This window comes from Haemaphysalis longicornis, unplaced genomic scaffold, assembly GCF_048455015.1.
Source record: "Haemaphysalis longicornis isolate Haplotype H1 unplaced genomic scaffold, Haemaphysalis longicornis Haplotype H1 scaffold_8, whole genome shotgun sequence".
Lineage (NCBI taxonomy): Eukaryota > Metazoa > Arthropoda > Arachnida > Ixodida > Ixodidae > Haemaphysalis > Haemaphysalis longicornis.
The window spans coordinates 40987333-41131511 of NW_027526445.1; the positions used below are offsets into that span (position 1 = coordinate 40987333).

Here is a 144179-nt window from a genome sequence, read left to right on the forward strand (position 1 = left end):
TTTAGCCGGCACCAGAGCTTTGAAGGAAGCTTGACTTCTTGAAGATGGCTCATTGTGAAAGCATCATTCCACAGAACTTGCGACTTCATTTGATGAGCACTGCGGAGAGAGAGCCTCGTGTTGTGGCTGGTGCACCTCATCTTTTTCGGCTCTTCAGCTTGCTTGCTGGCTGCCGAAACTGAAACTCTTGTCCGCCTTTTCCTTTGCGGCTTCCGCGTGCATGCTCCGCGCAGAATTCGAAGCACAGTCAGGCAGGATGGTAGGTACAGCACCTGGAGCCAGTGACAGCTTCCCGCGTACAAGTCGCACTTTACAGCCGTTTATTACGTGGATGTAATCACGCAATAAGCACTCGGGCTCAAAGTGGCGCTCACCAACGGCTGAAGATATGGTCAAGAGTTTGTCCAGTCTTCCCAAATTTTGTCCCCACTTTTTGCACAGTTCATCGTCCAAAGGAGCGGCGAACAAAGACGCCTTGGGAGCACCTGCAGGGTAACCACTGTGACAACCCGGAGCAAAGCAATAGGTGTCCGTCCTTCGTTTTGACATCGCGTACCCGGCCTGGCCAACCTCTATTCGACAGCACTCGCAATAACTATATTCCTGACGATTGTATACCTCTTGCTTCTGTGGAACATCACGGAAACGTAAAACACGCAGAAAATGAAAGGCCGGCCTCAGCCATAAACAGACGGAGAGTTTGTCCGACCGCGCGCCGCCAACGTATCGCACATCCGCTCGTATCGTCTGCGCCGCTAGCAGACGATTTGTTTGTAGCCGTTGCCCGATGGCTCAAACGGGTCTGATAAGCAACAAAACGTTCTTAGAAAAGTACAGGGACAACAAAAGTGAGCATCTTTCTTCCATAAAGGTTAATTACTGTACCACAGTAAAAAACGGCAGCGGCAATAGCTGGCGAGCGCCCCAAGGAACGGCCCGTGCAACCGCGGTACCGTTTTCGAAGAAGGCGCAGTGGCGCCCCTGGCGGCGGTAGACGCGCTTTGCTTCAGCCCGAACGCTGCAAAGCGCTCCCGTTCGCGCCACTGGATCAAGACATTCTAGTTCACTGTAAACTCCACCAACAAGCATGCGGCACCAATTTAACGCGAACGCTCTCGAGGAAACGCGTCCACACACCGCACGACGCGCGTTTGCGTCGTGAATTTGAAGCTACCGAAAGCACCGTAGTCAAAAAAATAATATACGTGCTGCGGTTGTAAACAAAACAGTGAGCGGTCTTGATCATTTCTTTTTGGTTCAGACACTCATTGATTGAGCTGGACTATGCTAATCAATAACGGAATGCTTGAATGACAAATGGTGGCTGAATGTAGCCCGGGATTCGCGAACTATCCATTTATGTAAAAAAAAAAGTATTTCCAAGAGCCTGTGATGTGGCGTCTAATAGTGTATTTCAATGATCGGATGTCATGTAATCGATGATTACCTAATTTAATTTTTCCTCATTTGTTACGTATGGCCGGTATTCAATGGCGTGGAATGCATGCCGGCAACCATGCGAGTGCGCCGCCATATCTGTGGCCAAGCGTCTGTTGCTAGGTGATGTTGTGCGCACGGCCCCCAGATCAGGCACCCCTCTTCTCCTCCATGCAACCGTGTGAGTGCGCCGTCACTCGTTACGTCGGGCTCCGCGGGATGGCGGTACTTGTCCATGTCCGTGGCGCATCGGCCATTCAGTAAAGTACGTTGTTGGGCTAGTTGGTGCATGTCTCTACTTGAAAAAGGCGCTAAAAATACACAACACGAGCACGAAGACGGACGAGCGCATCCGTCCCGTCCTTCTTCGTGCTCGTGTTGTGTATTTTTAGCGCCTTTTTCAAGTAGAGCATCGGCCATGTCTGTGGCCGTTTCCAGTGTTGCCAAGCGAAGAAATTGACTGCTAAACTTTTCAACGAATACCATCTATAGGGTACGGATGCCGGGTATCCAAAACTGATACAATATTTAATGCCTACTGTTTGATGAATCCTTAAAATGTCAAACGAGAAAAGAATGCAGCAAAGATAAAATTTGATATTAAATTTAGTTGATATCACTAAAATGCGATTTGACCAGAGACAATTTTTTGATGTTGAATTTCTTGCAGTGCATTTATTTACTAAAAAACTTACGAAATAATATCCCAAGCCAGTTCAGCACCTTGTACTCACCAGGGAAATCTAAAAAAAAGAAAAAAAAAGAAAGTGAGGCGTCTAGCAGGCCAACTTTTCAAAAAAAGGTTTACACGTTTACATGAATACGATGCTGGTACATCCCCACACGTATACGACCTCTGCAGAAGCGCGACCAATGTTTACAATATCCATATGAGTAAATAATGGTGCTCACCGCAAACAAGAAATCCTAAAAAATACCTCACTCCACTAAGACAGTTTCGTGTGAATCCAAGCGCACACCACAAATGAAACCCAACGTAACAAACACAATATTTAAAAGATGGAAGCAATACACCATTATTTAGGCAATTACAATACACAGCTGCTTCTACTGACTCTCTCACCAAAACGCCAATCCACGATATTTCCAAGGGCATTTGGACCTCCTTTAGTGACACCACAACATTGCTTACACTGAAAGCCCGCTTGTTAATCCTTTCAGAACGGCCTCTCTAGTGTGACACTAGTTTCTCAGACACATGAGCATTTCACCAAAATTTATGACACATAAAGCTGCTAAGGGCAAAGCACGGTACATATTCATTGCGTGTGACAAATAAGGCCAGTTATGTTGAATATACGTGGGGTTCGCAGTGGGTGCAAGTGTATCACTTCAGGAAGCTGCTTCTGTTTATTCACTAATTACTAAACCAGAACCGTGACGGGCATGTGCATTGTCTCTTTTAATAACTCCATGACACTGACTACACCTAAAAAACCTGCTTATTGAACAACTTACCAAAACTTCCTTTCCCTTATTGTACAACACACGTGTAAGAGAACATCTTCATTAAATAAAAACAGGACAAGCAAAACAAAGCGTACATCTCTCGCAAATGGCAATATCGGGCTTGCATCGCGGAGTAGGTTTCTGAAGCGCACGCTACCACGATAGGGTGCACAGCTAAGGGCGTCAACGGTATCAAGCGACCATTGTGATCAAAGCTACAGGTGGACGATCGATAGATTACCCTACCGATTAAGGAATTAATGCATTAATCTCGATAAAAACCTTACCAGTTAATCGGGTCCACTCACGTGACTCACGTGAGCGAATTAAAGCAGAAATAGAGCTCCCGAAAACTCTATGCTAGATTATCTCACGCTGCCGCCTTATATCATAACAACCCCCTCCTATAATGACATAATTAAAACCGCACGTTTGAAGTTGCAACAACGAGAGGCTCCAGGCTCGCTTCTTTGAGAATCAGCCGCACTGAGAACGCATTCCAGCCACAGTACAGTATGCGCCAGCCACATCTACTACGCAAAGGTCTGTTTAACGCGCCATCTGGACAACCACACACATAGACGATATGTTGCCTTGAAATTCAAGAATGCGTATCATTTTGTTTCTTCTGTAAGGAAGACACCATAGCAAAAGAAAAAAAAAATAACTCGAACTCGAAATGTAGTTTTTGGCATAAACCGATTAACCTATCAATTAAGTAATTAATGCCTGCAGATTAATCAGATTAATTTTTAATCGATACCCAGCCCTAAATAGCTCATGCTAGCGCCGATTAGCCTAGCCCCAGCCAGCGCACATCGAAATTTGACACGAATTGTCAGAGTAGCTAGCTGTTCTCTGCAAGGCTGAGCTAAATGCACCGAATGCATCGCGCTTTACCCTCACATTTATTTATTTATTTATTTATTTCAAGTACCCTCATGGTCCAGAGGGCATTAATGAGGGGAGTGGTACATCTGGGTGGTCGAATTGATCAGACATTGTAAACAAATGAAACAATACACACAAACATTAAACCAATAAATATGCAGCAGTGCGCAGATATATACAAAGTCTTTACAAAAATATACACAGGTATTGCCTCTAGCATAGAAAACTAACAAAACTAACATTGCATGCCAACAGAAATACCAAATTGAAAGAAAAATAAACACTGTGGCAAAAAAGGCCACAAACTAGACAGAAGTGAAGTAATCAGACACTTTTTTTCTAAAGTGGTCTTATATGTCGGCGCCGCGATCTTATATGCGGCGACGACGCTTAACGCTGCCGACACCACTTTTCGACGTGCGGCGTGCGACACCACCGCGCCCACCCGTTTGAATTTGGCCAGAAGTCAAATGGAAGGAAGGAACGAAGGAAGCAAGGAAGGAAGAAAGGAAGGAAAGAACAGCACAGGAAAGGCAGGGAAGTTAACCAGGGTACTGTCCGGTTGGGTACCCTACTCAAGGGGGGATAGGTTATGGGAAATGAAAGGGAAAGAAAGGACAGTGGAGCATATCAAAGGAGAAAAGGAAAGGAAGAAAATTAGGAAAAACACAAGGCGTGACCACGGTGACAACAACGGCAGTAAAAAGCACGTACACAAAACCAGAAAATGCGCAAAACTAAGGCGGTGCACTGATAAAATTGGCGAACTAAGGGCACTACCCTGTAGTAATGTTCCTACAATCGTTCAGACAGGCCCGTGTCCTTCAAAAAAGCGAAGGAAGGCTTTTGTTGCCTTTCCGGCCTGTGACGGACAACGTATATGACACAAAATTGTCTGCGCTGTAAAGGGGTGTTCGTGGAGTCGGCAAAGTGTGGTGGAGAGCTGCTGCCTCGGCGTTGTGAACTGGTCACAACGGCACAGAAGGTGTTCAATCGTCTCGTCGGTGGCGCACACATCACAAGCAGGGCTGTTGGCCATTCCAATGGTGTAGGAGTAAGCACCGGTGGAGGAAACACCTAGCCACAGGCGACAAAGTAAGGTGACGTCCGAGCGTGACACGTTGAACCCCGGTCCCCAAAATGTTACGCTTGAATCTCTCGCGGATGCCATCTCCCTCATAGGGATCTGGCAACCACCCACCTTGGGATCTGGCACCGGCATGGCTGTCAGTCACTCACGGCTCGTCTATCTTCAGGTTGGTTATTCTTATCGCCTTGTTAACGGAAAGCCGTTTAAAAAATTGGTGTCAGATCCCAACTCGCTGTCGACTACGATTGTTCAAAATGTTCTCCTGCTGGGTGCAAAATTTTTGTCATGCGTGCGTGTTGCTCGAATGTTGCTGCTTCTGTCTGGCGATGTAGAAGAAAACCCGGGCCCCCTGACACCCCAACAAGAAAAAGAAATGTTTGATGTCATCATGACACTACCGTCAATGCAACAGCAACAGACTGAAATTCTTTCGGAAATTCGTTCCATTCGAGCCGACCAACAAGCACTCGAACAAAAGCTATCGCAACTGGCAGAAAAGGTCAAGCTCGTGGAGGATAACGTGTCCCCTTTACAGGATGACGTAACGCAACTACTCGCTCAAAATGAAAATCTTGCGGATACATGCGCCAAAATACGGGACTCGTATGAGGACCTAGATAGCAGATCTAGAAGAAACAATTTGATAGTTTATGGCCTTGCAGATACTGTAAATGAAACGTGGGCTCATTCAGGGGCTCGAGTGATTGCCTTTTGCACCGAAAAACTGAATGTGGCAATCAGCGCTGCTGCCATTGAAAGAGCTCACAGGCTAGGACGCTACACAGCGGAAAAGGCAAGGCCCATAATTCTGAGGTTTTTGTCATTTAAAGACAAAGAACGTGTGCTTGCTGTTGCCGCAAAGCTGAAAGGAACCGAGTTTGCGTTAAGTGAGGACTATTCCAGTAAAGTTCGACTAGAAAGGAAGAAGCTGATTCAGTTCGCCAGAGACCGTGAAGCAGAATACAAGTTGCGATTTAATAAAATGAAAATAGGCAACGAAACCTTTGTATATATATAATGCTGAAACCGACACCGTGATCAGCGATACTCGATAGACACTAACGAATGCAGCTTACCATAAAAAGAAACCATCCGGCAAACACGATGTCGTCTGTATTGTAGTAAACTGCAGAAGCCTCAAAAATAAAACTATAGAGTTCACTTCGTTGATAGAATCAACAAATCCGCACGTAGTCATTGGTATAGAATCATGGCTCGACAACACAATTAGCGACAACGAAATGTTTCCCTCTGGCTATACCGTATATAGGAAAGACCGTAATTGCCATGGTGATGGTGTATTTGTTCTCATTCATGATAGCATAGCTAGCAATTCTATAAGCGTCGAAGCGGACTCGTGCGAAACTGTCTGGTGTAAAATGTTGCTACAAAACGGTTCTTCCGTTGCCATTGGCTCATTTTATAGGCCGCCCGGTATAAGAACTGCCCATCCTCTCTTTCAGTTGAGTAACGTTTTATTAAGTTTGCAAACAACGCACGTAATTCTCGGAGGCGATTTTAACTTCCCGGATGTAGAATGGAAGTCCTTTAAACCCGTGTTAAAAACAACGTCTTTCCTGTATACTGCCTTTAGGGAGATGCTTAATGCCCACTCATTATTTCAATTTGTGGAGACGCCAACACGAAGTGGTGGTGACAGCGCAAACATTCTTGATTTATTTTTGTGCACTGAACCGGATCTTGTATCCTCTGTTGTCACAGTCCCTGGTATCAGCGACCATGACGTTGTTATCACTAAAATGTCTTGTAGTGCTAAAAACCGCCGCGCTGAGGCACCCCGCAAAGTATTCTCTTATGAAAAAGGTGACTACCCATCACTGTCGCGGGAACTAGATGCATTTTTTCCTGAGTTCCAATCGCATAGTTCATCGTTAGACATGAATGCGCAGTGGAATCTCTTCAAAACAAAGATATTGTCCTTGACCCAAACTTTCATTCCTTCGCGTATCATTTCGGCCAGGCGACGCAATGATAAGCCATGGCTCAGTAGGGAACTCCGATCAAAGATAAATAGAAAGAATCGGTTGTATCGAAAGTATTGCCGCATGCCTGATCCTGTGTTGCTTTCAAGAATGAAGGCGATAGGCAAAATGGTGACAAAAGCTATGCGCAGAGCACAAGAAATGTACCTTTGTCATCTAGGCGAGAAACTTAAAACCAACCCTAAGGAAGTGTGGAAATACGTGAAAAATAAAATTAATTCTAGACCCACTATTCCTGACACCATGGACGGGATAAATTACGATTCTAACACGGAAGCCAAAGCTGAGAGTTTCAATGCATACTTTCAGTCTGTGTTCTCGCAGCCAGTTAACACACGTAGTGTATGCCAGAGTGTTGGCGCGCTCCCGCAAATGAACGACATAGAAATTTCCGAACGCGGTGTCGTGCTCTTGGTGGAAAAAATAAATGTTCACTCTGCTCCTGGTCCTGATTGTATATCCAACTTCGTCTTGAAAAACTGCGCAGTGTCTATCGCCCATTTTTTAACATTCATGTACAAAACGTCGCTTGAACAATGCGTTTTACCAGCTGATTGGAAAAATGCCAACGTAACTCCAGTATATAAAAGCGGAGATAAAACAAAAAAGTGTAACTACAGGCCTATTTCTCTGACAAGCATGTGCTGCAAGACACTCGAACATATCATTTACACAAACCTAATGAATCATCTACAAAGTAATAACTTCTTTTCCCCATTCCAAAACTGTTTCAGGGCGGGTTTTTCGTGCGATACACAATTGGTCGAGTTTACGCACGACATTGCAGCTTCTATTAACTCAGGCCATTAGGTTGACTGTATATTTCTTGATTTCCAGAAGGCATTTGATTCCGTGTCACATGTGTTGTTGTTGCAAAAGCTTCGTTGTCTAGGTATACCTAATGCCCTTCTCATGTGGATCGAAGCGTACCTTTCTGAAAGACAGCAGTGCGTGATTCTTGACGGTGTGTGCTCATCAAGCGTCGGTGTATTGTCAGGAGTGCCGCAAGGGTCAGTTTTGGGGCCCCTGCTTTTTCTTATTTTTATAAATGATATCTCTGACAATCTCTCTAGCCGTGTTCGATTGTACGGTGACGATTGCTGCATTTACAATAACATTACCTCTGAAGCGGACACCGTTCAATTGCAGAATGACTTGAACTCTATAGTTTCTTGGTGTGATTCATGGAGAATGACATTAAATGTGTCGAAGTGTAAATTGGTGAGGTTTACGAACAAAAAACAGCCTCGGATTTCAAATTACGTCATGGCCGGGGCTACCTTGCCGGTTGCATCAGAATATAAATATCTAGGCATCATTTTTTTCTGCCAACCTGTATTGGAACGATCATATTAATTACTTAACATTAAAGGCTAGTCGCGTGCTAAATTTTTTGAGGCGCAATTTTAGACAGGCACCAACTAAGTTGAAAGAAGCACTATACATATCCAATGTGCGTCCCATATTGGAATATGCTTGCAGTGCCTGGGAACCCTCAACAAAATCAAATATAGAAGCCCTAGAGCGTGTACAGGCACAAGCAGCACGCTTTGTGGCAAGCAATTATAGCTTCACCGTAAGATCAGCTGACATTCGTTCAGGATTACAATGGCCTCTGTTAGCTGACCGGCGAAAATACCTACGACTGTCCCTATTTTACAGCATATTCATGAACAGAACAGGCATCGACAAGGATCAGTATATAAGACCACCTACCTATGTGTCACCCCGTACTGACCATTCTTTAAAACTGCGTGAATACGCGTCCAGGATCAACGCATTCAAATACGCCTTTTTTCCAAGGACCACGCATGAATGGAACGGCTTGCCAGAGGAAATTGTCTCTGCGCCTCCCTCATCTTTTGTTAGAAATTTGCACAACTTTTTGTTGAACTAATACCTACTGTACATTTCTGATGCGTTCCGTACTAATTGCTTTTTATTTTTTATTGCCCTGTGTAACCGATAGCACTCTTCTTTTTTGCGTTTTTGCTTTGTATTTGCAATGTGATGCGTTATTTATGACAGTGTAAGTCAACACTTTGTTGTTTCAACCATACAGCCTTTTACCCGCAACCATTTTTTTGTTATATTGACTGTCCTGTATTCCTTTGTTTGTTTTCCCCCCTACAACAATGCCCGCGAGGGCGATGTAGGTACCTGTATAAATAAATAAAAGGTGGCGCTGCAAATCGGGGTCGAGCGAGTAAAGATGAGCGTTCGAGAACACAGGTGCCTTCTTTACTCGCTCGTCTTTGCTAGCTCGACCCTGATTACAGTGCCCCAGCGCCATCGCTCTTGCAGCGTCCGACTGCGGCGCCGCCGCGTAGCATAGCATTCAGGTTGTCGTCACGTAACAACTTTCTGGATATTTCGTGCGCAACTACATTTCCTGATTGGTCGAGAAGAAGAGCGCCGCAAAATTTACAAATACCAAGGACACCGAAGATATCGCAGTTGGTACGATCGTTTAATCCACTTTAACCGACCCGATAATTCCTCTTCTCGAAATTAATGAACACACAAATCCCAATAGTTCACATTAGCTCATCCACTTGTTTCGCTAATCCACCCCAGTCTACCCGCCAATCCGCATTAATCGACCTTTTTTACATGCTCCCCTTAACTGTACGATTGAGCAGAATCAAAATGATATGGACATGCTGTCGCATCTACGTTAAAAGTGGAAATGAGAAGCCCCCAGATTATTTTTTTTTTCAATTCTCATGCTCTCTAAGAGCAGTAAAGAAGGGACACAATGACACTGTACAAGAAGAAGGGCCGATGACGTAGAGAACTGAGAGTGTTTGTGCCTCACTGCTGTTTGTATGGAACAGCCCATTCAAACTAGAATGAGTGGAAGATAGGGATTTATTGTTGATTGTGTCCCTGAAGGCCTTCACCAGGGGGCAGGGATGCATTCAAATTAACAACACATTGAAAAGTTCGCACAATATTAAACACCATGCAGATGGAAATTTAACCATGAAGAATAATTCATGATATGTTGCCTCGGAATATACGTTCTAACTTCACTTATTCTAAATCTAAAAGAAAATCGGGGGAGATAGGCAGTATCTAAAGCAAAGTTATAGTATATAGAACAACTTTGCATTAAATTGAGAGTAATAATAAAAAGAGAACCAGATTGGTTATTGTGGGATTACAGACTAGGCAAAATATTTCGTGGTGCTGTCGGGCGAGTGGTAAAAATATCTTCAGACGCAAGGTAGGGCACCGTAATCGAAAACTATAAATTCGAGTTTTGTAGCACTGGAACGGGTTCGGAACGGTTCCTTTGATTCGTTCCGTTTTGGGTTGTGTTCCAAAATGGCGGGAAAAATACGCTTCCGGTTCAGTTCCGGTTCCGGGCGAAAATTAGGGTTCGGTTCCGGTTCGACACCCTGATTAGGGGGCTAGAAAGTCTACTTCATAACGGCAGAGCCACATGCGTAGAAGGTAATTTTTCTAGCATGTACGCTAGCAGTTTGCATTTTAAAACATCCTATTGCTGCATAATGCGTGCACTACACAGGCAATTTCAATAGCCCCTGACCTACTCTACAGGCAATTTCAATAGGCACTGACCTGCTTTAGGCCATTTTGCTGCAAGTAATTATTGCAGACGGCGAATAACAGTTCAATTTGCGCATGAGTCATTAGTTATTAATGGGAGTAAGAGTCTGGCAGATGTAGCGTCTACGCGGTAAACCACAGTCAGTTTGAAAATTGAACGATAATTTGCTCGGTGGCCTTTGAGATAGTCAGCTTCGCCAGAATGTAGACCCTTTCAAAGACATCGCAAAAACCACTCTCCAGCCCTAGAAAGCCGTGGTCGCATAGTCTTGTTTGTGCGGCAATAATAGGAGTGTCTTTTTTTAGTTGCAGCACGTTAAAGTAGTTTTCTGTGTTTGAGAATATGTCTTGTGCTGAGTGCTAGCATTCAGAGATTTCAAACGGACCTGATTTTACATGTGCAAGCGTTAATTTTTCTAACAAACGGGGATGAACCACTTCCATGACCGCAGAGCAATTAACCGGAAGAAGGTGAAACGCAGGCTTGACATGGTTGCCAGGAAAAGCAGCGAAAAGGCGGCCACAAGAAGTTTGCCAAGGACAAAATTGTTCGCACACAGCGAAAAGGTCTGTACGTTATGAGCGACATGCATTGGCAATGCACGTTCCAAGCCCCGTGCCTGATTTATCATACGTTGACCCAACGGTTCTTTAATTTTTGAGCCGGCTAAACCAACTGTCATTGTGCTATAGACACCTTTCAGAATTCAGCAGAAGGATTTTGTTGCAGGCACTGTACCATCACCTGCCACAAAGCAGATGGCTAAGGGAGCCAGGTGCCAAAGAAGAGGCCTCGGAACTGTTGGCATTAAATGCCAACAAAAGCTAGTAAAGCAACGAATTGAAAATAAATGAGAATTTGGCACCTCTCTCAGCTCCACCGACAAGGAATGATTTTACGGAAACAGCAGCCATCTACGCAAAGAGAATGGTAAGTTGTCATTGGTGTATACTCTATTGCACTCATACGTGTCTTTCTTTATGTGGAGATAGTTTTTGCTGCCACGGCGGCTGGAAGGCTGAGAGAAAGACCCCTGTCAAACGTGCCCATTTAGGTGCACTTCACGGAGTGCCCTCGGCTAAAATGTCATTCGGGAGCAGCTAAACAGCGAACGCGAAAGATACTTTACCCGAGCCGGCTCGCCGAGTCAGTTGTCTCGGCTGTCGCGACCGCAGGGGTCTAAAAATCGGTGAAAATAACAGAAATGAACGGGCATTTAGATGTCAATAAGTTATGTAAAAGTTAATTCGGGATATATTGTTCATTTATTTTTACGAAACCAGAAGTTGCGACGAAAAAGCAGAAAACAATCCCTCGCGGATGATGATGATGATGATGCTTAGTGGCTTCCACTTTGTAACGGGGTGGCGTTGCACAGCGGCCTTAGTCGCAGCGCCACTGTACAATCACCTCGCCAAAAAATACAAACAAAATAAATAAAAAATTATGTCAAAATAAAAAGAAAATACTTTCACAAATTTTTGTGCTAGTCTGACGTATTTATTCGCATGTATTCCCAGATTGTTCTCTGCTCTTTTCCCACCAACATTCTAACCTTCTTTTACTAACCTCTACTGCTGTCCAATTCACTTTCCCGCTAACCTTAAAGCCAAGGGCTTCCGGAAGCTGGATGGCTCCATCACTGAGGACTGGACGCATACTTTTGCAATCCGTTACAATATGTCGCATGGTTTCTGGCTCATTTCCGCAGCCTGCGCATAGCTCTTCCTGTACCTGCTCGCGGATAAGCGTTTTTGACCGCAAGCAACCCGCCCGGGATTCAAAAAGCATTGCACTCCCTTTGGTATTATCGAATAATTTTTCCCTTGTGATCTCCTGCTTCCCGATCCTGTAGATATCTAAGGACTTCTTCGCATCCATCCTCTCTTTCCAGGTCGTTGTCTCTGTTTCTTTCACTTCATTTTTTATTGCCTTGGTCGTTTCCCCTGCACTTCCAGGTTTCATATACTTTGTTTGTCCTGAGCCTTCTGGTTCTTTTGCTCCATTGTGTGTCCACGCTTTTCATGTAAAGATACCGTAACACTTTGGCCGCCCATCTCTGATCATCCATATTTCTAAGTCGTTCTTCAAAACATATTTTGCTCTGTGCTTCTCTCACTTCGAAGGATGCCCATCCCATGTCTCCCTGCACTGCCTCATTTGTTGTTTTACTGTGTGCTCCTACTGCCAATCGACCTACGGCCCTCTGATTTACTTCTAGCCCTGATTGAATCTCTGATTTGACACACACTACTGCGTTTGAAAAGGTGAGTGCTGGTACCATTACTCCTTTCCAGATTCTTCTCACTACTTCATATCTGTTATATCCCCACAGTGCTCTGTGCTTCATGATAGAGGCGTTGCTTCTGTCTTTCATTCTTAAATGCTCCTCATGAGTTTTTAGATACGCCTGATCTTCGTTCACCCAATTGCCCAGATATTTGTATTCCGTTACCCACGGTATTGCTGCTTTTTGAAAGAATACGGATTCGTTACGGGCGTTGTCATTAAAAACTAGAACTCCCGACTCGCCCAACGACGTGCCAGCGCCGCCTGGTGGGGTGTTGCTCCATGGTCGCCGTTCTGTGCGGCGTTCGCGTAGCTGGTTTGTTGCGGGTTTAAAGCACAGATTTACTACTTTCGTCAAGCGGTTTTGCGGAGGATGCGCAAATTAGCCTTTTCACCTGAGACAAACTCACGGCGACACACCTATCGAAGCGCATCGCGTGATTCGCCGGGCCCACTTTCGGCGATGCAGGGCCTCGTTTTCAGTCGTTCTGCTGATGTGAGCGGCGGCTGTAGCTGCGGTGGCGGCAGCCGACACCCCCCGGCAGCCTCTGATGTATCCGCCGCTAGGTCGTCTCGGGCTACGTGATTCGTCTTGCACCCGGCGAGGAGGAACGGCGTGTTTGCTGTGAATGAACGCCGCGTTCACCGGGCCTCCTTTTGTGAGCGTTGCATGGTACCGACTGGCTTTGAGCCGTTGTCGGGAATACAGCTGCACCAAAGATTAAACAAGTGAAACCAACACTCAACCGGACTAAGCCAAGCTTTTGCTTTGTATATCTAAGGTTAGCTAAGCTAAACCGCAGCCTTTTCTTGTGGTTGTGTTCCCCTTTCAGCCATATCTGTTATAATCCACCCTATCTGATAGTTTTCTCTCGATAATAATGCTGCTGCGATTCGCTGCGCAGCGAAAAGCAGTGAAGATATGACCGCCGGCGTTCAGTCGCCGTCCCGACAGTGCGTTTTGTGGACGTGTGTGAGGCGCCGATTGCAGTGTCGAACAATGTAAACACAACGAAGTTTTTACGTCTACCTTGTTTCTCAAGTGACAAAGACGGGGAATTTCAAGTAATTTTGAGAAATATTTACGCCAGCTTTCGTCACTGACATCACGACCAAGAACACTTTATTTTATTGTTTAGCAGCGCGCAGCCAAAGTGTCATTCGGGGAGCCGGAGTTCACTCGTTCTAAGTGCAGTTAAAGAGGCACGTTTAAGAAAGGTATATGCCTGGGGCTGTTTGTTTCCTCATGTGAGTGCAATGTTTTGTAAAATGTTTTACCACTTTTTTTCAGCTTTATCTGCGTCTTCTTCAAATCAGTCTCAACAGTTTCAAACAGTTGCAAACACTCCTTTTAAAAACTTGTGCGGACAACATACGGCCATATTTTGTACAATTTTGGTACAGCAAGCTGGCGAATTTTTATGGCTTTTACTACAAACCCAAAAATCATTGTGGCAGAGAAACCTCTGCTTAACAACCAATTATCATAACTGTATTGTACATCTACCTACACCTTAGCAACCACGCCCTAATCCGTGTGAAAAACTCAACTTGGTCTACATAGTGAACTGGATGATATATGCTGATTTACAGGGGCGGGGTGGCATGATCTAGCAAGCAGGGAGGACTTCCAAGGCATGCTGCTGTCAGGAAAGTCTTTGACGTTTAACATGGCGGCCTTTCTGGAGTTTCTGATGCCACTACAAGCTATTGGAAATCCGAACGCCGCTCTACGTTCTGCGTGTCGAAGATTCAAATATACAAATGGAGGCTGTCTGCGTAGCAATGTCATTCAGTACAACAACCCAAATCAGTAGTGGATGCTTTGGAAGTTTAAGGGACTACGACCATCCAGGAGCAAGGTAAAGTGCATCATGCCTGTCGAAGACCTGCTGGAGCGCGAGTTGCTGAAGAAATTTCCCACTAAACTTTAGGGTACTAATCTGTGTCTCACACATTAAAGAAATTTCGCAGGGAGATTGCCTGCAATATGATGAATATCACCCCAAAAGAAAGGCATCTGGTTTTAGAAATGCTGCAAAGAATGGTGTCAGCTAAATCAAGCGAAGTCTTTGAGGAGCTACAGCATACGTTTGTCGCAATGGTCTGCAATAAGGTCCGCAGTTTGTACAACAAAAATTTCCGTCCACTCAAGGATGAGTAGTTTGCTGAACTCAAGTTTATGACGGAAAACTTCAACAATATTTCGAATGTAAAGTCTCGATGGAAAGTTGCAGAGCGCCAAGAGAACCGTTATCTTGAAGAATTTGGTCCATCTGTTTTTACAGTGCTCAATTCTTTAGGTGATGAGCGAAACCACAAGGCATGGACCAGCATTTCGAAGAGGCCTTGTCGGCTATGATCTGACCCTGATGCGAGGATGTATGAGGTGCACTTATACTGTATGCTAAAAAGCTTGTGTCGGGGTAAATAGACAAAAGTAATGTTAGCTGACCGTCAGGAGGGTATCTTTACTTACAAGTAATCATCAGGCACCACATTTACAATGGCGAATGGTTGTACCTGTTTAGTTTGGAACATGATGAGAACGGCGTGCCGGCACATCTTTTCAGCTAGGCGGATGCTTGGTGTGAGACTGTATGACAAGCAATATTTCTACACCGGTGGGCAAGGGCCTATTACCGTGCACATCAAAGGGCTTTTGTTCAACAAGGCAGCTGCACATTTGAGCCCAGTATTTCTGTGCGGCAAGCCACAAAACTTGCAAACCCAATGTTGCAGCAGGGGAAGTGAAGAGAAGTTTTTCCAACTTGTAAATACGTAGCCCATCTTGCTGCAAATGAGTCTCGCGACGGGCACCTCCACCGCGTCAGGGAAGTTGCTGGCATTTGCGAAGGCGCGAGAGGAAGGGTACGAGGTCAAAGTCCTGGAGGTGCAGCCTCAAGAGGACAACAATGCACGGGGTCGAGTGCATCCAGGATGAAGAAGATTGTGGATTGCAAAAAGCAAATGACCACCACAATGCAAATGCTGTGAGCTTGCTTAAACGTGTGGAAGCGTATAACCTCGTCCCGTCCCCGAGCATCGCTCGAGCACCTGAGGCCGTGTGCATCAAAAGCTTAAAGAATTAAAACTGCCAGCTAAGCTGAAGCTTCGCTGTCGACCAAAACAAAAACCGCTATTGGTGTCCCATGACAACAGCAATGATGCAAGAAGTCGATGCAGGAATTGCAGCCGTTTCGTGACCTGCCATCAAAAGAAAAGGAGCGGAGGATCCTACTCTGCCTCGTTCTCCAAGGTCTGCACAAAGGGGTACTGGAGGGTGAAGCACTTCTTGGTGAGCCACGTTTGTCACTATTTGATTAGTACTTGCATTTATTTCATACTCAACAAAATGCTTTTTCTCGTTCATAGCATCAATATAATTTTTCAAGGAATCTTTTTATCTACATGCGGAACATATATTAATGGCATGTACACGCTAGCACTGGTAGTGTTTACACTGGACATATACCATAATATATAGGCACATACCATACATATTGCTCATGCGTGCTATGTGTACGTGTCGCCGTCAGGTTACCTCAGGACTGCACTTCGAAATTCTTGCAGAAGAGGACCATATTGAAATGATACCATCGAGGGTTCCTGAGTCAGTCCTTGACGAGGAGGTTTACCTGGACAGTCACCGGAAATACTTCACGGAATATGGCTTGCAAGCAACGCCTGATGCAGTGCAAATAAAGAAGAAAAACATCAAGTGGAGGTGCAATGAAGAAAAAAATTTACCACGAAGAGCCAAAAAGAAAAAATTGGCTCCAATCCGCGCTGTGAAGGTGGTTGAAAAGCATAGCTTTAAGCGACACCCACAACAATTGCCGATTGCCCAGTAAGTTTGAGAACTGCGAGAAAGCTGAAGAAACTTTTGTCATTTCTATTAATCAGAACCTGTTGCTACTTCCCTCTTTTGTAATACATCTTAAAACATAACCGAATTGGTAATCATCAATTTAAAAAACAGAGTCCCATTCGTGGCAAGCAGTGCGCAAAAGGTAGCGTTTCTCTAGCGGCCAGATGCCTGTATTGGATTTGTAAATTTTGTTTTCTCGCCCTGCAAACCAATCCTTAACGTATGTTTGCCGCACGACCACTTAAATCCGTCGGGTGCCGGTTACCCTGGAGGTGCTGTCGAACAAGTTAATCAAGCCGTGCGAAGGCACCGCGCAAGGGACGCGAAGCTGCACCAAAACTGGCCCAAACAACCGCCGGTGAAGCAGACGACCAAGTCGTTCCTCCGACGCCACCGCCAGCGAGCAGACACTTCCGCTCGGGGAACGCTGGGTAAATTCGCCGCGCCATTTCTAGTGTGTTCTGTGAGTGAAACCCTCCACCGCCTACCTCCCCCCGCCACCGCCTCCGACGCGTTAAGAGTTTGTTGTCCCGCACGCCACGAAACAACCGTTGGCTGATAGAGCTAGAAAGCTTTGCTTTAAAAAGCAGTGATGTGTGGTGGAGTCGATCCGTCACTGCTCGGGAATCGATGCTGCGCTTCTGCCTACACTAGAAGGCTCAGATTTTGAATAGTACCTTGCTCGCACGATTACTTCTGTGACGCATTAACCCTTTGAAGCAATTTAGTCACTAGGCGAGCACAATCATTGGACTAGTGGCTGATCGTTCAGCGGCCACAACTGGAGCAAATTGGCGACGGCGCCATTGTGCGCGGAAAGGTAGGCACTTTTCGCTACACTTTAAAAAGACGTTGGCCATCTTGCGTTGGGTTAGCTGCAGTGACCGTGTTTATAATTTCGTAAGACAGAAACACCGGTGCACGAAGCTAGCGATCGCGCTTAAAACTTTAAAACGTTCGAGACTGCGCAAGGACGGGGACAGGCAAGGAAGCGAGAAACAACGACGCGCTTGTCTTGTCTGTTAAGTTCGTTACGTTTTGGCGCTGCTTCATACGCTATATTATGCACCGATAAGGTCAAACTTGTGCGCTCTCCAGCTAGCGGCTGCAAATGCTCGAATAAGCCCCATTGCGAAGCCTGTGTTCGTACGGTGCTTTTCGAGCTCGACAGATATAAGGCCAAACTCGTGTGCTCTTCCGCTAGCGGCTACAAATGCTCGAATGAGCTCCATTGCGAAGCCAGTGTTCGTACGGTGCTTTTCGTGCTCAGCAGATCTCGGCAGCGCTCGAATGCTGCAGTGAAAGGGGTACGGTCGCAACACAGTCCCCCACAGTGCAATGCTTTTCGTGGAAGATTGCAACCACGTTGCGGAAAAACGGCAGGCAGAGGAGGCGGGTAAATCAGTTGCTTACCACCCCACCCCTGCCTAGTGTTCGTTGAGCATTTCGTAAGCTATATTTTGCTGCCCCAGACCTAACTTTTCCTCATTCACTCACGGATACTTATGCCCCTCTGTTTCAGGTCAGCAGTATATGACATAATGTCTGACTGGAGTAACCTCTACACACGTTTTGTTATTAATGGCGACAAGTAGTGTTGACATTTGTTTGTATTGTGCCCAATGCATACTTCATCACATTTTAACCACGCTGTTTGCATTCACAGGTGATTAACTATCAGGCCCTGTCGACGGAGCCACGGCTGCTGAACAGATGTAAGAGGCGCAATGTGTCCAACTGACCTCTTATTCTTTACCGAGGTCTGCTTGTCACGATGTATCTATCCACAGATGTTTAGTGGAAGAACTGTGTTGTGAGCACATTGCTTGTGATCTTTTTTTTGTGAGGAAACAGTTGCAGTCTTTAACCCGTAGTTCCCGCTGCAGAGGTTAAAATGAAAGTTGTACCCCAAATGCGTCTCGTAGCTTTTTGTTCGCTCTCACGGCTCGTGTTTGGGAATATGGGTATGTAAGTATGAATTTTGTTTTTAATCTTAATTGCCGTCCTGTTTTGCACATTGTGAAGCAGCCCATTCAGTGCAAATGTTTACTTGTGTAAACTTTAATTGTGTGAATATTTATGAGAACCACTTCTACACAGAATGGTCAATGAGAAAAAAGAGACATTTATTACATAAGCGAATTTCAATGTATTGAAGACGCATACACGTCTCAGTGGAGAACCAAGATTGTCAGTCTGATTTCTAAAGCAGCTCAGCTCATGTTGCAATTGAACCGCCCACAATTGCTAATAATATGCTATCACCTGGTGTAAGCTGTAGAGTATGCTGCACTCGTCACTGTAGTGAGTCACGTCATAGTGATCACCGCACAATAACCCCCGTGGGCCAATGCCCACTGCTTTTATTGTCGCTTCGACAGAACTACAAGTCATAGATAACAGACACAGATGTCTAGGCTAATAGGTTAGCGAGTTAGTAGGGTTAGTGGCTCCACCTACCCTAAAGTCATCTTCCTGTTTCTTGTCTTGCCACCCCAGCCTTCACAAATGAAAGTTATGACTCCCTGTCGGGAAAGCCAAAAAAAAAAGAACTTGGCAGCATTGGGATCCTTCTGCTAGACTACGTCTTTGCACTAAAGATCGCCTGCCAATATAAATACTTGGAAACATATGCTACAACTGCCACCACAGTTCGAAATGCCCAACCGCACATGCCTACGGTGTGCCACAAGTATCCTTTTTCTGGCCCCTTTGCAATGTCAGTGGGTGCACATACGCAATATTGAGCCGCCGTCATTCCACAATGCTCGGTGTCGCTTGACCGACCTGCAGAAAAGGGGGGGAGAGCTTTTTTTTTAATTTTTTTTTATTTGCGACAGTATGCCCGTTGGCATAAATACTATGCTACAAGTATAGGTAAACTCCCGTTTCGCGAACAAACGCAAGGAGGGAGCGGTGGTGGGGTCCCCATATCCACCGATGGAGGTCAGGTGGTCTGCCAGGGTGGAGGCCTGTGCCTCGAAGGTGTCGTGTTCTGGCCGCTTGCAATGAAGGGCACGTCCACAGCAAATGTTCTGTGTCGGCATCTTCGGCAGGAGCTGTGCAAAAGGGGCAGCTCTGGTCGAACGGGGCATGGTAGCGTGGTGGCCACTCCCGGGTAACAGCGGGAGAGAGGGCTACACCAACACGAAGTCTTCGCAGCAAGACCTCCTCCCAGCGAGCGAGTCGGCTAGGGAGGTCCGTTCCACACGGTGGAATTAGAGCTCGTGTGGCGCGACGAAGATCTTCTTTCTTTTGTAAAAACTGTCCTGGGGTATCTAATGTCAGTAAAGGCAATGGTCGTGGAACAAATGCAGTGTGGCAGGCACCATCCGCCGCAATGTGAGCGGGAAGCGTATTTCGCCGGACCCACGAGAGCCGCAGAGGGCAGGGGTACGTATCCAGTATGTCATGAATGTCCCTCGAGATAGCCGAGTTGTTATTCACTCGACGTAAATCACGTATGGCCACCGTGGAGTCTGTATAAATTTGTAAAGTAGTACCTCCAGGGGCTTGATGAAGAGCAGGAGTTAGTGCTTGCAAGCCGTCCCGGATGGCCGTAAGCTCAGCCAGCATAGACGGCAGGGTGCGGTGTGTTTCGTAGAAGCACGTTTGACAGGCCTCTGGGTGGGAAGGACATTGTAGTGTTGTCGTCAGCACGTAGTCCTTGGCCCCAGCGTCTACAAATGCCTGCACCACCTGGGGTTGAGACTCAGCCGCCAGTTCTTGCGCGACCGCGAAAAGCGTATCAGTATGTCCGTTGCATCGATTGTGAAGTCGCGTTAGTGGCCTGTTGTCGGTCACCTGGTGGTATAGCCAAGGTGGCCTGGTAACGACGCAGGCTGGAGATGTGGGTAGTGAACGACCCATGTAATTTCCTAACGCCGCTGCCTCAGCAACAAAGGTGAGTTTATGCATGCGGGCGGACCGACGCTGATGGACAAGCTCATCCAAGGTGCTAACTTGAGCTTCAGCCTGAAGAGCCGGGATCGGTGTTATCCTAGGGAGGCAGGTAATTGCACGCATTGCGGCTCGGTTAACTGCCTCAAGTCGAGCCCACTCCGCCTGGTTCAGGTGTTGGAATTGTGCCTGGTAAACAAGCCGAGGCTGGAGTACAGGCCGCACCAGTAGACGGGCCATTTTGGAACAGGAGCCACCAGACTTCTGTGAGATGCGTCGGATGAGGTGGAGAATCTGTCCCGCTTTTTGGCGAGCTGAACGTATCCACATAGACGCTGACCCAGACGCATAAATTTCTAATCCAAGCACGCGAAGTGAGGTGGCAGTGCGTACGGGTCGCCCGCAGAGTTGCAATGCGATTGGAGACATCGCCAGTCGGCGACGGCCCCAAGCACTGGCCACAGGCAGAATAGCTGTCTTTTCGACGGAGAGTGTCAGTCCAGCATATTCGCACCATTTCTGCGTGTCAGACAAGGCTTGTTGGAGGCACGCGGTTTGCCGAGTCAGGTCTGGGTGTACAGTCCACACTGTGATGTCATCCGCGTACATCAGAAAGTGCATGTCAGGCATAGAGCCGAGATGCCAGGCCAGTGGTAACATAATAACATTAAAAAGGAAGGGCGAGATTACCGATCCCTGAGGCACTCCGCGGACAGGCGTAAAGTGACCGTAACTCGTCCCGCCAATGCGAACCGAAAAGGATCTTTTGGTGAGGAAGTTCCGGAGGAAAGAGCAAACCTTGCCCGGGAGAAGAAGGCCTTGGAGAATTTCCAAGATGGCTCCGTGGCTAACGTTTTCGTATGCCTTTTTTATGTCCATGGCAAGCAATAGTGGCAGAGAAGTGGACGGGCTCTGTAAACAGGGGTATAGTTGCACGTCTTTTTTCCAAATTCAACTACGAGCTACACAATTTTGTTATAAACTGGCTGTTATATGTCTACATCTTGCACAAGGATATTAGTTCTGACTAAGGGCCCTGTAAACAAAAGGGCAGCCACCAAAGAAGGAAGAAACATGAAAAATTTAGTGTAATACATTGTGATGTCTGCCTGTGTCACCGATGTCAACACATCCATCCAGATTGCGATATGGACAATTTGTGTTGGAAGGTTGCAGTACTGACCTAGGGCCTGCAGCTTCGTAGCACTTCTTTTTGTCTGCTCTCAGAGAACGTCATTTGTGCCCAAAATCGTTGCACAAGAGTTCCTAACCTTGCATCATATGTTATGGCAATGAAAATATTGATGGCGCAACAGCACCGCATTAAGCCCATTGGACTCTAGCTGCAACTAGTCAATCAGCCAATACTGTATTAGGTGATGTTTACAGCTGGTGAAATCCGGTTTTGTCCCAAGTCATGTACTCAGGATACAAAACAATATCGTCAAATGGTGGAGTACGTAGGTCAATAGCACCTCTGTCCCATCTACTACAAAACAACAACGTCCTTTTAGGGAGATTTCATTTACAGCGACAGGAAGTAAACTTCCTGTGTCAGAAAACAAAAACTGCCTCGTAATGATATTCGCATGTTTAGCTAGCACATTTTCACAATGGCCTTGTCATGCTTTTTACCATAACAAGGTAGCATTTGGGCACAACGTCGTATTTTTTTTTGAGTACTGCTGTTGCAAATAAACTCAAAACAGCGATAAAGCAAAAGGGAGAGAATTGATTGATTGATTGTGGGGTTTGACGCGCCGACGCAGCACAGGCGATGGAAGGCTCCGGATTAATTTTGACCACCTGGGGATCTTTAACGTGGGCCGAAATCTCGTACACACGAAAGGAAGAAGATCCACCTCACTAAGTACTGCACCAGTCTAAAGCACTAGGCAGGCCACCATGACACCATGTGTCAACCTTGTGCAGGAAAGAACGTGCAAATACCTAATCGAAGGAGCTTTGACGTAGTCTAGGTTTCGTCTTAGAGCCCAGTGTTGAGTTATTGTCATCCATCAAGCAGCATAATATCCCTGCAGGAATGTTGGCGGCGATAACAGGAGAAATGATCAGGACATGGATGGGTTTCATGTACCCAGCGCCGAGCTGTACATAATAGCTTACGTTTCAAGCTTCTTCGTAGAGCATGCAAGCTGCCGTCGCTTCGCACTTATCACATAAAAAAACGGTGGTTGCAAAGCAGGTGATTACGGCCAGGGGAACACTGTAGGATACATTTGCGATTGATAATACAACTGCGAATACCTAAGCTCTACAAGTGAGGCTGCGAATTGTTTGTTCACGTCGTGAGTAGTAACAATTATGCGGACACACTTTAAACCCTGCTATTACTCAACGCAAAACCATTAGCGCGCATACATAACATTAGGACCAGACGTCATCGTTTATTTCATTTTGTGTTGCTCTCAAGCACAGCGAGATTGCGCAAGAGACGCAAAGTGGGAAGCTCGGCCCAGTGGCAGCGTGATTCCCACGCCAGCGCGCGCGCTTGGCATACACAAAAACAGCGCACGCACGTGCTTACCAGAAACGAAATGATCGCTGTAAACTTTGGTGTGTTGCTTGTTTGTTGATGCCCCCGCTTTTGACACAACGAAATCACTCCCGAGGGCACTCGGCACGACGCTTCATCGACATGTCTTTCGTCTCGCTGCGTTATCGGCGCACAGCGTAAGGCGCCCAAGAAAAGTTCAACAGATGATCGTTTTCCATCCCCCTTTGTTCGCATCGGCGGGTTGTAGCAGTGTACGTAGTACTAAAGTACAATAAACTAAACCACCACCCACACGCTACAAACCAACAAACACACCCACAACTGTCGCCGACGTTATGGCAAATCGCCAAATAGCCCTTCCCATAAGGCCTTGCGGCAGCGCGGATGGGCCGCCAGTGAATACTCCCTATAAATCTTGCCCTCTCGGCGGATAGTTCATTCGTTTTGGAGCAGCAAATACATGCGGTCGCTATGCTGCATTCCTGTACTGTAATCTGGTCCGTAAGGATATTGTTCCCGTATTGCTCCGTCCCATCTCTCGCTATGCAGTAAACCAGTTATGTTTTCCTTCGGCTTCTTGTCGTCACCAAGGCAGCGACCTTTGCTGGCCGCTCACCACCACGCTACCTCACGCATGACGGAGGCGACGGAGGCCCGTTTCGGAAACGCCTTCCCGTACGTAACAACTGGTTGCCTGCGGTGGGATGGCAATTTCATAACAATGGTAATAAGCGGAGTAACTGCGCGTTGGGCGGAGGTTCGATTTCCGGCTGCGGCGGCCGCCTTTCCGATGGAAGCGCAAAGCGAAAACGCCTGTGTGTTCGATATTTCTGTGGCGTTAAAAATCCTTAGGCTGTCAAAGTTAACCCGGAGCCCTCCACTACGGTGTGCCTCATCGCCTATGTAGCATCAGTGCGTTAAACGCGTACCTCATATTCAATCAATCAATCAATCAATCAATCAATCAATCAATCAATCAATCAATCAATCAATCAATCAATCAATCAATCAATCAATCAATCAATCAATCAATCAATCGCGCGTTATTATTCAAGTGATACCATCAAATGATACAAGAGGCCCCGCTACAATCCCCAGTCCTTTCTTCGGTGACCGCCTATTGTACAAAAAAATTCAGTGACGGCCTAGATAAATCGCTTGAAAGTGGCTGAAGAGTCGACACTGCTTTACCTCTTTTCTTCATTATGTGGGTAATTTGTTTGAAGCTCTCAAAAAATATCTCGTAATTGTTATTCGGAAAAGCAGCCTTTTTAACAAACAAAGCTAGCATGTTGTCTTCATGACCTTGTTAATTGAAATTACATTTATTTTGAAGCTCATTGGAAAGACAGCGTATCAGATATGGCTGCACGCATCTATGCACCTGCAATTCATCGAAGCTTCTCTCACACAAGGACTTCTCCCGACTGCTTCACTGCTCACGCCATCCTTTTGTCTTATTGTAGCCTTGAAGAAAATAACTGCGTACGCTCTGCGCTCAAGTTACTTCGGCTTCAGTCGCTCGTGGATGTGAATGCCACACACAAAGAACGGCAATGGTGGCGGTGGCGGAGTTTCTGCCCGGGTTCATTGTCGGTACACTCGGGATGATATCCAATTTCACCTCTACACTTATGCGGAACACTGCCAACGATCCTGAGGTTTGCACAACTATCGTAAGTGGAAGTTTACAATATTTTGTATATTCTCCCCTTGAAGCGTTGTTAGGCTATTGAACATTTTAAGATGTACAGAACATTTCTGATTGGAAACCAAAACGCTATCATTGTTATCATTGAGGCCTGATCCTCACCCATAATAATGCGACATCGGTTGTGTACATTCAATTTTTAGCCAAATACTCATTTTTTCCTATAAAAGTGTTGCTATTTTAAAACCAACTTTAAACAATTAGGCCATATATTAAGGAATGTGTTTCAGCCTCATTTTCGCGCAGTGTTTGCGTCCTCCATAAAGCCACCGCAAGAGAAATGATTTCTGCCACCACTTTTTTCGTTTTATTGTACTATTTGAATGCTAACAAGGAGTTAGCACACAAGTAAGCGGTCTTATTAGTTCCCTATGACGTCACTGCTAACGATGTGTAGCAAAAAATTGAAATTTTTTAGCGTTTCTTATCTGTTGTCGTGAAAACGACGTCCCTGATGCCTCATAGAGTTAAGTGAGTCATCAAAGGGCGGTTCTTTCAAAATGAGGCAAGCTTGTGCTTTGTCGTCACGGTACATTTAGAGTCCCAAAACAAGCGAGTAGCCCGCCGCGGTGGCTCAGTGGCTAAGGCGTTGCGCTGCTGAGCACGAGGTCGCGGGTTCGATTCCCGGCCGCGGTGGCCGCTTTTCTGAGGGAGGCGAAAAGCAAAAACGCCCGTGTGTACGAGATTTCAGCGCACGATAAAGATCCCCAGGTGGCCAAAAGTAATCCGGAGCCCTGCACTACGGCGCGCCTCATCGCCTGCGTTGCGTCGGCGCGTTAAACCCTACAATCAATCAATCAAAACAAGCGAGTAAGGAGGAGCATGCAGCAGGACAACAGCGCTGACCAAGACCCGCGGCATCTTCAGTACCGAGCTTACTATAACGTCAAAACAAGAAGAAAAATCTTCCTGCGTACGAACACCCAAACGATCTACAAATATTTCCACGTTAAGTTCGCGCACACACCAATGGGCGTTCCATCCGCCTGTGAATTAAGAGCCGCTTTTCCTGTGCGGAAGACTATAGTACGAAAGACTCTAGTGGCTAGTGGCAATCCATGAACTGAAATGTCTAGGGTCCAGCGCTGGGCACACCTCTAAATTCAAAAGATGACAATCTTTTAAATTTTAATTGACATTTGCAAATTTGCATTGGCACGTGTCTTCCGTTATACCCCTGTGGTGTGCTTAAGAATCTTATTCTCTGCGGCCCCCCTCGTTTCGTTTGCCTCTTTTTCATTGCATGGGGATTGCCTTGCTTGTTTAGAGCGGAACTAAAAAATAAAAAAAAAAAACTGGTGTGACAGCTGGCAAATGGTTTTGAACACACAAAAAACTGTGTACATGTCCATTACTAGGAAACGAAGTATTATTGATTATGCTTATTGCATTGAAGGTGTGCCGTTGAGAAAAGTATAAACAATTACGTACTTGGGTTTGAAGTTTACATCTGATATGCGTTGGAATGAACATGTAGATTATGTATGCAGTAAGGCCAGAAAAGCATTGTGGTCACTTCGAAGAAATGTGTTCAATGCCACCTTTGAAGTAAAATCTTTGGCGCACAAAACCTTAATACGACCAATTATTGCATATGCTAAAGTTGCGTGGGACCCGTAGACTTCCGGAAGTCATTCGAAACTGGACAAGATTCAAGGGCTTGCGGCACGATTTATTTTTAACAAATATCGTCGCTGCCACTCTCCCACCCAGTTATGTGAACTTGCTGAACTTCCTTCTTCTTGAGAACTGAATATGACCGATTGAAGTTTCTTTTTCTTATTATTCATTGCCATGTTAAAATTGACAAAAATGAATACTTTCGCATATCGCCCGACGAACATTTTCGCAATCGTCACAGCATGTATATCCCGCCTCCGACTGTTCGTAATGACTGTTTTAAATACAGTTTCTTTCCTAGAGCAATAAAGCAATGGAATATGTTAACAGACGCCGCAGTAAGGACGTCATCAATAAATGAATTTCTCGAAATTCGGAAAGGCACACACGTTCGCGCTAAATGACCTGGCCAGAAGTGAACCATGTCATCACCTGTGTTTGTAGCGCATGTTATTGTGGCCTCCATGTTGCATTTCCCAAGAGTATTTTGTGTTTGCATTTCGGGAAATGTACTTTCTTTTTATTCCTGTAACAAAAATGTATTGTACCCTTCCACTGCTGTAATAGCCCAACAATGGACTGACAGTATGAATAAATAAATAAATAAATAAATAAATAAACAAATAAATAAATAAATAAATAAATAAATAAATAAATAAATAAACAAATAAATAAAGATTACCTGAAAAAATAATCATATATGCTTGCTTGCGTAGTGCCACTGTGCGGCTCTTTTAACACGAAAGTGTTTTATTCCCGAATACACGAAGATTTCGCTGACGTCATATCGGTCACGGAAGTGACGTCAGTACAACGAACAAGCAGCCTGTAAAGGTTCCACCCGTGTACACAGGGTCTTCTTGCGGGGAAGCAACCTTCAGTACTAAAGAGTACGTTATACTTAGGGCCGTTCGTTTTTATAGTTTAACACGACAGTGCTTGATGCCGCGATACCGCAAGATTTCACTGTCGTCATATCCGTCGCGGAAAGGACGCCAGTACACCTTTGCCGAAGCGACCCGCCAGCAGGACTTCACGTGAAAAGCACTACCACACTGTACCCTTACCCCGAACCAGTGAAGTTCGGGCTGACCATGCTGTCAGCTCGAGACCCGGGAACGCGTGATCTCCCGTGTACGGGCAGCATTGTTCGCCGGTGGTTTCTGAACTTAAGAGGCACCGAGCCACCGACCTTCAAATCATGCTGAGCTGCAGATTTCGCTGCCCATTTCACTTTCGTGTTTTACTGATTCTTATGACGGAGGAATAAAGCATTTTTTCTCCTGTATACGGTCCATCAAGCTATTGTTTTTATCGTTAGGATTATGTACGAACCAGCCAATATTTCAACATTTTTAAGGTGCCACAAGCAGACATATTTACAATTTAGGCAGTGTGGACCCTGATCGCACGCGCTGCACCAACCTCACGGCCCGATTTGCTTGCACAGTCATGGCGAAGAAGGGAAAAGTTGGAGTTCCACACCTCCTGCTGGCTGCCTAGATGAGGTCTCCCTTTTGCCCCGCTTTGCATACTGCTTGTGCGACCATCAGCAACATGTCATCGCAATACCAGTGTGAAATCTTTTCCATCTGTTGGAACCATGAAGAGAGTTTGTACGGCGTTTTGATCAACCTGAGGAGGAAAAATGCGCGAGAGATTGCGAAGTTGATATTGCGTGAAAGAGAAAAGGACAGAATGAGACGAAACCCTCGTTATCAACAGTGAATGACCAAGAGGAGGAGAATAAGCATTTAATGAAGCAGTCAATGTTGTTGGGTCGACCGCCGAACCATTTTTTTTTGTGAACTGGAAACCATTATGTCTTTTCAACAGCGGAACTGTTTAATCCGAGCGTTATCCGCCCGTCGCTCAAAGAAACCCTCGAAGTGTGAGGGAGAGTGGCGATTAGGCAAGGAGGCCACGAGCACGTGTTGGGAGTGCGTGCCTCAAGAAAAAACGAAGGCCCCGGGAATCGGACCTGGATCCATTGCGCCGTAAAACCAGCAACCTAACCACTAGGGTATTCCAAAATCACAAGGGGTACGGGGTTTGCAGCAGTGGGGCACAATAACGTGTGCAGCCAATTAGAAAGAAAAAAAAAGTTGTTTTGGCACGCAGTACGCAACACCTAGAAAAAAAGGCCAAATAGGAATGTTCACCCGTGTTATTACCAAATCGGTTAATTCTGAATCGGAAAAATAAATAAACCTAACCACAAATTTAGTCGCCGATAGTGTGCAAAAATCATTCCATCTTGCCTTCCCAGGCCTCAATAATACGAAAGGGGAAGGCAAACGCCCATATGTGCATGTTAGGTTGGAAATAAATATTAAAAGAACGAAAAGGCGACCACGTAACCCCGAAAATTAAGCCCAACAGAAAGCAATTAGCAGACCGCCGCTGCATAAAACAAAAAGAGACGACCTTAGGGGCAAAACGCTTGCCGTGGTCGGTATCAACCTGGGTGCCTTGCTTTATGAAACCGGCGACTATGCGATTGCGTTCGTGGCCTCACTTCTCGCGTGCTCTTCTCCTCGCTAGTTCACGTGCGTTCACGCCTCAAGTGGGGAGCGAAAAGTTCCGAGTTCGCACTCCAGACGCAGAGCTCGCGAAGCCGGTAGCAGCGGTTCCTAGCGCGTGCGAATGCAGTCCGCCTTGGGAGAAAGGGATGAAAAACTGCGGACAAAACGATCGGAGCCTGCCCGCTATGGAGAACTGTCAGCGGCAAGTTCGGAAATAAATCTGAGGTGCACCAGGCAGCCGTCGAATGAAGGGAGAGGGGCCGCCAGCTCGATCTGCTGTTTTTCCAGCCTAATGGCACCAGCAGTGCAAGCTGCGCCGATTTTTTTTTTTTTCGGCTGGGTTTCGGTTGGCAATTTTATTGACGTTTTGGCTTGGGACAAGCTTTTGTCAGAACACAAACAAATATCAGTAAAGCTAGCTTATGAAGCATCAGGCTCAAATTACCGTAAACACGGTGAAATGTGTTGCGCAGTGCGGGATGATAACAGCTGACAAATATTAAATGTGATCCCGTGGCAAGAAAAACAGGATTTTAAACTGGGATATTACTCACAATGTCAGAAAATGTGCGAGCGATAGGAGGAACAAAAAGCAGGAAAAAGGAAGCAATGGAAGATAACAGATAAAGGGTAATAGAAAAAAAGAACACCCTGGATTGGAGATTATTCACAGTTATGAACGACTTATCAAGTTTGCAGGATAAAATTGTATGGGGCGGTGGTGTTTCAATTGAAGACCTGTGGTAACCTTCGGTAATGAACAGCCTTTGGGGCCGATATAACACCTGCAAAGGCATTGCAAGATAGTTTTCTCCTTTGAATCCTGGCGACGCGAATCGATAGAGCAGCACGAAATCTTCCCTAGCACGTCGATAAGAAAAACAGAACGCCGGTATCCTGAGAGCTGTTCTTCAAAGACCCTTCTTGCTGAACGCATAATAATTCTTGCGTTTCTTATTAAGCTGAGAGCCACAGCCAAAAATAGCCAAACCATTGTTTAAACATACAGGAGCGTGCGCCAATCATGTCAGAAATCTGTATAAACCGAACCAAAAACACGAAAGCTCCCAAACCCCAAAACAACCCTTAACCAAACTAAAACCCATCCCCAGTAAACCCAAACCGATACCCTATTAACCCCACCGAAACACTTTACTCAACGCAAACCAAAGACCACCAACCCAGTGTCGGAGCTTCACCCGATCCTAAAAAGCATACAAACACACCAGATGAAGAATCACCCGCTTTGCATATGAATACCTCGTCCGAATGGTGCGATAGGATCAAAGTCTGCTCCATGACGCGAGAGACCCAGCTTCTATTCGACCTCGCGAAATGTTTTATTCTTCAGACGATTGGTTTTTCTGAAGGGCATCGCAAATTTCTACGACACAAGCCAGTCAATGGAAGCTTCGCTTGAAACAAAAATTGCAGTGAAGACAAGGCGTCGGGGAGGGCAAAAAACCGATATTCTAGTTAGACGATATATCTGTAAGTCTACGAATACTCGCCCTCAAAGCTTTCTTCGTTTGCGGGTTCAAGGTTGGCTGAAATGGAGAAAAACCCGCGAAGTGTTTTTTTGCTTGAAGTAAAAATATAATTGCCAGATATTAAACGCTATTGGAGTAAAGCAAGAAATAATTGCACTAACGTCTCAATTTCTCGTTTATAATCAGACAGCCTGAAATTCTACAAAGAAAACCCCCCACAAAAATAGTTGGTTGTTCAAAATAAACATAAAGTTCGGAAAGGGTAAGCTGACACCTTTCTTTGCATCGGGCTGAAATCGTAATCTTCTCTTATGGGACCCACGACTTCCTTAGGAAGTGATCTAATGCTTCTAAGTTTCAGTATGAGTGGTCCCGCGCAGACGAAAGAAAGAGCAGTTTGTTTTAATGAGTCCTAATGAGACACCCATGTAAGTCGCGACGCTTCAAGGTTCAGTAGGCCGACGCGCGTCATCGAAGCGGCCGTCATGGACTAGTGAAACTCGGCGATGCTTGCCGTTGAAATAATTGCAGACTAAACAAATAGCTTTGCACTTCCTTTTCACTCTCGGAGGACGGCGCTGTTGTTGTATTAGGTCCTCCTATGTTATGTAAGTGGGAGTTAGGTACCTCTATGTTTTATGAGCAGTCATGAGCGACTTGTGAAACAAAAGTCAATTAAATCTGTAAATAAATTAGTACGGCAATTTATAATCACAAAAATATTGATGGCCTCTGTTTTGTTTCTTTGGTTAAGCTAACACAAAAAAAAGGCTCGCTAGGAACTCAAGATTGGTAAATTGCGGAAAAGTCCAGGTTTGTCTAATCAAAAGTACAAATAATGCAGCGTAATGAAGAAAATTATTTGGCCGAGCGTCGTGGCCTTGCGTAAGCTCCCGTACGTACCCTTGGGATCACCCTATCTAAGTGTAAATGAAAAAACAAAACAAAAATAAATGCACGGATATACGTAAACTTTTCGATTAGTAGACACGGTCGTGGAAACATTTCCGACAAGACGCTTGTTATTTGCAGACAATTGGATGTCATCTTGCCGTCATCATCTCGCGTAAATATGTATTTGTTTAGTCATTGCTTGCTCAAGATATCCTATGGAGGGGTATTACATGAGGTGGACAATCTTCGGGAAGGATGATGCGTTTGATGGCTGATTTGAAATTGGTTGCATTGGAGTGGTGTGTTGCGGCTATGGGGCGATGATTCCAGTCTATGGCTGTTTGAATAAAGAAAGAATGACTATGAGTACAAGTATGGGCGTGCGGGGGGTGATTTGTATGACTATACGGCGTGAGTGATGGCGGGCATGCGTAATGACAGTTACCAAGCGATGCGGGATATAATCTATGGTATAGACATATTTGGGTAATTTTCCACCGTGCTTCAAGATTTGGCAGTTTATATTTGGATAGTTCTATCACACTATATAAGTACACATTAAAAATTTACCTAGCGGCACGATTCTGGATGGATTCAATGCATTTTGAAAGGTCAGATTGACGGGGGTCCCAAACTACACATACGTACTAGTATTTTTACAGGTACTGGGGTGATTCAGAGGCTATGACGCATGCAGCCGATGAAACGGTTAGCTTCGTTTGTTCTGCGCGTTATGTAACCGGTTTGCGAGAGGTTGTGAGAAAGGTTAATGGTCAAGTAGTTGTATGTGAACTCCGATAATATAACTGACCTATTCTGGAAATATTCATGTAATGTGTGTTTCAGCTGGCGGCGATTCAAGAAGATTAGTGACGTTTTGTTAGAATTTAAGGTAATTAGTCATTTCTCGTGCCATTCCGTAATGAGAGTTATATCTGACTGAAGCTTATGCGCATTACAGTCGCTGTTGATGGGACGGTAAATCATATAATCGTCGGCAAAAAGCCTTACATCAGAGAAAATCTTTTTTGGCAGGTCCTTACTATAATTGAGAAATGAAGAGCGGCAGGAATAGTGCATGTGGCGCTCAAAAAACCAATGGTGACTATGGCTAGTTTTCACAAATTCATTTCGGTTTCTTAAGAAGAATTCAAGCAGTTAAGTACAACAGGGTTAAGGTTTATGTGCTAAAGTTTTAGGAATAGCCATTGATGACGAACTTTTTTGTCAAAAGCTTTTACGAAATCATGAAACAATGCATCGACAGGTATTTACATCAACACCGGAACATATATCGTTAAAAATATTACTAACGGTGAGTTACATGAGCTTCCTTTTATAAACACGTGTTGATGTTTGGGAAAGAAATGATTGTTGGTTAAAAAATGGCTACAGCAGCGTAAATTATGTGTTAAATTAGCTTTGGACATATAAAGCTGACACCTATAGTTGGATAATAGGGGATGGTGATGCACCCTTTTCTGGATCTGAAGAAACCTTACCAACTTTCTAGTCTGGTGGCACCACTCCTGATGACAGCAATTGCTTAAATATGCGTGATAAAACGACACTCATAATGTTCCTTGTGTTTTTAGTGCCATAGAGGTAATGGCGGCAGCACCAACAGATGATGCTACTTTGGTAGACTCGATGGTTCTCAGGGTACGTTTACTGAGGGATGGGATTTCCTAATTTGATCAGATGTGCCTCCCTGTGCCCATTTCGGCTACATATCTACGTCATGATATGGCCAGGAAAAGCCAGTTTAACAGAGCTTGCGCCCCTCTTTTTTCCTCACGCCTGTGAGTTACACGCTCACGTATGGAACAATAACAGGTCGCTTTACCACTGCTTCACGCCGACGACAAGGGGAGCATGGCGGTCGTGGCAATTGAGGTGTTGGCGAAAGGGTGGCACGAGGAGGAATAAAGCACAAAGATATCGCGCCTGTTGTGATTTTATAGCTGGAGGAGGAGGAGGGAGAGAAGGTTTATCACAACGTAGCAAAAAAAGGGACAGACAACCGATTTTTGTTGCGTATGTTTTCTTTTTTCCAAATGAAAGGGCATCACTTAAACCACCTTTACCCAAAACGATTTTGCCGATAGCGCCCTAGAACTTTTGGCGTTGCAATTTTCTGATCTACCAGCCACACGTGTCCCGCGAAGAGGGAGTGGCTATCACGCGAGCGAGCCGTGGCTGCAACCTACTTTTAAGTGCACGTGAGATTAAAAGAGGTATATAAAAACTTGACTCCGGCTACAACATCAGTCATCTCCACCCTTTTCTTTTCCTTCATGCGGCTTCTAAATCACGGGTTGAAATGGACGGAACGGTCGAGAAACGTAAGGTAGCTTAAAATTTTGTCACCACCTTTCAGACTTCAAAAATGATAGGGCGAAAATAAAATTATCTTCGCCTGTTCATTTAGAAACTCTTGAAGTTTCTACACTGTATAAAATGCTGGTTTTTATATTAGCTGGGGAACATTCACTGCTCAATAATCGGTTGTCTGTCCCTTCAAGCGTCGAGGATGTCGCGGGCCAGGTGCGTTGACGCCAACTGGTACATCAGTTCGTCCGAGGCTAGCCAAGTTCACCATGTTGAAGAAGGAGAGTTTGGAAAATGTGTGGTATGAAGTGCAATGGGGCAGGAGAAAACCCAATGTTTTAAATAAGCGCAGGGTTTGTGACAATAGGAGCATGTGGGGGCTGGATTCGGTAAAGGAACGAGCAGGAGTAAGGATGGTATTTAAATGTATGCGTCGAAGAATGCATAGTTTCGTTGCGTTTTGAGATTGTCTGGAACGTGAAGTGTACGAAGAGTTTTATTTTTGATGTTCTTATAATGAAGCTTCATTTGTTGTTTGTTGTAGAGGGTAGCCGTGTGTTCATCTAATGAGGATAGCTGCTGGGCCCTCTACAAATATTCTTGCATGAAGTCGCGTCACCGTCCTTGTTATTTTTTGGGAATTGTAGTTTTACATTTACGCTATAACTCATGGTGCTCAACATCGGTAATGCCTCTGAATATGGCTAAAACATAAATTATGTCTTTTAATAACCATGCCCCCGAAGATTCTGCCTTACATAATAAATGACACATGATAAATAGCGCAAATAAACGTCACACGCAAGCAAGGACACGGACAGCGCCTGTCCTCATGCTCTATTTTGTGTGCCGCTTATTTGCGCTATTTGTCATATTCTTATACATTAACCATCACACCAAGGAACAAGTGTCATTAAATAATCCCACTAACCATACACTCGCATCTCCATTATTTTTATTTCCTGAAACGCGACCACAGACATGACATCGCGCAATTGCGGAAGTTGGCTTGCACTACAATGACATGCCGCTAGCTAGTGTCACTAGACAAGGTTTCACAGTGTAGGCACCCTTTTCTCTTATTGTTCCCTGCCGCCGCCATGATCATTGGTCAGATTGCATTACCTGACATTTGATTACACTGCGACGGTTTACACTGCCATTTGTTTTTGTTTATGCGTTTTAGTTGATCCCCTGTGGTAGTCTTAGCTTGTCCTTCCTGCCCGACGTCGTTCCGAATGAGAATCAAACATAACGCAGTTCTCTGCATTTCTGCTGCAGAAATGTGTTCGAAGGTGACGTTTTACTGCGTCTTCGCCAGTGTTGTTTAAAAAGGATTCGTTCAAACTTAGCGGCGAGGCCGTAGAAGAGACAATCTTGATACACTGATATGTTTAACACCAAAATGGGCGGCGTTGCTCGCTTGCGTTCGTCAGTGGTCGTACTCTAAAAGCTTATTTAGGGAGTCTAATCTAAACTAGAGTACGCATCAGCTATTTGGGATCCTGATAAGGCATATAGTAACTGACTTGAAAACCCTGCAAAATCATGCTGTACGCTTTTTCTTTTCAGACTATTCACAATATACCTGTGTAACAGCATTAAAAATCTTGGTGAGCTCGAAGCCTTATATCACCGTCACATCATATCTGGTTTAACACTATTTAATAGGCTGTAATATCATGTGTCCCTTTATAACAACTTCATCTGTGAACTCTCAGCCATTTTCCACGTCGGGACCATTCATGTAAACTCAAACGCTTCAAATTCCGTTTCTTTGTATGTGCGAAATCATTTACATCTTTAACCGCAATTGCCTGGAATAATCTGCCATCGCACATTGTCACCAAATTAAATGTTTCGAACTTTGCTGATGCCCTGCGATCTATTAGCCATGAGTAATACATATCATTTTACTGCCGCGTCGTGCCAACGTTTCTCTATATTTTTATAAGCACTCACTTCTTGCAGTGGCAAATATTTTCCCGACTGCGGCGTTCATAGTTTGTGCCATTCAGTTTAATTAATCTACGCGTAACTGTTTTAATTGCTATTTCATCTTCTTTATTTTTCTTTACTCTGCTGCAATGTAGTTTAAAATATTCTGTTTTTGTTTTTGTTGTGTTATTTGCATAAACCCCTTTGTGGCACCAGTGTAACCCCCTTACCCTATGTAATACCAATAATATAGGGCTTTTAGGGTTCTCGAGGTATAAATTAATCAAATAAAACTACTTTGACAATAATCTACAGCCATTTGCTGTGGTTATGGCGACAACAGAGAACGCGGCTTTAAAAGGAATCTGCCCCAATATTAACATATGCGGCAAAGTTTGCGATCAAATTCGTGCATTTCTTCTTTGTGTAACGTTATTGCCTCCAAGACTATCGCCCCATTTTGGAGCATGATGCTTAATTTCGGAATGTTCTGGCTTCTTTCAACGTAGGAGGCCTTGGTGCGAAGCAAGGGCTACCCTTTTGAGGCGCACGAGGTAGCGACCGAGGATGGCTACCTTCTGCAATTGCACCGCATACCCCATGGCCGGGAAGGTCACTGCGGCGCAGACAGCCATGAACGCGGAGATTGCTGTGGCCGTGGACCTGTGTTCGTCATGACAGGACTGCTTGCGGACTCCGCCTCCGTGGTGCTAGACTTCCCCAAGCGGTCTTTAGGTGAGCAGTGCGTGACCGGAATGGAAAAGAAAAGATCGCTATGCTTCCAATTCAGATCACGTTGGGGTAATCATTACGCCAGACATGAATTCTTGGCCAAAACACTCTAAATAATGGTTTGAATTCGGACCAGGAACGCATATCTAGGAAACCTGAAGTAACGTAACTGAGGTGAAACAAGAAAGCAGGCGTTTCAAAAAAATTGTACGTGTGTAGCGTGAAGTACAAACGTAGCCAAAAGTACTATATACTTGTATCAAGTGGGAGAATTGAAGTTACGTGATGTAAGGTATGGTCACAAGAAGAAACTAGCAAAGTAAATTTAAGCGTAAAATAAAACAAACTCACTTGCCATAAAACATAACAGTAGAAGGTTCTACAAATTTAGACAAATATTCACTGTCGCTTACTTTGACTTTTTTATGGCATCATCTTTGTCTATTTATTGAGTCATTTTTAGCTAAAATTTTAACTTCAATTGCCAGATTATTTCTCGTATTTCATACCACTTCGACTCGGAAAATTTACATTTGTGAGAAAAAGTGCAGATTTTACATCAGCAACATTCTAAGGGCAGCGCATTGCCACCACATGAGTTTGACCCTCCATTGCTGTGCACCTGTTTACCTGTACATCTTAACTGACACCTGTTGGTTTTCCCACCGAAGCTCACTCGTGATTAGTCCGCAGAAAAATCGAACGGTTCCTGAAGTGGAATCCAGACTTTTTTGCGGCCAAGTGCACGTACACTATTCCGCAGCGACTGCTGCGTATCTAACCGTGCTTTTGGCGCCGTGCCAACTTTCAGCGCTGAGCTTTATACCCTCGTAATTCGAACCTTCACTGAAAGAACATCAACGTTCCCCCCTGAAAATTGAAGATCGCTTAGTACGGTCAGAGTCCTTACGGTGGATGCAGAGAGGCAGTGCTCGAGGGGGGAGGGGGGTGTCACCGATCGGGTAGTCAAGGTAGAAGACCACGCGCTTTAATGATGATCATGCTTAGCGGCTTCCTATTTGTAAAGGGGTGGCGTTGCACAGCGGCCTTAGTCGTAACGCCACTGTACAATAACCTCGCCAAAAAAATAAACAGAATGAATAAAAAATAAAATAAAAAGAAAATACCTTTATAATATTTTTGTGCTATTCTGACTTCTTTGCCGGCATGTCTTCCCAGTTTGTTCTCTGCTCTTTTCCCACCAACATTCTAACCTTCTTTTACTAACGTCTACTGCTGTCCAATTCACTTTTCCGTTAGCCTTAAAGCCAAGGGCTTCCGGAAGCAGGATTGCTTCCTCACTGAGGACTGGACGGATACTTTTGCACTCCGTTACAATACGTCGCATGGTTTGTGGCTCCCTGCCGCAGCCTGCGCACAGTTCTTCTTGTACCTGCTTGAAGTAAGTGTTTTTGTCCGCAAGCAACCAGCCCGGGCTTCAAAAGGCAATGCACTCCCTTTGGTTTTATCGAATAATTTTTCCCTTGTGATCTCCTGCTCCCCGATCCGGTAGATATCTAAGGATTTCTTCGCATCCATCCTCTTTTTCCAGGTAGTTGTCTCTGATTCTTTCACTTCATTTTTTATTGCCTCGGTCGTGTCCCCTGCACTTCCAGGTTTCATACACTTTGTCCTGAGCCTTCTGGTTCTTTTCCTCCACTGTGTGTCCACGCTTTTCATGTAAAGATACCGTAACACTTTGGCCGCCCATCTCTGATCATCCATATTTCTAAGTCGTTCTTCAAAACATATTTTGCTCTGTGCTTCTCTCACTTCGAAGTATGCCCATCCCATGCCTCCCTGCACTGCCTCATTTGTTGTTTTACTGTATGCTCCTAATGTCAATCCACCTACAGCCCTCTAATTCACTTCACGCCCTGATTGAATCTCTGATTTGGCACACACTACTGAGTCTGAAAAGGTGAGTGCTGGTACCATTACTCCCTTCCAGATTCCTCTCACTACTTCATATCTGTTACATCCCCACAGTGCTCTGTGCTTCATGATAGAGGCGTTTTTTAAATGCAGAGCATTTCAGTAACTCACGATGTCACCCGCGTTGACGTCCGTCGTAGTCCGCACCATCGTTGTCCGCACCCCTCCCCCTACACTATATAAAAAAAATACTATCCGGCACCTGGTTTCGATCCCTCGACCCTGCGGGCGGAACGCAATGTACATGGTGCTCTACCCACTGCGCCACAAAGCCGACACAGAATGGGGGGCTACGAACGCGCCTTATATCCTTGACTCATTCAAACTACGCCAAGAAACTGCTCATACAACGCATTCACTACCACCAACTCCCCAAACACTAAACGTTAACGCAATACACCCACCCCCTATGCGAAGCATTTACTCGAGTCCCCCTCGCGGGGAGATGGGACCGCCAAACACAACGCGTTGTGGACTGCGCAGTAAGGTGCCGGCACGTGCGAGAACCGCTCGCGCTGTTCGTTCCAGGCAGGGGGCGCGCGAGCACTGCGAAGGCGGGAAATTTGAACCGCTTTGGACAAACCTCCGTTCAATTCATCAAGAGATAAGTGAGACAAGGAGGCGAAGAGCGTGATGGGTAGTAGCAGTAAGCGGATAACGGTCCCACAGGGCGGTATGGCGAATCACTGCTCTGCATTTACGACAGCTTTCACGTTGAGTGGAACGGCTTTAATTTTTATTTGCCTTTCATTCGTAAATGCTCCTCATGAGTTTTTAGATACGCCTGACCTTCGTTTATCCTTATGTCCAGACATTTGTATTCCGTTACCCACGGCATTGCTGCTTGTTGAACGAATACTGATTCGTTACTTGCGTCGTCATTAAAAACCAGAACTTCCGATATCTGTGAGTTGTTGCAGACACTGTTTTCTACCTGCTAGTAGTACTATGTCATCTACATATATCAGTCCCGGGATATGGATATGCTGTTCCACTTCCTGTCCTTTGCGGCTATAACACAGATTGAAACCTATTTTACTGCCTTCAAGCTTCCTTTTTAATCTTGCCATATACTGCATGAAAAGCAATGGCGACAGGGGGCAACCCTGATTTAAACCTCTATTCGTGACTACCGGTTCCGTGCACTTTTGGTCTTCTCAGGTAATTTTCACCTCGCTCTCATTTTAAATTCCCTGCAACAGCTGTATAAAGTCCTGGCCTAATCCCTCCCGCTCAAGTATGCTCCATAGAAGCTCTCTATCTACATTGCCGTAGGCTCCCTTATATCGAGAAATGCTATCCATAGTGGCGCTTCTGAGCCATTGACACCTCTATGGATTGGGTTAGGACAAATCAATTGTCCTCTAAGCGCCTTTCTCGTCTGAATCCATTTCATAGTTTTCGCAGTATGCCGTTACCCTCTATCCACGCCTGTAGTTCCGCTTTTATGGCTTGCATTGACAGCCTGTATGCCACTGAGGTAACTGTAATTGGCCTGTACGAATTGGCATCAGCCCTGTCTCCTTTACCTTTATATATCATCTTCATCCTGCTCTCACGCCAATTATCCGTACTTGCTTAGTTATTATCACTTTTTTTATTTCTCGAATCAGTTGTGCCTTGCTTTTTGGACCATTAGGTGAACCCACCGTACAGGAATTTCATCCGTCCCTGGAGCCGTATTAGCAGGAACATTTTATTCGGCTTTTTTCCATAATAGGTTTTCCAACATAAGCTCTGTATCTGCACGCATCTCAGTTGTCCCTCTCTCTAAATGCTGTAGTCCTCTCTCCGTTCTTCTCAACCTCTCTCGTGTCACTGAGCGTATGTGAAATACCGACTCTTCCCCTTTTAGTACCTGGCCTTCACCGCTTATGACATTACATTGTACTTCTTCAGTCTTGTTCCTTAGTTCCTTTACATGGATCCAAAACTTTCTCCGTGCGCCTTTATTCTTTGCCCGTATATTCGAGACTCATCGCTCACTTTCTCGTTTAAATTTTTGCCGTACACGTTTTTGTACTTCCAGCTTCTTTAGGCGGTACCAATTACACTTCAAAGTTATTTCCTCTGTTTGCATTCTCACTGGCTTGGCTTCCCTGTACTTTCTCGATGCTTGCTGTCTTTGTGTTATAGCTTCCTTGATTTCCTTGTTCCACCAGCTTCTAGGCTTTTTTTTTCCTTTGCAGTAGTTGCGTTCTTTCGCGTTCCTTATCTTTCCTTGAATGAAACCAATCGGTTCGCTGTATTCCCAATCTTCCGTAGGCTCTCGCTTGATTTTCGTCTCCAGGTTTTTGGGAATATGAGCAATTCGCGTCTTGAACCACCGTTTTCGGATTTTGACCTTCCAGTTTTCCAAAAGTCAAAGATATCCGTTTATGATCACTTCCTAAGCTGTGGGCTCCTATTTCATCTATTTTCAATACAGTCAACTTTTCATACACTCCTTCCGGAAGGAGGCTGTAGTCTATTCTGGACTGCTTTCCCCCTCGTTCTCAAGTAATTTGTCCCTCACATTTATTCTCTCTGTTTACTACCATGAGATTAAGTTCTTCACACACATCTAGTACGAGTTTCCCATTGCGGTCCGTGTATCCAGATTCCAGCCAGGTGCTCAATTTGGGCATTCATGTCTCCCACTAAAATCCCCTCTCCAGATTATCTTAACTGATCGAGGTCCTACTTAATGCAGCCTACCAGTTCTTCATTCTTTTCTCTAACATCACTATCATCCCCTGACTACACTTAGGCGACTCCCAACAGCGTTTCTCTTCCGCCTATCGTGCCCTTAACCCACATATGTTCTTCGCAGTTTTCGTTTGCTCGGGCCAAGTGGCTTTCTGTTGAATAAGCCTACCGACCCCTCCCCCTTTCCTAGTACCTATGGTTCTGTTACAGCCTTGCCATAAATATTCATGCATTACTGGGAACTCTTACAAATCTCGAAGAAAAGTTTCTCTAAAGGCATATACTTCAGTTTTGTTTTTCATTTTCTAGTTGACTGCGAACCTCTAACCAGTTTTACCGTGATATGCCCCCGTGCATGTTTATGTAGTTAATCTTAGCCACTCCTCGCTTTTTCTTTCGATTAATTCTTTTCCGATGTTTGGGATAAGCATCGGTCACTGGGGGGACGTTGCTTGCCTCTTCGTTCGCATGCATTACTACCTCATGCCTCTTTCTAAGCTTTCGTGCGCCCTGTGTGCTAACTTGGGCACTTTCCTTTGCGCTGTACATTCGACCTCGATCGCAATCGCTTGTCCCTGCCGCATTTTCACTGTGTTTGTTATTTAGTCCAGCTACGGGGATGCTCTTGCTCCCGCTAAAAAAGCTGCCGCCCGCGCAGCTAGTCGCCTCCCCACCTGCTCCACTACAGGCTCAGGGAAATGTACTCCGTCCCTAACAAACGCCTGGCCCTGGCCCGCACGGTGCACTTCCTGGTTCAGGTCAACCACTTCAAAATTCATTGCTTTAGCGAGCGTCCCAATTTCCCGGTTCGCTTCTACCACTGCCCTCGCTACGTGGCCTCCTCTACCCTCAACATCCGGCACCGTGCAGACCGCTATCTGGACGTCTTCCGAAATCGTCCTGAGTTCACTGACCCCCTTCGCCAACTGTTTCGCTATGCCTCGTACTCTTCCCTGAAACACGTCGTTTACTCCTCCCATTATCACCACTAGGTGCTTGTCAGCCACTGTGTCCCTCACCTGCTCTTTTGCCTTCGCCATAACTACGTTAACCGTCTTTCCTGGGAGCGTGCTAGACTTTACTCTCTGGTCCTCCCCTACCCTCTTTGTAATCACCTGCTCTGCACTGCGCATCTTCGAATCGCCCACAATAGGCTCCGGAACGATCGCCGGATGGCGCTGCACTCTCCCCTCTGCGTGAGTACGCCGGGGCTGCCGCCGCTTCGTCACGTGCTTTTAAGTGCGAATGCACTTCATAAGCGACCCCAAACCATCCACCGCCGGCGGCGGCGGCGGCGTCCGCAGTGCTCCTCTATATTTAAAAAAGAAACAGCATCCGGCGCCAGGTTTCGATCCGAGGACTTTGCGGCCGCAGCGCGACGCTCTACCGACCAAGCCACGGACGCTTTTTTTTTTCTTTATTGACCAAGCCACGGACGCGACGCTGATATCAGTGTTAGTGACGCGCCTTATATCTTTAACGCATTCAAACTACGTCGTCAGCGGCGTGCGTTGGCGACTCAGCGGCGTTATAGCGGCTTGATAACTGCGTGGTGTACACGTGATACTACAAACCCGATGGAAGAGATGGAAGAGAAGGCGGCGAGACGGTGGGCTGCGGGGGCCGAGCGCAAGCGCCGCAAGCGGGCCGACAACCGTGCATTCGCACTTTCACATTCTCCACCTCGGGGAAATGCGGGGGAATTTTTTGCCGGTGCTTGTCTTGTCGTCTGCTAGAGACGCGTCGTCTGCTACGCGCCAGTCGAACGGCCGAGCACCCCGGCGGTTTCACGGAATAAAACGTGCTCTTGTGGGCGACCCTTGGCTGGTCTAACCACCTCAGTCATCGCGAAACGACTGCGTCTGGTGAACGGCTTTTCAGCGCCCTAAGCAGACACCCCCCTGCCCGCTCATCCGCGTCTGGCAAGTGCACGTACAGCTCGGCGTGGACGCTGTCTCCCGCAACGCCTGAGGCATCCAGCCTCCTACTCACGAATGCGAACAAAGCGACCACCGGCTGCGCGAGCCACTTAAGCCAGCACGTACAAAGGGCGGTGGGAACACTCCTCACTCCCCCGAAACGAAAATATGAAACTGAAAGCGAAGCAAACCCCCCATATTGTTGCATGGTCAGCTGCCACGACAGTAACAAGGCGAAAGAAGAGGATCCATTCGTTAAATTCTGCATATTCCCCGCGAAAGCGCACCAAAAGAATAGACGGTAAGCATGGATCACTGCGGTTCGAAAGGTGAAATAAGTTGGCACATTTTTGTTTGTATCTATGTGCTTTCAGTTTACATTACCCGGCTTTGAAAATGCGAACTAGTGTTCTAACGAGTCCTCCCCTCTACACTTTTTTAATGCATGCTGCCAATGATTGTTTTCCGCTATAATAAATGAACTTCAGAGTTGTTTAGCTGGTGCCGTTCGATATTGTTCATATATAACACAATAGGTTGACATTTTGCATGGGTTAAAAAAAATAGTTTCTAGCGATTTACCTGGCTCTAGTAGCTCTGGTCCGTCTTGTTATTGTGACTTGTGTTCTGGACGGGATTGCTGCATTGTTCGTTTTTTTCCCACATTTACAAATACTGGTAATTAAGAGAGCTATACACCAAATTCTGTATATTAATAGTAATTAAAAGTTATACGCCACAAGCGTGTTTCCGTGTTGTTTCCGCGAACTGCACTCTAACCCCTACTTGTACTCCAAGCGGGTGACAAACATTGCGAACAAAAATTCCTTCAAGGACAAGTAAAATGGAAATGCGGCGCTGTCAGCGCACCCCTTAAATAGCAGGTGCCTTTCTAATGCGTTTTTAAAAGATGCAGCTGATTGTTTCAAGAGTAAGAAATAACCTATTACCATAATCAATCACGTTTATCTTATATTTCTTGCAAGCCTCAGTGTTGCTGCAGCCCAGAAAATCCGGATGACCGAAGCTCGAGCACGCGAAGGGAGTAAAAAACAAGAGCAGGGGTGAGACAGCCCAAAGAGATTTGGGAGCAGTTTTCGGAGCAGCAAAATTTCGATTTTGGAGCAGAAGAAGCTTGATTTGGAGCAGGTAGGGACATTCAATACATCGTCTTGTGAGCTTAAAAAATCACAATTTCAGCAATTTGAAGGTTCAAGTACACATTCCAATCAGTTTTGAATACACGTACACTGAAACAGCCTTACGCGAAAGAATTTTTAAAGAGTATCACAAAGTTCTAACTGCACTACCTTTTTCCTAACTGGTGAGATTGTGTTGGGGCTGTACGCAACACTGAAAACAAAACTGCCGTTAACATTATCAAATTTAAGGGCTCTGCAATTGTGGCGTTTTTTTTTTACCGTTTCAATGCTAAAATTATTATTTTTGTAATCCCAGGCTGCGTTGTACGAACGAGTGGTCACGGCAACAGTTGAGCAACTTCGAGCTAACGGTCGCATGCCTACCTGTTGCAGTCCGTGGGGTGCACGTCCACCCGGTGATCATTTGAGTAGCGTTACTGTTTAGCCACCTATTTTTGGGCATTAAATTTCACTTCGCATACATCAAGTGTTATTAGTCGCGTGCTATGGCAACCATGCAGTCCTGCAGCTATTGGGCGCTGCCTGAACAGGTCGCGGCGCCGCAGCGCCGCCCGCAACTTTCGTGCCGACCGTTTCCTCCCGGGCCGAGGCTCGCGATCGCGCTTCGAAGCATAGCAATACCACGTGCACCATTATTTATAACACCACAACGAGCGAAAAAGTTCAATTCACGAACCCGATTATAGACGCACGCACCGCGTTTCGCACTCAAGGACAAACCACGCCGAAGTCGTAGGCCCACATTTCAAAACTTTTTTTACGAGCCGCGCAACTTCTCGTAATCTCGCACCAATCTCAAACCATATCCCCGCGTTAACGTCACTGTTCAGAGCCACAATTGATAGAATGAGTAGACTGGAACCCAGCTGATAGCGTAAAATAAACCAGGGAAAATGTCAGCGATGCGCAGTGAGCGCCTGAAGTAGGCAGTAGCAGGCAGATCAGGCGGCGGCCATGTTTGTAGCCACAGCGATGCCTAATCGGGAAGGCCGTTTCAGCGAACCCGGACAGAAAGCCAATCGTGTTTTAGAAGCTATCGTTTGCTTCATTTCTTCAGTCTTTCTATTTTTGTCATTTCTGTGTTTGCAATTGACCGCCAATAAAAGCGGTCACTGGGATGCGGGAGGCTTTTGTCCCCACCGGAACTGACATGAGCATCAAAGTTCGTACCTTTCAGACTCTTTTGGAGCAGTTTGGCGCAATTTTCGCAATTTTCATGCTTTTGGAGCAGCTTGGCGCAGGAAAATGGAATTGTATAAAAAAGGCGCAATATGCGCAGCTGTCTCACCCCTGCAAGAGAAAAGTACTCTGTGACAAGCTGAACAGCTGTCGCCTTGCAGACAAAAGGACAGCAGCCGGCGACCGCCGAACAACGCGTTTCCCCCCTTAAAATCGTCGGGGCAGTCTGCCGGTCGAGAGGCGGGTCTGTAGCAGACGACAAGACAAACGTCGACAAAAATGAACTCAGTAACTACTTTACGTTTAAACCGAACTTGCTGGACACGTGCTGACGCGTATGGTTTCATAAGTCAAAAGAAAATTTTACCTAGCCCTCTTCCTAGCGCGAAAAAGGCAGCACGCGCGCAGCGAAAAAAGCGCGTGCCGAAGCGGCGGCAGCCACCGCGTACTCCCGCGGAGGGGAGAGTTCAGCGCTGCCCTCGCCCGGCAAACTTTAGCTTCGCCTCCCTATAGTGACTCTACGCCCCCTTGATCCTTTTAGCTGCGCAGGGGTTCTTGCCGCCGGGGCTTTCGCTCTGATTGTCTCTGCGTAGCTCTTGCCCAGCGGTGACCCCTTCCCTTCTTCCACAACAACGTTGGGCCCCTCTCCGTGCGTGACCAGCGCTGTCGTGTTCTCCCGCTGCCCCATACTCGGCGGCCCTGGCCTCCCCTTGCCTTCCCGCCTCGGAGCCAGGCACACTCGGTGCGCTTGCCCGGAGGCTTACGCCATCGCTTTCCGGAATGGCATCCCTCGGCTCACGCATGCTTTCTACCTGCGCTACCTTTCCTTTTAGCACCTGTGGGTTTTCAGCTCCTCCACTAAACCCGTCAACCTGTACCTTCAGTTGGTCCTTCTCCTCCAGCCGGTCGAGGCGTGACTCAATTACACACATCCTACACATGAAGTCCTGCCCTTCCGCATCCTCAGCTGTATCGAACCTCGTGCCCTCGAGTGGATGCTGCCGCTTGCACCTCTTGCGCACAACGCCCGGCTTCTTATTCGGCGGCATGTTTCGGAGCCGTCCACAGAGTTAGTACCACCGCTTTCTCCTGCACGTGCTACGCTCGAAAAGAAAGGACAAACACCGTGCGATGCTTGCCTACAGCATTTTCCTTTGTAGGTGCGCTGTGAAAAAGGTGCTTAAGCTCACTACTAACACTAACTACACCTACTTCTATTTGCTCTACAGTATTACCTCAGTAAGAGAAAAAGACAAAAAAAAAAAGCCTGACCTATCGCTTTTGCCGTCTGGGCCGTCGTCCACTCCCGCCTGCAGCGCCACCTAGTGAGTTCCCTGTCCGACACCTAGCAATGCGTTTCCATGCATGTGGGGCCTTGTTTCCCTTTATTACCGCAATTTAAAGGATTCCCACTCGGACAGAACGAAGTTGTGTAGTATAACTTTTTCCTTCTTGCCGCTTGAAATAACAGCGGTGTGTGGATTTACGGATGTCCGAACACAAGCGCATTCCTTGCTTTGGCGGACATCCACTCTGCCTGCGACCGTTTTCCAGACCGTCCTTCCCCTTCTAAACAACGCTAGACCACATTCGTATCATCGGAGAGAGAGAGAGAGAGAGAGAGAGAGAGAGAGAGAGAGAGAGAGAGAGAGAGAGAGAGAGAGAGAGAGAGAGAGAGAGAGAGAGAGAGAGAGAGAAACAGAGTTTCATTCGCCGTTAAGTAGAGAGCTTTGAATTCCCTCTTCCGCGTTGGTCAGACAGAACATTTCAGTTCCTGGCAGCTTCTTCGGCCATGTGGACAAGGCGGAGCTGCATTAAGGAATAAAAGCTCTGCCGCAGGGTCTTCCTGTGCTGTGAATGTTCGGTATCTATGCGGGGCGGGGGGTCTTGTTCCGTGGTTTTTCTTGTATCTACATAATTCGCTTAGGTCCTCGCGGGGGCCGTGGTGTTTGCATTTAGCTGACATTAGATCTTGAGGGTGCTGCCATAAGCCCCTGGTGGTAGGTGTTAGATTTTCCATGACTTAGCCTTGGCATCGGCGAAATACGCGGGACCACGTCGGGTCTGTCCTAGCGGGTCACCAGAAAAAGCGTTCGTGTGGGAAGCGTCCGAAGCACTCAAAGAAGCTCGGATTTGTAACATACAAGAAGCACCAATATGCATATCATATCAAGGTAAAAAACACTTAACTACATTTCTATAGGATCACTTGCTTTCGCCATTCTTGGAGTATATAAGTGTGAGAATAGAGGCCGCAAGTACTCTCTACCATGATTAATTATTAAGTTACTGGAAACTGTTCGCTTCAGGTAACCCTAAAGGTGAGGCGAAGTTTCTTTCAAAGATAACCTGCGTGAAGAGCGTACGCCTGCAATTGTCCCGGCTGTTATTCCTTGCTCATTAAATGTTGAAGTCCTTTTGACGGTTTTATGGCCAAAAATGTGTCCGTAACAAGTTTTTAATCACGTTTGAAGAAACACAAGTAAGTTGATTGAAGTTATTAAAAATATATCTGTTAAGCAAAAACACTTTTTAACATTGCAACTAAAAAGTCAATGTGCGCAGGGTTTCTACATTTAGATGTATTATTATATGACAAAGTTTTTTGATGTAACTGGGAAACACTTTTAGGTTTTTTTTTTTTTGTTTTGTGTGTATGTAAAATTGGGGTTTTTGAAAAAATAAGCCAGTGTCGCAGAACAATTCAACTCTGCTTGTACTGGGCTAATTCGATCATGTTGGGTCTGGTGAGTATAAAACTGACATAAAATCTGGCTAATCGTACAGAGTCTGAGTTGGTTGCAGAGTCAGTAATGCTGGGTCTGGTGAGTATGAAATTGACATTTAATGCTGGGTCTGGTGAGTATGAAATTGACATAACATCTGGCTAATCGTACAGAGAGTCTGAATTGGTTTGTTGTGCGCTTCTCTGTATGTTATTCTATTCAATGCGTTAGTGTACAGGAACACAATCCGAAGGATGGGCACGGAATGCTTAAAAATCAAAAGGTCGTTAAATTAATTTTCCTGGATGTAATGTGTTTTTGCAGTTTGTAGTTCTATTTTAACGATGCTTTCGAGCATCCAACATATATAACGCGAAGCTAGTGTTACTCCTGGCGTATTGGCATGCAGAACGACAGAGTTCCTCGTGTTTGTCCCCTGCAAGCTTACCAGGACGTCCATTAGGTATATTGTCTTTCTTGTTTAAGGTTTCGTTCTTGCGGACAACGGTTACGACGTGTGGCTCGGAAACCTCCGAGGCAGCACGCATGGAAAGAAGCACAAGACCTGGGACGTCAAATCAAGGAAGTTTTGGAATTTCTCGTGAGCACACTTTCGCACCTAGGGTGTAGACCCAAAGATTAGCTAGCCCACTTCCCTTGGATTTTTCTCTGAAACTTAGCAATACTGAAGCGAGTTGATGTCTCCATCCGCAAGACACTACGAGCACTTACAATGACAGGAGCTGCTTTTGTGGCGACATTTCAAATGTAAATTATTTTGCATTTTGGAGCATAATCAAGGTAAGCTTGAATTTTTAGATTTGGTAACATCACACCCGCAATAATCTACTCATCAGAGACGCAAAAATTGCCACTATGTACGCCGTTAGGGGCGTCGTTACCGTGTCATTACCCTTTCTTCGCACAAAAATTTGTTTTCAAATAGTTCAGTGCTCTGGTTTAGCAGTATAAGCGGCTGAAAGGTGAGTTTGACGAACCCCTAATAAGCTTACTCTAAATTTATGAGAAGCAATGTTATACATCGCGCTTACTAATAAAGTGTTACTCACTATTAATAAATTAGAGCCAACTAGCAAGTGCACCGAGGTCACAGTTTCTCGTGCGAGATCTTTGGTGGTGTAGTTCATAATTTTACATGCATCAACTGCCTATGTACATTACAGCCCTAGAGCACCTGATAAAATATGGTTTAGCGGAAACTTACCTTACTCTGTTGAATTCAAATGGCGGATCCGCAGCGGCTGCCGAGCTCCACGACCAAGCACGGGGCTCCCCCGAGGAGCATGTGTGCCAAAACTGCTTTTGGAGAGCAACAGCTCCCCATCGAGTAAATGTCTAAGCATGACGGAAGTCACAATTTCCCCGGCAGCCTTTCCGTCGGACCCTTCTAAAAGGGTCTGCTTCCCTGCAAGCGTTTTCTTCTAGAGTCCGGCATCGCCTTTTTGCCGATGAATGGATTTCACTGTCAACGGCTGTTTGAGTCGTCCCCGCTTTCCTTAAACATCAAGCCTGAACACCACACTGCGGCAGCGTCTCTTTTCTACGTGTGATTGTGGCCCTTGCTGGGGTGGCTGGGCGTATTTGGTGTGACCGTAGTGCCTACTTGCCGAAGTGGGCGCCATGGCGTTAATGAAGGTTCGAAAAGGGGAAGAGAGCGGAGGCAGTTGACGATGACATCATGAGAGAAGAGAAGTCACCACGCGACGAATATCCGGGCGAATCCGCCGATTTCTCGGGTGCAACTTTTCTTGCTCCACAGAGCGACAATGACTGCGAAGGCGCTCTCGATATGCCATTGGAACAGGACTGGGGTGCCCCCAATCTGCCATTGAAACGTGTTTGCTTGAAATAGTGCGAAAAAGGTAGCTCTGTGAATGTTCCGGATCTGTCATTGTAATAAGACATTATATATATAGTGTTGAAAGTGAAACCTAATTACATTACCAGAGAAGTTTTTACTCTGTCACACGCAAGCAGTCTCACCATTGTTTTCCTTTGAAATTCAATCGCAAAACGCACGTGCCTTTCTGGGACGCTTGAGGAGCACTTGAAAAGGCTGTGGCGCACGAAAAAAGTTTCACGGAAATTCTGCATGCAGCATTACGATATCCAAATTCTACTTCAAGCAATCCCACTTGTTTTTCTAAAAACAGCCTGTACGAAGGCAAGAAGAAACGGTATCAGGGTACCGTTTAAATAAGTGAAATAAATATATTAAGGGTTATATTTTGCATGAAAAGTTTCTATTGTATCTGTAGTTAAAACGGAGAGCGTTATTTCCAACGTCAGAAAATTCGCAGAATTGGTATATTATTGGGTTGTAAAATTGCTTGTTGAGCCGTCGATTAGAAAAAAAGTTACAAATAAGAAAGGAAGCATCTGGGAAATACTAAGTTGCCTGTTGCAGGATATAAGTGTTTTAGCTATTAATGTTTTTTTTGTGCACAACATTGATAGAAACGTGTTAAAGTAAATTGAGTGATATCAGTAGATTACGGGGCCTGCGTATACCATTCAAAGACAGCCGTACGTTTTACCAGAAAAAGCTAAACGCGGGAAAACGGTCAACGCCATTTCACATACATCTTCCCCTGAAACAACATCACATGTAACAAATCATAAGGGATTTTATAAAGCGGGCCTGTAAAAGATATTTAAACGTCAAAGAAGTTAGTCTGCGTAGGTACGAACACATCTGAGACAAATTTTTTAGCTAATAAACAATAGTAACCGGGGGCGTGACTTAAGAACGGCAATAGCTTATGCACTGCATCGCTCCGCAGAGGTGACGGATCCGGATCTCAACGCACGCGGGTGTTGCAAAACTAGATTAGGATTCATGCGTATCGTCCTCTCCTCTGTACCACCTAGTTTCATTTTGTCGCCACTGCCGGAATTTAGAAGTAGATTAAGAGCGGGAAATTACGACAACGGCTCGTGTCACGTTCGAAATACTCGAGTAAGGTATTCTGCGCCGCGCTGAGTAACAGCCGGCTGCGGTGACGAGGCGCAGGGCAACTTCTGTGGTGGCTCTTAAGTTGTCCCCGAGTATATACACCCGCGGGAGCAAGTTTCTGTTCCCGTCAAATGTTCTGCCACGGTGTGAAAACACAGCGAAAATGCACATGGTTGAATATAACGACAATTATTCCAACCTACTTTGGGTAATTATGTTCGCCATCCCGTTGCGAAACGTTGTGAGTGCAGCCGAGCTGGCCGTGGCTTGAAGTAAATACCGAGCTGGTCGAATTTCTCCAACTGTATAGTATGGAGGGCGGAGGGGGGTGGGGGTGTCGGCACCGCATGACTTCGCTTTGTTTAGGCTCTGCTAAGTAAGCTCAGTTTGGACATATTAATGCAAGTAATAAGACATACTTCAGGGCAAAGAGATGAGGACGTCCACCTTAAACTGCTCATTTAAACACTCCGCTATTACTATGTAAGGGTGCGATCTTTCAGTTACAACAAAATGCTGCGCAGCCGTTAGTGTCCCGAAATTGCTGTGTTAGAATCTTTAGTGTTTCATTTGCGGAATAAAAGCAATTCGAGAAAAACAACTATCACCTGTGTAAGAAGCCCCAAACACAACGTTAACCCTGGTGCCTATTATGCCCCGGTTAGACGTGCACGTGGCGAGCTCGTTAATGCAAACAGCAGTTGGAAGCCGTAATGGCCGTGGGGACTGAATAGAATCGGCGGTGCTTAGATGGCCCATTCCATTTTCAGTTTTGTTTGGGTAACATACCACGTGAACCGTAAAATTTTTACCTTGCGAGTTCCAAAAGAGTTTTTTCTTTAATTATTTTTAAACTTTTCAATTTTAAGTGCAATTTTAAATGTTAAATTTTAAGTGCACTGTGCATGCTGCGCAGTTCACTTCTTTAACTCTTCGTAACAAGTTTCTGTAACAGCATTGAGAACTTCATTTATCCGAGCAAATGTGATATATGACGTTTCAAATGGCTGCGTTTGTTGTGGATTCGAGGTGGTGCAGCATCCCATTTCAAGGTTTATCGCATGTACTAACCGCAGCACCACTTCTCTGCCAAAAGTCAATTGGTAAACGCGTCAGCGACGGTGTCCTCATGAAGCGCTTTTGCGGCAGCGTGCTCGCATGCAGCGGGGACCCGTTGTTGCTGGGTTCCTGCCACCTTGCCTGTCTGACAAGGAAACGGAAAGTAACAGCGGTGGAACGGAGACCGGCGAGCTCCGTTAGTGTCAATCGCCGTTGGGTTTCCAACTGCGCTGACGGTGCCGTCTAAACTCAGTCTAACGGCCGTTAAGACAACCTCAGTTTTAACAGCAGAGCTTTGTGAGATTTTAATTCAATCTTTGAGCTTTATCAGAAAACTCAGCCCAGCTGAGCGCACGTTGGCGTGCGCATCGTGAGGAACGCTCGGCGACGTCCAGGCTTGCGCCATGTCAGAATCTCGCAAAATACCGAGAAAAATACTGAGCGCATGTGAGCGTGCGCCTCGTGCGGAGCGCTCGGTGTCGGCTAGCTGAACCTTCCGGAACATTCTGCTCAGCGTTCGTGGCGTGCTCTCACGCATGATGTTCCTCTGGCCAGTTCACGTGCGTTTGCGCCAGAAGTGGGCAGCACAGACGCTGACTTCATGAATCCGGTTGCCGCGGGTTCTAGCGCGTGCTAACGCAGTCCACTTTGGCAGAGATGTGGAAGCCTGCGGACAAAATGATCAGGGCTTGCCAGTTATGGAGAACGGTCAGCGGAAAGTTCGGAAATACATGTTAGGTGCAACAGCCGGGTCTCCGACGAAGGGAGAGGGGCCGCTAGCTCCGCTGTTTCTACAGCCTTGCCCCACTGGTGCGAGCTGCGCCAATCTTTTCAACGGCCGGTGAATCGCCTGTGTAACAGAGGTAATAGATACATGAGCAGGAGCCCAAAAACCGGAAATTAACCATGCCTGTTTGTGGTCGCCGTTCTCGGGGGTGACACTCGTTAACAGAGAAAGAAGTTTTGGACGGCAAGAGCCGGTGCGCCATAAAGGTGTAGGATTATATGTGACGCGCCGAGCTTACGTTTCATCGGCGGCTGCTGAAAAATGTGAAAATTACCCTTTTCCACCCCGGAGCAACCCCTGAGCCATGAAGTGCTCCGCAGTAGATGATCATGGAAATAGTTAGACCCGATGGGGATCTTTCGTGCGCATTGGGATTCAACTACGCTGACATTTCTGTTTACCACCTCTATGGAAAAAAGCCAGTGTGACCGAAAATCGAACACTGTCCCCACACATCTGCCTCGGTACACCACCGGGCTGCGACAAGGTTTAACAAACAGAAGTGGAGTAAATACGCTGGTCTTGCGCTTTCAGTCGAAAAGACAGCCATTCTGTTCGTGGCCAATGCTTGGTACCATCGTAGCCTGTGGGGATCTGCCCGATGGCACTACAACTCTCCGGCCAGCTTGTGCGCGCTGCCACCTCTCTTCTCTTGGCGTGCTGGGATTGAAAATGTCATCGCCTGGGTCTGCTTCCCTATGGCCAAGACCTGCCCGCCAAGAAGCAGGTCTAATGCTACGCCTTATTCGACGCATTTCGTAATAGTCTGGAGGCTTCTGCTTAAATATGGCCTGACTCTTGGCGCGGTCAATACTTGAGCCTCCACTTGTTTATTAGGCTCAATTCTAGAACATGACCCAGGCGGAGTGGTCCCGAGTTGAAGCAATCGCTAGAGCTGCAATGCGGGCGATCATCTGCCTCCCTAACAAAACGCCTAAGCCATCTTTCCGGGCCGAAGCTCATCTCTACACCCTGGATGAGCTTAAACATCAACGCCACTACAACAGTAAACACGAACAATTTTTTTGCTGAGCCAGTGGCGTTGGAGATCTCTTACCAGCCCACCTTGTAACCAGATCGCCCTGGCTGTGCCATGAAGTTTGCTTTGTAAGCTTTGTAAGCTTACAGAGCTTATTGTAAGCTTTTTCTGAGTCGCTTTGACGTCATTTTATTGCTTCGTACCGTATGGCTGTCGAGCGCCGTGGTTTTGGAGGCACGTCATGCACTCCGAATAAGCCAAACGTTCGGAAAGGTTTTGAGCATTACAATGCTGCGCGTCCCAGATGCAGGGAATTACGCCCATGTCAAGTGATGGCCCAAGGAATGTTCGACGAGCCATAGTTCTTTCAAGTTTACACAGACATCGTGCACGACAAAAATTATCTTCCCATCCTCCGTTGGTGTTTTCCCAAACTACAGCTTCCACGAGCACGCCGTGTTCGACGTGCCTGCCCACATCGACTACATCCTCAAGCACACCAAGCGGAAGGATCTCCTGTACATTGGCATGTCGCAGGGTACCCTCATCTTCTTCACCATGCTTGCAGAGAAGCCTTGGTACAACGACCGGGTGAGTGCGTAAGACGAGGCGGCCTCCCTAATTCCGTATCTTCTGTAAACCCCTTTATGGCGAGTTATCTTAGCTTCCCCGGAAATATGAATTAACCTAATTAACTTAAAGATTGTTGAAGTATTTCAATAATATGCAGAAGTTTGTAATATAAGTATTGTTAAAAACCCACGCTTTCCTATGACTCAGGTTCTCAGTGAGTACTCTTAAGATAAGCAGGACATATTCTCTTGGCCTGCCACATTTGCCGCAAAAAATCAACCAATTTATTTATTTACTTGCGGGTGCCCACGAATGGAACTTTGCTGTTTTGAATGGTACACTATAAATATATAAAATGACTAAGACAAAAAACCGATGAAATATGGGCCCTAGTTAAGGACACCATGAATCACAAGATGCACTAAGTGCCACACGCACACACGCCACACATAAATATACAAGTATAAATATCTATATATACCTATACACACATGTGTACACACATATATTCCCACATTACACACTTAGGAGGTGAGCATTGCGGTCGGATACATCAGCACACACAAAGACAGGATTCACGTCAGGGTACAAGCATCTTCATTCACTTACATTCTAAACTATCAACTGGTGTTACGTAGCATGCCGTATCATACTAAGCAAGAAAGATACCGTGAAATGCGGCATATGAAGCAACACGAGGAATACGCACAAAGTAAAAGTACGCCCTTCGGAGACTTTGTGTCAACGTTCCGACCTGAGTCGCGTCTTCTTCAGGAATGACAGCTTCGGGAAACAATCGCACAGGCTCAGGGTGGAGGCGGTGCACTGAAAAAAGCACACATATAAAACAAACACCACACAAACGACCACACACCAAGTACAGTGCTTCTTCGGCTAAAGGCTAGCGAAAAAAGCCCGCAAAATAAGAGTTGGGAAAAACGGAGGCGAGAGGAGGACAATTAAACAAAACATCCTGCATAAACGCGAGTAGTGGGGATGAAAGGAAAAAGGCGTAAATGCGACAAGTTTATGGGTTGTGAAAGCCCCAATTGCAGCCTGTGTCTGATATATATATATATATATATATATATATATATATATATATATATATATATATATATATATATATATATATATATATATATACTCCATACTCAATCAATCAGATTGAAATATTTTATTCCGTAATAAGGCAAAAGTTCGCGCATGCTTTTTTACACTTTGTTCAAAAATATGCGAGAAAACACGCCGGTCGTCGATTTTGTTACGTGTTTCGGGTATGCATATCTTCGTACCCATTATACGTTACAGTTGTCGGCTCATCACCAAACCCCAGGTATTGCGAAGTAGGTTTTGAACTTTGTAGCTTTATTTATTTTTACCCTCGAAAAATTGTAAGGTTTTTTTTAAACAGCGCCGCTGCAAAGGCACAGTTATCAAAATGGTCAATAGCACCCAATTTTCGACTGCTTTTCATTGAATGAAGTTATGGTAGTTTTCCGGTGACAGCATAGGCAAAAATAATTTCAAATACTAATAATCAAAGGAATGCAAAAATCGACTAAAATATCACAGCGAAGCCACTCGCTAAGTGTTATCAGTGCTTCTGGGGATTAATGTTTTTCTGCGCCCGCGTTGGAGATGTCACTAACTGTGTGCAACAATGATAAAAACGTAATTCATACTAAAGCCTCCGCATCGCACAGTGTTGTTACATGTTGCTTTAGGTGACAACATATTCGTTTCGAAGCTGAACTATCCTGGAGTACAGAGCTTTCTATTCCCAGCCAGTTCAAGATGCCCGAGAGCGCTCTGTGTGGCACATCTGCTCGGCTATGTAAAGGGCAAAGTACAAACCAACACGAAAAAAAGCAATTTGTCAGTTAGCGCTCAGGTGATGAGGTGTACACGCCGACGGAAAGCGAAACGATGCTTTCAACTCGGGTACGCTGATAAACCGGTTGGCTCTTAGGCTCCACCTGTTATTATCGTTGGCTTGTTAATGCGCCCGTGTAATGATGGTTAAGAAGTTAAAGCATTGCTCTGCTGGGCATGGGGCCACGGGTGTCATACAGGATTGTGGCCACTGTTTTTGTACTGGAGGAGAAGAAGCAAAACTTCACTGTATAGAAATTTCAACGCAGGTAAACGTACTACGCAAAGTACCCGTAAAACCTGATTCGAATTTCAGCTGGTGGATATATTGCAGGCACTTGTTTTTGGCGCATTTCTCACTTAAAGCAAACGCACGGAAAGACCGAAGTAGCAGTCATGCGAGACAGAAAAGCTAGTTGATGGCGAGTCCTTCACGCTGGATCCATTGTGTATATAGTGCCTCACTGTAAAAGTGTTTGTTCTGCTGCAAATTTCCGCCAACATAGAAGCAGTGTAGTTATTTGTGCGGAGCAAGCCGGATTTATAAGGTGTGGCCGTAAGGCAAATGCACAAACGACGACCCGCGTGAGTGCAAAACGCGTGACACTTTTTGTTGCCGCGTTCAGTAAAGTACTTGTACTTGCGAACAAAATGTATTAGATACTAAGAGAGTTATGCAAATCGTCCCGCCATTACCAGCACGCACTGGCACTGATTGTCTTATTTCTTGGGTGTTTCTCAATTCTTATCTAGAGCTTTGGTACGGACTATGGAGTATGTGGACGAAGCCACCAGATTAAAAAGATAAACTTAAATTTTCTGTTGCACCAGGCCATCTACAACGATATTCCTACAAGTAGCTTAGTGGAAGTGGCCGAAAATTCATTTCTTTTTTGAAGGGAGATGGAAGAACTCGGGAGATCATGATCGCTCATAGGTCATCATATGACGGTAAGTCAAACACACACCACTTATTGCGGCGAAAGTCATCGAGATAGCGTGTCATCCTTGTCCTTCTACCCGTCGACTACGGTGTTATCACAAACTGGGCACCTATTTCCGCATCTCCCGCCACCGTTTCTTTTTTAAGAAGTATTCCAATCATGCGTTTCATTCCGCACGTCATGAACCTGAACAGCGATCATCCTGCATGTAGCTTGGACAAAGGAGCGCTTTAGGGAAACGTGGCCCTTCACGATACCACCTTGCGCCTCATATTTTTTTTTGCTGAGAACCAAAAATATACCATGCTCTTTGTACAGGCAACACTGTGAACAATACGGGAAAACAAAAACTACCTTTGATGCGTATTATAAAGAGCCATTTACTTTGTACAATATCATTGAGTGTACTTTTTGGCTTTGAGATTTTCACTACGCTAAAACGGGGATAAGAACATCGACGCTTGCTCAGAAGACGCAGTTATGCAAATACACATATAGGCAGGCCCAGCTAGAAGGCAAATGCCTGAAGATATCTTAGTGCTGATGGTCCTATTAATGCTACATGGACCAGAGTAACGTAGACGGGCGTTTGGGTTGTCACTTTCCGTGGTGGTAACGCCACGAAGGAAAACATTTGTTATGAGCAACACTAACGCCTTTGTTGGATCAGTTTACAATAGAAAATGACCCAATTGCAGTTGTGAATTCAAACGTGATCCCTCATAGCCAACTAGAACAGCTACCAAAAATATCACAGCGCACTATACCGCGGACATCGGCACACAGCCGAGAGGAGACGATGCCTCCTTCAATGAAGTGGTTGTGTGGGAATGGGTAATCACTACCGCGTTTAGTAAATGGAGGCGTGGAGAAGCAGAAAACAAAACCTATTGTGCTGACACTATTGGTCCGAATATATATATATATAGATGGAAAAGAGAGAAAGAGCGGTGGACAGAGAGAGCATTCGAAGCACATAGCATTGAATCGGCCGCTCCACAGGCTTCCGGTGTTCGAGGTGGGCATGAAACGCATTGCTAACGGTTGTCCGGGTTTTTTGCTTCTTAGGCTGTGAGCTAGTTGCTGGCGAGCGTAGAAAGTGAGTTTGGTTAGCTCATTTGAGAACTCTTCTGAAACAGATCAAAGCCTTCGCCGGACTGGCTCCTTTCTACAAGCTTGGGCATCTAAAAGTACCTCCACTTGCAATCTTCGCCCCGTACGCCGAAACACCAATGGTAAGGCATTTCTTGCGTTGCAAACACCGTCGACCAACACGTCCGAGGTGTTGCTTCCCATTACAGTAGAATCTCGATAAAAGGAAATCGCTGCTTAAACGGATTGCTGCGTAACCGAGACAGTGGCCTGGAAGTTGGTTGGTTTTGTATTCATAGAAGGTAAAAAAACTCTCAGTAATCGGTACTAAAACTCCTGCGTCACCGTGGAAACGGAACCAGAAATAGAACTTCTTCTGAAGCCCATTGGCATCAGAATCACCTTTTTACGGTTCCAGCTGTTTCGTCTTTGTTTTTTTCTTCCTCCATGTCTTTCTAAGCCTCGTTGGCCTCGTAAGCCTCGTCTCGTTAGTGGTCAGTCGTGTTAGCGCAACGAATGCAACATTTTTGTTCCAGTTGTGCTGTCTCAATTGAAGACGCCGTGGTTACAGGGCTCAGCTCCTGCCGCCTCGTTTGCGCCATTGTGGTGCTATTCGCGCTTCATTGCCGCGCTGCCAGTTTCGAAATTCGGTGGCTCGTAAGCGTGCACTCGCGAAGTTGAGGCCTCTAGCCTCCGTGAAGATGCAGCTGCAAGGACTCAAACAAAAATGATTGATGCCTTTTTTAGTGCACAGCGACTCATTGTTGCCAAATCAACTTTGTGAATGCTGTGCCTAAACCTCTTGTAGTTTTCTTGCTTTCTGAAAAACTATCAGCTGCATTCACCTCTGGTGCTTAGAGCTTTATGAAATGGTATTAAGAGTGTGTACGGACATAAATTTGCATTTATTTCACACATCTATCCCAGTAAACGGAACTCCTGGTTAACGGAACTAATTTTATAGGTCCCTTGAAGTTCCTTTTATGGAGAGTCTACTGTATTTCACGTTTCTCTGGGGCCTAGTGTTTCTCGGTAACTGGTGCTTCTAGGAAAGAAACACCCGAAGACAAAAGGTCAAAGCTTGACAGCCAACAATACAGTTTAAACGAAGAGCCTTCACTGTCTCTCAGGTCGTAAATGGCGTACTGTACTGACTAAGAGGCTGATAATGAAAACATTCCTCTATTAGTTGCAATATTCTGGGGTCTGTTCATTCCATCCCTTTGCTGGCTACCAGTCCTGCTATTAGATTTTTGATGTAAGTCCAGCATCGTAAGTGAGCCAAACTGGTACTCTGGGAGAAGTATGTGACATAAGCAAAGGCTAAACAAATTACACCATCTTCCAGTAGGGGAACCCTGAGTAGTATGCAAAGCAGCCATGGGGTTGTTCCAAGTGCCCATTAGTTTTCAGTTCGTCGTTTCCGTTAGGTTGAGGTACGTTGCTACCGTTATATTTACAGTTTGGTTTCCATGGTAACTATCACACTTTTCACTTGCCGGTACTACGAAATGGGAACTTGCGTTGAGCCCATGGCTGTTTCGCATACTACTCAGGGTTCCCCTACGGGAAGATGGTGTAATTTTATTAGATGCGACGGAGCTATGTCCCTCCCTTGTCGTTGTTGCGCCGTACACACCCACACTGCGCATGCTCGGCTTGCTGAACGCCCGGTGGTGTCTTACCATTTAATGTCTCCTGGAGCGACAGTGTTACTGGTGTCTTCCTGGGCCGGCCTGAGATGAGCCGAGCATGCGCAGTGGGGGTGTGGACGGCGCCACAACATGGGAGGGACATAGCCCCGACCATGAGATGCTGGAGCGACAGTGTTGCCGGTGTCTTCCTGGGCCGGCACGAGACGAGCACGCTTCCCCTTAAAGGGCTCCTGGAGCGGTAGCGTTGCCGATGTCTTCCTGGGCCGGTGGATGGACGGACGATGGAGGACGGAGCCGAGAGCAAGAGGTGCTTTGCATCTAAAAACACCTCAAAAGTTGATAATGGTTTTCAGTTCCAACTATTAGTAATCGCCAGGCGCATTTCATGGAAAGATGCTGCGGTAAACGTCTTCGTTATAAGTAAATGTCCTTTCTCGTTTCTTTTGAATCATCACATTAAGAACATAAAAGTTTTCCCTCTTCCCACGTTGAATAGCAAACATGACGCTACCACTTTTTGTGCACCACAAAAACAATCGATCCGAATAATGTTTCGTGTACTCCACCAACATACAATGATTTTACATTTAAAAGCTCAGATGTAAAATACCTTCTATGTTGAATGCCAGCCAATCTCTACAATAAATGTCCCACTTAAAGGGACAGACAAGCGATTTTTGTCGCGTATATGTTCTCTAGCTCATATGAAAGCCAGCGTTTTATACAGCCCGGTAACCACAAGCAAAGTCTAATCAAATCGGCGGAAATATTTTTAATTTGGCAGCAAACGTCCTGAAATTGGAAGGGTGGCGGTTCGTAGTGTCGAAACTTGGCACTACAATATGTGTCCCTGTCACGTGACCTGCAAACCTAGCAGCTACTGTAACTGATGAAACGTTTATTTACGCATTAAAAGTCTTTTAACACAAGTATTTATAGAAGGTTAAATTGTATATGTATTTCTAAACATTATTTTGAAAATTCTAAAGACACGCCACCCGCCGCCGCTGAGTTGCCCTCAGTGTGGCTAACTGAGCCACCATGCTCAGAATCAACGGCAGCGTTCAGTAAACAGACCCAGTGAAGGAGCTTTGACGATTCTGCCCAAGTCAGAGGCGTTTGTTCTACCAAAATATTTGATTTCAGTTTCCAAATACGCCAACGGCATCTTTAAAAAAAAAAAAAAACGTCGCCCCCGAGGAGAATCGAACTTCCCGCCTCTACAACGTGAAGCCAGATACTAACTATCGTCTATCCCAACAGATGGCGCATTCGCGCACAATAGACCGTTGCATTAAAAAAACACATAACGAAACAAGAAAGACTGCGATTCAAACTTTTTTGGCTGGGGACAAGTTTTTAAATATTGTTTTTCATTTCGCATACAGACAAAAGTATGTTGCCGCGCTACTCTATATCATGGTTGCCAGCATCATTTTTGGGAGGGACACTTAAGGCTCGCAGATCTAAAAAGTTCGATTTAAAATGTTCTAGGCCGTTATCAGCAAAACCGTTTCTCGTTAAGGTGCTTTAAGTGATGCCCTGATGCCCTTTCATTTGGGATAGAGAATATATACTCGACAAAAATCGGTTGTCTGTCCCTTTAACAAACCCGAGAATGCTTCTCGGAAGCGTTGATGAATAGGACGACGTAATCCCGTGGTAAAATGTCAACTGCTTTTAACCACACTCTGTGATACATTTATTCATTCATCTTTATCGCTCGAACGCATCATAAGTTCTTGTAATAAGTGAACGCTTCGCACAGCCGGTGCACAGCCACTGAGCACAAACACAGCCGCTGAGCTACTACCATAGGGGTATTCCTTGCATTAGTGTTTGGTTAATTTCTAACGTCCGTTAAAGTTAGGCGGTGCACGAAATCCAGGAGGTACCCTACAGAACACTTTGTTATACATTCTAGTAGGAGTGGGGTGTCTGGGTGTAATGAATTATGCACTAGCAAGTACTTATGAGTACTGGGGACCGACTGTTGATGGTTTTGCACGTTTAATAAAATTGGAAAAATAGTAATGTGTTTCTTACTTACGAAAAAATAAGAACGGAGAAAAAAGGGTCCTCTAGTAGCTCATTTTTCGTTTTTACATGGTTCTGACATTGCAGAGTGTTACATTTTGGTGGTTACGCTGGGTCAACTATTACGCTCAAAATTTCTTTCAGTGAAGAGGAAGCTGAGGTTTTCGCAATAAATGTGAACGGAACACTGTCTACTCGACAGAGTACAAAAGCGCATTCCTAAATCATGCCATTGTCTCTATTAAGAGTGCTTTTATTTGCTCTAATATAAGAAAGAATGGCGCACTAAGCAAAAAAAAAACATGCATCTCAAAAAGTTCCCATATTGTCAGAATAAGGTAGGTGGTAAACGAAGTACACTTTATGCCTAATACTCGGAGAAAAGGAAATTCATTCTGAAGGTGCTCCATTGACTGGCGGATTCACGTCAACAGCGCCTGGCCCATGCAGCAGGGGGCTACGAGCTCTTCCCCCAGGGAATGCGAGTCGCCGGATTTGTTCGCCAGTTCTGCGGCCATGCAACACGAAGCATCTGCTCAATGATTGCTGACAACTTCAGCAACTTTGGGAGCAGGTATATCAACGAGGTAAGCCCCTGACTGGGTGTGCGAAATGGCCGAGCCACGTTTTAAAGAGGCGCTAACACAACTCCAAACGGTGTGATTCACACCTAAATCCCCAAAGAGCGTGTTTATGACTACATCTACCAAATATTACACATCTGCAGACTTGAAGGGCGCACAAACATGCAGACTTGAAGGGCGCACAAACATGCAAATAAAGATGTCTAGTTTTTGCCCCGTTTACCATTTACTGCTCGTGGCCATTAAAAAGCGGCTGTGACGTGGTAACCGCTACGGCTGTGACACCAAAGCCACTGCGGGTCTACAGCGCTGCGTATTGTGAGGAACATTGAACGCTGCACCTAATCAGCGTCTCCGGGTTGGCGCAGAGACGCTGGTCGTGGTTCTGGCTTCCCTTTTTGCTTTACTCCCGTTGCTAGTCCAGTCATCGAGTTTCCATGTGAACGTGACACAAACAAAGGTTGGTGCTGCTTGTCCAGTTCAGCATTGAATGAGGGAAGATAGCTTAGATTATTATTAATTTAACAAATGGTCCGCAAAAAACGAATAAAGGTATCTTCGAATTCAGGCAGAAACACCGCCAACACAGTAGCCGTGGGGCCAGGAGTGCCTCAGCCCTGCCGACACCGCTGTATTACCGCATAATGAGCAAGAACCGACTTAGTGGATTCAACCACATCTTGTAAAAGCTCACCAGAATGAATCTCAAAGCAAAGTTTGTTACACATGCGTAGAAGTGGGTATATAGACCATATGCAGAAGTGCCGCCATCTACCGGAAGAAAAACGAAACGAACACGCGACGCCACGTTGGGGGATGGCGGTCGCGGGATTGCTTGGTACCTAGCGTGTGAGGGGCTTTCTGGGCTTGGCGATCCTTTTATATTTAGATTTAAGCGCAGAAAAATGAGTGACGAGTGATCTGTGGACCTTCCACATTTGCGAGCGATTTCGTAAATGCGCATTATGCATGGAAAAAGCAGTCAGGGAGGCACCGGCAGGGAAGATTTTTGGAGGTTGTCGCGTTTCTTCTTTTCTTTTTTTTTGGCTTTGAGAACACAAACATTGAAAGTACATCCATGTTGGTTCGCATCCTGCGGTTTTCTCAGGAGGCCATTTCTGAAACGCTCCGAGCTGATGCGGGCTGCCCTGAGGTTGAAACGGGGGAGCGGGGGGCACTCCGCAATATAGCTATACGCGAAGGATCCTCTGGGACGGACAGGAAGCCTGCAAAACAAAACCAAACAAAACATTTCATAAAGTAAATTGCATACCTAGCATTTTTTAACAGCGGAGCTGTTGTAGCTGGCCGTAATGTGTAGCGCGTAACACGTGTGACGTGTACGCGTTAAACATTGCCAATATATTGCCAATAAATTGCCGAGCGCTGGTGAGCACGTGCCTAGGGGCGACCGCTGAGCGTCCCCTGCTCGCGCCCTGGACAACAAAACTGGGTGCACACTACCACTTAGAAAATTCTGAAAAATTTGATCTTGGGAAAATAGGCTACGGTCGAACAGCAAGCGATGAGCGGTAAATGACCGATACACGGGTTACTACGTACGTTACTTGCGCTACTCATGGCGCTACGTGAAGGTTGCAACTCTCGCGGATCACTTATTTCCCGTAACGTTTCGCAAGCGAAAGAATGAGTAGTACTTCCATAAAAGCCCACCGAACGTCCAGAATAAAAAGAAAAGACGGGCGCTCGAAGCCCGAACAGCAGACTGAAAACTCATCCCACACAATAAAGTATGAGCTGACCGGTGCAGTGCGCTTTAGCTACCAGCAGGAAGGAGTGCTCGGCGGCAAATACAGGGCTAGAAAATAGCTCACTTTGGGACCTTTTTAGTCCTGCACATATTATTCGTTTCGTGACTGTGCATGAGATCTAGCTATAATATTACTGCGCGAAGGGAAGTCGACACCCGCAAGCGACTTCACGCAGGGCTCGAATCATGCTTCCGTTGAGAAATAAAAAAAAGATGTGTACGCTATTTCCGTGCTTGTCCTGGTATCATCTTTGTGCACAGCAAGTTACACGGCAGTACTTAAGAATCTTGGACAACGATAAATGCCGACGTGGGCGTCGCTAACCCCGGGCTGCGGTATCCGGAGATCCGGGAATCCCCAAAAATGGCGGAAGCGCACGCGGTTCCCGCAAGAGGGCGCCAGTTTTTGCATAGGGTCTAAAGTCAGGAAAAGTATCACTACGGATGGTAATTCGAGACGCCAGTAAAAACGTTGATTAAAGAGCTGCCGCAGTGCGGAGGCGGAGGTTCTCCAGGTGGGCTGGCCCCTAAAGTATCTGTCTGATCCACGTTCTTCGTACCCGAGCCCCGCGCAGGCATAGTACTTGCACCACTTTTTGATTTTAAAGCTTCCTCTGTGAGCGGAGAAGCCTAGCTGCATGCGATAAACGCAAGCCTGCCGAGAGTTGCTGTGTGTGGTTGGAAAACCGAAGAAAATCTGCTAAATTTCGCAGCTCGGGAACTAATGTTGAGTAGATTGAGTTTGTATCCCCCCGCCTTCCCATACAAAAATATCGTATAGGTGGCTATCGAAAATCCTTATTCTGGTTGGCTATAGCTGTCTGGCCCAATTAGTTATACCTGTTTCTATGGCTGTCTTTATCTATTCGTACCGGCATTTCTATGTGTGTCTCTGGCTTCATCTATAGCCGGTTCTACGGCTGTCTTTAGCCATTCACATCGACATTCCTATAGGTGTCTTTAACGTCTTCTGTAGCTGTTTCAGCTATTCCTATTTACATTCCAATGGGTGTCTTTAGCTTCTTATATAGCCGGTTTTATGACTATCTTTAGCCCTTTTCAAAATCTACATGGGTGCTTTCAGTTTCCTTTATGGTTACAATAATAATGGTTTAGCTATAGCAGTTTGTATTGACGTCTTTAGCACTTCTTTTCGACATCCATATGGGAGTTTGTATGTTCGTCTTTGATCCTACCAGTGTGTCTCTGTAAGAATCTAGCTTTTTCTGTAAAAGGCCGAAGAAAACAAACCCCATAAAATTGCGCATAAAAAGTAGCCAGTGAATAATGGCTACAGCATGCTGTAGTATTGAGGAACGCTGGGCAAGCTGGTATGGATGCATATTAGCAGCACAATGGGAGAATGGAGCCACCGTAAGATGGTAGGATACAGAATAGGAATATATTGGCCGTGCTTTTGGCTTTGCCTGTTGGCCCACCCTTGTGCGAGTCTTGTGTACTTCATTAGCATAATTTGTTGTTCGACCTTCTCTTCCTTCATCGAATGCTTCCATATAGTTTCTAAGCTAGATACCTCAATCCGGACTTCCTAACACCTCAACAAATTTCTATGAAAGGTTAAAAGAAGTTTTTCTTTTTTGTTGCATACTGTAATTTGACTTGCCCCAGCTGGTTAATTTGGCCCTCTAATATTCGACAAACGATGACACGGCGATCGCAGCAAGATGTAGGGTGTTTCAAAATTATTAGTAATTTCTCCTCATATGCACAAATAACGTAGCGCCAGAATGTAATGTAACCCATTTTTTGGCCAATTTCGGCATACAGTTTTCGAAAGCACCCTGCATATGCTATTTAAACATCCGCCGGAATCCTCAGATTACATGTAATCGTCCAATCTTTCTGTCCTTCTTTCGGATTGACATTTCTACATGCTTGGTCTCAGCCACGACTACCCTACAAAGGCAACTGTAATATCCAGTTATAACTTGGGTGCCTCCTTAATGCCCCTTTTTTATCTGCAAGATTCCTATCTAGCTTTTCAGTTGCCGGCCGGCACTGCCCCGTTTTATTCGCGGTTTTTAACAATGTCTGCTTAATAGATTCGCTGGTTAATATAAACCTTTTATGAAAGTTTATCGCGCTTTTATTAGAGTTGGGAAAAAGAAAATAGAAGTTTATACGTACATGAGTAGTCACGAAAGGTTGTTGCTTTTAAACCTTCCGTAAAATACGATTTGTCCCCACTTCAACGGGCTTGGTTTACGCTTGGATCATAAAGACGCGTGAACTCACTGCCGGCTAACTCGACGATCTTCTTTTTATGATGAAGGAATGTTCCCTATGGGATATTCATCCTACATTCTCCTTTGTCGACATATTTACAGTGCGGAGAACGTTCCGTTTGTACCTGAACCGAACCCGCTGCCATAATTTCATCTAGAAAAATTGCTTTACTGTTGACGCTGGGCCGAGGATCTAGAATTTGAAAGAGAGCTTTTCCTTACCTGAAAAGAACTCTCCATCACGTTAGGCTCTAATTTTCCCACTTGGAGCCATATTGCACCTAACAGCGTTCTTTTCTGGGCAGAAAAATGCACGAATAGCAAATATCTCTTGGAAGCTGTTTTTTGTAAGTGTTTATATGTTAAGAAAAACAACGTGTGGGATATGTAGTTCAGTAAAATCGAGAGTTGGTTAAGTTGTTGTTTGTACATCGTTGTGCAGCAAGGACGAGAGATGAGGAGACAGACGACGATGCTGTGTCTCCCCATCTTCCGTCCGGCCCATGCGCTACTTAACGATGTAGACTGTGGGATATCTAACACGCAACATTTTCTCCCTGCAGTCAAGGATACCGGTGTACTTGTGCCACTTGCCGGCTGGGACATCCCTCAAAAACATCATTCACTTCGATCAGGTAAGCTGTCTTTATTGTGAGAAATCGCTGGCGCTTTAACAATTTGAAGTACTGATCGAAGATGTTACTCGTACACAAGCGCGTTTATTTAGCTTCAGCAGTAGTTATTGCAGCGGAGTATTATAGCCTTAAGAAAATACACACACATGCTTTGCAATTGGGCGTTATTCCTAGCCACTGTTCTGGGACATTTCTGAAGTAAGATGAAGTGCTGCAGATTTGTGACGAGCATCGGAGGGGATGAGGCACTTGTGCCTCTTCTTCAGAGAGCACTTCGTCAGTGTCTGTGCAGCCTGAACACATGTATTGTTGAGGAAGAAGCCCTTATTCTTCAAATCACAAAGAACGCGTAAGGCACGGACAATGGTTGTAAGGAACATGGAATCTCACAGGCAATCCGAACGCACTGCGGGATACGTCCTCAGCGGTGATGTGGAAGAGGGCATATACAAGCATCAACGTTGAGGGGAAGCGTGGTGGCAGCGCCATGGAGTAAAAGCGATATGTCGGCGACGGCCCCGTTAAACATTAGGGAAACGGCGGGAACATGCAGCGATGTTCTGTATTGGTAAGGAAAATTGCCGTTTGCCGGTTAAAAGATTTCATATTTTGTAGCATTTTGCCTGCAAGTTTCTTTACAATTCCCTTCAAATTTCCCTGCATTCTCGTGTTGCAGCTGGTAGATCTTTACTGGATTCTGGTTCGATTTTAGAATGCTAGCCAGTGCCACCTATGTCTAGTTTTCGTGGCCTTCCTCACGCATATTCCGTATGAAAACCAGAGTTTCAGCGGGAACTGAATACCACTGCAGCTGCCGCTTAGCAGTATTTGACTATGCATTTCAGGTTTTGTACCAAGCAGCATGCTTACTGTGCATGCTACAGCTCTAATTTGAAACTGCCCGCAAAAAAAAAAAAAAAACCAGACATTGTCGGGTAATTGAAGCAATTTTGGCTGAGAGCCGGGACTGCGAGCGCCTTGTCTTCTTGACAGCACGCGGGCTAACTTTGCGCACCCGAAATGCCTTTTTGTATATTCCGCAAGAATACATGCGAACAAGCTTCAGTGATTAAGCTGCCGCTTCACCCTTTATAACATCTCTCTCATGCAGTACCGTGTTTGCTCGTGTAATGATCGCACTTAAAAAAAAAATTGATGCAAATTTAGAGGTGGTTCATTACGCGGGGTAAAGGTTTCGCGGAAAACTTTTCAGCACAGAAAAGGCAAGCAATTTTTTACGATAGGTCTCATGAATATAATAGAAATAATAAATAGAAACGCAATGAAAACTCCGCACACCGACGCCAGCCGCTTTGCAAAGTGGCACAAAATGCTGTGTTTTCATGAACGAAACGCGCCGGAACGAGTTTGCTGCGAGGTGACAGCAGGGCGACCTATAAGTGGCTGTCGCTGTCACAGTGCGGGTCATCAACACAGACATGGGGGCCGACGCAGCAAGCTGAGCGCATTTTTTTCTTTGTCTTGTGAGTAAATTATGTGCATTTAGTGAGAGTTTCTTCCTCATCAATATTGAACGCATGCTTGCGGATATCACTAATATCAGCAAGTCTGCGGCAATAACGTAGCCCCGCTTTGAAAAAAAAAGGAAACAAATGTAAGCACGATCATCATCAGCTAGACTTGGCACACATATGACATACTGCTGTGGCAAGTTCTGGGTGCGTTCATTGCGCGGGAAATTAAAAAAATTGAATTCTGGCGGGGGTGCGATCATTACGCAAGTGCGATCATTATAAATACAGTATTATTTCCCCCTATGCTCCCTCCTGTTTTATGACTGGATTGGAAACGATCTAGAATGCTTGTGGCTTGGTCGACCATGACTCTAGATATTTAAACATAAGCCCGACGAAGCGTAAGAGAACTTTTAAAACAAAAACAGAGCAATAAAGAATGAGAGGCCGCGTTTACTGACATTGCTTTTTTTCTCCAAGACTCCTAAAATTCCTTGAATCTAGTAAAGATTCCCTTTTTTTTCTTTTGGCCAAAATTACAGCTGAAAATTTCCCCCAAAAGAGAAAATACCCCGCACTAAACATCACTGGGAGCATGCTCAAAGTGTGGTCGCGCTCCCTGCGCACTCTGTCGCGTAGGCTCAGAGCTTCATTTCACATCGGTAGGAGTGACGACGCTTTAGGCCATAAACGCGGGTAGAGAATACAGAGAGAGTAGGCTAAGCAATATCCGTAATGATGAGCGGCGCTTCGAGAGCTTCAACCTCTTATGGAGAGTCGTGTACCTAAAGAGTTGCCCATAGGCGCTCTCATGTCAACTGCACAGGCTGCGACAGGCTATGAGAGCTCACGTCAAGGTATAGTTATAGCAAAGAGCTGTAACGAAACCACATGCCAGCGGCCAAATGGCACTTCCAACGACGACAGTCATATGAATATTCTGCCTAAATCTGCCCCCCCCCCCCCCCCCCCCCCAGTAATGAAGACACCTCGCGCAAACACCTTGGGGACTACTACGTCGCTTTAAAGAACAGATAAATTCCACAGAAGACCAGATAATCAGTTTATGCCATTGCGGCAGTCGCACATAGCTAGTGTTTCTTCCTCTGTAGCCGGTCAAAACCTGTAAAAATGTCATTGTTATACGGCGCCCGCTTCCTCCCTCACTGAAAGGAAATCATCAGTCACCACATAGGTTGAGTAGTTACCGATCAGTGAGCCGAAGGTAACAGCCCCCAGATGCAGTCCAGCGATCCCGTACACCACGTGAAACAGTGGTGAATGAACGGGCAGGCGGGCAGCATTGCACGCCGTTGCACGTCTGCAGACCCGAGTTTAACAATTACTCCACAGAAGAGTTACAGAGATGTTGAATTCCGAAGAATTAGCAGCTAAGTTATGAATAAAGGCAACTAACTTTAAGTGGGATAATGTCGACTCACTGGCCTTTCACATTAATGAGGACGGCCTGGGGGAGAAATGCGGGTGTGTTTTTTGCATGTTCTGAGTAAACGTGTCATCAGAGTCCGTCATTTCAATCAATAATAACTTAGTATTCCAGAATTCCCTTCATTTTCTGTGAAAAAGTGCGCCTGTGCTGTGTGTGTGTGCAGGAGGGTTGCAAGCCGGGCTAGTTGGAAAGACATTCTTGGATAGACCAGCGGCTGTCCTTGTGTTGCACTTCCTTCGTCTTCGTCTGATTTCGCGCTGGTTTTATCCAAGACTGTGTGTGTATTGTTTGCTTTCTCCCTATACCATATTTGCAGACCTGAAGAGCTAAGTGTCTGCACAGTAAAATATACCGCAGAGACAAGAAGCAAGCACTTTTGAGGGGTAGCTTCGGCTTCAACTAACTAGGGCCAGGTACAATTGGAAGTAGGATACTGAAAGCCGAATTTACAATTCGGCTTTCGGCATGACGGAATGATAGCGTTGGCGTGTCGCTAGAAGTTGACCAACTTTGCTTTCAGAATTTACTTCGACACTTGCAAAATAATGATCTTTTCCTGTTTTGTTGCCTCTTTCCAGCTCGTAAAGTCAAAGAAATTCCAAAAATTTGATTACGGAGCTTTTTACAACAAAGACTATTATGCAAAGGTTTGTACCATTGAGTCCAGTATCATATGCTACTAGTCATTCATAGTTACTGATGTTTGACGTGTTGCACAAGAAAGTCATGTCACTGTCTGTAGGAGCCACGACTCTTGCTCTTTATATGTTTCGGCGCTGATGAAACGAGAGAAACATCAAATGTTCCAAGCAGTCATTTACTTACGAAAGAAGCTTGCACGGTAGAAATTTCTCAATACAGCCAAAAACAAACTGAGAAAGCAGTTCTTCCTTTATATGATATCTGCACAGAATAAATTAAAACATCGCCGTATATAAAATAGCCGACGGCCCAGTAATAACATCTATGTATTACGGAAGAAGCTACTTTCTGCAATTATGTACTCATTACATGTGCGCTTTTTACATGTCTATTACTTATCTCAACGTGGCTAAGCGCGTCGCTATCCAGTTTCACTTTCTTGATTTTTTATAGGACAGTAGAAAGTATGACTTTGTATATGAAATATGCTTTACACTGGTACTATTCCCACCACAGCAGGTTTAATTCTTAAACAAACAGGTAATTTAAACGTAGTGAAACATAATTTAAACAGAGGGTCTGTGCCAGAACCGGCGTCCAGAATGTCCGCAGAAACAAGGCCTCGGGTCTGGATTTTGCTCCTTAGCCTTCGCATTAGAAAGGAGTGGGAGAAAGAATTTTTATGAAATAGCTTTGAATGTACGAATCTGAGGGGAAATTACATCATTCTTAATCTCACTTCTAATAATCATATAGTGGGATGAATGTCGCAAGCCTACTACTTCTGCAACCCCAACAATTTCAACACTTGCACAATAATTTTCCTTGTTGTGCCTTAACATCCCATCTTAAGGCATTTAAGTTTCACACCGCTCTGATCACGGTTCCTAGAGAAGTAATTGAATGCCACTGACCTGGAGACGACAACGCCTTGCGAGCTGCAAACAAAGGTGGATCTTGGAGGCATTGTATAGCCTTCTGTCCACAGGGGTAAAAAGAACCGCGGCGCATGCACGAAGCAAATATTAGTGAAATCCTCTTTTCTGTGGCGTAGCTAATTGCGCCACTTTTTGAACCCTGTGAAAAATTAGTTCCGTACAATAAGCGTGCCTTGGACATGGCGATTAAGAGGTTAACCACGTTCAATTTATTTCAACAGCCATTTGTAAGACTGTAATTAGTAGTCACAGCACCAGAACGTAATAAAGTTTTCTTTCTTTCTTTCGTTTGTTTTGGAATTAGTACTGGAACAACAGCTTGAACTTCAGTTATGGTAATGCCACTCAAGACAAAATACATAGCGATTACAATGAATTGCATTATAACAGATTGGACTATAAATCGCATAATGGCAGTATTGTTAATCAGTAATTTTAAGTTACTCCCTACCTTAAAGGAGCACTGACACGGAAATTTTATGTTACACTTTTATTGCTTTTATCGATGCTTCAAATCGAGCACTTCAAATACTTCAGCGCGCGATAGTTAATTACATTGAACGGCCTGAAAATCGTTTGTTTCGAATTCCCGCGCTTTCATCCCGAACGGTGCATATGACAGAATCCCGGCCTGACCTCACCGCTTTGTGCGGACGTCACCGGCGCCCGCTTGATAGGGTGTTGCGCCCGCTCGCCACTCGTGGGGCCGCGCGTTTGAACTGACGGCACGAGTTTTTGACGAGCGCTGTCGCGTCACTTCTTTTGGCTTCAAGCGGTGATGTCACGCTGATGTCCAATTGCTGAGTGCCGCTCCGCGTGCTGCTCCGTCGGCGCGATAAATGAGATCCAATTGAACTATGTTCTTCGCGTCGCAGGCCGTTCATATTTCAGCAAGGGTATTGTGTTGAGTGAAGGGATCGAACTGTGCAATAATATTAACGCCGAAAATTCGTGTCAGTGCTCCTTTACACAATTCACACTTTGTAGAAAAGTGGTAAAACCCTAAACTTCCTAAGACGCTAAACTGGATACAGTAAAATTTTCCTTGTTTCCCAAAACTGGAGTGAGCTCGGCTAAAGCAAGCTAATATTTTATTAGTTATAAAACTATAGAACGAAGACAAATGATATTTCTGAAATTGCGATATTGTTATTCCGTAAAAGGTTTGCAGTAATTGATAAAAAAGGAATTTAACACACGTTTTCTCACCGCAAACAAAGTTTTCGGAACTAGATGTAGCCACGTCAAGGTGAAAGTCAAACTTTAAAAGTCTTGTCATGCCAAACGACAAATATTAGCAAAATGTTTTCGCGTTAGCATTGCTTCGTGCCTCAACTGTGCTGTTGGCGTAGAGTTTCCCAAGCACAAATTGTTTGACTGCTTTGTCCCTCAAGGCACTCTAGATTTGCTTCCAATTTCCTGTTTTCCGGACCATTCCACTATGCGGCAATATCCGATAGATTCGTAAACGTGCTCACCCCGCTGGCATATACAAGAGGCTCTCATGGTTGGGGTCCCCAAACGGCGCTCTCACTGGTGTCCGTCGATAGCGGCCAGAAACAGCTACCCGTTAGGACACGCTCAATTTTAACCTACTGGAAGGCTTTCCATGCAGCACGTACATTATAGCAGACAAAATACAACAAAACCTTATACGTGGTTCTTTTGCACTGGCTGCAGCCGCTTAATAGCGCCTGCACAAAAAAATAAAACACAAGTTAACCAAGCACATCAAAAACTTGGCCCGCAGTATCGGTCCGCCAACAGCTTTCGTATGGGGGAGCACGAATAGTAATTCTACAAGAAGCAACTGGTGTGACTCTGACGTGGATAATTTAGGCCATAGGGAACATCTGTATCAATCAACCTAGAAGCAGATTTCTTTCCTTTTTTTCTACGTTGTTTGACCTGACGACGAAGCGAATATTTGGTATTAAGAGAGCTCTCTAAGGAAGGTTGTTCAATATTGTGAACCCACGTGTGTATCGGGGAATGTTTTTGCTATTGCAAGAGGCTACTGCCCAATCTGTGTGAAGTAACCATCGGTACTGGTGTTTTACACGAGGGCGTCTGGGGACCGGTTCCCCCCAACTATTGTGCTCAGTAAGCTGTTTTATCTCTCTCCCTCCGGCGGCCGTTCAACGTGCTCAAACCCCTTAACATTTACCCACAACCACAACCATACTGTGAAAGCTGATATTTTAGAAAGGCAGTAATGCACATATATCACGCATTGGAAGCGACGCTAAGTTTTCTCTTTTTGCAAAGAGTGCCAAGCCTGGATTCGAGGAAAAGTATTAGTTGCCGAAGTCAAGTGTAGTCAGAATGCATGTGCTCATACGCGCGGCCACAAATCCTTCTACCACGTACAAATGTGGCGATACATTGTCTATGACATGTGAGTTTGAGGAAAGTACTAATGACGTTGCTATTTTTTTCTTCGCAGCGATCCGTTCCCGAGTACGAAATTTCTAACGTAAAGACAGACCTGGGCATCTTCTGGAGCGAGGGTGACGAGTTCATACCACCGGACGACGTCCGAGAGCTTCTGAGTACACTAAATCGGCACGTCAAGAAAAGCCACTTCATCGACGACCCATTTTACACGCACGTTCACTTCTTGATCTCGACAACCAATGGGCTATACCTATACAAAGAGCTGCTCGCCTTTATGAACCGGTACGACAACAAGCGGAATTCTGTCGAAGCATGTGGAGGGGCATGAGTCGATACCACAATTTAAGCCCTGAGTGAAACTACGTGGTTGATGTTTTCCTGTACAGTCTTCTATTGCCGCTGTGTAGTCAACTGCGAGTTTTCGAAATTATAAATACAACATGCAATTAGGTATGACAAATATTTTCGAAAAAAATCCTTTCTTTACATACAAATAGTTTGTTTGGTTGTGTTTACATTCATGATGTCACAATAAAAGAAAATTGAGCCCATGGCAATCACCTTTCTAGGCAGAACCCCAGAACCGGTGAAATCTTAGTCGAAGTAACCACCCAGCAGCCAGCAACAAGTCTCCTGGCCCAAACCCGCATTGCAGATCTGGAAATCTGTGCCAAACCCCACCGCAGCCTCAACAGCTCGCAGGGTGCGATATCTGAGACAGATCTGCTAAAGGAAACAGGGGCCAACTTTCTGGAAGGTCTTAAGGATCAAGGCGTTACAGCCGTCACGAATGGAATGGAATAACTACTTTGTTGAATGCCTGCAACAGACAGTGTACACTGCGCCCGGACATGGCCACTCGTCGATCCCAACGTCACCCCTACTCAGACCACCCCTTCGTTAATCGCTACGGGGTTGGACGCCACTGCCCCGTAAGGAAAGGCGTCGCCCCGTAGCTTTCGTTCCGGTGCTGCTTTTCGAGGGCCGCCGACCTGCTGGACGGCTGATAGTTGAGTGTCCTTGTCATAACTGAGCACTGTTTCGTGGATCGACGGTGGTAGGTCTGTCCTGGTGGCCGCCTCGATCGGTCACACTTTACAGTACCACAGCAAGTGGGCGATCGAGGCCCTAGCATTGCCACACAACACGCACGTGTCGTCCGTATAGAGTTCTGGCTGTATGTGTTTCATGACGACCGATGCCATCAGTGAATTCGCCTGCAGGTGTCTGAATGTGGATGCTTCCTTCCTGGTTAGCTCGGGATGCGGCGGGGCCAGCACTCTCCTGCTGTTTCTGTAATATTTGGTGATACCCTGAAAGGTATCGTACCTGTCCTTCGTCTCGGTGCACCACTCTGCAGACGGGTCCACTGCTGCCGCGCCGCCAGCTAATCCTCGCGCGACTGTGTTCGCCGTCTCGTTGTGGTTGGTGGCGAGTTCCGATACCTCGTTCCCCGCGTTGGCGGGGAACCACTTGATTGTCACCTTGAGTTCGTCGATGTTCACCCGCTTGAGCACCCACACTGCTTCACAGCACAGCCAACCCTGGGCGAAATCGCGCACCGCACTCTTTGAGTCGCTAAGACCTGTCGTCGTCTCTGGGTCCGTGATGGCCAGGGCGAGGGCCGGCTCTTCCGCTGGCCGCGCGTCTCTCGTGACGATGCTCGCGGCGTTTACCGGGACTCCCGTATTCCCGTCTATCACCACCACCTCAAAGCACCGGCGGTCGCCGTACTCCGCGGCGTCGACGAATCTGGTGCCCTGAACGTTAAGGTGCTGTTTCAACAGAGCCTTCGCCCTGGCCGCTCTCCTGTCCGCGTTGTGGGTCGGATAATTGTTCTTGGGTAACGGGTACACTTGGATAGCGTTTCGGATTGCCGACGGGACGTCGCGCTCTTGCTGCTTGCCGAGGCTCTGAGGGTCGGACGCCGTCTCCATTCGGAGCCGGCCGAGAATGGTCCTCCCCAATTCTCGAACCCTTGAGCCGCTCTATCTGGCCGACCCGTTGGGCTTCCGTGATCTCCTCCGGCGTGTTATGTATTCCCAGCTAGAAGAGCTTCTCCGTGTTCGCGCTGTCGAACACGTCTATGGCTCCATCAGTGCACTACCGGTGGCGACGCGTGCCTATGGGCCTTGTAAACAGCGCAGCGGCATGGGAACGCAGGGCAGACGTCAACCTCGCTGGTCTTTTGAGGAAAGTGTGTCATGCATATCTGGACGACATAATCGTGTACAGCAGCACATTTGAGAGCCACCTGACCGACCTGAGTGATGTTTTCCAAAGGGTACTGCAGCCGGTCTTGAACTCAAACCGTCCAAATGCCAGTTTCTGCGCCCCGAAGTAAAATACCTAGGACACATCGCATCGGCGGAGGGAGTTCAGCCAGTCCATCCAGGAATGTGTTCAGGAATTTCCGGAGCCTTCAACAAAAACCCGTCAGGCAATTCTTCGGCCTTCTGTCCTATTACAAGTAACGCATTCCCCAGTTTGCTGAAACGGCGCGCCCTTTAACTCAGCTGACAACCAAGAATCCATTCAGACGGTGACTGTTGCTGCCACAGCCATCGCTGGCTCAGCAAGCGGTGTGGTGACGGAGTGGGCTGCCTGAGATAACCCAGGAGGGCGGAGGGGCGGGAGTGGCGGCGGGACAAAGTCGTACTCCCGAATCCACGCGCCGCTTCACCACCGGCGAGCTGCGTCGGTGTACCTCCCCAAAGGGAAAGAGGCGAACCTCTTGCGCGCTTCCGGGTAGGTCATGTTTTGTGTGACCTTGACGTTGATCATTCTTTTTTTAAGTATGATGATGATGGTTTAAGTTTAATGGCGCAAGGCCGACATGGGCAAAAAGCGCCAAATACAAAGTTATTTGATAAGGAGGGAAATCGGATAAAGTCAGTTAAATACTATGAGCACGTCTGGTGTAAAGGGCCAGGGTGAAGAACGTGAGTGGCTAAAAGATAAATACGGTGGCTGGTGTATAGGACCAGGGGTAAAACTATGGGTGATAAGAGATGAGTTGTAAGAAATGAACTTCAGATATGAACCTTAAGGTTCGCTGAACAGAGAACATGGCATCATCTCCTAAGAAGTATGACGGGTGTGGTGGAATATGTCGTGTGTGTAGTTGTGGGAAGTGTTTTCGTCGTGTAATGTCGAGTGCCTTACATTGTATGAGGATGTGGATCACGGATAGGACCTCTCCGCACCTGCTGCACAGAGGTCTTGGAGACCCCGTGAGAAGGTGCGAGTGCGTTGCATGAGTGTGCCCTATCCGTAATCTAGCCAAGGCGACTTCAGTGTATCTACTACGTGTGTCGGTGGTGTATGGTCCCAAGTGTGGTTTTATTACGTGTAACTTGTCTGTTTGTTCACTCCAGTGTGTGTGCCATGTTTTGCGAAGTTGTTGTCTGATGTGTGGTTTCACGTCGGTGTAGGGTAATGTGGTTATGTCTACTGTATTCGAGAGTGTAGCAGCAGCAGCCATTCGGTCCGCTGCTTCGTTCCCGGCTATACCACTGTGGCCAGGGACCCAGCAAAGAACCAGTTCAAATTTGCGTACATACACCGACATAATACCCTTGACTATTAGATTTACAACGTGATTTTTTCAAGACTTTGTTGACGACAACGCCCGCACGACACTGAGGGAGTCTGTATATATATAATGGATTGTAAGATGTGACTTTGAAGGATATGATTAACAACAAGAAGTACACCATAAGCCTCTGCCGTAAAGATACTGGTATTACTGTTAAGAGTTCTAGTGACATTCTGGCCGGGCCCATGCGCCGCGCAGGACACAGAGGTGGCAGTTTTAGAGGCGTCCGTATAAAATTCAGAAAATTGATACTTCTGCTGCAAATACAAGAAGTGCTGCAGAATTGCACATGTGGGAGCTCGGTTTTTATCTACACGTGTGAAGGATGTGTCGCATGATACAGGGCGGAGATGCCATGGTGCTATAAAATCTGTTTGAGAACTTTGTATGGTGTCTAAAAAGGAGACAGAAAGCTCTGACGCTTCCTCTCTAACTCTGTAAGAGAAGGGCGCAGAGAACGATGGTCGGTTTAGGAGTAGTGCAGTCTGAGACGTATCATAAAAAGCCGATTTAAAAGGATGGTGTGGCATAGATGAAATTTTAAAAGCAAAAAGAAGGTCTGTGTATGCTCGCTGACGTTGTAGGTTCCACTTATTACACTCCACATAGAGGCTTTCGACCGGGCTAGTCCGGAAGGCGCCACATGCCAACCGGAGCCCCAGATGAAGCACTGGGTCCAGCATTTTGAGGGATGTCTTACTTGCTGACCCATAAACAACGCTTCCATAGTCTAATCGTGAACCTATCAGGCTGGTAAAAACACGTAAAAGAAGTTGTTTGTCAGCCCCATATGAAGAGTGGGAGACAACCTTGAGTATATTCATGGCCTTTAAGCATTTATGTTTAAGTTGTTTTATGTGTGGAATGAACGAGAGCTTTTCGTCAAGGACTACACCTAAAAACTTGTGTTCATTTCTGACTGGAATTGAGACACCATTGAGTTTGATGTCTGGATCCGGCCGAATGCCGCGCCTTTTCGAAAACAAAACACAAGTACACTTCACTGGATTAAATTTAAAACCGTTGCTATCTGCCCAGCCAGCTAGCTTGTTAACACCAAGCTGGACTTGGCGCTCGCAGATAGACAGGTTATAAGACTTAAAGGATAATTGCACGTCGTCTACATAGATTGAGCAGGAAATGGTTGGTGGCAGAGCCTTCCGAAAAGAGTTCATTTTTACAATAAACAACGTGCAACTCAAAACTCCACCTTGCGGAACACCGTTTTCCTGCAAATGAACTCTAGAGAGTGCAGTTCCAACTCGCACGCGAAACGTTCTTTCAGAGAGGTAACTGGCAAGCGTGTTCCACATGTTACCCGACATACCAAAGGACTTCAAATCGCAGAGGATGCCGTACCGCCAAGCAGTGTCGTACGCCTTTTCAAGATCAAAGAATACTGTCATACAGTACTGCTTATGGAGGTAAGCATCTTTAACCCATTCGCTTCCAAAGCCGGCGATCCGCCGGCCGCGTTCGTCGAGGCCAAACTGCGATAAGCCGGCGGTTCGCCGGCCCCCAGAAAAACCATTGCTTTTAAAACACCCCGGTAGAAGGCGCTACCCTCTGCTCTGTGTCTGGTTGTTTTGTCCTATTCACACCAGATGGACATAGTTGTCCAGTAAAGTCGACCTTGGTTGTCGAAAAAAAATTTGGCGGGTATTTTGGCTCCCATTTCTCTTTCGAGTTGCTCGCCGCTTGAAGCATGGCGTCGCGAAAGAAAAAAAGCCTTACGTGCGACGAAATTCTCGAGCTGGTGTTTCAAAGTGAAGAAGAAAGCGACTCTGGGGACGACACAGAAGTTCTCTCCGACCAAGGAGGCAGCAGTGACGAGAGTGACTCCCACAACGACAGTGATTGTGAAAGCGAGGTGAGTGTACATCAAGGCGGTCTCTCCAACCCACCACCTTCAAAGAAGTCCAAAAATGACGACTGGAAGTGGGAGGAAAAAGACAGTTCTGAAACTGTCACCAAACTGCCTTTTAGCGGATGTGCTGGTGTGAAGCGATCGATCGAACTGAAAGTAGGTGACAGTCCACGAGCAGAAGAATTGTTCAACGCCCTCATCGGAGACGATTTTTGGGAGATGATTTCCAGGCACACGAACGCTTATGCAAAGGAAAAACAGGCTTCCAACCCGGACCCCACATGGCATGATACGACACCGGGGGAGATGAAAGTTTACTTTGCGCTTTGTGCACTAATGAGCCAGGTAAAAAAGAGCAGCATACAGGCGTATTGGTCGCAAAGAAGTGTTATTAGCACACCATTTTTTGCGACGGTGATGCCAAGGCAACGTTTCTGGGCGCTCTCCCGGTATCTACACTTCTGTGACGACAACCTCACCGCAAGTGATGACAAGCTGGCGAAGTTACGACCTGTACTGGACTACATACTCAAGTCCATCGGCAGTGCCTACTCTCCAGAAGAAGGTCTCGCTGTGGATGAGAGCTTGATGAAGTTTCGTGGTCGTCTCGCATACGCGCAATTCAACCCGTCAAAACGCGCCCGTTTTGGCGTGAAGTTTTATAAGCTGTGCGAATCTGCTAGTGGCTACTGCCTCAACTTTTCTGTATATACAGGAAAAAGTGAGCATACGGCCGCTACCATTGGAATGTTGTGTAGTGAGGCTGTCGTCATCAACCTTTGCGGCGATCATCTCGCGGATGGTCACACGATCTACATGGACAATTGGTATTCCTCACCCTTCCTTTTTCTTCAAATACACGAAGCCGGATCTAACGCCGTGGGTACTGTTAGGGTGCATCGCAAGAACATGCCCAAAGAGCTAAAAAAGACAAAGCTGAAAAAAGGCGAGTGCAAGGCCTTTTTCTCCCAAGGCATCATGGCCTTGACATGGCAGGACAAGAAGCCGGTCAACATGCTTTCTACGTGTCACAAATCAGCCAATGTGACTGATACCGGCAAGAAGAAACGCCACAATGATCTGCCGGTTTTGAAGCCCCAGGTTGTGCAGGACTACAACCGTGGAATGGGAGGTGTCGATCGAGAAGATCAACAGCTCGCTTCCTTCCCCATAATGCGTAGGTACGCAAAGGGATACAAGAAAATATTTTCCTACATCATGGACATCGCTGTTTACAACAGCTACATCTTGTCAGCCAAGATTACGGGAAGGCGAGCCAGCTACACAGACTGGAAAGTCGACCTGGCGGAGCAGATGATCGAAGAGGCTGTGTTGCCGGGCTACCGGCGTCGAGGCAAATTTCCTGTCGGTGACTCACCAATGCGACTAGAGGCCTGTGAGTGGGCTCACTTCCCTCGGCAAATACTCCCGAATGCCATCAAGTCAAACCCATCAAGGCAATGTCACGTCTGCAAAGCCCAGGGCAAAAAGAGCGAGAGCAGGTGGGAGTGTGAGAAATGTGGGGTGGCACTTCACATGCCCGTCTGCTTTAAGATCTTCCACACACGCAAGGTTTTCTGACTGCAGTGCTTTTCGAACTATTTCTTGAACAGAATAAAACAAAAAGTGTTGGTGTGCGATTTAAATAGCCGGAGTTGTGGAGGTTTCTTTACGGCGGCGTAGAGGGCCGCTCGTGCCGCCGAAATTTGCGCGGTACAGCACGCGGGGACGGGCGTTAGAGCGGCGGAAGCGAATGGGTTAATATATGACTCTAACGCAACGAGTTGATCATTCGTAGATCGCCCTGCCCTAAAGCCTGCCTGAAAGCTCTCGAGAAGACCGTTGTACTCTAAGAAGTACACGAGTCTCCTGTTTATCATCTTCTCGAAGAGCTTACACAGGCAGCTTGTCCGGGCAATGGGGCGATAACTGGCGGGAGAGGAAGGGTCCTTCCCTTCCTTTAGGAAAGCCACTACTATGGCCTCCCTCCAAGAGCGTGGGAAGTGCCCCGAAAGAAATATTTTATTGTAGAGGTGAAGAAGTGTTTCAAGTGTGTCTGCATGTAAGTGTTGTATCATTGTGTATGAAATCCTGTCTGCACCTGGAGCTGAAGGTTTACAAGTACCGAGTGAGACCTTCAGCTCATGAAGTGAAAAGAGGGTGTTACAGGATGAGTTCGTCTTATTCGTGTCTCGCAAGGACTTCTTCTCACATGATGCTTTGTGTTTAATGAAAGTGTTTGTGTAGTGTGCTGAACTGGACAAGTGTTCGAAGTGTTGTGCAAGTGTGTTAGCCTGGTCTTCCAGTGTGTCCCCTGTTGTACTAACCAGGGGCAGGCTGTGTGTCTGTTGTCCTTTTAGTTTTCGTATTCGTGTCCAGACTTTGTGTGTGTCAGTGTATGAGTTGATTGAAGTGAGGAAGGTGCGCCAACTCTCCCTTTTCGCCTCACGACGCACTCGCTTCCCAAAAGCCTTTGCCCGTTTAAAAAAAATGAGGTTATGTGACGTGGGGTACCGGCGAAGGACACCCCACGCCTTGTTCTGGGTCTCTCGCGCCCGCCTGCAGTCCTCGTTCCACCAGGGCCTCCTTGGGGTGCGGGACCCACTGGAGGCCTGGGGAATGGACTTTTCGGCAGCGTCGAGGATGTGCGCAGTGACGAGTTGGGCGGCTTCCTCCACGTGTAGGTGTTTTATGGATGTGTGGTGTAGTTGAGATGTTTGTGTGAATGTGCTCCAGTTTGCTTTTGATTCATTAAACCTTTTATGGGAAGATGGACTGCTCGGGCCTATACCTATATACGTTAATGAAGTGGGGAAATGGTCACTACCATATGGGTCCGTGCCCACACCCCACTCAAGACATGGAAAGAGAACTGCGGAACCAATAGCCAAGCCAAGATTGCGAGTATGTATTGCGTCCTAAGTTATGGTATGTAGGCTGTTTTTTGTTGAAAAGGCATGCTCCGGAGGATGTAAGAAACTTCTCTATCAGGCGACCTCGGGCATCCGTTCTAGAGGAGCCCCAACGAGAGTTGTGCGCATTAAGGTCGCCTGTTATGATGTATGGTTCGGGCAGCTGGTCGACCAGCGCCTCGAAGTCAGAGCTCAGAAGTGCAAAATCAGGAGAGATGTAAATGGAGCATACCGTTATTAACCTATTAAATATTATCGTACGGATTGCTACAGCCTCAAGGACAGTGTTCAGAGTGACAGGGTGGCAGGCTAAGGATTTCCGGGCGACAATTGCCACACCTCCTGAAGAGTGTGTGCAGCCAACCCTGTCCTTTCTGAATACCATGTACCTATTTAAGAAATTTGTTTGTTTAGAATTGAGGTGGGTTTCCTGGAGACACATGATACTTGGCTGACTGGCATGCAAAATCTCATACACATCGTCAAGATTTTTAAGGAGGCCTCTGCAGTTCCATTGGATGATGTTTTCTGTTCCCATTATTTAAGTTTAAGAATAACTGGAGTGTGTGTGTGTGTGTTTGTTCATGTGTCGTCTTTCGGGGCTGTTATTCTAGGATTTTTAGGCTTTTCTGTCTGCTTGGACATCGGAGGCCGCTCCTTGCGCTGCGTAGCAGGCAGGAACGGCGTGACATCCATCTCCTCGTCGGATGCCAGAAGGGTGCCCGGCGGACCAGGCCCCCCGGACTTGGCCCCCTTTCGGGAGCCCTTCGTTTGAGCCGCCACCGCCGAGGGTGTCCGGGGCACCAGAGGTGGCACGGGAGGGGCGGTGGCGGCGGGAGCCGATGCGGGTCCCCCGGTGTCCATCCGGTCGGCAACCTCCAACGTACTGGAGGACGCGGAGGCAGAGGCGGGAGCGGCACCGGTCCCCACAGAAGAGGTTGTCACCACAACCGCTGCTGCCTCAGCAAGCGGCGTGGCAACGGATTGGGCTGCCTGAGGCACCCCAGGGGGGGGCGGAGATGGGACCAGGTCAGACTCGCTGAACTGGGTCCCTGTGGACACCAGACGGCGCTCCGCCCCACGGCGAGCCGCGTCGGCGTACCTCCCCATGGGGAAAGAGGCGAACCTCTTCCGCGCCTCTGGGAAGGTAATGTTCTGTTGCTTTGACATTGATGATTTTCTTTTCTTGTTGGAATTGCTCACATTTGCGGGAGTACGCCGCGTGCGATCCCCCGCAGTTAACACAAGTGAAGGTGGTGGAGTTGCAGTTATCTGTCGGGTGGTCCTGTGCGGCGCATTTCGCACAGGTCGTTTTGCCGCGGCAAGAGTTGGTACCGTGCCCGAACCGCTGGCATTTGAAGCAGCGGCGCGGGTTTGGTATGTACGGTCGGACTGGACATCGTATGAAGCCTGCATTGACAGACTCGGGGAGCGTTGAGCAGTCAAATGTCAAGATCAAGTGTTTCGTACGAATTGCGGTGTCATTTCGACGCATGATTATCCTTCGCACTGCCGTCACGCCCTGATCTCGAAGGCCATCGAGCAGATCTGTCTCTGTTTCGTTCATCAGGTCAGGATCGGAGATGACGCCTGCGGAACTGTTCAGCGTGCGGTGGGGTGTGATCTTTATGTCTGTATCTACCATGCGGGTTTGTTTGAGGAGGCTGATAGATTGCTGCCTGTTGTTAATTTCGACCAGGATTTCCCCTGTTCTGAGTTTCTTGGCTTTGTAGGATTTCCCTACAATGCCCTCAAGGAACTTGGAGATGAGAAAAACAGACTGTGCAGTGACGGGCTTTGACTTGTCAAGAGATTCCATTATTAGAAAGCGGGAAAAATTGTCAGGTTTTGGAAATGTCAACTCTGTCAAGGGAGGAAAGGAGACTTCGGTGCGGCCCCTTTTCGGGGCCGATCACGTTTTTGGGGGGGTTTTGAATTATCCATATAGCATAGGAAAAAGCAGGGAGACGGGGGTACTTTCTTCTTTGACCTTACCCTGGTAGCCAAAGAGGTCCCAGAGCTCCCTGCCTGGTAAACAGACAGGGATCCCATCCGCCGGAGCTTGACCTGGGCTCCGACGGCCACCGTTCGTGGTTTCTAACCCTCCACCTATAAACACATCGCCACAGTTGGATCCAGCTTATGTTTGGGGGCTCGGGGTCCGCGGTATCGCCAGTACCGTCACCAAGATTGCTCAAGGTACCCCGTGCGGGGTCTTTTTTTTAAAGTACAAACGTTTCGCATGTTGTGGAGTAGACCGCGATTGGACCCTGGCAGATTACGGAAACAATTGTTGTGTGTGACAGTTTCCGGACGAGTGGTGATTTTGGGCGCGTTTTGCACGGATAGGTCACCCACGGCAAGCGTTTGTGTCGTGCCCGAACCACTGGCGCTTGAAACAGCGCCGCGGCTTCGGGATGTTAGTCCGAAAGGGCATCGGATAAAACCTGTATTAATAAAGTCTGGGAGGGTCGAACTGTCAATGGCTAAGATGAGGTTCTTCGTGAATATTTGTTCATCTCGGCGTATGGGAATGCGCCTGATCCCTGTTACGCCCTGAGCTGACCCTCCAGCTGGTCGGCTTCAGTTTTGTTCAGTAGATCACGATCTGAGGTAACGCCCTGGGAGCTGTTTAAGCTGCGGTGGGGCGTCACTCGAGTGGAGAGATAGGCTATGCGGGTTTGTGTAGGAGGTTCATCGGCCTGATTCTGGCTACTCACGTCGACAAGGATTGCACCACGTAGATTTTTTTTTGGCCTTATATGATTTTCTGATGATACGGCCATGAAGTGTGAAAACAATAAACACGGACTGCGAAGCAAGAAGTTTTGACTCGCCATTTAGTTCTGTCCCGAAGAAGCGAGGGTAGTTGTTCGGTTTAGGAAAACTCAAGTTAGAAAGGGGTGGGAAACAAAGTTCGGTGCGGCCCTTTTTCGGGGGCGGATAATATTTTGGAGGGGTTTCGAAAATACCGTATGCTATAGTATAGAAGCAAGGGAAGGGGGTACTTTATCCTCTAAACTCACCCTGATAGTCAGAGGCGTGCCTGAGCTCCCTGTCTGGTAACCAGCGAGGGAGCAATTCTTCAGTGCTTCAACACTGCTCTGACGGCCACCGTTTGTGTTTTCTTCCCTTCACCTTAAACACCTAGCCACGGTATGACACAGCATGAGTTGGGGACTTCGGGTCCGGGTTGTCGCCAATACTGTCACCGTGCGCTTTCAATGGCCGTGCGCGCGATCTAAACTGGTACACGTGTCATGCACTGCACGTCCAGCTTTCTATTTATGCAACAGAATCTTACTAGGCTTTCGCGGGTGAGCTTCGGGTACGTACATACCGTGAGGAGTAGCGTTGTGAGAGAACCTCACCTGTGCGGGAGATGGCCGCCAGCCGGACGAAGTCTGGAGATAGCGCAGCCGCAGCCAAAGGGAACGTTTCTGCACAGAATCGTGTGCGGGCGTGCTTCTGTGGCCGTGCGCGTCTCCACCACCTCTGGCAGCCTACTTCGGAGCCCTACCTCACGCCCAGATGTGCTTCCTGGAGGATACGATGGCCGTTCAGTGTGCGATCTCGGATCGTGTGCATGGTCACTCGGCGCACTACCACTCCATATATATAGCCAGCGATAAACAAATACACTTATATGGGTCATTTGAAACACGCACATAGTGACAAGAGTGGTGTTGTGGGCTACTACAGCCTCGATGGGAGGTGGCCGCCAGCGAGCTGACGTCAGCTCCGCTCTTTGAGCAGAAATTCGAGGTTGGCTTTAGTTTTACAAAAAACTATAAATCCAAGTACCGTATAAACCGGAATATATGTCGAGTTTTTTTCCAAAAAAATCCGCGCAAAAGTCACCCCTTGTCTTATATAGCGGTCATTGGCCGAATGTAAATCGTTGTCTGGCAACAATGTGCAAGCGTAGTCCATCGCCATCGCCATTCGTGTCGGACTGCTCTCTCGCACTATCAGGCCTTTATTTGATTTCGCTTTTCTCTAGTTTTTCGTCTTTTACTCGTATATTGTGCGTGCGTGCGTACATTTCTGTACGTCTCTGTTCCGAGATCTGTGGCGGCAGTCGACGCCAGTTCACCGCGGCGTTTAAGCTGACGGAGATTGAGTCACCGAGAAGAATGGGAATATGGCGGCGCAACGTCAGTTAGGCGTTTCGGAGAAAAGTGTGCGGTACTGGCGGAGCCAGAAAGCTAAGCTTTGGGCGTGCAACCCCCGAAACCGATCGTTCCGTGGACATCAAGCGGTGCACTCCGAGTTGGAGAACAAAGTGGCGGACTTCGTCTGGGAACTTCGCTCACGATCGCTCCGGAGGCCATGCGCGGACGGGCTCCGCGAACTGTACAATGAGTGGATAGCCGGCGACAACAGAAAGACCTATACGGGACGGTTGCGACCGTGTCAAGCTGGGTGTCCTTCTCTGGGCAGTCGCTGCCCGACGACATGGTTACACGAGCGTTCAGGAAGTGCTCCATCAGCAACGCGCCTGATGGCATGGAAGATGACAGTGCGAAGCAGTCATCCTCGGACGACTCTGAGAGCTCGGACGAGTGACTTCGGCAGGCATAGTGAGTGGCAGTGACGGACGGGCGTCGAAAATAAATATAGACATTGTGAGTGCGCTTCTGTGCCGAATTATTTTTTTTGTCAACTTTTCCCACCTCAAGGTAGGGGGTCGACCTATATACCGGGTCGACCTATAATCCGGTTTATACGGTAACTGATATTAGTATACTCCGGCGTTTTTTCTATTAATTGGTGACATGGGTGATACCTCTTGAAAAGCGCCAATTCTAAAACCCAGCCTGATCTTTGGGTTGTTGAGAATCTATGGTGTCTTTATACTGTTTGTTCCACACATGGCACCACAAACTCTACACGAAATTACCACTCGCGGGCCTGCTTTTAGTATCAACACACTGAAAAGTTCATCCTTAAATCTTGAGGTTTTCAATAAATTAGTACTGGTACTTGTGGGTGACGGCGGTTCGTTCGGATGTTTGACACTCTATGAATAAATCTAATGGTATATGAGCCATTTGACATGAATGCGGGAGCCTATCTAGCAAGTACCCATGGCAATAATCTATAGGACAAGGTATGTTTCATAAGAACCGGCGAGTGGAGTACAAAGCCGTGTCCTACATGCTTTTCATCAACGGATTTATGGAAGGGCAGGACACAAGTCAAAAGCTACCCAAACCTTAGTAAAGTTTAACTGACCAACGGACAACAGCCGAGTGAGTGTGTTGGGTCTTCCGGATTATGGCGCATGCATGCTCAAAAAAGTTCTCTCACAACCTATTCCTGCGCAAATAGCCAAAGTGAGCAATTCGCCTCCAGAGGAAGTAGGTCCACAATGCTTGAACGGCGTGAGTTAGTACACGTAATGGGGCATTGTAAACGCAATATAAGTCTGCAGCAGGGTGGCGAGTTGGGCAAGTTGCCGTACTTGCATCTTGGGGAACAGCGCGAACTAACAGGGACACAAAAAGAAAGAAGTGCACAGGACTAGGAGTTGAAAGTCAGCGCTAGTCCGGTCCACTTCTTTCTTTTTGTGTCCCTGTTAGTTCGCGCTGTTCCCCAAGATGTATATAAGTCTGCTACTGATACCCTGCTGGTTCGAGCTTCGAAGTTAGTAAAACGAACACAGGAGTTTTTGTACCATGCCATGACAGTTTAATTTCGCGACTTTGTTCCACACCTGTACATACGATGCAAAATAACCGAGAAACCCGGGAGGTTGCGAGTTACAATGTAAGCACAATGTACACAGTTGCAGTGGAAGCTTTCGTTGAGCACGACAGGGTTCAAAGCTGAACGTTGCTGCATCCGCTAAGAAAACGTTGGTGCGCATGTGAGTAGCAATACTACAGCGTGAACGGGGGCTAGTTGTTTCATACCGATGGCAAAAAACAGCGCAACGAAACTAAACAGAAGACGAGAAATAGCGCCCATGTTTGTCTCTTCCTCGTCTTCTGTTAAGTTTGTTTGCGTTGTTTTTTTGCCATAAGAAGCAAGTACCTTCTTCAGGACAGTAAGTCACAGTGAGGATCATGTGGTACACTTGATCAACCAGACAACGATGTTTAATACTTTAGGTTAAAACACGGTTTAGTTTAAAATACTTTAGTTTAAAACACGGTTGCTTAACAGTTGCTTAACAGCTGTCCTTCACTTCGAGTTGTCGATCAATTCGCTTTCGCGCTACTAACGACTAGCCTCCTGGTTAGCTCAGTTGGTAGAGCGACTGCTCCGGTTAAGCAGTGGTCCCGGTTTCGAATCCTGGACCAGGACGAATTTTTCTTCAACTGCGAAGTTTTCGAGATAGCTGTATAGCTTACCTTTGTAGCCGTATGGCTGCATTTAGGTGGATGTCAAACTTTCCTTTACACTTTAGGTTACTCCACGCCATTGCGCAGAGAATACAAAGTAGGAATAATGACACAATGTCCGCTTTTTTCCATGAAAAGAACTGCGTTAGTACACAGTGGTAACCTGAAGTTATTTCTTGGTTCCAACAATGACATAGCCTAAAACACGGTTGCTTGAAACGACAAGAACTATAAGTGCTTACCTGAGGTAATGAAAGGAGTGCTTTCACTATATTATTTATTGGTCTTGGACACTGTGGCGTTTCTCTTCCCCCTGCAACGAGAAAAAGCAGAAATATTGGTGCTCACTTAGGCAATGCCGACCTCGTCTTATTCCTCCAGCTCATAGCTGTGTGGTAGGAAGTAAGCCACCACAACAACAAAAAAAAAAAAACGCAAGGCCTCGTGGTATTTTTAGCCGGCTGAAAACGACAGCTCGAAAGGACAAAAATACATCATGCGAAGAGGTTCTTGGGAGAGGAGATTGGTGCAACGAGAAGAATTTCTTGTGGAGCTGGAACGCTACTATTGCTGTCAAGGCGTGACTCCGCCCATAAGGTCAAGCTGAAAGCCCTTTTTCTGCCACACTCACCATTCGACACTGAAGCTGGTTTCCTTTAGACTCACTTTTTTGCCGACATGCGTTCCCAGGTAAGTACAACAACGGAAAATATCAGTGTGCATAATTCGAAAGGGGAGGGATTGTGGTAAACAAAAGATTAAGAAGACGATGCACGCTACAGCGCAAACTCAAACTCGGTGGCAGGGAGTGGTTGTAGTCCACGGTAGAGCACCACGAATGAAGGAACAAAATCTAAACCAAACAAACGGACATACAAGCAGCAAAATTAATCTTTATCATCAATTCCACCATTGAACAAAGCTGTAAGAAGACGCCGTGCTGCAAGGTGCAGAAGACAGATAGAAGGAATGTGGCAGGTGTATCAAGCCATTTCACAAGGCGAGAGGAAAGACAGCCATCACAGGCTGTTAGCTCGACAATTTGGCTCCATATTTACTGCCAAGATGAGGTACATGCCCTGGAACCTATTGTTCTTTGAATGTGTGCAGCCCCATCAAAATAGAACAGCTTATGTGCCTAAACGCCAGCATATAGATTAATCACTTTTCAATTTTTATGGTAAACGAAGTAACAGCCGCAATCTGGTTGTTTTTGTAGGAGCCAGCTAAAAGGGAATCTCACAAATGAACGTCGGAAAACACTTCCGGAAACGCTTAATCCACATTGTTCTTCCTACAACGTATCGATAACGCACGAACTTCGACGAAAAAACAGAAGTACCACAAAGTTTTAATACTTCGCAATCGGTATTTCCAGCGTAAATACGGTGACAGGCTTGTTTCACGCAAACGAAAAGATGTAAGAAAGTTAAATTATTTTCTAAAATTTGAAGCAAAAGGTTTTTTTTGTACAGTTTAAATGACACAGGCAGTTGCTATTTTGTTTTATTTAAAAATTATTGCGTTTTTACCCCCACGCTAAATTGTCTAACATACAAAAACTTTGGCTTTTTAAAAATTGTGGTAAATTTTCGTTATTTATTCTGTCACTTTGTGGCTTTTGTGTTTTGTCTTTATAGCTCAGTTTTTTTCTTACGTTTCCTTCTATTATGAAAGATATTGACCCAGACAGAATATTAAATTTACATCCGCACCCACAATGTATGTTTGTACGTCTGTTTCTTTCTGATGCCTGATAGGCTTTTGTGATTATCGCAACTGCTGTCGAGGCGCAAAAATGAAAGGAAGCAAATATGTCAAGCTACCTTTTGTAGTATTTAGGCGGAGGGTTTCTATTTTATCTTTCGTCTCAATATTTGCTTTGTAGGCGCCCTTATGTATGCTACGGCGAGTAATGCAGAAAGAATTTTTTAACGGTAATGTCCTAATCCTCATTAGGTCCTCTAATTACTATTAGACACCGGCTCAACGATTAGATTACCACAGGCAGGAAAACTGACCGTCATTTTTGACACCCAAGTGCTTCGGGGCTTTGAAAGATTTTCTCGAATAAAGTAAAGAAGTTCGTTGGCCAATTCATTTCTTTTCAGACCATATCATAAATCAGTGGACACATTCATTCCACCTCTAGCTGCTCTAATGACTCCCACTTCATACACCTGTATAGGACAATTAAAACGGTTCGCCAATAAACGCAACATTCACTGAATATGTTCCCAGACAGCCTAACGTATTCAAAAGCAAATACGAAAAAATGAACTTCGCATACGCCTTTTCAGTTTCAGTTCATTTTCAGTTTCACTTTATTATACAAACAGATGAAATAACATAGCATTAGTATACAGGCAGGGGTCCCATAGTGAAGAACACGTAGCACATATCCGAGCAAGAATATAGCGGTCTGCTACCCCTGCACATAAAATGTCTCTCTTTTCTTTCCTACTTCACATGTTCCTCCTCCCGTCTGCTACACCCGCGTATAAAACACTGTAGATGATTGCTCGAGGCATGGAAATTTTCCTTTGGTTGTACTGCTGGCAAACCATCTACTGCCACATGTGCTCATTTTAGGACTTCTTGGAAGCCAGCCCAAGAGGGCACCGCGTGCTTTTGTTACACTTTGAGGACAAAACAAGATTTTTTGTGGCGCATTCACTTATTTCATATAGCAGAAATCAAGCAGCCAGAAATTTTCAAATAAAAGAAAAATGCAATAGTGACTCATGTAGTGATTTCTCGCATGGAATCCCCTAAAAATGTTCAGAAGTACGAAAATCATCACCATATTCACCCGTTTGGAGATGTTTTGCTACATTAAAGTCTTATTCTAGAATTGGCCGGCCAGCTGAGTCAAAGGGCAGACAAACTCACAAACATATAAACAGCGAAAATGTCCGAGATAAATATCCCAGGAAAGGCTATCAGCTTTCAAACGAGTACCATTGTACTCTTTGCACTGCAAGAAACTGCAAAAAACAAAACACATTTGTTGGTAAGATGAATTAGGCATACTTCCCTTTCAATGAGCGTGAGAAAATTTGGTAGGACTCGGCGTATATTTGCTCGGGCAAACATGGGGCTGTCTGTTTCCGTTCCGCATCATAATCGTCCGTGTAAACTGTGTAAACAATCTGTATTAACAACCAAATTAACCCGAACAGTTCCGAAATTTTATTGCTCGAATTTTGTAAATAGTATAAATTGTATAAATCTGTGTAATCTGTAAAAATTGTATAAATCTGTAACGTCTCTTTTCTTGTTATGACTGTGAGTTGCTCTTTTTTTTCTCTCGTTGTATAATTAGCTTATATTGTACCTCATTTTTTCCTTGTTTGTTAACCTGTATTCTACACCCACTCCCCTCTGTAATGCCTCTGGCTTTGGGGGTATCATAAATAAATAAATAAATAAATAAATAAACGCACTTGACCCTGGAGGAGAACCGACAGGCCGCGCTTTGCCATGATACGTATGCATTTAAATCTCCTACCAGACAACAGGCATGTTATCTGTGAGTACATGACGCGAAACTACACTAGACATGAAGTATAGCCTCACCATCCGCAGATACAATAAGTGGCAACCAGTGAAGTGCGGTTGCGTAGATTTGAGAGCCAATGGCGAAGATTTCCCTCTAAATGCCATTCTAGCCGAGCAGGAATTATTTCCTGAAGTCGGTGGGCCACACGTGGAAGTTGTTGCTTTTTCGTGGGGCATTTGCACCTTCTCAATAAAGTTGGAGTTGTAGCGACCGCAGCGGCTGCTACCCAAAAAAAAACTCTTCAAAAGCTGTGTCATATATAAAAACCGATACACACGTTAGCTTCAAAGCCATTTCAATGTTATAGTGTTTTTTGGCTTCCCCAACAGTACTTTTCAGCTAGCACCTTGGCGTGCATCAGGGTACCAAAGTGGAAAGCATTCCGAAAACCAACGCGCAACTCTAGAGATGCTGCTCACAGTGTATATTTGTCACCCTAATTTTCCGTCACCAAAAAATCAAGTGTTCAGTACACCTAAACTGGAAGAAAAGTCATGCAGCGATTTGAAGGTATTGATAAGGTGGGAGACTCTATAGTATAAAAGACGGGGCGGCCCGATCTAAATCACCTTTGCCAGGCTATGCTTATTGGAAAAAATCCTGTTTTATAAAGCAATATGTTTGTTACATGGATGTATACCTTATTTCTTAAAGTGTGAAATAGCAGTCACTAATCCTTTTGGAACGAATATGTGTCCCTTGTTGTTACTGAAGTGGACAATGAAGCGGCGTATTGCTATGAACTTTAACACGACGTCTCAGCCTGACCCAAAGACGTGATCTGCGCAGTGTAGCATGCCGTGGGCAAGCTTCCACCCGAAGAACGTGATGACGCAAGCATGACGGCCATCGGCGTTCTCTAGACTTTGAAGATGCGAACAGCGGGGAAGCTGCCTACATTCATCGACAAAGAAATCAAGGACCTTCGCAACAACGGCAGTATTACCATTAAACGTCCGACCAGGTTAACCCAACGTTCTTCCAGAAGCAACTACCATGACAACATATTGCACCTGTTGAGCGATGTATATAGCTACGCCCTCTTGCTAAGGATTCAAACAACGGTGTACAGAGTTGGCTTCAAATGTGCTTTCCAGGTTGTATCTGTTGGTTCTTACCCCATACAAAAGTTTATACTACCCATTGGTTTGTACAAACAAATGCACCCGCGCCATTATTAGCCTCCCATAGGTGCACAAGCTCGGTGTACCCTTCAGGCCCACCGTGGACTTCACCAGGTGTCCGCTGTACTGGATATCTGTTTATCGTGACCAAGTGGTGAGCTGCCACCTGACGACAACGACGGTTATCGCCAATTCAGAAGATTTTGTAGAAAAGGAAGGAAGTTTGGCTTTGCGTCAAGGTGGGATTTTGTTGTCTTTCGACGTGGTAGCATTTCCTAAAGGCGTTCCAGTACACCTTGTGAGCAAAACTGTACAGACTCCCTGCGTTGCGACGCCAAACGTGCCGACCAGACTCCTTATGATGTGCCTAACTTAAGGGAGCTCCTTTTTTTCGCATCAGCAACGCGTATTTTTAATAAAGGGGCAAAATTAGCAAAGAAGCTCACCAACTGCTATGCGCTCTTCTATAGTGGTCAGGGTAGCCAACATTGGTATGCACGTGGGCGACCCCAAGGTTTTGGACCCCTTTCCGCCTAATCCAAAGGTTGCTTTACGTTATGTTGACGAGTGTTTTTACATTCCCTCTAAGGAAGACTTACCGATGTGTTTGGAATCACTACACTGCGTTGAGCTTCACATACTGTTAATATGTGAAGCAAAGGTTGATGAGTGCCTTCCGTTTCAAATGTGTTCATTCGTCGCTCCAGTGGCCGCATTTTCTTCACTGAAAGCCCTGAACTGTTCTTCACTGAAAGCCCTAGCTCTTGCAATCTGAAAGCCCTTTTTCTGGCTCCCTCACCGTTTGACACTGACGCTGGTTTCCTTTCGACTTGTCTTTTTTATGCTTTTTTTATCACATGCGTTCCAAGGTATGCACCCCAACTGGGAAACATCTGTGTGCAGAATGCTAAACGGGAGATATGGTGGTAAGCAAAAAATTAAGAATACCAGGCATGCTACAGCGCGAACCCAAACTCGGTGACAGTGAGTTGTTTAAGTGCACGCTAAAACATCGCGAATAAAGGAACAAAATCAAAGCCAAACAAGTGGACAGACAAGCAGTGAAATTAATCTTTATCATCAATTCTCCCATTGAACAAAGCTGTCGAAAGGCGCAGTGCTGCAAAGTGCAGAGGACCAAACAAATGTGGAAGGTTTGTTAAGTGATTCCACAATGCGGGATGAAAGACACCCATCAAAGGCTCTTGGCTGAAAATTATTGGCGCCGCATTCACCGCAAAGAAGAGTTGCATGCCCTTGGACCTATTGTTTCTTGAATGTGTGCAGCTTCATTCATATAGAATAGCTTCTGTGCCTAAACGCCAGCATATCGTTTAATCGCTTTTCAATTTTTATGAATTTTATTTACGTTAAACCAAGTAAAACCTGCAAGCCACTTCTTTTCGTTGTTTTTTGTAAGAGTCAGCTAATAGGAAAACTGACAACGGAACGTGCAAAAAGAAATGCGCGAAAGGCTTACTCCACATTATTCTTCCTACTTCACCACACAAACTATGCCCAACCACTATATACCTTGCTTGCTACAAGCCATTAAATTATGTGAGTTGCACGATACTTCAGCAGTGGTAACAATGCCGGTATTTTGCGCGTACATAACTTGAAGAGATATGCTAAGCAAAACAAAAACGTGTAAAAAAATATAAATATTTAATAAAACCTAAACCAATATCCTTCTTTCTTTTTAAAATATTGAATAGCCCAAAGCGTACCTATTGTGTTTTATCTAAACATTTAATACTTTAGATCCTTGCGCTACGCTTTCTGACCTAAAAAAACTTCGTATCGACTAAAGTTGTAGGTATTTTTCGTCATTCAGTATGACGCAGTGTGGTTTTTGTATTTGCTTTAATAGTTCCCGTTTTTTTCTTTCAGTCTCCTTCTCTCACGAAAGCCTTTTACACAGCCTGAATGTTAAATTTATGTCTGTACCCTCAATATATGTTTATACGTTTGCTCTTTTCTGACGCCTTCATAGAATTTTGTGATTACCTCAACTGCTGTCGAGGCGCAAAAATGCAAGGTAGCAGGATTGTCAGACCTACCTTTGTACTATTTACGCGCAGTTCTATTTTAGCATTGGTCTCGATATCTGATTCTTAAACGCCGTTATGTAGCTGTGACGAGTAACGCAGAACAGAAGTTTTGAGCGGCCATATGCCTTGCTATGATAGTTTATTCGGGAGTGTTGTGCACATTTACGAAGCATTGTCAAAAGAACCCAGAAACATGGGAGATTGCGCGTTACAATGTAAACACAATGTACATAGCCGCAGTTGAAGCTCTAGAATGCACAAGATAGCGTTCAACGCCGAATGATGTTGCATTCGCCCAGAAAACTTTGGTGCGCATGTAAGTAGCAATAACCTCTTACAGGACAGAAAGTCGCAGTAAGGATCCTGTGGTATACTTAATCGACCAGAGAAGGATGTTGAATACTTGCTATTCGTCAACGCCGTTGTGCAGAGAATACAAAGTGAGAACGATCATACAATGCTCGCTTTTCACGATGAAAAGAAGTGCGCCACTACACAGTGGTAACCCCAATTTATTTCTTGGTTCCAACGATGACATTGTCCAAAACACTATTGCTTGAACCGACAAGAAGTATAAGTGCTTCCCTGAGAAACCAAAATAGTGCGTTTAATATTGATGGGTCTTGGAAACTCTTGCGTTCGCCTTCCCCCTGACAAGAAAAGACAGGAACCGTGGTGCTCAATTTGACAATGTCGGTCTCATCTTATTCCTCCAGCTCATTGCTGTGTGCTAGGAAGAAAGTCACCACAACAAAAAAACAATGGCCTTGTATATTTTAGCCGGCTGAAAACCTTAGCTTGAAAGGATAGAAATTCATCATGGGAAGACGTTCTTGGGAAAAAAGATTGTTGCAACGAGAAGAATTTGTTGTGCAGCTGGAATGCTACTATTGCTATCAAGGCGGGACTCCGCCAATAAGGCCAATCTGAAAGCCCTCTTTCTGGCTGCCTCACCGTTTAACACTGAAGCTGGTTTCCTTTCGACTTGCTTTTTTGTGTTTTTTTTCTCACATGCGTTCCCAGGTAAGCACCGCAACCGGGAAACATCTCTGTGCAGAACTCTAAACGGGAGAGTGTGGTAAGCAAAAGATTAAGAATACCAGGTATGCTACAGCGCGAATCTAAACTCTGTGGCAGAGAGTGGTTTTAGTGCACGCTAGAACACCACGAATAAAAGAAAAAAATTAAAGCCAAACAAGTGGACAGAACAGCAGAGAAATTCATCATTATCATAAATTGTCCCATTGCAAAAAGCTGTACAAAGGCGCAGTGCTGCAAGGTGCAGAATACAGAAGGAATGTGTAAAGTTTATCAAGTCATTCCACAATGCGCAATGAAAGGCAGCCATCAAAGGCTGTTGGCTCGACATTATTCGAACCGCATTCACCGCGAAGAAGAGTTACATGCCCTTGGACCTATTATTTCGTGAATGTGTGCAGCCCCATTCATATAAAATAACTTCTGTGCCTATAGGCGAGTACATGGGTTAATCTCCTTCAATTTTTATAAATTAATTGTTATGTTAAACCAAGTAAAAGCCGCAAGCTAACTCTTTCCGCTCCTTTTGTAAGAGGCAGCTAAAAGGGAAACTGACCACCGAACGTGGAAAAAGAATTGCCCGTAACGTTTACTCCACATTATTCTTCCTACTTCACCACACACAAATTTTAAACCGAGAACATAAAAACTGCCGCATTACAATGAAATAAATATTTGCGAATTGAAGATAGTGTTGAACTGCTGATGCAGGTATTTTCCGCATACATATCTTAAAGTGCGGTCTTAAGGCAAACTAAAACGTGAAAAAAGTAAAATTACTTAGTAAATGTGACAATATCTTTTTCTTCTTTTTACAGTTTTGAAAGCACAAGCCGTATCTATTGAGTTTTATTTACACATTTGTTATGTTAATCTCCTACGCTATGTTTCCACCGACAAAAAAAGTTGTTTTTATCTAGAGCTTGAGGTAATTTTGGTTATTTAGTATCCATTTTGGTGATTAGTATCCTATCATGAAAGCATTTTAGCCAGCCTGAATGTTAAAGGTATGTCTGTACGCACAATGTTTGTTTGTACGTTTGCTTCTTTACGACGCCTTCGTAGGAGTTTGTGATTACCTCAACTGCTGTCGAGGCGCAAAAATTTCAAGGTAGCAGGTTTGTCAGACTTACCTTTTGTAGTATTTACGCGCAGGGGTTCTATTTTAGCTTTCGTCTCGATATCTGCTTCTTAGGCGCCCTTATGTATGCTACGGTGAGGAACGCAGAAAAATTTTAGCTGTAATGTCAGAATCCAATTAAAGGTCTCCTAATTACTTTTGGACACCGGCTCAAGCATTAGATTACCACAGTAAAAAAAACTAACCTCCATTTTCGACACCCAAGTGCTGTGGGACTTTGAAAGATTGCCTCGAAAGAAAAAAAAAAAAAGAAATCATAGTCGAATTCATTTCTTTTCAAACCATACATCATCCAATCAGGAGACACATTCATTCGACCTTTAGCTGCTCTAATGACTCCCACTTCTTAACTCCTGTATAAATAAAACAGTTCGCCAATAAACGCAACATTCACTGAATAGATTTTTCTAACAGCCTAAGGTATTCGAAAACAAAACCAAACACACGCTTCGTATACGCCCTTTTCGTAGCACATATCTTTGCAAGATGATTGCCGTCTGCGCCCCATGCCGATAAAATGCCTCTCTTTTTTTCCCACTTCACAAGCTCCCTCTCCCGTCTGTTGCTCCCAAGTTAAACACTGTAGAAAATTGCTGAGGCGTGTAAATTTTGCTTCAGTTGTACTGCTGGCAAACTTTTTACTGCAACATTTCCTTACTATAGAACTTCTTGGTAGCCTGCCCGAGACGCCCCGAGCATGTATTACATTTTGAGGTTCAAACCAGATTTTTTGTGGAGTATTGTTTTATATGATATCACAGAAATCAACCAGCCATAAATTTTCAAATAAAAGAAATAATGCAAAAGTCATGTGGTGATTTACCGCATTGACTATCCTCAAAAATGTTCCGAAGTACGAAAACTATCGCCATATTTATTAGTGTGGAGATCTTTTGCTACATAAAAATCTTGTTTTATAATTGGCCGGGCAGCTGAGTGAAAGGACAGACTCACAGAAAATAAACAGACCCAATTTCCGAGATAAAATCCCCAGTAAAGGCTATCACCCTCAAAATTCGTGCTATTCTACTCCATGTAGAAGGACGACCCGCGTGGAGCAATTAGCGCTAGTATAAGAAAAAAAAGTGCAAGAAAGGAAACACATTTGTTGGTATCTTGGATACGGCATACTTCCTATCCAATTAGCGTAGTAAAATTTGGCAGGACGCGAAGTGTATTTGCTCGGGCAAACATGGGGTAGCATGTTTCCATTCGGCGTCATAGGCGTTCTACAATCTTTGTAACCCCCTTGACCCTGGAGGAGAACCGAGAGGCCGCGCTTTGCCGTGATACATACGCATTTAAATCTCCTACCAGACAACAGGCATGTTATCTGTGAGGGCATGACGCTAAGCTAAGCTAAACATGAAGCCTGGCCACACCATTCGCAGACACAATAAGTGGCAACCGCTGAAGTGTGGTTGCGTAGACTTGAGCGGAATTGCCGAAATTGTCACACCAAGTGCCGTTCTAGCGGGACAAGAATTAAATGCTGAAGTTCGTGTTCAACGCCTGGAAGTTGCTCTACCGTGGGGCATTTCCAGCTTCGCAATAAAGTTGCAGTTATGGCAACCTCAGCGGCTGCTACCCTTTTAAGATCTCTTCAAAAGGTGGGTACATATCTAAAAGAACTGTGGTTGATTCCTCTGTCATAGGAATCGGTAAAACATGAAAGTGTAATGTGCAGCGAAATCTGCAGCTGAGCATGATTGGACGGGTCGGTGGCTGTCTTGTGGGTGTGCTTGGCGAGCGACGTCCTGCGGGGGGGTCGCTTCGGCAAAGGTGTACTGACGTCATTTACGGGACGGATATGACTTCAGTGAAATCTTGGAGTCCCCCTGCATAAAACACCTTTCGAGTTAAAAGGTAATACCCGAAAACGAACAACCCTAAGAACAAACCACTCTTTAGTACTGCAGCTTGCTTCCCCGCAAGAAAACCATGTATGCAGGGTTGCACACTTCAAAGGCGGCTTGCTTCCTTCGTTGCACTGGCGTCACTTCCGTGAAGGATATGACGTCAGTAAAATCTACGCGAAATCCGGAATAAACCACTTTCCTGTTAAAAACAATATATACGTTAGCTACAGAGCCCATTTCAATAAGGTAGTGTTTTTGTTTCCTCCCCAACAGTGCTTTTCAGCTAGCACTTTTCGTGAATCAGGGTACCAAAGCTGAAAGCATTCCCGAAACCAACCGGGAACTCTAGACCTAATTTGGACCTAATATGTATCACGGCAAAGCGCGGCCTCTCCGTTCTCCTCCAGGGTCAAGGGGGTTAATTTGGATGGTACACAGATTGCAGAACGCCTATGACGCCGAATGGAAACATACAGCCACATGTTTGCCCGAGCAAATACACTTCGCGTCCTGCCAAATTTTACTACGCTAATTGGATAGGAAGTATGCCGTATCCAAGATACCAACAAATGTGTTTCGTTTCTTGCAGTTTTTTTTCTTATACTAGTGCTACTTGCTCAACACAGCGTCTATTTGTCACTATAAATTTCCGTCGCCGAAAAAGCAAGTGTGCAGTAGAGCTAATTTGGATGGAAAGTCATCCACTCTTGTGAAGGTATTAATGAGGTGGAGGAGTCCATCCTATTGTGTAAAAGATATGGCAGCCCCATCTAAATCACCTTTGCCAGGTTATGCTTGTTGGACAAAGTCCTGTTTTATAAAGCAATATTTTTTGTACGTGAATGTACACCTTAATTCTTCGAATGTATAATCCCAGTCACCAATCCTGTCTGAACCAATACGGGTTCCTTGTTGATATAGAAGTGGGCCATGCAGCGGGCGTCCTGCTATGAACTTTAACACGACGTCTCAGCCTGACACAAAGACGTTATCTGCGCCGTGGAGCATGCCTTGAGCAAGCTTCCACCCTAATAATGTGCTGACGCACGCATGAGGGCCATCAGCGTTCTCTCGACTATAAAGATGCGAACACAGGGGCCGCGGTCTACATCCCCCGAGAAGCAAATCATCAAGAACTTTCTTAACAACGGCAGTATATCCATTCTGACATCCGATGAGGTTAACGCCCTGTTTTTTCAGAAGCGCCTACCATGACAACATGTTGCACCTGTTGAGCTATGCGTATACCAACGACCTTTTGTAAGGATTCATGCAACAGTGTGTGAGCTTCAAAGGCTCCTTTCCAGATTCAATCCGCTGGTTTCACCCCAATACAAAAGTTTATATTACCCTTTGCTTTGTACAAACGAATAGACTCCCGCCGTTATTAGCCTCACAAACGTGCACAAGCCCGGCGTACCCCTGAGGCCCATCGTAGACTTCACCAGGTCTCCGCTACTGATGAGCTGCAATCTGACGACAACGGCGCTTATCGCCAATTCCGAAGCTTTTGTAGATAAGGTAGTGGACTTGACTTTGCACCAATGCGAGATTACGTAGTCCTGCGACGAGATCGCATTTTCCACGAGCATTCCAGTGGACGTTGCGGGCAAATCTGTACAGAATCCCTGCGTTCGAACGCCAAACAGGCCGACCAGACAACATTCGGTGTGCCTGATCTGAGGGAGTTGCTTCAGTTTATTTTAGGCAGGCCACACGTACTTTGTTTAAAGGGGCAAAATTTGCGAACAAACTTGCGAACTGCTATGGGCTCTTCTATATTGGGCACGCTGGCTAACATTGGTATGAACGTGGGCGAACAAAAGGTTTTGGACAACTTCCCACCCAATCGAAAAGTTCGTTTACGTTATGTTAACTACTGTTTTTATATTCTCCCTAAGGAAGACTTACCGATGCGTTTCGAATCACTACACTTGGTTGAGCTTCGCATACTGTTTACAGGTGAAGCAGACGGTGATGAGTTCCTTCCGTTCCAAATGTATTTATTAGTCGCTCGAGCGGCCGCATTTCCTTCACTGTGTACGGCAAGAAGACGCACGCCGAACACTACCCGCCGTATAGTTCGAGCCACTGAATTGTGAATAAAAAGTTCGTGGACTCGCAAGTGATCAACAGAGCTACACGCACATGCTGGGATCAACAGGGATTGAAGGAAGAATTGATGAATGTGCACTACCAGGTGTTGGCGAGTGGATACCTTGGGAAGTTTGCGGCCGAAACACCGATTCGACAACCTAACGGCACCGCCAGCAAGAGAGCTGCCCCGTCTGCGCCATGATGTTCAAAGTGTCAGCGAAGCACTTTCCCGCGTATTTTCGAAATAGGATTGTCGTGAAGGGCATCTACCCGCAAGCAAGCTACGAAACAAGCTCGCCAACTTTGGCGACACGCCGTGAAAAGATAAGTTTCCGGAAGCTGTATTGAAGTTCTCTTGTGCATACTGCAAATGCGTGTTTATCGGTGAAAGAGCAAATATCCAGAAAAATGAAGGAGTGCGAAGGTGATGTATACAAAGCAGATGGAACAAAGAATGCGCTAGCAGAGCATGCCTGCCAGCATAATAATCCCTTCAGTTGGGATGACGCTGGTATAATAGTAAAAAATGTGTGGCTTCTCGACTTTTCCTTGACTCACTGATAAATAAATCCACGTTCCATGCTGTCAACCGGACTGGTGGCAACGTGTCTCTATAATACGCAGCGTCATTGCACCATATCTTGTGTTAATAAAGTGTCTACGGCCTCTTGCCCGCTTGTTTTCGAACAAGAAACGCGTATGGGTACCAGAACAGGTACGGTTTGATTTTGACTTCATAAGTAACTGCGAATTTATATTCTCAAATATGACCTATGACCAGGCGAAACTCTGTCGAACACTTGACTATATATTTTATTTATTTTGTGCAGGAATAGAAATTGCTAACTTCCCAGTAATACTTCGAGACGCGAGGACACTCCTGTAAAATATGTTCGAAGCTTTCTCGGATACTGCATTTACAGAATGGAAACCAAGAAAGGAGGTGATGACAGATCAAGCTTTTGACAATATCTAAAGGGTGCTGGACTTTAAAGACCAGTTTTCTAAAATTTTCACCAAATTTGGGTAAATCGGGAAGGTTAATGAGTATTCGTTGTGAAGTTCTGTGCTGATTCATCTTTATCCTGCATAAGCGGTACAGTAGCCAGGCTGACCTCCACGTGACAAGAAACTACGTCTACTAAGAAACTGTCTTGCCGCTTTGAAACAATCTAATTGCGTGTGTATTCTATAAGCAAAGGGGGAAATCGAAATTGTCCCCGCAATTCGTGCAGAAAATTCTCTCGATCAGTGAAGAGAGTGTTCGGGCCACTGAAAGGTACGGTCGCTGTCGGGTCCGAGTTTACATGCGTCGAGGCATGACGTAACACGGAGCTCAGTGTAAAACAGCGTCACATGCTGGCGGAGTGAAGTTGTGTTAACCAATGGGGGGTTGTACAAACAGCGTCCGGCCAGTCCAACTTCGTTGTTGAAACTTCTGTCATCGAATCGCATCCATATTTCGCAGGCCACTGTTGAATCTCAAAAATGCTTGTTTTTTGACACTAAGTCTAACCAATCCTCGTAAAAGAGTTCTGGGACTGCATTCGGAAAATTCCAAAGACCGAGATGGATAGTAATTCCGTAAGTCAGTGTGGAATAACCGTAGCGTGGGCCACAAGTACACTTCCAGATGCAGATCACCGTATCTGTTTGATAGTGTAGTTGTCAAGTGTAGTACATATTCTAGATTTTGCTTAGCAGGGTGATATATACCTTCGCGGTAAAACAGCTCCCCACTTGTTCACCTGAAACTGGATCAGGGCAGTCTTCGCCATTTCTATGCTTTTCCAGTGCATAAAAGGACTAGCGCTTGAGAGCTGGTGTCGCGAACAGGCACTAGCTAAGTTTTTCTTCGTTATTCGAAGCTCTAATTCTGGTCCCTTTTTCGTAACTCGCGGGGGTTCTCGGAATACCCTGCCCGTTATTGCCAGTCTAGAATTGTTTTGTTCTTTAGTCCAATATTATTATAGTCTTTGTGCATGGCTAATCACGAAAATTAGCCTTCTTCGTTTTTCCCCCATGCGAGACACATCAAGTTGAGAAGCGGAGCCCCTTGTTGACCATTTGGAATCCCCGCGATCCACGCGGTATGTGTGAACACTCTATCCCGGTTAGGAAGCATTAATATTATTCGGTCTACTTTGAGAAAAATTCACATCCAATTTCGGTTTTGTCGGATAGAAATAGGTGTGGTAGTTATTTCTGTAAAATTTCTTCTCCAAATGAATTGTGTTATTTACATAGGTGCGCCGCTTGAACATAAACTGGCAGACGAATACTTCTGTAACCTGTAAATCACTTGTCTTGGGAACCAATGAGACATGGATTTTTACGTGATGGCAAAAGCAAGATTGGGCGTGACGTAACCATCCGATCTTTACTGAAGATTTAATTGAAGACAGATGTTAACGCTATTGGAACGTTTAGAACATGTCGTTGAAGAAATCAGAGGTAGAAGAGGCTATTACCAATCACCGGTGCAGTTAAACTATCGACATAAAAAAGTAAAGGGGGCTTGGGAAGGGTAAGGTGCTGGAGGGAGGTGGTCGGCCATGTTGAGACCCGTCAATCCAGTTCATCATCGGAAATCTATCCCGCGACCATAGGGTTCTGTGCAGGAATGCCACATTTTCTCAATTTTTCTCAATTTTTACGAATGACAAGTCGTATAGCATGGGGCGAACTTGCCATAGGGGTAAAAGTGGGCTACAGGACGTTTTATTGGTATCTACAAAAGAGACCGTCAGTTCAGTCACCTGCTCTTTGAGTCTGAGTGAGAAAGGTGCAGAAATGGTTGGACAATCTAAAAAGATCTGGGATGTGGGTGTATCATTAAAAACATGTTTAAAAGGACGGTGGTGTATTGATAAAATTTTAAAGGCGTATAGCCAGTCAATATAGGTTTGCTGGTGTGATAAGCACCATTTGTCACAGTCTGCGTAATGACTCTGGACAGGGCTAGAACGTAATGCGCCACAAGAGAGGCGAAGCCTCTAGTGAAGCACAGGCTCGACATTTTAAGTGCTTTTTTCGTGGCTGACCCATACACAACACTCCCATAGTCTGAACGATATCCCATGATAGTAAAAACACAAAGGAGGAGTTGATGATGATGGTTGGATGTTTGTGGCGCAAGGCCAACTGGGGCAAAGAGCGCCAAAACAAGTCATATATGAAAGGGTAAAACCTTAAACACTAAGTAAAGTCAGCAAAAACAAAAGTAAAATCACAAAAAGACATTGAGCATGGCTGGTGTATAGGGCCACATTTCATGATGCGTGATAGGAAATGAGGTTTAAAAACTTGACTTCTGACAAATACTCAAACACACGTTTCACGGAAACAATGGCATCGTCACCTAGAAAAAACGATGGATGTAGGGGAATATGTTGTCTGTAGAGTTCTCTGAAGTGTCTGTGTCGTGTTGTGTGAAGTGCCTTGCATGTGATTAATATGTGCACTACGGATAGGGCCTCTCCACACCTGCTACACTGGGGTCTAGATGATCCCGTCAGCAGATACGAGTGCGTCGCATGGGTGTGCCCTATCCGCAGCCTACCCAAGGCGACTTCCGTGTGTCTGTTGTGTGAGTCAGTTGTGTATCGTCCCAAGTGTGGCTTTATTACGTGTAGTTTGTTATCTGTCTGTTCATTCCACTGTGCTTGCCATTTCCTATGAAGGTGTTGTCGAATTTGTGGCTTAAGGTCACTCTGTGGTAGCATTGTTATATCTACTGTGTTCCTTAGTGCAGCAACTGCGGCCTTCTGATCCGCAACCTCATTGCCAGCAATCCCAGCATGGCCTGGAACCCAGCACAACACCAGAACAAGTTTTTGGGCATATATAGACATAATAGTGTTGAAAACCATATGGACAATTCTGTTTTTGCATGGCTTGTATGATGTCAATGCGCGCACAACGCTCAAGGAATCTGTATATATGATGGACTTCGAGATTTTGTGTTCAAGAATGTGTTGTGCAATGACTAAGATGCCATATGCTTCAGCTGAGTAAATTGTGGTGTGTGTGCTCATGGTTCTGCATGCATCAAAGTTTGGTCCATGAGCAGCGCAAGACACTATGGTTGCAGTTTTTGATGCGTCACTATAAAACTCTGCACATTGATACTTGTACTGCAGGAACAAGAAGTGCTGCAAAATTGCAGTTTGTGGTACCCTGGTTTTATCAATATTCGTGAAAGACAAGTCACAACACACAGCCAGGGGGGTAAAACGTCAGTAAAAGAAGATGTGTAAATGTCTGAAAAAGAGATGTTGAAATCCGAAGCTTCCTGTCTCACTCTAAGTGAGAATGGCAAAGGAACGGACGGGCGATTTACAAACACTGGTGATGTGGATGCATTATTAAAACCAGGTATAAAAGAATGGTTGTTCATCGATGAAATTTTGAAAGCGTAGAGCAAGTCCATGTACGTTCGTTGGTCCTCAAGGCACCATTTGTTACATTCAACATATAGACTCTTTGCCGGGCTAGTGCGGAACGCACCTGACGCAAGGCGGAGGCCCAAGTGGAGTACTGGGTCAAGAATTTTTAGTGTCGTTTTTGATGCCGACCCATACACGACGCTGCCGTAGTCTAACCGAGACCCGACTAAGGCGGTAAAGACCCGGAGAAGCAGTTCTTTGTCTGCACCATAGGATTGGTGGGAGAGAACCTTGAGAATGTTTAGTGTTTTGAGGCATTTATGTTTAAGTGCTTTGACGTGAGGTATGAACGTGAGCTTGTTATCAAATATGACACCTAAAAACTTGTGCTCCCTTTTAACAGGAATAGATGCACGGCCAAGAGCAATCTCAGGGTCCGCACTAAGCCCGCGCTTGCGGGAGAACAGAACACAAGTACTTTTGCCGGGGTTCAGTTTAAAACCGTTAAGGTCCGCCCATCCAGCAAGCTTCTTAACACCGAGCTGTACTTGACGTTCGCAAATTGACAGGTTACAGGATTTAAAAGATATTTGAACATCGTCTACATAGATGGAACAGGAAATGGTTGGTGGCAATGCCTTTCGGAGGGAGTTCATCTTAACTATAAACAATGTGCAGCTTAGAACTCCACCTTGCGGCACACCATTTTCCTGCACATGTATCCCGGACAGGGATGACCCAACCTTAACACGAAATGTCCTCGTGGACATGTAACTAGAAATGGTATTTAACATGTTACCTGACACACCAAAGGACTTGAGGTCGCTAAGGATGCCATATCGCCAGGCTGTGTCGTAAGCTTTTTCAAGATCAAAGAATAACATAAGGCAGAATTGCTTATGAGCAAATGCATCTTTTATGAATGATTCCAACGCAACAAGTTGATCGTTGGTAGATCGCCCCACCCTAAAGCCTGCCTGGCAGCTCTCAAGAAGACCGTTGTACTCAAGGAAGTACACGAGCCTGCGATTTATCATCTTCTCGAGCAGCTTTCACAGGCAGGTTGTCAAAGCGATGGGACGATAACTGGCGGGAGAGGAAGGGTCCTTCCCTTCCTTCAGGAACGCCACTACTATGGCCTCCCTCCAAGAGTGTGGAATCTGCCCCGAAAGCCATATTTTATTGTATAGGTGTAGGAGTGTTTCAAGAGTGTCTGGGTGTAGGTGTTGTATCATGGTGTATGTAATCTTATCAGCCCCTGGAGCTCAAGGTTTACATGTGCTCAGGGCAACCCTTAACTCATAGAGTGTAAATTCAGAATTGTAACCAGATTTGGACCTGTTATTGTCATGAAGGGACTTTTTTTCACAAGCGGTTTTATGTTTCATGAAAGTGTTTGTGTAGTGTGCAGAACTGGAAACGTGTTGGAAGTGTTGTGCAAGTGTGTTAGCCTGGTCTTCTAGCGTGTCCCCTGTCGTACTGACCAGACGCAGGCTGTGTGTCTGTTGTCCTTTTAGTTTTCGTATTCGTGTCCAGACTTTGTGTGTGTCTGTGTAAGAGTTTATGGATGTTAAGAAGATGTGCCAACTCTCTCGTTTTGCCTCACGGCGCACACGTTTTCCTAACGCCTTGGCCCGTTTGAACAAGAGGAGGTTTCCCGACGTGGGGTACCGACGAAGAATACCCCACGCCTTGTTCTGGGCCTCTCGCGCCCGCCTACAGTCCTCATTCCACCACGGCCTCCACTGGTTGCGCGGGGTACCAGAGGCGTGGGGAATGAACTTTTCGGCGGCGTCGAGGATGTCCGCCGTGAGGAGACTTAGAAAAATATGTTTAACTAAAAGAAGTATGCCATAGGCCTCTGCCGTAAAGATACTTGTATTTCTATTCATAGTTCTACAGACATTAAAGGTACCACCACCATGCGCAGCACAGGAAACAGTTGTGGCAGTTTTTGAAGCATCTGTGTAAAATTCAGCACACTTGTATTTGTGCTGCAGGGACAAGAAATGTTGCACGATCACGTTTCTAGGCACTCTGTTTTTCTCGACACTTGTAAAAGATACATCACATGATATCGGGCGAAGCTGCCACGGTACTAGAAGTTCAGTAGTGGAGATTTTGATGGTGTCTGAGAACATGACATCAAGTTGTGACGCTTCTTCTCTTACTCTGAAAGCGAAGGGAGCAGAGACTGATGGGCGATTAGTAAGAAGTTGAGATATGGATATATCATAAAAAACTGACGTAAAAGGATGGTGAGGCATTGATGAGATTTTAAAAGCGTAAAGTAGGTCTGTGTAGGCTCGCTGACGTTCTAGGCTCCATTTCTTGCACTCTACATACAGACCTTCGACTGGACTAGTCCGAAAGGCACCACACGACAAGCGGAGCCCTAGATGAAGCACAGGGTCCAGCATTCTGAGGGATGTTTTAGTGGCTGACCCATAGACAATGCTACCATAGTCCAGTGGTGAGCCTATCAAGCTGGTAAAAACACGTAAAAGAAGTTGTTTGTCAGCACCAAAAGAAATGTGCGACAGAACCTTCAGGATATTCATTGTTTTTAAGCCATTATGTTTTAGTTGTTTTATTTGTGGGATAAATGTGAGCTTTTCGTCAAAGATTATACCTAAAAACTTGTGTTCTTTCTTGACAGGAATCGAGACACCATTGATATGAATGTCTGGGTCCGGCCGGATGCCACGCCTCTTGGAAAACAAGACACAAGTGCACTTCCTTGGATTAAATTTAAAACCGTTGCTGTCTGCCCAACCAGCTAGCTTGTTAACACCAAGCTGGACTTGGCGCTCGCAGACTGACAGGTTACAAGACTTAAAGGATAATTGTACGTCGTCTACATAAACGGAGCAGGAAATCGACGGTGGCAATGCCTTCCTGAGGAAATTCATTTTTACAATAAAAAGGGTGCAACTTAAAACTCCACCTTGTGGCACTCCATTTTTCTGCACATGCACCCTAGAGAGTGCAGTTCCAAGTCGCACGCGAAACGTCCTTTCGGACATGTAACTAGAAAGCGTGTTCATCATGTTACCCGTTATGCCAAAGGACTTCAGGTCGATGAAGATACCATACCTCCAAGCAGTATCATACGCCTTTTCTAGATCAAAGAATACTGTCATACAGTACTGCTTATGAAGGAAAGCAACTTTTATATACGCCTCTAATGCAACGAGTTGATCGTTGGTAGATCGCCCCGCCCTGAAGCCTGCCTGGCAGCTCTCGAGAAGACCATTGTACTCTAAGAAGTACACGAGTCTCCTGTTTATCATCTTCTCAAAGAGCTTACACAGGCAGCTTGTCAGGGCAATGGGACGATAACTGGTAGGAGAGGAAGGGTCCTTCCCATCCTTTAGGACAGCCACTACAATGGCCTCCCTCCAAGAGCGTGGAATGTGCCCCGAAAGCCATATTTTGTTGTACAGGTGTAGGAGTGTTTCAAGTGTGTCTGAGTGTAAAAATTGTATCATTGTGTAAGTAATCTTATCTGCACCTGGAGCTGAAGGTTTACATGTGGTCAAAGCAGCCTTCAGCTCATAAATTGAAAAAGGAGAATTGTAAGAAGTGTGCGACTTGCTGCTATCATGCAGTGACTTCTTCTTCGCAGATGTTTTGTGTTTCAAGAAAGTGTTTGTGTAGTGTGCTGAGCTTGACACGTGTTCGAAGTGTTGTGCAAGCGTGTTAGCCTGGTCTTCCAGTGTGTCCCCTGTTGTACTAACCAGTGTGTCCCCTGTTGTACTAACCCTGTTGTACTAACTGTGTGTCTGTTGTCCTTTTATTTTTCGTATTCGTGCCCAGACTTTGTGTGTGTCAGTGTATGAGTTGATGGAAGTGAGGAAGGTACGCCAACTCTCCCTTTTTGCCTCACGATGCACTCGCTTCCCAAAAGCCTTTGCCCGTTTAAAAGAAATTAGGTTATCTGACGTGGGGTACCGGCGAAGGACACCCACGCCTTGTTCTGGGCCTCTCGCGTCCGCCTGCAGTCCTCGTTCCACCAGGGCCTCCTTGGGTTGCGGGACGCACTGGAGGCCTGGGGCATGGACTTTTCGGCGGCGTCGACTATGTGCGCCGTGACGAGTTGGGCTGCTTCCTCAACGTGTAGGTGTTTTATGGTTGTGTGGTCTAGTTTAGATGTTTCTGTGAATGTACTCCAGTTTGCTTTTTATTCATTAAACCTGTTATGGGAAGATGGACTGCATGGGCCTTTACCTATGTATGTTAAGGATGTTGGGAAGTGGTCACTACCATATGAGTCCGTGCCCACGCCCCACTCAAGACATGGAAAGAGAATTGCAGAACCAATAGCCAAGTCGAGATGTGAGTACGTATTATGTCCTAAGTTATGGTATGTAGGCTGTTTTTTGTTGAAAAGGCATGCTCCTGAAGATGTAAGAAATTTCTCTATCAGGCGACCTCGGGCATCCGTTCAGGAGGAGCCCCAAAGAGAGTTGTGCGCATTAAGGTCGCCTGTTAGGATGTATGGTTCGGGCAGCTGGTCAACCAGCGCCTCGAAATCAGAACTCGAAAGTGCATGATCAGGAGGAATGTAAATGGAGTACACCGTTACCAACCTATTAAATATTATTGTTCGAATTGCTGCAGCCTCGAGGACAGTGTTCAGAGTGACAGGGTGGCAGGCTAAGGATTTCCGGGCGACAATTGCCACACCTCCTGAAGAGTGTGTGCAGCCAACCCTGTCCTTTCTGAATACCATGTACCTATTTAAGAAATTTGTCTGTTTGGAATTGAGGTGAGTCTCTTGGAGACACATGAGACTTGGCTGATTGGCATGCAGGATATCATACACATCATCAAGATTTTTAAGGAGGCCTCTGCAGTTCCATTGAATGATGTTTTCTGTTCCCATTATTTACGTTTAAGAATGAATGGAGTGTGTGTATGTGTTCATGTGTCGTCCTTCGGGGCTGTTACTCTGGGATTAGGCTTTTTAGGCCTGTCTGTAGGCTTGGAAGTCGGTGGCCGCTCCTTGCGCTGCGTTGCAGGCAGGAACGGCCCGACATTTACTCGTCGTCGGATGTCCGAGGGGTGCCCGACGGACCGGGCTCCCCGGACTTGGCCCCCCCTCGGGAGCCCTTCGTTTGAGCCGCCACCGCCGAGGGCGTCCGGGGCGCCAGAGGTGGCACGGGCGGTGCGGTGGCGGTGGGACCCGGTGCGGGGCCCGTGGTGTCCATCACCTCGGTACCCTCCAACGGACTGGAGGACGGGGACACAGATGCGGGAGCGGCACCGGTCCCGACAGAAGTGGTTTGCACCACAACCGCTGCTGCCTCAGCAAGCGGCGTGGTGCCGGGTTGGGCTGCGTGAGGCAACCCAGCGGGGGGCGGGGGCGGGACCAGGTCAGACTTGCTGAACTGGGTCCCTGTGGAAACCAGACGCCGCTCCGCCCCCCGGCGAGCCGCGTCTGCGTACCTCCCCAGAGGGAAAGAGGCGAACCTCTTTCACGCCTCTGGGAAGGTGATGTTCTCCGTGACCTTGATGTTAATTATCTTTTTTTCCATTTGAAAATTTTCACACTTGCGGGAGAACGCTGCATGCGGCCCCCCACAGTTCACACAAGACAAGGTATCGGATGGACAATTGTCTCTCGGATGATCATGCGCCGCGCATTTCGCACACGTCGTTCTGCCACGGCAAGAGTTTGTACCGTGCCCGAACCGCTGGCACTTAAAACAGCGCCGCGGGTTCGGGATGTACGGACGGATGGAGCAACGGATAAAACCTGCATTGATGTGTTGTGGAAGAACTGCGCGGTCAAAAGTCAAGATAATGTGCTTGGTGGGAATCTCCTTGTCGTCTCTGCGAATAGTGATGCGTCTCACGGCAGTGACGCCCTGATCCTTCAAGCCGGCAAGGAGATCCGCATCCGTTTCGTTCAAAAGATCTGTCTCGGATATCACACCCTGGGAGCTGTTGAGGCTCCGATGGGGTGTGACCCTGATGTCTAAATCAGCCAGTCTAGTCTGGGCTAGAAGCTTCGTGGACTGCTGCTTCTCATTTATTTCGATGAGGAGTTCACCAGACCTTTGTTTTTTGCACTTGTATGATTTTCCTACTATGGCTTCAAGATACTTGGCGATCAAGAAGACTGACTGAGATGCTAGAGGGTGGGTTGGATTGAGCGATTCCATCACAAGAAATCGAGAAAAATTATCCGGTTCAGGAAATGTTAAAGATGGCAATGGGGGAAAAGATACTTCGGTGCGGCCCCTTTTCAGGGACCGATCACGTTTGGGGGGGGGGGTTTGAAAATGCCATATAGCATAGTATAAAAGCAGGGAGACTGGGGTACTTTCTTCTTTGACCTTACCCTGGTAGTCAAAGAGGTCCCGGAGCTCCCTGCCTGGTGAACAGACAGGGAGCCCATCCGCCGGAGCTTGACCTGGGCTCCGACGGCCACCGTTCGTGGTTTCTAACCCTCCACCTATAAACACATCGCCACGGTTGGATCCAGCTTATGTTTGGGGGCTCGGGGTTCGCGGTATCGCCAGTACCGTCACCAAGATTGCTCAAGGTGCCCCGTGCGGGGGGAGTACTGGAGTACTGGGTCAAGCATTTTTAGTGCGGTTTTTGATGCCGACCCATACACGACGCTGCCGTAGTCTAACCGGGACCCGACTAAGGCGGTAAAGACCCGGAGAAGTAGTTCTTTGTGTGCCCCATAGGATTGGTGGGAGAGGACCTTGAGAATGTTTAGTGTTTTGAGGCATTTATGTTTAAGTGCTTTGACATGAGGTATGAACGTGAGCTTGTTATCAAATATGACACCTAAAAACTTGTGCTCCCTTTTAACAGGAATAGATGCACGGCCAAGAGCAATCTCAGGGTCCGCACTAAGCCCGCGCTTGCGGGAGAACAGAACAGAACACAAGTACTTTTGCCCGGGTTCAGTTTAAAACCGTTAAGGTCCGCCCATCCAGCAAGCTTCTTAACACCGAGCTGTACTTGACGTTCGCAAATTGACAGGTTACAGGATTTAAAAGATATTTGAACATCGTCTACATAGACGAAACAGGAAATGGTTGGTGGCAATGCCTTTCGGAGGGAGTTCATCTTAACTATAAACAATGTGCAGCTTAGAACTCCACCTTGCGGCACACCATTTTCCTGCACATGTATCCCGGACAGGGATGACCCAACCTTAACACGAAATGTCCTCGTGGACATGTAGCTAGAAATGGTATTTAACATGTTACCTGACACACCAAAGGACTTCAGGTCACTAAGGATGCCATATCGCCAGGCTGTGTCGTAAGCCTTTTCAAGATCAAAGAATACCGTAAGGCAGAACTGCTTATGAGCAAATGCATCTTTTATGAAGGATTCCAACGCAACAAGTTGATCGTTGGTAGATCGCCCCACCCTAAAGCCTGCCTGGCAGCTCTCGAGAAGACCGTTGTACTCAAGGAAGTACACGAGCCTGCGATTTATCATCTTCTCGAGCAGCTTGCACAGGCAGCTTGTGAGAGCGGTAACTGGCGGGAGAGGATGGGTCCTTACCCTCCTTCAGGAACGCCACTACAATGGCCTCCCTCCAAGATTTCGGAATGTGCCCCGAAAGCCATGTGTTGTTGTATAAGTGTAGGAGTGTTTCAAGAGTGTCTGAGTGTAGGTGTTGTATCATTGTGTATGTAATCTGGTCTGCGCCTGGAGCTGAAGGTTTACATGTGCTCAGGGCCGCCTTCAGCTCATAGAGAGTAAATTAAGAAGTGTAACCAGATTTTGACCTGTTATTATCACGTAAGGACTTCTTTTCACAAGCGGTTTTATGTCTCAGGAAAGTGTTTGTGTAGTGTGCAGAGCTGGAAACGTGTTGAAAGTGTTGTGCAAGTGTGTTAGCCTGGTCTTCCAGTGTGTCCCCTGTTGGACTGACCAGCGGCAGGCTGTGTGTCTGTTGTCCTTTTAGTTTTCGTATTCGTGTCCAGACTTTGTGTGTGTCTGTGTATGAGTTAATAGATGTAAGGAAGGTGCGCCAACTCTCTCGTTTTGCCTCACGGCGCACACGTTTTCCTAACGCCTTGGCCCGTTTGAACAAAATAAGGTTGCCCAACGTGGGGTACCGTCGAAGGATACCCCACGCCTTGTTCTGGGCCTCTCGCGCCCGCCTACAGTCCTCTTTCCACCACGGCCTCCGCTGGTTGCGCGGGGCGCCAGAGGCGTGGGGAATGGACTTTTCGGCGGCGTCGAGGATGTGCGCCGTGAGGAGTTGGGTAGCTTCTTCAACGTGTAGGTGTCCTATGGATGTGTGGTGTAGTTTGGATGTCTCTGTAAATGTATTCCAGTTAGCTCGTGCTTCATTGAACCTGTTATGGGAAGATGAACTGCTTGTGTCTTTACCTATACAGGGTGTCCCAGCTATCATGCACCAAGGTTTAAAAAAAGGGAAATTGCGTAGCTCGAAGAAAACCTAGTGCATAATGTTTGCGGTACTGTGAAGAAGCGGAGAGTAATTTTTTCGTTAATGAGACTTCATTAATTATTTATGATTAATTATCTAACCCGAGAAATACTGTCCAAATCACTAAAGTGTCAATGAGGCACTTGTAGGTAACCACGAGGGGCATCTAACTACACTATTTTCAGCGAAGAACTAATTGCGTACTCATTTATTCTGACTGATAAAGGAAACCCGCGAAATATGAAAAATACCACGTGACGACGCGCTCGCGCGCATTGTAAAGCAGCGTCCCCAAACAAAGCTGATTGAAAGCAACTGCTTCGCGTGTTACCCGGCCGAAGAGACAGCGCATCACCTTGATAATAGCATGCATGGAAGGAGCAGCAGCAGCAAGATTCGCGGGACGCTGGTGCAGATAAGGAACAAACTCGGTCGCGATTTCTTCTTTCTTTCTTTAGTCTATTTCATTCTGGCTAACTCAGAGGCAGCCTGTTTGAGGGCGTTGCTTTAGGGTGCGCGCGGAGGCGCCGTCACGTGGTATTTTTCATATTTCGCGGGCTTCCTTTATCAGTCAGAATAAATGTGTACGCAATTAGTTCATCGCCAAAAATACCGCGGTTAGATGCACCTCGTGGTTACCTACAAGTGCCTCATTGACACTTTAGTGATTAGGACAGTATTTCTCGAGTTAGATAATTAATTACAATTAGTTAATTAAGTCTCATTAAAGAAAAAAATACTGTCCGCTTCTTCACAGTACTCCAAACATTATGCTCCTGGTTTCTTTCGAGTTACGCCTTTACTATTTTTTTAAAGCTTGGTGCATGATAGCTGGGACACCCTGTATATGTAAGTGAGGTGGGGAAGTGGTCACTGCCATATGGGTCAGTACCCACACCCTACTCAAGCAATGGAAAAATAACTGCGGAGCCAATCGCCAAGTCAAGACATGAGTATGTGTTGTGTCCTATGTTATGGTATGTAGGCTGTTTATTGTTTAAAAGGCATGCTCCTGAAGATGTAAGGAATTTTTCTATAAGGCGACCTCGGGCATCCGTGCGAGAAGAGCCCCAAAGAGTGTTGTGAGCATTAAGGTCGCCTGTCAGGATGTATGGTTCGGGCAGCTGGTCAACCAGCGCCTCGAAGTCAGAGCTTAAAAGTGAAACATCAGGAGGAATGTATATGGAGCATACCGTTATCAACCTATTAAATATTATTAAGCGCATTGCTACAGGCTCAAGGACGGTGTTCAAGGTGACAGGGTGGCATGCTAAGGATTTGCGGGCGATTATGGCCACACCGCCAGAAGAGTGTGTGCAGCCAACCCTGTCCTTTCTGTATACCAGGTAACTATTCAAGAAATTTTTGTGCTAAGAATTCAGATGTGTTTCCTGGACACACATTACACTTGGCTGATTAGCATGCAGTATTTCATATACATCGTCAAGATTTTTAAGGAGGCCTCTACAGTTCCATTGAATTATGTTTTCTCTTCCCATTATTTAGTGTGAGAGCTACTGGAGTGTGTATGTTTATGTGTCGTCTTTCGGGGCTGTGACTCTCGTCTTTTTGGGCTTGTCGGGAGGCTTTGGCGTCGGGACACGTTCCTTGCGGTGCACCGCAGACAAGAACGGTCCGACATCCGTTTCGTCGTCTGATGTTCTCGGATTGCCTGACTGATCAGGCCCCGTGGACCGCGCACCCTTTTGGGCGCGCTTTGACTGACCCACAACCACCGAGGGTTTAAGGAATGCCTCGGATGGCGCAGGCGGTGCGGTGGGCGTGGGAGCTGCCGCTAGTTCCTCCGTCTCCATCTCGTCTCCGCCCTCGCTTGTGGTTTGGGCCGCTGGAGCGGAAGTGGAGGATGCAGCATCGCTCCCAGCAGACGTGGTTGCCCCCACAGCCGCTGCTGGCTCAGCGAGCGGTCCGGAGGCGGGTTGGGCTGCCTGAGGCAACCCAGAGGGGGGCGGGGGCGGGACCAAGTCCGACTCGCGGTACTGGGTCCCTGCCGAAACCAGACGCCGCTCCGCCCCCCGGCGAGCTGCGTCGGCGTACCTCCCCAGAGGGAAAAAAGCGAACCTCTTCCGCGCCTCCGGGAAGGTGATGTTTTCTGTGACCTTGATGTTAATGATTTTCTTTTCTAATTGAAACTTTTCACAGCTGCGGGACCATGCTGCGTGCGGCCCCTGACAGTTTGCACAGGTGAAGGTAGTAGAGTTACAGTTTTCAGTAGGGTGGTCATGTGCGGCGCATTTCGCGCAGGTCGTTTTGCCGCGACAAGAAGTTGTAATGTGCCCGAATCGCTGGCACTTGTAGCAGCGGCGCGGGTTAGGTATGTACGGTCGTACACCACACCTAATGAAGCCAGCATTGATGTGTTCAGGAAGTTTTGATTTGTTGAATGTCAAGATTATATGCTTTGTGGGGATTTCCTTATTGTCTCGTCTGATGGTGATACGCCTCACTGCAGTTACACCCTGATCTTTCAGGCCTTCCAACAGATCAGCTTCGGTCTCATTCAACAAATCGGTCTCCGAGATCACACCCTGAGAGCTGTTAAGGCTACGATAGGGAGTGACTGTGATGGCCAGATCTGCCATGCAGGTTTGCGACAGGAGGTTAGTGGCTTGTTGCTGCGTCTTGACATTGACTAGGACTTCACCGGTACGGAGTTTCTTAGCATCGAACGATTTTCCGAGGATGCCTTCCAGGAACTTAGTGATCAAGAATACGGACATGGATGAAACAGGGTTTGTTTTGTCAACTGCCTCGATAACCAAGAATCGAGGATAGTTGTCAGGTTTCGGACTGTGGATTGTTGGAAGGGATGGAAAGGAAACTTCGGTGCAGCCCCTTTTCGGGGGCCGATCACGTCTGGGGGGGTTTGATTTATCCATATGGCATAGGAAAAAGCAGGGAGACGGGGGTACTTTCTTCTTTCACCTTACCCTGGTAGCCAAAGAGGTCCCGGAGCTCCCTGCCTGGTGAACAGACAGGGAGCCCATCCGCCGGAGCTTGACCTGGGCTCCGACGGCCACCGTTGGTGGTTTCGAACCCTCCACCTATAAACACATCGCCACGGTTGGATCCAGCTTATGTTTGGGGGCTCGGGGTCCGCGGTATCGCCAGTACCGTCACCAAGATTGCTCAAGGTGCCCCGTGCGGGGACCAGTAAAGCATTGAATGACTCTAATAGGCTCCGTGCAGTCAAGTTTTCGGCGGAGGTCGCGACACCTGACGGCGCGCCGCGCCAACACTGTGTCCGCCACGAAGCCAGTGGTGGCCAATCGTCCATGCGGGCAGTGCATTTGTGTTGTTTCAGTTTGTCAGTTCAGTTTGTTGGGGTCGGTTTGGCCCATTCCCGGCAGCAGCATGCTGCAGGGCAAGGAAAATGGCAACTCGCCAGTGCGACAGCCCGTGAAACGTAGCAGTAGCCGCCGGTATTGCTGCGTGAAAGACTGCCACAGCCGAGAAGAACCGCATGGCGGCAGCCTGTACAGGTTTCCCGGCCGAAAGTGGGAGCAGGACCGCCGGACCAAATGGATGGCGGCAGTACGACGAGTGAAGTAAGGAGAACGCTTGTTCGTTATAAGAGAGTTTTAGCTGACCGTTTTCGACGGTCCGCTCCCGTATCCGCGGCACGGTCAGCGCAACCGGAGCCAATGCCGTTCGCGGCTAAGCGCGCCACGCATGCGCAATGGCGCTCCCGCTTGCTATCGGAGCAGAGCGGACCGTGAAAAACGGTCAGCTAAAACTCTCCATTATTTCGACCAGTTTCGAAGTGAATAGCATCCTCCGTCACGCGATTGCGTGTCGGGGGGCAAATGCATATTGTGATAGGTGTTTATCATGCCCGACAATCGTGAGCCGCTACTACTTGCCCAAGTCGCATGACACTTGCGACGAAGCTACGCGAGTTCTGTCGCAGCGACTAAAATTCGACCAGACCAAACCACAGAAACGATCGCCGCGCGACGAAGCGACACAATTCCCTGCGCTTTCGCCCACAAGTGGGAATGGACCCTCAGTGGTGCGAGTAATGCTCGCATTAGTTAACAGCTACCGCGTTTTCTTTACAGCGATCGTGACGGCTCTGAATGGACCCCCAACGCAGCTTGATGATGATGATGATTGTCTTTTTATGGCGCAAGGCCGACGAGGGCAAAGAGCGCCAGAAACAATTGTGATTTAATAAAAGCGATGAGAATTAAAATTACAATTGTAAACTAAAGTGAAGCAGAAGCTGTTTAAAAACAAATGAGATGGCTGGTGTAGAGGGCCAGGTTGTAATTACGCGCAGTATGAAATGAGCTGTAAAAAATTAATCTCTTTTAAAAACTTCGAAACATACTTAAAAGGAATTGTAGCATTGTCGGCTAAAAAATGTGAGGGGTGGAGTGGGATGTGTTGTCTCTATAGTTGTGGAAAGTGTTTGCGTCGAGTTGTGGTGAGTGCGTTACATTGAATTAGGATGTGGATTACGGATAGGTGTTCTCCACACCTGCTACACAGAGGTCTTGGGGATCCAGTGAGCAGGTGGGAGTGTGTAGCATGTGTGTGGCCTATCCGTAATCTGGCTAGTGTAGCTTCATTGAATCTGTTGTGTGTGTCTGGTGTGTATCGTCCCAAGTGTGGTTTTATTAGGTGTAGTTTGTTGTCTGTCAGTTCGCTCCACTGTGTTTGCCATGTTTTACGAAGTTGTTCTCTGATGTGTGGCTTGAGGTCTGTGTAAGGTAGTGTTGTTAGGTCCACTGTGTTAGTCAGTGCAGCAGCGGCGGCACTTTCATCCACCAGCTCATTTCCGCGTATCCCACAGTGGCCCGGGACCCAGCACACAATCACTTCGAGATTTGAGGCGTACGCGGACATAATGGTCTTAAAAAGAAGATTTATCACATAATTTTTAGACGACTTTCCAGATGATAGCGCGCGCACAACACTCAAAGAATCTGTGTAAACGATGGATTTGGGTATTTTATGTTGAAGGATGTGATTCAGAATGAGGAGCACGCCATACGCCTCTGCCGTGAAGATACTACTAAGTAAATTCATAGTCTTAGAGATGCTTAAGTTTGGTCCGTGTGCCGCAGAGGACACAGCGGAAACAGTCTTTGAGGCATCGCTATAAAATTCTAAACACTGATACTTTTGCTGTAGGGACAAAAAGTGCTGCAGAATCGCACTTTGTGGAACCCGGTTCTTCTGGATTTGTGTAAAAGATGTATCACAAGAAACTGGGCGGAGATGCCACGGTGGTAAAAGGTCCGTAAACGATGAATTGTATAAGTCTAAAAACGAGAAGTCAAAGTCAGAAGCTTCCTTCCTCGCTCTAAGGGAGAAAGGTACAGAAACAGATGGACGATTTAAAAACAGTTGCAATGAGGAAGTATCGTTAAATACTGGTTTAAAAGGATGGTTACTAATTGATGAAATTTTAAAAGCATATAATAGGTCTATGTAGATTCGCTGATGTTCTAGGCACCATTTATCACACTCAGCGTACAGGCTCTGGACCGGGCTAGTGCGAAACGCACCTGACGCGAGCCGAAGCCCCAAGTGCAGCAATGGGTCCAGCCTTTTCAATGTGGTTTTTGTTGCTGACCCATACACCACACTCCCGTAGTCCAATCTTGAACCTATTAAGCTGGTAAATACACGCAGCAGGAGTTGTTTGTCTGCACCGTATGCTTGATGTGTGAGGACCTTTAAAATGTTCATTGTTTTTAGGCATTGATGTTTAAGTTGTTTAATGTGAGATATAAATGTTAGTTCTTCGTCAAACACTACTCCTAAAAACTTGTGTTCCTTTTTAACAGGAATTGATAGGCCGTTCAGCTTGATCTCAGGATCGGGCCGGATCGCGCGCAATTTAGAAAACACAACACAGGTGCTTTTAGCTGGATTACGTTTAAACCCATTTCGGTCTGCCCAGCTAGTAGTTTATTGGCACCAAGCTGAATTTGCCGTTCACAGATAGACATGTTACATGATTTAAAAGATATTTGAACATCATCTACATATATAAAACAGGATATTGTTGGTGCCAATGCCTTTCCAAGCGAGTTCATCTTCACTATAAACAATGTGCAGCTCAAAACTCCACCTTGAGGCACGCCATTTTCTTGGACATGAACCCTAGAGAGTGCAGACCCAACTCTCACACGAAAGGTTCGCTTGGACATGTAACTGCCAAGTGTGCTTAGCATGTTGCCCGACAAACCTAACGACTTCAGATCGCTGAGGATGCCGTAGCGCCAAGCGGTGTCGTAGGCTTTTTCAAGATCAAAGAACAGTGTAATGCAGTACTGCTTATGAACGAATGCATCCTTTATATATGATTCTAAGCCAACGAGTTGATCATTTGTAGATCGCCCTGCCCGGAAGCCTGCCTGGCAGCTCTCGAGAAGACCGTTGTATTCCAGGAAATATACAAGTCTCTTGTTTATCATCTTCTCGAGAAGCTTGCAGAGGCAGCTTGTCAGGGCTATGGGACGATAACTTGCAGGGGAGGTGGGATCCTTCCCCTCCTTGAGGAAGGCCACTACTATGGCCTCCCTCCAAGACCTAGGTAACCGCCCCGAAATCCATATTCTATTGTATAGGTGTAAAAGTGTTTCTAAAGTGTCTCGGTGTAAGTGTTGTATCATAGTGTATGTGATGTTGTCGGCGCCTGGAGCTGAAGGCTTACAAGTGTTGAGAGCGGCCCTCAACTCAAAAAGTGAGAACTCAGAGTTGTAAGACGTAGTTGATCTGTTCTTGTCACGTAGAGAGTTCTTTTCGGCAGATGTTTTGTGTTTCATGAAAGTGTCTGTGTAGTGTGATGAACTAGAGACGTGTTCGAAGTGTTGTGCAAGTGCATTAGCCTGGTCTTCTAGTGTGTCCCCTGTTGTGCTGACCAGGGGCAGGCTATGTGTATTTTGTCCTTTCAGTTTACGTATCCTTGTCCATACTTTACGTGTGTCTGTGTAGGAGTTAATTGATGTAAGAAAAGCGCGCCAACTCTTTCGTTTTGCCTCACGGCGCGCGCGCTTCCCGAAAGCCTATGCCCGTTTAAAAGAAATCATGTTTTCCTATGTGGGGTACCGGCGAAGGATACTCCAAGCTTTGTTCTGGGCCTCTCGCGCCCGCCGACAGTCGTCATTCCACCAGGGCCTCCTTGGGTGCCGCACGGCTCCGGAGGACTGGGGAATGGACTTTTCGGCGGCGTCGAGGATGTGCGCCGTGACCAGCTCGGTTGCCTCCTCTACGTGTAGGTGTCTAATGTCTGTGTAGTGCAGTTGAGATGTTTCTGTGAATGTGTTCCAGTTCGCTCTAGCTTCGTTGAACCTACTATGGGAAAGAGAACTGTTTGGCCCTTTACCTATATATGTTAAGGATGTTGGGAAGTGGTCACTACCATAGGGGTTTGTGTCCACTCCCCATTCAAGAAATGGAAAGAGTACTGCAGAGCCAATAGCAAGGTCAAGGTGTGAGTAGGTGTTGTGCGCTATATTATAGTATGTAGGCTGTTGCTTGTTAAACAGGCATGCTCCCGATGATGTTAAGAACTTTTCGATGAGGCAACCTCGGGCATCTGTTCTAGAAGAGCCCCACAGAGGATTGTGTGCATTGAGGTCACCCATTAAAATGAAGGGTTCAGGCAACTGATCCACAAGAGCCTCGAACTCGGAGCTCAACAAGTGATAGTCTGGTGGGATGTAGAGGGAGCACACCGTGATTAGCCTATTAAAACTTATTACTCGGATTGCAACAGCCTCTAGGACAGTGTTCAGCTGGATGGTGTGACATGCCAAGGATTTGCGGGCAACGATGGCCACACCACCAGAAGAGTATGTGCAGCCGTCTCTGCCCTTTCGGAACACCGGGTAACTATTTAAGAAATTTGTGTGTTTTTTATTCAAGTGTGTTTCCTGGAGACACATGACACTTGGCTGATTGGAGTGCAGTAACTCGCATACATCATCCAGGTTCTTGAACAGGCCTCTACAGTTCCATTGTATTAAATTTTCTTTTCCCATTATTTTATGTTAGGAGCGACTGGAATGTGTGGTTATGTGTCGTTCGGGGCGGTTACTCTGGCTGGCTTCTTTCTTTCTTGGGATCGTGACGTCCGATCCCGTCCCCTTCGCTGCGCAGCAGCGACGAACGGATTGACGTCCATTTTCTCTTCAGATGTCCTCGGAGTTGCCGCCTTGTCGGGCTCCTTGGAGGAGGAGGAGGAACAAACTTTATTAACAGTGAAGTCGAGCGGGATCGTGGTCGGGGTCCTCATTCCAGGACTCCGTTGGTGCGGCCTGCCATCTTCGCCCTTTCAGCGAGCCAAAGCTGCTTACTCAGGTCTGAGCTGGCAAGCTCACTCTCCCACTGCTCGTGAGTTGCATCAGGGATTGGATCAAGGTCTGGGTTTGACTGGCAGGCCCAAACCATATGGTATAGCGTAGCTTGGCTGCCGCAGTATTTGCACAGGGGGTAGTATAACGTGGGGTGGATGGTGTGTAGCCGCGTTGGGTGTGGAAATGTGTTGGTTTGAAGCCGTCGAAGGGTGACTTGTTGTTCTTTTGTTAGCTGGTCGGCCGGCGGCGGGAAGGTGCGTCGTGTGAGCATGTAGTGTTGGGTGATGTCGCTGTATGTGATGAGTGAGTGACGGGTCCTCTCATCGTCCTCTTGCGGTGCCCGGCGAGCAAGTTCTCGGGCGTAAGCGTGCGCCGCTTGATTACCGCAAAGAGACGAGTGAGCAGGTGTCCAGATAATCTTGACTGTTCTTTTGGGGGGGTTCTGGGTTATAATTCGTGCGGCTACCTTAGAAATTCTTCCAGCCGTGTACGTTCGACACGCCGCTTGTGAGTCCGTAATGATGGTCGTGGCTTGGGTCTGCGTTATGGCTAGTGCAAGTGCCACTTCTTCTGCTTCGAGGATGCTGGACTTACGAAGGGTGACACTTGTAATGAGAGAAGTGGGGGTGGCGACGACCGCTGTTTTAGTGTTTGCACGCGCGTAGTCCGCTGCGTCGGTGAAGACTGTCGTACTCGAGTCGCCGTATTGTCTTTCGAGGGCCAGCGCCCTGGCCGTTCTTCTGCCTTCGTGATGCTGGGGGCTCATGTTTCTTGGAAGTGGGGGAACGTATAGCTTGGATCTTATATCCCAGGGTATGTCTATCGCAGTATCTGCTTCCGTTGGCGACATGAGCCCCACGTTCGAGAGTACTTGGCGTCCTGTGGGCGTAGTATTTAGTCGCGCTTTTTGGGCATTCAGGTGCGCTTCCGCAAGTTCGTCTAGGGTGTTATGTACTCCCAGAGCCATCAGGCGAGCGGTAGAAGTGCTGGTAGGAAGTGCGAGGGCTTGTTTGTAGGCCTTGCATATGATGGTGTCAATCTTCCGGCGTTCTGTTGCCAGGAGGGTGGCGTAGGGAACGACGTACGTTATTCTCGATATTATGAAGGCTTGGACCAGACGCAGCATGTCCTGTTCCTTCATGCCATGATTTTGGTTGGCAATGCGGCGAAGCATCCTGACAATTTGGGTGGTGGACGAGTCCAGTTTTTTTTATTAGTTGGGTGTTTTTGCAATCTGCCTGATATGTCATGCCGAGTATTTTGATGGTTGGGGTGGGATGGATTTTGGTCCCATCCATTGTGATATAGATGTCCGTGGTTGTATCTCGGCGGCGTTTTTGCACCATGACAAGTTCCGATTTCTCAGGCACACAGGTGAGACCACACCCTTTGGCGTAGGCATTCACCACGTCTGCAGCCTGTTGGAGGCGGTCCTGCATGGCTCCTGCGGACCCTTTGCTTATCCAGATAGTGATATCATCGGCGTAAATGCCGTGCTTAATGTCCGGGATTTTGTTCAACTCTTTTGGCAGGTTTATCAGGGCTATATTGAAAAGTATTGGAGACAAGACAGCGCCTTGCGGCGTACCCCTACTTCCGCATATCAAGGGGTCGGATCGCAGGTCGCCCACCTTGATGACAGCTTGCCGGCCCGTAAGAAAGTCGCGGACGTATCCGTACATTTTTTCGCCGCAGCCGAGGTAGCTGAGGTTCGTTAGGATGGCGGCATGAGCAACGTTGTCGAAGGCCCCCTTGAGGTCTAACGTGAGGATGGCCTTGGGCGTGGTCTTACTGGCCGATTCGAAGATGTCGGTTTTCAGTTGCAGTAGGATGTCTTGTGTTGAAAGGTGAGGACGAAACCCGAACATCGTATGTGGCATTTGTTCAGTTCTTTCTAAATATCTTTGCAGCCTGTCTAGAACAACGTGCTCCATAACCTTCCCGACGCAGGAGGTGAGGGAGATCGGGCGGAGGTTGTCGACGCATGGCGTCTTGCCCGGTTTTGGTAGAAATCTCACCTCTGCCTCCTTCCATGCAGTCGGGAGGATGCTGGCAGTCCAGCACTCATTCATGTATGAGGTTAGAGCACCGATGGAAGCGTCGTCTAGGTTTGCCAGAGCCTTGTTCGTTATTTTGTCCATACCCGGTGAGGTGTTCCGCCGGATCTTAGCCAGGGCCGCCCGCACCTCAGCCGTTCTGTGGACCCTTTCGGGGGCCCTTTTCTGGGGCCACGACCGCCAGGGGTGCCAAGGGTGGCACAGGCGGTGGGGCAGAGGTGGAAGCACCTGCCGGTCCCTCCGCGTCCATTTCCTCCGTGCCATCAGGTGAACTGGGGGCCAGAAGAGTGGAACCGGAAGGAGCGGCACCACTCCCAACCGTGTTGGTTGCCACCGCAACCGCTGAAGGTTCCCCCTGCGGCACGGTGACGGATTGAGCTGCCAACAGCAACTCAGCGGGGGGCTCGGGCCGGGCACAGTCTGCGCCGCAGTACTGTGTCCCTGCCGAAGCAGAACGCCGCTCCGCCCCCCGGCGAGCTGCGTCTGCGTACCTCCCCAGGGGGAAAGAGGCGAACCTCTTTCGCGCCTCTGGGAAGGAAATGTTCTCGGTTACTTTTATGTTTATGATTTTCTTTTCTACTTGGAATTTTTCGCAGGTGCGGGAGTATGCTGGGTGGGGTCCCTGGCAGTTGGCACAGGTGAAGACCTGTGTGTTGCTATCATCAGTGGGGTGATCGTTCTGGGCGCATTTGGCGCAGGTTAGTCTTCCGCGACAAGCGTTAGTGCTGTGACCGAATCGCTGGCACTTGAAGCAGCGGCGCGGGTTCGGAATGTATGGACGGACTGGGCAACGGATACATCCTGCATTTATGTGTTCTGGAAGTGTGGATCGGTCGAATGTTAGGATGATGTGCTTCGTGGCTATTTCTTTGTTGTCTCTCCGGATGGTGATCCGCCTCACTGCCGTCACACCTTGATCTTTGAGGCCCTCGAGGAGGTCGATGTCTGTCTCGTTTAGGAGATCCGTCTCAGAGATCACACCCTGCGAGCTGTTGAGGCTGCGGTGGGGTGTGATCCTGACATCTAGATCGGCCATGCGGGTTGGGTTGAGAAGACTTGTTGCCTGTTGCTGATTATTGAGTTCTACTAGGAGTTCACCAGTTCTTTGTTTTTTAGCCTTATAAGATTTGCCCACAATGTTTTCAAGGAATTTCGAGATCAGAAATACAGACTTGGAAGTGATGGGGTTTGCTTTTTCTGTTGATTCGATTATTAGGAAGCGGGGGTAGTTGTCCGGTTTAGGGGCAGCGATTGCAGGGAGTAGTGGGAAGGAAACTTCGGTGCGGCCCCTTTTCAGGGACCGATCGAGTTTGGAGCGGGGTTTTGAAGAAGCCATGAATTAATAAATTCTATTCGGCCGTGGTGCATCCGCCCACCCCGGGGCCCAACAAGGGGACGCGACAGGTACTTGCAAGCAAGGCCTGCCTGCGCCAGATTTACACCACGGCTATAACCACATATGGCGTAACACAGGGTTGTTAGCCACACCAGGTTAACCCTAGCCGCCAAGAAAAGGAGAAGAACCAAGAAGAGAGAAGGTGACAGGAAAGTTGTTAGAAAGAGGATAGGAAAGTAAAAGATGTAGAGGAGGACAGGAAGAGGCGACTGCCGATTCCCTCCGGTCGGGTCAGGCCGGAGGTGCCGTCTACGTGAAGCGTGGGCCAAAGTGGTGTGTTGCCTTTGCCGAGGGGCCTTAAAGGTCCAAACACTCGGCATTGGCTCAACCACCAGGTTCCCCTTTCCCCCGGACACGGCTCTGCCACGCACGGCCAACGCAGCTTCAAGAATATGCTCGAAGCACTTCGTTGGCGGCGAGAAAAGTTCAATCACCTCCCATCCTGGGTACTCTCCCACGATATTCCCACCAGCCTACAAAGTGCGCCCAGTCAACTCGAACCCAAGCGTGTCAAGGTATGAAAGGTAAGCATCGCAAACAAACATGTGGCGCTCGCCTTTACGGACCCTCGTCCTGCATAACAAGAGGTAACTCGCTGTGACGATGCTATTTGGTTCCCAAGGTGGCACAAAAGAAACTCAACGGCTACCGACCTCCGAGAAAGCGAAGCGGATGCTGACAGCGATGCAGCTATGGATTCGGAATACCCTGACGAATGCAGCGACTCAGACTCTGTTCCAGACATGCACAACGTGGAGCTGCTGTGCGCCGTGGCAGAAGCGTCGCGCCAAAAGCATGACCAGGTAACGTGTTCATGGGAAGTAATAGCGTAAACATGAAGCAGCCGACACAGCATGAAAAAAAAGTGGCGTATAGGTCAAATTAATGGCTATACAAAGCTTTGTCACATAAAGTGAGTGCTGGCAGACAAAAACCTGAGCCCTCCGCTGCTTTTTTCAGGGTGCCTCAATTGTGAAAAATTTAAGGCTGCATGGCTGACCAGGGTACATGCAGCACTCACTGCTGCTTTTTCCTCACCAGTAACCACCTGTTGTAATCTCTTTTTTTTTCAAGGGCTGCCAAACCGAAGACAACTTGTTACTTGAGAAGACTTTTTCGGTATTTTTGTCCACAACCGATGGGAGTGATGCGTGTTCGCAGGTTTCTCACAAAGCTGTTTGTGAAGTAGAAGTCCAGTGTAGCCCGTGTGTGGTGTCCTGGCACAGTGGGTCCGATTACCGGGCCAGCTGCTTCACGGGCTGCGACAGCATGAAGTCTTGTGCTTCAGCAGTGAAGGATCTATGTGGTGTTACGATGGATGTGTTTGCCCTTCTGCTGTCCGTTCTGACTGCTCGCGCCGAACGGTCGTGTGACCCTCCCCTCTGTGACAAGCTGCTTCTCTTTCTGATGAAGCTCAAACTGGGCATCAGCTATTCTTCGCTGGCCGCGCTATTCTCAGTGAGCAGCACGACTGCGTCACGTCACTTCAACAGCATCCTGCGGTCACTCACCACTGCAACACAGAAGTGGATCTACCACCCCCCCGCAAGTGCCATCAAAGCCCGGCTACCGGACAGTTTTAAGTTGCACTACCCACGCTGCTCAATGATAATTGACTGTACAGAGGTGCGTACAGAGCAGCCGAGCACCGTGGAGCAGCAAAGGGCCCTTTATTCACACTACAAGGGAACTTACACCGTGAAATTTATTGTGGCTATAACACCCTGCGGCACAATATGCCTTCATTCGGAAGCATACGGTGGAAGGTGTTCGGATGCATTCATTACAGTGAACTCGGGATTCTATGATTTAGTCGAACCAGGGGACACGATATTAGCTGACAAGGGCTTTCCAGGCATTCAGGCAGGCCTTGATGAGGTAGAGGCTGTGCTTGTGATGCCAGCTTTCCTGCACGGGCAGGGGCAGTTTACCGAAAATGAAGTGCAAGAAACGTACAATATTGCTCAAATAAGGATCCATGTAGAACGAATGATCCAGTGAATCAAACTGTACAACATCCTGAATTCCCAAGTGCCGACAGAGCTGCTTCAAGCAATGAGTGATGTCTTTCACATGTGTTGCGTTTTAGCCAACCGGCAGCCCCCTATCCTGAAACCAAATGAGAATGACAAGCAAGCAACGTGCAATGCTGCTCCTGCTGTTGACTAGGTTCAGGTGCTGCAGTCCTGATGCATGCTTTTTTAATTGTGACAGTAAATGCGGGTGGAAACCTGAGGTGCGTCTTTCTTTCCTCTAAGCATAGAATAATACAGAGAATTTCACACACTTTTATTATACACAATGCACAAAGTATTTACATGTGCCCCATGGCAAGAGCTGGCAAAAGCCACACAAAGTAGAAGTCCAAGTGCTCGCACTGCTGTGCTAATAAACAGTTCATCTCTCTCAATAAGAAGAGTAATGCTCTGGAGGTTCGAATACACAAAAAAGAAGCACATTCTCATGTTGCAGACATACATCAGCAACTGCACTTGCGTATAGTACCTATGGCTCTTGAGCAACGTGAGCCGACCATCTATGTACTTTACGTACTTCAGAAAGGAAACCTCCTCCGTTGCATCAACATGCTATCCTTTCTACTCTGAGGGCACTTTATCTCAAGAAGGCAAGGGCTGCCTTGGTATTGCAGCAGGCCGTCGGGGCTCCCACACAGCCATGGTTGCGATTGCTGAACCACGAGACCTTCCTGCAAACATTTCATCAAAATACAAGGCAGTTAGCAAACTTGGAATCTTCCTCAATTACAGCGATAAGTACCTCCACAACTGCTGTGAAGACCTTCTCCTCGAATGCCTTCCTTGCCACAGGTTCCATTTTCGTTCCTGAAAAAAAGGGGGGGGGGAGTTAATAGCATTCCTATAAAAAACAACGAAGAAGCATACCATATTTTGTTGCGTCGCACGTGAAGTATGGGGCATTTATCACTGCCTTCACCAGGTCCAATGGACCTTTCCGGGTTTTAAGAATGGAGAGTGCTCTTGAAAAACGTATGCGTATCTTCCGCTCTTTGTGCCACGTGTTTACATATAAAAAAAAAGATAGTTACAGAGTTAGAGTCTACACAACAATTGTGCTTGCAGAGCTCACCTTGCATTCCGTGCCTGCCCTTTAGTGAGCGCACAAAGATTAAGAGCGTCAGTAAACTTCACGTTGCTTTCATAGTAGTGGGCTATTTCTGGGGACAGCAATTTCTGATGCTCCTTTTCCCTTATTTTCATTTTTGGGAAATGGCACTCAGCCACAAGTGCGTGGTAGACTGTCGTTGGTGGCTTGATCAATTCAGCAAGGACAGCACAGTCTTCACTCGTCGCATCCTCAACGAACTTCTCAGTTGCATTCTCTGCACAGCTCATTTGGCTTACATGCCACAAAACATTTACCATTGGGCATTCAATGTCCGGAAAATGTTCTAGTACGTATGTAGGGTCTACAGCTACGGGCTCTTTCTTTCCCACAAATTGGTGCTTGTTTGCTGAAAAAGAAGCACGCAAAAATTATCGCTCTCATTTACCCTTTATTTGATCGTAGGCTGTCATATTATGCTCAATATAACATTGCCAGGCCGTGCAAATGCCGTTCAGTCTAACGCAAAAAATTACGAAATGTGCCTGCTGCAGCTACGTCCGCTACTTACGACCAAAAAGCTCGGCGATCGATGACTTGTCGAAGCCACGGGCGCCTTTCGTTGGTTTGCCCCACGCTTGAGGTTTTGAGGTGCAAGAGTGGTCTTCGTGCTTGTTTACAAAAACTGCGACGGCCGCACAGTGCTTGCAGTTCCCGGCGCCGCCTTACCTGCAATCGCAGGAACCTCCAACCAGCTTTCTGCCGACATCGCTGAGCTGAACAGAAAAACAAAGCGGGTTGGATGTATAAATACATTTGAAAGAGCGAGCAAGGTCAAGTAAACGCATGTGCATGTTGACGCTCGCTGTGCGCTGTCGAAAATTTAATGGATTACCGCGCAAAAAATCTGCAGCTTCGTAACGCCGGGAACACGCACTAGTGATGTAATTGCAACGATGAAGTCTTTCGCTCAGCTTGCAGCAAACATTCTCCTTTAAAACTTCAATCACTGACGAGGCCTCCGGGGACTTGCCAAAGTAAACACCACACGCGTCAGCACTGTACCAGAGCGTCGGCAGTAAATGTAAATCAATATCAATCGTTTTTTTTGATTTCCCGAGTTCCTGGACACAAAAATACAAACACATGGTGTACTCACGTGTAAAGAAACCTTGTACACTTGTCTTCCTTGCTGCGAATGGCATTTGCCCACCACGTAGGCACGGTCAACTTCTTTAACACCAGAAACGTGGCCAGCGGCATACAGTTTGGCTCCTTTTGACAAAACTGGGCCTAAAAAATAGGTTTCCATGTTTGTGAGTAGCCTAAAGCCGCAAAAAGTCACTTGCCGCATGGCGCCACCGATTGCGCACGCACATCTACTACACACGTACAAACAAAAGCACTTGGCCGACGCCGACCCAGTAATAGAGATGCTTGACACAAGGTGGCGCTAGTAGTATTTCTCCACAGCGCCACCTGGTCACTGCACTGCGCCTATCATCACCACCAGCCTATCTACGCCCACTGCATGGCAAAGGCCTCTCCCATTATTCTCCAATTACCTCGGTCCTGTGCCAACTGTGACCAATTTATCCCCGCAAACTTCTTGATCTCATCTGCCCATCTAACTTTCTGCCGCCCCCTGCAACGCTTGCCTTCTCTAAGGATCCACTCTGTTATCCTTAACATCCAGCGGTTATCTTGCCTTCGCATTACATGCCCTGCCCACGTCCATTTCTTCTTCTTAATTTCTACTAATATGTCTTTAACACCAGTTTGCTCCCTGACCCACTCCGCTCTCTTCTTGTCCCTTAATGTTACACCTATCATTTTCCGCTCCATTGCCCGCTGAGTCGTTCTCAATTTACGTTGAACCCTCTTAGTGAGCCTCCAGGTTTCTGCCCCGTAGGTGAGTACCGGTAAGACGCAGCTGTCATACACTTTCTTTTTCAGTGACAATGGTAGGCGGCTATTTATTATCTGAGAATGTCTGCCATATGCACCCCACCCCATTCTGATCCTTCTAATTATCTCTGCCTCATGGTTGGGATCTGGGGTCACAACTTGGCCTAAGTAGATATATTCGCTTACCACTTCCACTGCCTCGCCACCTATCTCAAACTGCTGTGCTGTCCCGAGGTTATTGATCATTACTTTAGTTTTCTGCATATTAATTTTCAGACCCACGGTTCTACTCTGTTCGCCCACTGCGGAAAGCATGCTTTGCAATTCGTCCCCCGAGTTACTTACCAAGGCAACGTCATCAGCAAATCTGAGATTACTGAGGTATTCTCCATTAACCCTTACTCCCGCCTGTTCATAATCCTCGTTCTGAATACTTCTTGTAAGCCTGCTGTGAATAACATTGGAGAGATTGTGTCTCCTTGTCTGACACCCTTCCTTATAGGTATTTTACTGCTCTCCCTATGGAGGATGATGGTAGCTGTAGACCCATTGTAGATATCCTCTAGTATTCTCACATAATGCTAATCTACTCCCTGGTTCCGTAATGCCTGAATGACTGCTAGGGTTTCGACCGAGTCAAATGCTTTCTCATAATCTATGAAGGCTATATATAGAGAGGTTCAGTATACTCAGCGCACTTCTCTATCACCTGATTGATCGTGTGAATATGGTCCATTGTTGAATAACCTTTACGGAACCCCGCTTGTTCTTTAGGTTGACTAAAATCTAAGGATGCAGAGATTCGGTTAGCTGATGATGATGATGGTTTAAGTTTAATGGCGCAAGGCCGACATGGGCAAAGAGCGCCAAATACACAGGTATTTGATGAGGAGGGAAATCGAATAAAGTCAGTTAATGACTATGAGCACGGCTGGTGTAAAGGGCCAGGGTGAAGAACGTGAGTGGTTAAAAGATAAATAAGGTGGCTGGTGTATAGGACCAGGGGTAAAACTATGGGTGATATAAGATGAGTTGTGCGAAATGAACTTCAGATAGGAACTTAAAGGTGCGCTGAACAGAGAACATGGCATCATCTCCTAAGAAGTATGACGGGTGTGGTGGAATATGTCGTGTGTGTAGTTGTGGGAAGTGTTTGCGTCGTGTAATGTGGAGTGCCTTACATTGTATGAGGATGTGGATCACGGATAGGGCCTCTCCGCACCTGCTGCACAGAGGTTTTGGAGACCCAGTGAGCAGGTGCGAGTGCGTTGCATGTGTGTGCCCTATTTGTAATCTAGCCAAGGCGACTTCAGTGTATCTATTTCGTGTGTCGGTGGTGTATGGTCCTAAGAGTGGTTTTATTACGTGTAACTTGTCTGTTCGCTCCAGTGTGTTTGCCATGTTTTGCGAAGTTGTTGTCTGATGTGTGGTTTCACGTCGGTGTAGGGTAATGTGGTTATGTCTACTGTATTCAAGAGTGTAGCAGCAGCAGCCATTCGATCCGCTGCTTCGTTCCCGGCTATACCACAGTGGCCAGGGACCCAGCAAAGGACTAGTTCAAATTTGTGGACATACACAGACATAATACCCTTGACTATTAAATTTATAACGTGATTTTTTGAAGACTTTGTTGACGACAACGCCCGCACAACACTGAGAGAATCTGTATATATAATGGATTGTGGGATGTGGCTTTGAAGGATATGATTAACAACCAGAAGTACCACATAAGCCTCTGCCATAAAGATACTTGTATTACTGTTAAAAGTTGTAGTGACACTAAGGCCGGGCCCATGCGCCGCGCAGGACACCGAGGTGGAAGTTTTAGAGGCGTCTGTATAAAATTCAGAACATTGGTACTTCTGCTGCAGATACAAGAAGTGCTGCAGAACTGCACATGTGGGAGCTCGGTTTTTATCTACCTGTGCGAAAGATGTGTCGCATGACACAGGGTGGAGATGCCATGGTGCTATGAAATCTGTTTGAGAACTTTGTATGGTGTCTAAAAAGGAGACAGAAAGCTCTGACGCTTCCTCTCTAACTCTGTAAGAGAAGGGCGCAGAGTACGATGGTCGATTTAAAAGGAGTTCAGTCATGGAGGTATCATGAAAAACTGATTTAAAAGGATGGTGAGGCATGGATGAAATTTTAAAAGTATAAAGGAGGTCTGTGTATACTCGCTGACGTTGTAGGTTCCATTTGTTGGAATCAACATACAGGCTTTCGACCGGACTAGTTCGGAAGGCACCACACGACAAGCGCTCCGGAGCCCTAGATGAAGCACAGGGTCCAGCAATCTGAGGGATGCTTTGGTGGCTGACCCATAGACAACGCTACCATAGTCCAGTCGTGAACCTATTAGGCTGGTAAAAACACGTAAAAGAAGTTGTTTGTCAGAACCAAAAGAGATGTGCGAAAGAACCTTCAGGATATTCATTGTTTGTAAGCATTTATGTTTTAGTTGCTTTATGTGTGGGATGAATGTGAGCTTTTCGTCAAAGATTATACCTAAAAACTTGTGTTCCTTTTTTACAGGAATAGAGACACCGTGGAGTCGAATGTCTGGATCCGGCCGAATGACACGCCTCTTGGAAAACAGAACACAAGTGCACTTTCCTGGATTAAATTTAAAACCGTTGCTATCTGCCCAGCCGGCTAGCTTGTTCACACCAAGCTGCACTTGGCGCTCGCAGATGGACAAGTTACACGATTTGAAGGAGAGTTGAACGTCGTCTACATAGACTAAACAGGAGATCGATGGTGGCAGTGCATTCTGAAGAGAATTCATTTTTACAATAAACAAAGTGCAACTCAAAACACCACCTTGCGGCACGCCGTTTTCCTGCACATGAACCCTAGAGAGTGCAGCTCCAACTCGCACGCGAAACGTCCTGTCAGACAGGTAACTAACAAGCGTGTTCATCATGTTACCCGACATGCCAAAGGACTTCAAATCGCTGAGGATGCCGTACCGCCAAGCAGTGTCGTACGCCTTTTCAAGATCAAAGAATACTGTCATACAGTACTGCTTATTGAGGAAAGCATCTTTAATATATGACTCTAGCACAACGAGTTGATCGTTCGTAGATCGCCCCGCCCTAAAACCCGCCTGGCAGCTCTCGAGAAGACCGTTGTACTCTAAGAAGTACACGAGTCAACCTGTTTATCATCTTCTCAAAGAGCTTACACAGGCAGCTTGTCAGGGCAATGGGACGATAACTGGCGGGAGAGGAAGGGTCCTTCCCTTCCTTTAGGATAGCCACTACTATGGCCTCTCTCCAAGAGCGAGGAATGTGCCCCGAAAGCCATGTGTTGTTGTGTAGATGTAGGAGTGTTTCAAGAGTGTCTGGGTGTAGGTGTTGTATCATGGTGTATGTAATCTTATCTGCGCCTGGAGCTGAAGGTTTGCACGTGCTCAGGGCAGCCTTCAACTCATAGAGAGTGAATACAGAGTTGTAAAAAGTTTTTGATTTGTCTTTGTCTTGTAAGGGCTTTTTTTCTGCAGATGTTTTGTGTTTCATGAAAGTGTTTGTGTAGTGTGCTGAGCTGGACACGTGTTCAAAGTGTTGGGCAAGCGTGTTGGCCTGGTCTTCGAGTGTGTCCCCTGTTGTGCTAACCAGGGGCAGGCTGTGTGTCTGTTGTCCTTTTAGCTTGCGTATCCGTGTCCAGACTTTGTGAGTGTCGGTGTATGAGTTGATGGAAGTGAGGAAGGCGCGCCAACTCTCTCGTTTCGCCTCACGACGCACACGCTTCCCAAGAGCCTTTGCCCGTTTAAAGGAAATGAGATTATCTGGCGTGGGGTACCGGCGAAGGACACCCCACGCCTTGTTCTGGGCCTCTCGCGCCCGCCTACAGTCCTCGTTCCACCAGGGCCTCCTTGGGTTGCGGGACGCACTGGAGGCCTGGGGCATGGACTTTTCGGCGGCGTCGAGTATGTGTGCCGTGACGAGTTGGGCTGCTTCCTCCACATGTAAGTGTTTTATGGTTGTGTGGTGTAGTTTAGATGTTTCTGTGAATGTACTCCAGTTTGCTTTTGATTCATTAAACCTGTTCTGGGAAGATGGACTGCATGGGCCTTTACCTATGTAGGTTAGGGAAGTGGGGAAGTGGTCACTACCATATGGGTCCGTGCCCACGCCCCACTCAAGACATGGAAAGAGAATTGCAGAGCCAATAGCCAAGTCAAGATGCGAGTATGTATTGTGTCCTAAGTTATGGTATGTCGGCTGTTTTTTGTTGAAAAGGCATGCTCCTGAAGATGTGAGGAATTTCTCTATCAGGCGACCCCGGGCATCCATTGTAGAGGAGCCCCAAAGAGGGTTGTGCGCATTAAGGTCGCCTGTTAGTATGTATGGTTCGGGCAGCTGGTCGACCAGTGCCTCGAAGTCAGAGCTCGAAAGTGCATGATCAGGAGAGATGTAAATGGAGCATACCGTTATCAACCTATTAAATATTATCGTACGGATTGCTACAGCCTCAAGGACAGTGTTCAGAGTGACAGGGTGGCAGGCTAAGGATTTCTGGGCGACAATTGCCACACCTCCTGAAGAGTGTGTGCAGCCAAGCCTGTCCTTTCTGAATACCATGTACCTATTTAGGAAATTTGTTTGTTTAGGATTGAGGTGGGTTTCGTGGAGACACATGATACTTGGCTGATTGGCATGCAGCATCTCATACACATCGTCGAGATTTTTAAGGAGGCCTCTGCAGTTCCATTGGATGATGTTTTCAGTTCCCATTATTTAAATTTAACAATAACTGGAGTGTGTGTGTGTTTTTGTTCATGTGTCGTCTTTCGGGGCTGTTATTCTAGGATTTCTAGGCCTTTCTGGCGGCTTGGACATCGGAGGCCGCTCCTTGCGCTGCGTTGCAGGCAGGAACGGCGCGACATCCATTTCCTCGTCGGATGCCAGAAGGGTGCCCGGCGGACCAGGCCCCTCGGACTTGGCCCCCTTTCGGGAGCCCTTCGTTTGGGCCGCCACCGCCGAGGGCGTCCGGGACACCAAAGGTGGCACGGGAGGTGTGGTGGCGGTGGGAGCCGATGCGGGGCCCCCGGTGTCCATCCGATCGGCACCCTCCAACGCACTGGAGGTCGGGAAGGCAGGGGCGGGAGCGGCACCGGTCCCTACAGAAGAGGTTGTCACCACAACCGCTGCTGCCTCAGCAGCGGCGTGGCGACGGATTGGGCTGCCTGAGGCACCCCAGGGGGGGGGGGGCGGCGGAGGGACCAGGTCAGACTCGCTGAACTGCGTCCCTGTGGACACCAGACGCCGCTCCGCCCCCCGGCGAGCCGCGTCGGCGTACCTCCCCAGGGGGAAAGAGGCGAACCTCTTTCGCGCCTCCGGGAAGGTGATGTTCTCAGTGACCTTCACATTAATTATAGCCTTCTCCTGCTTAAACTTCTCGCACTTTCGAGAGTAGGCGGCATGGGGTCCCTGGCAGTTGGCGCAGGTGAGGGTTGATGATGGACAATTATCAGAAGGATGATCATGCTGAGCGCACTTTGCGCAGGTCAGACGACCACGGCAGGAGTTGGTTCCGTGCCCGAACCGCTGGCACTTAAAGCAGCGGCGCGGGTTTGGAATGTAGGGCCGGACATTACAATGTACAAAACATGCATTGACGTACTCTGGGAGTGTGGACCGGTCAAAAGTAAGGATGATGTGCTTGGTCGAAACTACTTTGTCATCCCTCCTCATAGTTATGCGCCTCACAGCTGTCACGCCCTGATTTCTCAGGCCCTCCAGCAGGTCAGCATCTGTCTCATTCATCAGGTCTAGTTCGGAGATGACACCTTGAGTACTGTTCAGGCTCCGGTGGTGTGTCACCCTGATTTCAAGATTGGCTATGCGAGTTTGTTCAAGGAGGATCTTGGCATGCTGTTGGTTGTTTACTTCAACCAGGATTTCTCCAGTTCTTTGTTTTTTGGCCTTATATTTGTCACCAATGATGCCCTCCAGAAATTTTGATATTAGGAATACGGACTGTGATGCAAGAGGCTTTTCTTGATCACTGGATTCCAACACCAAAAAACGGGGGTAGTTATCGGGCTTTGGAAGACTGAGGGTTTGGAGTGGGGGAAATGAACCTTCGGTGCGGCCCCTTTTCAGGGGCCGATCATGTTTGGGGGGGTTTTACGGTTTACCATATGGCATGTAAAAGAAGCAGGGGACGGGGGTACTTTCTTCTCAAACCTTACCCTGATAGCCTGAGAGGTCCCGGAGCTCCCTGCCTGGTAAACAGACAGGGAGCCCATCCGCCGGAGCTTGACCTGGGCTCCGACGGCCACCGTTCGTGGTTTCTAACCCTCCACCTATAAACACATCGCCACGGTTGGATCCAGCTTATGTTTGGGGGCTCGGGGTCCGCGGTATTGCCAGTACCGTCACCAAGATTGCTCAAGGTGCCCCGTGCGGGGAGAAAAAGGTAAACTATTTAGTAAAATCTGGAGCAGTATCATTTAATTTTTTTAGAATTACAATAACACCTCAACTAGCTAATATCTTTTATTTAAAAATTTGCTACTCTTAACCGCTACGTTATGTACTTTGTGATAAAAACTTTGTTTTAGCAACATATTTGTACATTTTTGTCATTTATTACGACACATTGTGTTTTCTTTTATTTCCTCCTAATAGCACCGGTTTTTTTCTTTCAGTCTTCTTCTATCACGGAAGACTTTTAGCCAGCCTAAATATTAATTTTTGCGGCTGTACCCACAATGTATGTTTGTACGTTTGCTTCTTTCTGACGTTTTCTTGGAATTTTGTGATTAGCTCAACTGCTGTGGAGGCACAAAAATGCAAGGTAGCAGGTTCCTCAGACCTATCTTCTGTAGTATTTGCGCGTAGGTGTTCTATTTTAGCTTTCGTCTCGATACCTGCTTCTAAGGCGCCCTTATGTATGCTACGGCGAGTAACGCAAAAAGAATTCTTGAACGGTAATGTCACAATCCAATTAATAGTCTTCAAATTACTATTGTAAACCTGCTCAAGCGTTAGATTACCACAGGCAGAGAAACTAACTTTCATTTCCTACACCCAAGTGATGCGGCACTTTGAAAGGTTGCCTCTCAACAAGAAAAGAAAACATAGTCCAATTCATGTCTTTTCAAACCATACATCTTCTCAATCAGTGGACACATTCATTCCACCTGTAGCTGCTCCAGTGACTCCCACTTCTTAACTCGTGTATAGGCTCCGGACAGTGAAGCTTGCCGGGCCAGCGGAGCGCCAGCCGCGGCAGACCCTCCGCAACTCTGGGTATGTCCCACCATGCCGAGCGCCTTCAGCGTCCGTGAAGGCAACTTTCAAAAACGTGTGTCATAAGGTTATTTGCGTCTATATGTATTGCATACTGCAACAAAGTCATGCAGAAGTGTTATATAGTAGGGGAAAGCCTCCAAATAAAACGGGGCGCCGATAAAATGCTGTCGCCTTGCTGCCGAGCCGTAGCCCAAGCAGCAGAAATTGCCAAGCCCAAGCATGGCAAATCATCAGTGGCCAATGTGTCCGAGCTTGGCAATACCTCGGCCGCCAATATTGGCTGGTGTTTGGGAAAGGTGACAAGCCAACAATTGGCCAAGCCCTGGAAGGCCAATATTGGACAACGCTTGGCAAAGTATCTTGCCATGATAATGCCAATGGGTGGACCCCACGCTATTTTCGTGCACATTTTTGGCTTTGTGGCCAGTCCTTATGACCAATGCTTATTTTATGAGTTGCCTCGCGGCCCGATTTCTGCTTTATACATGCCAGTATACAGGAAATTATTAAACGAGTGCGCATTATTTATTGAATGCGCACTCGTTAAGTAATTTCCTGTACAATGGCATGTATAAAAAGAAATGGGACCGCGAGGCACAATAAGCAAACTGCATCAACTTTGCGAAGCAATTATAGATAAGTGACTTGCCAAAAACAATTGAGCAACACAACACACCGGGTCTCTCTGTGTAGCTTTTTTATTATGCACATCAAATATACAAGAAACCTGGCTTAACAGTGGCAAGAATACGAACACACACATGAAAGCAAACACAAACACAACAGTCGAGAAAAAATTTTAAAAAGCGCTGCTCATGAAGCGCGAACCGATTATCATTCGTTTAACTGCTTGAGATGCCTACAAAACAGAAGCATTCAGGCAAATTAAAACAGGACCCTCATTCCCGGTAATTTGCCGACGTGCCAAGATCACAATATGTTGTTGAACAGCACTATTGTAGAATACCCCAGCTTGGAAAGCTTGTCACTGCTGCACCCGCCACTTGTCCACGGGAAACACCTGTGCGTCGTAGCGCCTGTAATAAGTAAAAAAAAATAGTTCGCTATATTGCTAAATTCACGCTGCTTACAAAATACAGCCCCTATACAAGCCTTACCACATGTCCGTGTGAAAATATTCAGCCTAAAGTTCTAGCTTGTTGACACTCGCTATGAAACATAAAACGTACTGCACTATTCATTTTTCATTACTGCGTTTTACGGTAGCAGTTACTTGGCTCGTTCTTGAGAAAACAGTCCGGAATTTCACCGAAAATGGGCTTCACTCGTATTGCAGTCGCGCAAGGTAATATAAAAAATCCAATAGACAAAGCAACACGCCAGCGGTTCCGTGAAATTTTATTGTGCCTTCGCTCACTTCTGCCCCGTCAGACGCGCAAGACGCGAACGGAACCGCCGGAGAAGCATAGCGGTAGTGTAATTACTTTGTCGCTCGACAATACCTTTACGTTGCTCAAGAAAATAATGAAACGAAAGCTTCATTAATAGCTAAAGTTTAATTAAGCCAGCTTACTACATCGTCTTGCTTCAACGCACGCTGAACGTCGTGAACCTGCAGTGGGAGCACGGCTGCTTGTTCGGAAAACACAAAGCCGGAAAAAGGATAGCTAGAACTGGCGTCACACAATTGGAAGCACATGTATGTGACCACTTTTTTCTTCGCAAGTGCTGTCGTTCGCGAGCGCCAGAACTCGCGAACGACAGCTGAAGTTTTGGCGGGAACGAGCGCGAGCACTCCCGCACCGCGAAAAAATGAAATGGTGACTTACGTTTTCAGCGGCGGCCGTAGCAGGCAAACGATGTTATTACACCAGTCAGGTATACTTCACACAGCCACCCACACCAAAACGGACCTCACAGACACGTACAGGAGTACTACCGCAGTTTCAATGCCACAAAAGAGACGGAGCCGTCGGTGCAACACGTCCGTCCACCGGCCCTGCCGCGGATTCAAAGAACGCGCAAAGGCACAACGCTGAAGTAGTCCGACGTTCACCGTTGCGTTAGGACACACAAATGACCGATTCCTACTGGACGTTTAACACTCTCTCTCACGCTGTTTTGAATAAGCTGCACTTTAGTTTAAGTACGCTTTGTTTCGTGGCACGGTGCTGAGGTTCTTTAGGTAACTACTTTTTCCTGCGTTTTGGCCTGTTCACCGCGCTCTAACCGTCGTAATCCGTCATGTTGGGGAACCGCCGCGGGCAACGACCGCAGTGCTGCCCTCGAGTGGTGCTGCTTGCGCGCCGGGTGCGCATGTATACACGCAAAATAACGCACACGAGTGCTCTACAGTGAGACTTCATGCAGCGGTATGCAACAACAGGTAAGGCTGTGGGCATTTACACCTGCCAATACTTTTTATTTAAACGTGATACTTGACACAAGCTTGAAAATTATTTGGAACTACTTTTTGTTGTGCGCTGCGCGTGGAAACAAATTCAAAAACACGGCAACCTCAGTAATATTTTGAGTGAACTTGAGTGGTCATTCAACTAACAAGAACATGCCAAGACGTGTGTAAAGGCACTCATAAATACCTGCGTCGCATATAGGCTACTAGTCTTCATAAAATTTTATGATCAAAAATTACGTCTGAATGAGCGCGCTGTCCAGTGCGATTTTTCGCGCACCGGCCAATGCGTGTCCTCAAGGCCGGTCGTATAGCGCGCGTTGTCCACGAATGGCTTTTGCGTACAGGCCAGCGTGTGGCCAAGCTATCGGAAGCCAAAGGGAAGCCAAGGGGCGTCCAATGATTGGCTATCGGCCAATGCTGCTTGGGAGGTTAACTCAACTGGGTACCGTGTGTTCAAAGCGTTGCATTCTCCCGCGGATTCTTCTTTTTTTCGTAGATACGAAGCGTGGTCACTTAATCTTGAAAAGGCCACTTTAAGCGAGCAAACTAAATGCTGCCGTGGTGTACGATTCGCTTTTTAGTAGGCTGGTTAGCATGCGGTAAATACACATAATTGCACATTATATTTGGTAACACACACGGCCCCCAACCCAGTTATAGCATAGTAGGTTTATCACCCGGCGGTTCTACTCTGCTTCATCTAATATTTCACGTGCCTATATCGCCGTATTAAATACAAATAACCACATATGCGGTAGACACCTTAAGTGTTAACGTTCCAAAATGGTTTGCGAGCTATTGAATAGCATAAGATCACCGCCTTTTCTTGTAAAAAAAACAATGAAATTGTTGTCTAAGCCACTCAAAAGCAAAGAAAGATAGAGCTAAGACGTGCGGTAATAAAAGTTGGAAATATATGAACGCAGGACGAAATTTTCTCGTTCGGGGAGTAGCATCAGGACGACAAACTTTATTTATCCCATTCGCTGTGATTCGGTCACTCCGGACCACTGAGGGGTGTCCTCAGGGAACTAAATGTTTATCCCGCAACTTTTGTTGCAAACGTGTTGACAGTCATAAAAGCGCTACTATTTCTTTGTAACAAAGGTCTCACGCCATGCCCGTTGACGTGGAGAGAAAAAAATACTCGAATATGAATACTCCGTAATTTATTCCGATACCCTATTAGATGTTCTGCTTACCCCTTCCCCCATTCTATCCCCGCCCAAAGAAATTTCTTATGATGGCCTTCTCGTGAAGAGTTCGGGGCATGTTTGTATACAGCTAGCGTTCTGGGCTTCTACTGGAAGCCCAAAAATTTCTTGGCGTAGCGGACGCTTAATAACGTCCGCACTTTCGCTATCACAAACAAATGTGAATTTCATACTGTTACATGTATCGATCATCACATTCGGATCAAAGACCCATATGTAACACCCATGTTGTCCAATTAGTTGTTCTGCAGTCACAAGTGCACTCACGTGTATGGAATCCCCCGTGGGGAGACGTCGCCTAACCCCTGATATATTTGCAGACACAGCCTCCTCTGTTGTTGATTGCACAATATAAATTACGTTTTCTTTTGAAGTGAAACACGCTGATCTGGAGAACGTTTCGCGCGCAGGTAGGCTCTACAACCGTTTCTCTTCTGGGCATCAGCCTTCTGGGCTGATCTTCTGGGCCTATGCGGCCTTTCTATGCCTTCCCATACAGGAGTTCAACCGACTAAGTCCTTCTTAATTCACCTGCAGTATGTGGCGCAATTACTGTGAAATGTATTACGTCGTTTTAAAGGTAAAACATGCCAATAATAAGCTTCATCCGCGCTGTAAAAAGAGGAGCGCTCCCCAGCCAGGAGCGTACCGGCTGGCGGGACCGACCCAGTCTTGCGCATATCTGGCGAAGGGGTCGCTGGGTGTGGCGGGATCCGTGTCGCCTTCTGCGCGCTGTCCGGCGCGTATAACAGAATTAAAACAGTTCACCAATATACGCAATATTCCCTGATTACATTCTCTAACAACCTAAGGTATGCACAAACAAAAACAAAAAATTAACTTCATATTCGCCCTTTTCATACCACATATTGATGATGATGATGATCGTTGGATGTTTATGGCGCAAGGCCAACTGGGGCAAAGAGCGCCAAAACAATAGTCGATGATAGGGGTGAAACCTTAAACACTAAGTAAAATCAGCAAAAACAAAAGTAAAATCACAACACGACAATGAGAATGGCTGGTGTATAGGGCCAGATTTCATGATGCGTGATAGGAAATGAGGTTTAAAAACTTGACGTCCGACAAATACTCAAACACACGTTTCACGGAAACAATGGCATCATCACCTAGGAAAAACGATGGATGTAGGGGAATATGTTGTCTGTAGAGTTCTCTGAAATGTTTGTGTCGTGTTGTGTGAAGTGCCTTGCATGTGATTAGTATGTGCACTACGGATAGGGCCTCTCCGCACCTGCTGCACTGGGGTCTAGAAGATCCCGTCAGCAGATACGAGTGCGTCGCATGGGTGTGCCCTATCCGTAGCCTACCCAAGGCGACTTCCGTGTGTCTGTTGCGCGAGTCAGCTGTGTACCGTCCCAAGTGTGGCTTTATTACATGTAGTTTGTTGTCTGTCTGTTCGTCCCAGTGTGTTTGCCATGTTCTGTGCAGGTGTTGTCTTATGTGTGGCTTGAGGTCTGTGTAGGGTACCGTTGTAATGTCCACAGTGTTCCTGAGTGCAGCAGCACCGGCCCTCTCGTCTGCCAACTCGTTCCCAGCGATCCCAGCGTGTCCTGGGACCCAGCAGAGGAGCAGCCGATGCTTCTCCGCATACACCGACATGATAGTGTTGAATACAAGATTAATTATGTGGTTTTTGGGGGGTTTATGCGATGATAATGCGCGAACAACACTCAAAGAATCTGTGTAGATGATAGAATTGGGAATTTGATTTTCGAGAATATGTCGTACAATCAGTAAAATTCCGTACGCCTCTGCTGAAAAAATTGTTGTGTGCACGCTCATGGTTCTGGCTGCATTGAAATTTGGACCATGAGCAGCGCACGACACCATAGTGGAGGTTTTAGAAGCGTCACTGTAGAATTCAGCACGTGGGTATTGGAACTGCAAAGAAAGAAAGTGCTGAAGTATTGCAGCTCGCGGTACCCGATTTTTGTCAAGCTTTATAAAAGAAAGGTCACAGGACACAGGGCGAACTTGCCAAGGTGGTAAAATGTTTAAAGAGGATGACCTGTACACGTCTAAAAACGAAGCACTCAGATCCTAGGCTCGCTCTCTCGCTCGAAGTGAAAAAGGCGGAGTAA

General features: G+C 46.5%; 2 protein-coding genes across 3 annotated transcripts; both read left to right on the top strand.

Moving 5' to 3' along the window:
• The first annotated feature begins 24379 nt into the window (after nt 1–24379).
• Nucleotides 24380–74543, top strand: LOC144149031 (lipase 3-like). Of its 2 annotated transcripts, XM_077680574.1 has the most exons (9): nt 24389–24722; nt 36065–36290; nt 48384–48498; nt 54140–54290; nt 58231–58326; nt 62310–62462; nt 67040–67111; nt 70615–70683; nt 74063–74539. In XM_077680574.1, exons 1-9 carry the CDS (start codon nt 24603–24605, stop codon nt 74339–74341), a joined length of 1281 nt encoding a protein of 426 aa, XP_077536700.1. In that variant the 5' UTR covers nt 24389–24602; the 3' UTR covers nt 74342–74539. The 2 variants fall into 2 exon arrangements, with proteins under 2 accessions (XP_077536701.1, XP_077536700.1); XM_077680575.1 differs by lacking the exon at nt 70615–70683 and having other exon boundaries at nt 24380–24722; nt 74063–74543.
• A 52062-nt stretch (nt 74544–126605) lies between these two features.
• On the top strand, nt 126606–128448 carry LOC144148833 (uncharacterized). Its single transcript, XM_077680350.1, has 3 exons — nt 126606–126750; nt 126849–127029; nt 127301–128448. The coding sequence occupies exons 2-3, from the start codon at nt 126919–126921 to the stop codon at nt 128225–128227; spliced, it is 1038 nt and encodes a 345-aa protein (XP_077536476.1). The 5' UTR covers nt 126606–126750; nt 126849–126918; the 3' UTR covers nt 128228–128448.
• The last annotated feature ends 15731 nt before the right edge of the window (nt 128449–144179 follow it).

What these genes read in the sequence shown, in the direction of transcription:
- LOC144149031 (XM_077680574.1), top strand. Translation starts at nt 24,603, where the DNA reads ATGGTGGCGGTGGCGGAGTTTCTGCCCGGGTTCATTGTCGGTACACTC. An exon ending in AGCCTTGGTACAACGACCGG is followed by an intron (nt 54,291 to 58,230) that starts GTGAGTGCGTAA and finishes CTTCTGAAACAG; the next exon opens with ATCAAAGCCTTCGCCGGACT. An exon ending in ACATCATTCACTTCGATCAG is followed by an intron (nt 67,112 to 70,614) that starts GTAAGCTGTCTT and finishes GCCTCTTTCCAG; the next exon opens with CTCGTAAAGTCAAAGAAATT.
- LOC144148833 (XM_077680350.1), top strand. Translation starts at nt 126,919, where the DNA reads ATGGATTCGGAATACCCTGACGAATGCAGCGACTCAGACTCTGTTCCA. An exon ending in CGCGCCAAAAGCATGACCAG is followed by an intron (nt 127,030 to 127,300) that starts GTAACGTGTTCA and finishes TTTTTTTTCAAG; the next exon opens with GGCTGCCAAACCGAAGACAA.